This window comes from Phyllobates terribilis, unplaced genomic scaffold (assembly GCF_046119375.1).
Source record: "Phyllobates terribilis strain yellow unplaced genomic scaffold, ASM4611937v1 Scaffold_3__8_contigs__length_932513732, whole genome shotgun sequence".
Classification (NCBI taxonomy): Eukaryota; Metazoa; Chordata; class Amphibia; order Anura; family Dendrobatidae; genus Phyllobates; species Phyllobates terribilis.
Window position 1 is genome coordinate 176859225 of NW_027362763.1, and position 144179 is coordinate 177003403.

The following is a 144179-nucleotide window of genomic DNA, read 5'->3' on the forward strand; positions in this document are numbered from 1 at the left end:
ATAACACTGGAGCAAGCGTTGACTGTGCAGACTGCACTTCTGAGCAGCAACTAGCGGTATTGGAGCCCAGGTTAAATACTAAAAACAGAGGAGCCAGAGGTGTAATTGGAGCAAGTTTTAAATCAGTAGTACAGTGGATGTGGACAAAGCAGGAGAATTTGCCAGACACAAGGCAGGGGATCAGCTGACGTTACTGAACCCCAATAACACTGGAGCAAGCGTTGACTGTGCAGATGGCACTTCTGAGCAGCAACTAGCGGTATTGGAGCCCAGGGTAAATACTAAAACAGAGGAGCCAGAGGTGTAATAGGAGCAAGTTTTAAATCAGTAGTACAGTGAATGTAGACAAAGCAGGAGAATTTGCCGGACACACAGCTGGGGATCAGCTGACGTTACTGAACCCCAATAACACAGCAGCAAGTGTTGACTGTGCAGACGGCACTTCCGAGCGCCAACTGGCGGTGTTGGAACTCGGGGATAATACTGAAAACAGAGGAGCCAGAGGTGTAATTGGAGCAACTTTAAAATCTGTAGTAGTGAGAATGAGGACAAAGCAGGAGAAATTGCCGTCCGCACAGCAGGGGAACAGCTGACGTTACTGAACCCCAATAACACGGCAGCAAGTGTTGACTGTGCAGACGGCACTTCCGAGTGCCAACTGGCAGTGTTGGAGCTCAGGGATAATACTGAAAACAGAGGAGCCAGAGGTGTAATTGGAGCAACTTTAAAATCTGTAGTAGTGAGAATGTGGACAGAGCAGGAGAAATTGCCGTCCGCACAGCAGGGGAACAGCTGACGTTACTGAACCCCAATAACACGGCAGCAAGTGTTGACTGTGCAGACGACACTTCTGAGCGCCAACTGGCGGTGTTGGAGCTCAGGGATAATACTGAAAACAGAGGAGCCAGAGGTGTAATTGGAGCAACTTTAAAATCTGTAGTAGTGAGAATGAGGACAGAGCAGGAGAAATTGTCGTCCGCACAGCAGGGGAACAGCTGACGTTACTGAACCCCAATAACACGGCAGCAAGTGTTGACTATGAAGACGGCACTTCCGAGCGCCGACTGGCGGTGTTGGAGCTCAGGGATAATACTGAAAACAGAGGAGCCAGAGGTGTAATTGGAGCAACTTTAAAATCTGTAGTAGTCAGAATGTGGACAGAGCAGGAGAAATTGCCGTCCGCACAGCAGGGGAACAGCTGACGTTACTGAACCCCAATAACACGGCAGCAAGTGTTGACTGAGAAGACGGCACTTCCGAGCGCCAACTGGCGGTGTTGGAGCTCAGGGATAATACTGAACACAGAGGAGCCAGAAGTGTAATTGGAGCAACTTTAAAATCTGTAGTAGTGAGAATGTGGACAGAGCAGGAGAAATTGCCGTCCGCACAGCAGAGGAACAGCTGACGTTACTGAACCCCAATAACATGGCAGCAAGTGTTGACTGTGGAGACAGCACTTCCGAGCGCCAACTGGCGGTGTTGGAGCTCAGGGATAATACTGAAAACAGAGGAGCCAGAGGTGTAATTGGAGCAACTTTAAAATCTGTAGTAGTGAGAATGAGGACAGAGCAGGAGAAATTGCCGTCCGCACAGCAGGGGAACAGCTGACGTTACTGAACCCCAATAACACGGCAGCAAGTGTTGACTGTGCAGACATAACTTCTGAGCGCCAACTGGTGGTGTTGGAGCTCAGGGATTACAGTTCAGGTGGTAGAAACATGAACACAACAGGAGACCTGGATACTGTTGCCAACCAATTATTTATTCTGGAAGAGTACTGGCAAATTCATAAGAGATCCAGGCCTTGTTCATTTTGAGAAAAGTAAGCCGGCCAACATTATCGGAGGATAGTCGCATGCGACGGTCTGTTAGTACACCACCTGCGGCACTAAAGACGCGTTCCGATAATACACTAGCAGCAGGGCAAGCTAGCACCTCCAATGCATACTGACTAAGCTCTGGCCATGTATCCAGCTTACAGACCCAAAACTTGAAGGGAGAAGAGCCGTCTGGGAGTACACTGAGAGGGCAAGACATGTAGTCTGTCACCATCTGACGGAAACGTTGCCTCCTGCTGACTGGAGCCGTCTGTGATGGTGTAGACATTTGTGGCGGTGGGGACACAAAACTTTGCCACATTTCGGCCATACTGGTCTTGCCTTGTGCTGAGGCGCTGCTTCTGCTCCCTCTTTGTGCAGAGCTTCCTCCACTGCCTCGACGCACTGAGCTGCTTTGTAAAGCACTAGCAGCACTGCTCTCGGTTGGAATGGAGAACATGATGGAATGCACCAGTACGTCTTGGTACTCCCGCATTTTACGCTCCCGGATCAATGGTGTTATGAGGCTTTGTAAGTTGTCCCGGTAGCGAGGATCTAGGAGGGTGGACACCCAATAATCAGCCGTGTTGAGAATGTGGGCGATGCGGCGGTCGTTTCTCAGGCACTGCAGCATGAAATCAACCATGTGCTGAAGACTGCCAACTGGCCAAGAAACGCTGTCCCCTGCTTGAGGCGTGATCTCTGCCTGCTCTGCATCAACCCACCCTCGCTCTAGATACTGACTACTAGAGCATTGTGTACCTCCCTCCTCTGGACAGATGTCTTCCTCCTCTATTGACTCCTCCTCATCCTCCTCACAAAGTGTCCCCTGCCTAGGCCTTTGTGAGGAACCACGTTGCGCAGACTGTAGAGAAGCAGATGGCATTTGTGACTCCTCATCCTCCACCTCTTCCAAAACCTCGTCCCTTAGTGCTTGCAGTGTTTTTTCAAGCAGGCAGATAAGGGGGATAGTCATGCTGACTAATGCATCATGTGCACTCGCCATCCGCGTGGAATAATCGAAGGCAAGCAAAACGTGGCAAATTACTCCTGCCTGCTGCTCACACAACCTCTCCAACATATGTAACATTGAATTCCACCTGGTGGGTAGGTCACATATGATGCGATGTTCCGGAAGACGTAATCGGCGCTGCAGAGCTGCAATGCGTGATCTTGCGTTGCTGGAACGCCGCAAGTGAGCGCACTCTATGCGGACCTTGTGAAGCAGTGCATCAAGATCCGGAAAGTCCATCAAAAAACTCTGCATGACCAAGTTTAGCACATGTGCCAGACATGGGATGTGAGTGAGGTTGCCTAGGCCCAGAGTTGCCACCATATTTCGGCCATTGTCACACACTACCATGCCTGGCTGGAGATTCGCTGGCACAAACCACAATTCGCTCTGCTGCTTGATGGCATTCCAGAGCTCCTGCGCTGTGTGGCTTCGATTCCCCAAAGAAATTAATTTTAATACGGCCTGTTGACGTTTGGCCACGGCTGTGTTCATATCGGTCATCATAACAGGTAACCGTTCACGGGTCGATGTGGAGGTAGACCGTAACGGCTCCTGCAGTGCTGATTCAGAGGAACTGGAGTATGAGGAGGAGTCAATGTGTACAGACTGGATTCCTGCAATCCTTGCAGTTGGCAGAACACGTACAGCGCCACTCTCAAGATCTGTACCCGGCTCCACAATATTTACCCAATGGGCAGTGAGGGAAAGGTATCGTCCCTGTCCATGCTTACTGGTCCACGCATCAGTGGTCAGGTGGACCTTGCTACTGACGGCGTTTTGTAGCGCATGTTTAATTTTTCCCTCCACATGATGTTGCAGGGCAGAGACAGCTTGCCTGCTGAAATAAAAGCGGGACTGCCAATGCCATAAAGTTACGGAATGTGTCAGTCTCCACCAGCCTGAATGATAGCATTTCAAGGGCCAGTAGTTTAGCAATGCCAGCATTCAGAGCCTGTGCTCGGGGGTGGTTTGCCGAGTATGGGCGCCTTTTCTCCCATGCCTGTGCTAACGATGGCTGTAGACTGGCCTGGGAGTGTGAGGATGACTGGGAAAGTGGTACTGTGGGTGGAATTACACTGTGTCTCTGTACAACAGTGCCAGAGATTCTTCCATGGCGATCCTGTGAGGAAGCCGAACCAGCTGTGTGTGAGCTGGAAGAAGAGGCTACAACACGAGCTGAAGAGGTGGTAGGTGGCGCTGTAGGTTGGCCTAGGTCTTCAGTGTGTTTTTGTAACTCCACCACGTGCTTGGTCCGCACATGTTTCCATATATTTGTGGTATTTAGGTTGCTGACACATTTCCCTCTTTTCACCTTCTGATTACACAGCTTGCATTTGACAATGCAAATGTCATCTGCAACTGTGTCAAAAAAGGACCAGGCACTGCAAGTCTTGGGAGCGCCCGCTTTGGATTTTGGAAGAGCCATGCTCCTAATGGGTGCCGAAGTGGAGGCTACAGGCAACCAAGTCTGCCCCCTCCCTCTCCCTCCTTTTTAGGCTGTTCGGGGAATCTCTTCCTCAGAGCTGCTCCCACCACCTTCCTGTCCCTCACGCCATGATGGGTCAAGGACCTCATCATCTACACCACCCTCTTCAAACAACTGCTTCTCCTGGGTAGTATCGACAGCACAGTACGCACCAGAAAGTGGCACCTGAGTCTCATTATCAGATGCGTACTGAGGTGTGCTGCTGACCATAGGCACTGGCCCACCCGCCTCTTCAGATTCAGAGAGACAAAACGGTTGCGCATCACTGCATACTACCTCTTCTTCAAATTCTCGAATTCTGCTTGGCTGGCCCCCTCTTTCCAAGCCAAGAGATTCAGAGAACAGAAGTAGAGATGGCTCCTGTCCAGGGCTCTCTGACTGCCTGGGCAATTTGGCAGGTGGTGAAGAGACAGATGGGTGCTTTTCAGTGCTCAGGACCTGAGAGGATCTGGAACTAATTGAAGTCGATGCGTTAGCTGCCATCCATCCAACAACGACTTCAATTTGGTCCTACCGCAGCAGTGGGGTACGGCTAGCTCCTACAAAGCTACACATAAAGGACTGTTCCCTGGTAAAACTGGGGGATGCTGAGTCACTGGTGCCCGCAGCAGGCACAGAATCCCCACGTCCTCTCCCTGCAGGCACAGAATCCTCACGTCCTCTCCCTGCAGAAACTCCACACCCACAATCACGACCACGACCACATGCCTTACTCCCTGCCTTCTTCATCTTGGTAGACTGATAAAGATAGGCAGAAAAGTACTAAGGGCTTAGTGTGCTTATTCCTTAACAGCTGCTAACAGGTATAAGAAACACTAATTTTATAAAGTGTGGACTAGACTTTAATATGAGCTAATGTGGCCTACACATCTGTAAAGTGGAGTGTTTGGTGAACTTTATTTAGGTTTTTTTTGTCACAAAAAGACACTGGATGTGCCCAAAGATGTAATACCGATAGTATCACAAACTTTTTGTAGCTATTACAATGTAGGAAGGTAACCTACAATGCAATAGATGAGGCTACAAAAATAGGCTAATACTAATCTGGCTGGGGCTGCAGGGCACAATGCTGCAGAAAGGCTCCTCTAACAGCTCCTATATAGTGTGTTTGGAACCAATGTAGCTGAATACGGATGGAACCACCACACTAATAGGAGAAATCAGGATAAATTATGAATTGGCAAAAAATTACAATATATGAGGCAGTGACACACACTGAGTGCACTACAACCAGACGTGGCTGAAGCACACACTACAGGGTGAGCTGCACTCACACACAGAGACCTTGCAGACAGCGGTGAACAGTGCAGATGCAGAGCACTGTTCACTAGCGCTGCAAGACAAAAAAAAATTTCTCTATCTACTCCTATACAGTGTGTTTGGAACCAATTTAGCTGAATACGGATGGAACCACCACACTAATAGGAGATATCAGGAAAAATTATGAATTGGCAAAAAGGACAATGTATGAGGCAGTGACGCACACTGAGTGCACTACAACCAGACGTGGCTGAAGCACACACTACAGGGTGAGCTGCACTCACACACACAGACCTTGCAGACAGTGGTGAACAGCACAGAGAACTGTGCACTAGCGCTGCAAGGCACAGCGATTTATAAAGTAGCTTGGGTAAAGCAGAATAGACCAAATAGGTAGCTAAAACTGTCCCTCAGAACAACAGCGTCCTATCCCTAACTGAATTCACAGCAGAGTGAGATGAAAATGGCGGCGGCGGCTTTTATAGTGCATCATGACATCATTTCAGCAGCCAATCACAGCCATGCCATTAGTTAAGATGCCTACATGCCTAACAGGATGTGCCCACACTTCTTAGGATCCTCATTGGCTGAATAAAATGAAACTGGCTCATTGCATTATGGGAACTTCCGATTCCGGTATACGATATTGCAAAAGTATCGGAACTAAGTATCGGAATTCCGATACCGCGAATATCGGCCGATACCCGATATTTCAGTATCGGAATGCTCAACACTATTAATGAGCCAATACTTGAAATAATGGTTCTACCAGGGGGATTTTTTTGATTTTTATGTAATTTGGGTAGATGGTAAAAAAAGGGGGTATTGGGATTCCTAATAGTCAGGAATTTTTTCTCTGTTTCATTAATGCTCTTGTTAGCAAAGGCCTGGTTGATTCTTTTAGTATATTCCTTAATTAAATCAAAGGAGGGATCAATATAAATATTTTTATAGAATTTAGTATCTGACAAAATATTGTGGGCTTCTTTGACATAATCATCGTAATCCCGTATAACAATACGCCCCACCCTTTGTCTGCTTAACGAATAATGATGTCCTTATTCTCCCTGAGAGATTTAATAGCCATTTTTTCTAAAAAAAAAAAAAAAAGAACTCCAAGAACTAAACAGTAGTGTTGAGCCACCCCCGTAGTGTTCGAGTTTAGTTCGGTTCGTCGAACACCCTTGTGTTCGCCGAACTGTTCGTCGAACTGTTCGTCGAACACCTTCGAACACCGTTAAAACCAATGGCAGGCAAACAAAAACACATAGAAACACATAGAAAACACCTTCAAAGGTGTCCAAAAGCTGACAAACTGCTCAGAAGACATAACTAACACATGGAAAAGTGACAAGTACATATAGTCATGCGAAAAGAAAAGAGGTGGAGGAGTAAAAGGAGGGGGAGACACAGATATAGGCATGTCATGCACTTCTAAAATCCAAAAAGTGAGAAGCCGACACTGCCAGTCCGTTCCTGCCCATGCCACCTCCGTGTCGCCGGGTTTGTGCCAGAGCCGCGGTGGACCCTGACGGCCAGCCCCCCTCTCCCAATACTGGTGCCTGTCCGCTTGTGGGTCGAGCCCCCCCGCCGTGGGGGGGGAGTAACATCTGCAGAAGAAAGACCATCTTCCAGCCAAACTAACATGTCGACTTCTTTTCGTGGACAATGTGATACAATCCCTTTCTTACGGACACGCCCATCGCTACAAATTCCAGATGAGGCACAAAAACAGCAGGTGCTTCAGCGGATATCAAGTGCTCCTTCAAGTGGGCTCTCCTCCACCTCAATTTCAACATCACAAATACTCCAGTACTCAGAGGTGTCACCCCAATCGCACTTTCTTCCTCACAGCTTCTAAGTCTCCAGCTGCCCGTCTGAGTATGGGGTAACACAGATGGATGAGTCTGCAGAACTGTTTACTCATACTATAGCCTGGGAAACGGAGGTCTGCTCCAGGGCTTCTGTTAATCCAGACGAGGAAATGATCTGCACTGATGCCCAGAATCTTTATAAGTCAGATCCAGGACCAGATGAAGAAGGTTCTGAGCATAATGTAGACCCTCGTTCCCAAACTGTAACTCCTGTTGGTGGAGACAATGATGAAGACGATGATGAGACTCAAATACCTGATTGGAGCGACAACTTGACTTTTCGGTCAGGGCAGGAAGAGGTTGGCTTTGAGGACGACGGGTGTGATAACACACAGGGTGATGATGACGAGGTTGGAGATCCCACTTACTGTCAACCCACAGTCAGCCAGTCGTTGAGGTCACCCGGGCCTTTGCCTGGCCTTGGGGATGTCATGGTGGTCGGCTCCCTGGCCCGTACCCTGGGGTCACTCTTTAATTTTATAAGAGTTTGTGACGCCACCTGTGGTATCTGGTGAGAAGCACCAGCGCTGCAGCAGTCCACTGAGGCCCGTGATAAGGCAGCTCGATGGTATAGCTCCCCACAGGTGGAGCTAGGTCTCAGGGCAGCGTATGCAGGGGGAATGCAGGACAGGCGAGACCCAGCTGGGTCAGAGCAAGAACGGGAATGGACACGGTAGTCACTTCAGTACCTTTTACTGGAGGAAATTCAGGCACATCCCGGAGCACTGTAGGGTGAAGGGTGCATATCAGGATCCTCCCCAATGAGCGGGTGTAGGGCCTCCTGTTTCTTGCCTCTGCGTAGTAAGTTTCTGACCTGCCTGGAGCTAGGCATAACTTTGTCTCTGTCCTGCGCTGGCTGACCTTGTGGTAGGGCCTTCTCTTGGAGCTCACGCTCCCAGTATGCGGGGCCTAAGCGTCTCCCGGCTCTGTTACGTATCAGCACCTTAGCGATCCTGGGACTTTGTAGTTCTCCAGGAATTCCAGTTATGCCTTACTGGGTCATAGAGATCCCGGTAAGCTCGGATCCGGTGTCCGTTAAATGCTTCGGGGTGAGCTGGTTAAGCTCCTCTGCCCCTTATGTACTAACTCGCCTTCGGCCTACTCGGGCCCTCACTAGGCTATACACACTAACGGCAGCTTGCCGCGCTTCACCGATCTTATGGTGCCGGCACACCTTAAGCTCTATCTGGGCTCCCTGAATATAGCTAGCAGGAGCCTCGTGCTCCACTGCTGAACTATTAACTGAATTCTCTAGACTAGACTGAGCTCCACTGCAGACTGACCTCTCTTAGGCTTCTCTACTGCAGGAACTCTTCAGAGGAACTGAACTGCCTAGCTCCACCTTCCCTATTTATATCCCTAACGGGCTCCCTCTGCTGGTCTGAGGTGGAAGGTGGAGATGTGTGAATGTTTAAGGGGGCCTCTTGTGGAGGATTCCATCAATACACTCTTCTAGGATCTGTGATACCAAGCACAGCGGGGCGTCACAGATGCTATTGACGACGAGGTTAGGTTGCGCCTTCCTGGACAGAGACGGAGTACTGGAAGCACGTCAACAACTGCATCCTCAACCACAACTCTGCCTCTGACCACAAGTCGTAGTGGCTCTTCAGGTCGCATGGGCTCTAAGCCTTGCATAGCCTGGACATTTATTCAGATTGATAAGGATGACCCAACTCATGTTATCTGTAATATTTGTCACCAAAAGCTAAGTAGAGGCCAAAAAATCCATAGTTTGAGTACTTCATGCATGTACCGTCACATGGATATGAAGCATAAGTTGCAGTGGGAAGCTCACTGTGCTACAATGCGGCCTAACAGGCTGGGCCAACCACCGTCTGCCCCATCTTGTTCATCCGCGGCCTCTTCATCCTCTGTGACTGGGGGGACAGCAGTCACACATGTTTTTGGACACAGACCTGCCACCTCTTTACCTGCAAAAGCCAGTGTCATTGGCAGGTCGTCAGTTCATTGGGAAGTGGAAACACCTGCTGGTGTTGAGCGCTCTCTGACATCGAGAGCACCACCTTTGGATCAAGGCAACCTAACATGTCCGCCTGCATCTTCCTCACAGACCGGCAGTTTGCCGGGGACACCCTACTCAACCCCGTCAAAGCACAACAGCCAGCCCTCGGTCCCTCAGATGTGGAAAAGTAAAAGACCATTTCCTCCTAGCCATGAGAAAGCTAAGAGGTTGAATTTCACCATCTGCAAGCTGTTGGCTACAGAAATGCAGCCTTTCTGCCTGGAAGACACAGTGGATTTTCGAGACCTTATGTCCATCGCAGTGCCCCTGTACCAGATGCCCAGTCGGCACTACTTCTCAAAGAAAGGTGTGCCTGCGCTCCACCAGCATGTCGCACACAACATCACCGCTTCTTTGAGAAACTCTGTGTGAGACAGGGTGCATTTCACCACAGACACTTGGACGAGTAGGCATGGACAGGGGCGTTACATGTCGCTGACTGGGCACTGGGTAACTATGGTGACAGCAGGACAAGCGGCTGCTGTCCATGTCTTACTGTCCCCACGAGTTGTGCGTCAATCCTCTTTATCTCGAAGTTCCTCCACTGCTTCTGCCTCCTCAACCTCCTCTCGGTCCTCCACCTGCACCCAAAGCCTGTTTGGTAATGCCACCTGCTTTCTAACTGCGCAGAAGGAATCCTGCACACCTCCTTACTATGCTGGCAGCAGGGCTCAACGGCATCAGTGTTTACTTTGAAATGTCTGGGAAATGTGAGTCACACAGCTGAGGAGTTGTGGTCAGCTCTGGAGAACCAGTTTCATGAATGGTTGTCTCCACTGGACCTGCAACCAGGGAAGGCCGTGTGCGACAATGCTGCAAACCTCGGTGCGGCCCTTCGCCGGGGCAATGTCACACACGTGCCTTGTATGGCTCACGTGTTGAAACTGGTTGTCCATAAATTTTTAGCCCACTATCCTGGACTAGATGGCCTTCTGCAGAGGGCACGGTCGCTGTGTGCTCACTTCCGCCATTCGCATCCCGCAGCTCAACGACTTACATCTCTACAGAAGTCGTTGGGCCTGCCAGTTCACCGGCTGAAATGCGATGTGCCGACACGGTGGAATTCAACTCTGCACATGTTGCAGCGACTGTGGCAGCACCGACAAGCCCTGGTGCAATACGTTTTGACGTATGGCCTGGGCCAACGAGATCCAGAGGTGGGGCAAATCACGCTGCAGGAGTGGTCTCAGATCAGGGACCTATGAAGTTGACGCGCCCCCTGGGCCGTGGGGTACCCTGAGCCGGGCCGGTAGACGCTGGGGGTTGTAGTCACTGTGGCGGTGACCCGGTCCGTGACCCAGGGCGGTCAATCCAACGGTAATTTCTACATATGGATTTTATAATGTCCGACTACGCCACCTGTGGAGTGCGGCCAAAAGGGCCACCGCTGCGGAACAGTTCTCTGAAGCTGGTGGTTTTGCAGCAATGGTATTATTACTCACCACAGGAAGAGTGTAGCTTCAGGGCAGTGTGGGTGGTTGATGGTGGTTGTAGTGCAGGGAGTCAGTAATGAACACAGAGTCCGTGTGATGCAGTCCCAAGATCTTTACTCACAGTTGTTGCAGTCCAGATTACAGGTACCAGAGCAATCTCACCCGTCGTGCTGTGTGTACTCAGTGAGGGGTTCAGTCCACCCCCAGATAGCTCCGGAGTACTTAGCAGGACCCCCTTCTGTGTGTCCTTTCTCTGGCCTTCTCCCTGCACTTCATACCCAGTGACACTTCTATCCGGTATCCTCGGGCATTGGCGGGCGACTTGTGTTCCGTCCCCTGGGTCCTATGTGGCTACCTTCTTAGTGAGACTGGTGTGGACTTTTGCCTGCAGTACATGAAATGCTGCAGCCTCCGGTTTCTAGTTGAGCCTTGCTGTTTCTCCTCTAGTTGAGGGACCGGTTCCCCTTACCTGGTCTGACCCTTCTACCTCCGGGAGTACGGGTGGCCTTCTGCACGGCCAATAGCCCTAGGGTCCCTTCGGTTCCTGGAGCCTTCCTGCTCCCACTCCTCTCTTCTCTCCTTCAGTCCTGGGCCTCCCAGGCTAGGCCCGCCTCCGGAGCAGAGCTCATGCCGAGCCTCTGCTCCTGTCACTTTTACTCCTCTGACTGGCTTGCTCTTTCTAAGATGGCTTCCTATTTATACTCTCCCTGTCATGTGCTCCCCTAAGCTGCTCCCCTAAGCACCCACTACATAGGACCCTCCCACCAGCTAGGGACCTGGGACTGTGCTCTCCCTTAGGAGCAATCTCGCCCTACCCCCACTGCGGGTATGTGTTGGATGCAGGTGTTAGGGTCCCGAGCCATACGCCTTCCTTACCTGAGGGTGAGATACCACACCTCTGGGTGAGATGCAGTAACACTGTGGCGACTGAACCCTCAGGGGCGCCACACACCCTTCTGCACAGTTTTGAAATGGCGACGAAGATGTTTAGTGCTGACGACGATGCCATTATCAGCATGACTATTCCGGTGATTTACATGCTGGAGCACACATTAAACAGAATTCAGAGTCAGGTGGTGGGACAAGAGGAGGTGGAGGAAGTAGAGTAGGAGTCGTATGCGGAAGGGATAACATCTCCAAGGTCCAGACGGTTGGCAGCACCAAGGCGGCAGGCATGGGAGGGTGGGGGAGAGGGATTAACCAGGGCGCATGGTAGCAGCCAAACTGTTGAGGAAGGTGCAGGAGCCGAGGAAGAAGTGGAGGATGAACTGGCGATGGGCATGGAAGACTCATCAGATGAGGGAGACCTTGATCAAATTTCTGTTGTGCGAGGTTGGGGGGAGAGGGCAGAGGAAGGAAGCATGATTCTTACCTCGCTACCAACACAACAAGGACTTGGTCCTCCTGGATGCGCAAGACACATGAGTGCCTTCTTGCTGCACTACCTGCAACATGACCCTCAGATTGTCAGAATTCGAAGTAATCCCGACTACTGTGTTGCCACACTCTTAGATCCCAGGTAGAAAAGTAAATTTGCCAAAATAATTCCTGCCATAAAAAGGGATTGACGCATGCAGGAGTATCTGCAGTAGTGTTGAGCCACCCCCGCAGTGTTCGATTTCGGTTTGGTTCGTCGAAACTGTTCGTCAAACACCTTCGAACACCATTAAAACCAATGTCAGGCAAACAAAAACACATAGAAACACATAGAAAACACCTTCAAAGGTGTCCAAAAGCTGTGAAACTGCTCAGAAGACATAACTAACACATGGAATAGTTACAAGTACATATAGTCATGCGAAAAGAAAAGAGGTGGAGGAGTAAAAGGAGGGGGAGACACAGATATAGGCATGTCATGCCCTTCTAAAATCCAAAAAGTGAGAAGCCGACACGGCCAGTCCGTTCCTGCCCGTGCCACCTCCGTGTCGCCGGGTTTGTGCCAGAGCCGCGGTGGACCCTGACGGCCAGCCCCCCTCTCCCAATACTGGTGCCTGTCCGCTGGTGGGTCGAGTGAGCCCCCCTGTGGTGGAGGCAGCTCTAAGCTTTTTAATTTAATTTGTCTCTCTAATTTGAATGAATACACTTTAAATCCTTTTACAAGGATCTATTGGAGGGCAAGTCTCATGCCAGCAGCCGCGTAATTCCAGCTCCAGTAGCATCCACTAAACCTGCTGCAGTTAAAAAGCTATTATAAGGATCGAGCTCGGCTGTCCACCGCAAGGCATCCTACCACCAGTCCCAGCCCCTATGCCTTGGGGTGCCTCCTGATGCTCTTCACTGAGTATCCCGTGGTCCCGAAGCATTTCCTTTGAAAAAATTAAGTGTCCAAACTACAGGTGGTGTAGCTTGCTTAACAGCCGGGATAATCCGCTGACTAGCAGACACTGCTACTAGGCACAAAGTATTTCCTGGGCTAGATGCAGTTAAAAATTTGTAATTAGATACTCTCGTTGGATGCTGAGAAAGCATTCCATAGAGTATCCTGGCACGCCATATATTATTCTCTTAAAAAGCTTGGGGTAGGGGTCTAGGGGACCCTTTTATAGCCAAAATCACGGCCCTGTATCGCAATACGTCACCTAGGCTGAAGATAAATGGAACTGTAGCACCCTGAGGGCTCGGTTGCTACAGAGGTATTGCACCTCACCCAGAGGTGTGATATGTCACTCTCAGGTAAGGATGGAGTGTGGATCAGGACCCGACACCTGCATGCATTACACCACATTGCCGTGGGGCAGGGCGACCAATATGCCCCTGAGATGGGCACGACAGTCCCTGTCCCTGGCTGGAGTGGGGGGAGGGAACACTGAGGAAGGGGAACCCTGTAGTGCAGTTGCAGGGAGGAAGCAGTTCCTGGGTGCATTGAGAAGGGAGTATAAAAGGTGGGCACCATCTTAGTTCAGTGCAGAGAAGTCTGAGCAGAAGTGACAGGGAGCAGAGGCTTTGCATGAGCTCTGCTCCGGAGGCGGGCCTAGTAACAGAGGCCCAGGCCTGGAAGAGGGAGAAAGAAGGAAGAGGAGCGGAGAAGGCTCCAGGAACGAGGAATGAAGGGATCCCAGGGGTGCGGACGGGCGAGTCGCCACCGCACGCCCGAATCCACCTGCGTGGAGGGGTCAGGCCAAAGGGGGAGACCGGTCCCCGAAACTAGTGGAGGCGGGAAAAGACCCTCAGCTAGAAACCGGAGGCTGTGACATTTTATGTGGCGCAGCCCCTCGCTACACCCGCTAGGAAGGCACCACATAGGGTCAGGGAAACTGGCGCCAAGTTTACCAAGAGGAGGCCCGAGGCAGCCGGACAGAAGGGTTGGTAAGAAAGGCCAGACAAAGGACACACAAAGGGGGTCCTGTGAAGCGCTCCAAAGTTATCTGGGAGTTGTCTGAGCCCCTCACCTGGTGAGCACAGTACGACGTTGGCAGCCGTTACCTGCAGACGTGGTCTGGATAATAAAAACTGTGAGTAAAGGCCCTGGATTGCATCACTGACTCCGTGTCGTTACTGCTGCTGCCCTGCACCATCAGCCCCATCCTCCGCATACACGGCCCTGAGGCTATACTCCTCCCGTGGGGAGTTATGCTACGCTCTGCTGCACCTACAACACCAGCCTCAGCGGTCTGCCCTGCAGCGGCGGTTCACTCTGACCCCAATCCACGGGTGGTGTAGTCGGACATTTAAACATCAAAACCACATAAATAGTTCCGCCACTGGTTTGACCGCCCTGAGCCACGGAACCGGGTCACCACCACGGAGACTACAACCACCAGCATCCACCAAAAAGGGTCCGGCTCCGGGTGTCCCAAGGCCCAGGGGGCGCGTCAGAACATTTTCATCACCTTTCATAATCACCAATGGTACAAGGCAGGGATGTCCTCTTTCTCCTCTCTTATACATCCTAGTGACGGAGCACCTGCTCTCATCAATTCGGCATAACCCCAATATTAGGTGGATTGAGGTGGGAGGTACCGAGTACAAGTGCTCTCTATTTTCTGATGATGTCCTAGTATATATCACTCAATCACATATATCCATCCCTGCTGTTATGGCTGAAATAGATCACTTTGTTACATGGTCAAATTTTAAAATCAATGCAGCGAAGTCTGAGGCCCTCGATGTCTCCCTCCCTAAATCCATATAGGATTCCATCCAGTCCAACTTTCCCTTTGCCTGGCCCTCACAGGGTATCAAATACTTAGGAATTCCTTTTCATAGAGACCTCTCCCGTATATGTTATCTGAATTTTGGGCCCTTTATTGAACAACTCCATACAGACCACGGTTGGCAAGTTAGAACTGTAAGATTCACTACGTGAACCACTAGTGTTTTGTGGAAAAGCACATGTACACTGTGTTCCAAATTCTTATGCAAAAAGTATTTAGGAGTGATAAAGGAAGAATTTGTTTGTTTGTCAGTTAAACTCATTGATGGTGATGTTTGTCAGGGCTCTTTATATCACTGTAAGCAATTGCAGACACCTGTGCTAATTAGTTTGGCAGGTGTGTCCAATGAAAGGCAAGACTACTTAAGAAGGCTGTCCCACATTATTAAGCAGCCTACATTTTCTGCCAAAATGGAAAGAAAAAGAATGTGTCGGCTGCTGAGAAGCAACAAATTGTGGAGTGTTTAGGTCAAGGCTAGAGATGAGCGTTGTTCTACTCAAACTGTTCGCCAATCTCAAATTCGAGCTGTTTTGGGCGGTGTTCGAGCCGTTCGGCGAACACGAACAATTTGAGAAAAATTCGGCTGTTCGAGGTTATGTTCGATAACCGTTCATGTACCAAAATCATAACTGGATTTTTTCTCAGTAATGATGAAAATTAATGTTAATACACAGTTTGAGTGTACAGCGGGGTGGGGGGAGGGGCAGGGGATGGATCTCTGCAGGAACAATGAAGATCTCCATTTTTTTTTCTCTTTCCCGCATTTGCAGTGGGGAGGTGCAATCTGTCAGCCTATCAGCAGCGCACACACGGAGCAAAGTGCTTTTTTTCACACAAGCAAGGGCATGTGTCATTGGCAGTGTATGTCACATGTCCTTGCCCTATAAGACCAAGCCATTTTCCCCGTCGCCACCATTTTCTCACTGCTGCACTGTGTTGCAAGATATACCACCTGTGTATAGAATACCAATTTTTTTACTGCACCTAGTGAAGTAAAATCTTTTGGGCATAGCATCATTCTATTAGTCCATCTATACTGACCTCCATCAGGTTGCAAATTGAATATAATTTTTTTCTGCATCTAGCTCTGAAAAAATATTGGGCTTCTAGCTGTGTGTGGGACTTGTTCTATTAATCCATCTATACAGACCTCCATCAGGTTGCAAACTGAATATATTTTTTTCTGCATCTACCTCTGAAAAAATATTGGGCTTCTAGCTGTGTGTGGGACTTGTTCTATTAATCCATCTATACAGACCTCCATCAGGTTGCAAACTGAATATATTTTTTTCTGCATCTACCTCTGAAAAAATATTGGGCTTCTAGCTGTGTGTGGGACTTGTTGTATTAGTCCATCTATACTGACCTCCATCAGGTTGCAAACTGAATATATTTTTTTCTGCATCTACCTCTGAAAAAATATTGGGCTTCTAGCTGTGTGTGGGACTTGTTGTATTAGTCCATCTATACTGACCTCCATCAGGTTGCAAACTGAATATATTTTTTTCTGCATCTACCTCTGAAAAAATATTGGGCTTCTAGCTGTGTGTGGGACTTGTTCTATTAATCCATCTATACAGACCTCCATCAGGTTGCAAACTGAATATATTTTTTTCTGCATCTACCTCTGAAAAAATATTGGGCTTCTAGCTGTGTGTGGGACTTGTTCTATTAATCCATCTATACAGACCTCCATCAGGTTGCAAACTGAATATATTTTTTTCTGCATCTACCTCTGAAAAAATATTGGGCTTCTAGCTGTGTGTGGGACTTGTTGTATTAGTCCATCTATACTGACCTCCATCAGGTTGCAAACTGAATATATTTTTTTCTGCATCTACCTCTGAAAAAATATTGGGCTTCTAGCTGTGTGTGGGACTTGTTCTATTAATCCATCTATACAGACCTCCATCAGGTTGCAAATTGAATATAATTTTTTTCTGCATCTAACCCAGCCAATAGTTTTGGCCTAATACCACAGTTTGGCCACTCAGCTCTGCTCGGTTCCCATCCATTGTTTTTTTGTGCAAACAACTCCAGAGTTGTGAATTAGTTAACCACCAAAATGAGTGGAAAAAGGCCTGCTGCTGGTGGAAAGGGGAATAGGCGTGTTGGGAAGGGGAAAAAAGGTTGTGTCCGTGGGGTAGGTGTTAAAGCAACAGTAACATCTGCAGAAGAAAGGCCATCTTCCAGCCAAACTAAAATGTCTACTTCTTTTAGCGGACAATGTGATAAGATCCCTTTCTTACGGCCACGCCAATCGCTACAAATTCCAGATGAGGCACAAAAACAGCAGGTGCTTCAACGGATATCAAGTGCTCCTTTAAGTGGGCTCTCCTCCACATCAACTTCAACATCACAAATACTCCAGTCCTCAAAGGTGTCACCCCAATCGCACTTGCTTCCTCACAGCTCCCAAATCTCCAGCTGCCCGTCTGAGTATGAGGTAGAACAGATGGTTGAGTCTGCAGAGCTGTTTACTCATACTATAGCCTGGGAATCAGAGGTCGACTCCAGCGCTTCTGTGAATCCAGACGAGGAAATGATCTGCACTGATGCCCAGAATCTTTATGAGTCGGATCCAGGACCAGACGCAGAAGGTTCTGACCATAATGTAGACCATCATTCCCAAACTGTAACTCCTGTTGGTGGAGACAATGAGGAAGACGATGATGAGACTCAAATACCTGATTGGAGCGACAACTTTAGTTTTTTGTCAGGGCAGGAACAGGTTGGCTCTGAGGACGACGGGTGTGATAACGCACAGGGTGATGATGATGAGGTTGGAGATCCCACTTACTGTCAACCCACAGTCAGCCAAGAGATGAGGTCAGCAGAGGAGGTGGAGGAAGATGCTAGTGCCGACGAGGTCAGGTTGCGCCTTCCTGGACAGAGACGTAGTACTGGAAGCACGTCAACAACTGCATCCTCAAACACAACTCTGCCTCTCACCACAAGTCGTGGTGGCTCTTCAGGTCGCATGGGTGCTAAGCCTTGCATAGCCTGGGCATTTTTTCAGATCGATAAAGATGACCCAACTCGTGCTATCTGTAACATTTGTCAGCAAAAGCTAAGTAGAGGCCAAAAAATACATAGTTTGAGTACTTCATGCATGAACCGGCACATGGACATGAAGCATAAGTTGCAGTGGGAAGCTCAGTGTGCTACAATGCGGCCTAGCCGGCCGGGCCAACCGCCGTCTGCCATATCTTGTGCATCCGCGGCCTCTTCATCCTCTGTGACTGGGGGGACAGCAGTCACACCTGTTTTGGGGCGCAGACCTGCCACCTCTTTACCCCCAACAGCCAGCGTGATTGGCAGGTCATCATTTTCTTTGGAGGTGGTAACACCAGCTGGTGTTGAGCGCTGTCCGACATCGATAGCACCATCTTTGGATCAAGGCAACCTAACATGTCCGTCTGCATCTTCCTCACAGACCGGCAGTTTGCCGGGGACACCCTTATCAACCCCGTCTAAGCACAATAGCCAGCCCTCGGTCCCTCAAATGTGGACAAGTAAAAGACCATTTCTTCCTAGCCATGAGAAAGCTAAGAGGTTGAATTTCATCATCTGCAAGCTCTTGGCTACAGAAATGCTGCCTTTCCGCCTGGTGGACACAGAGGATTTTCGAGACCTTATGTCCGTCGCAGTGCCCCAGTACCAGATGCCCAGTCGGCACTACTTCTCAAAGAAAGGTGTGCCTGAGCTCCACCAGCATGTCACACACAACATCACCGCTTCTTTGAGAAACTCTGTGTGTGACAGGGTGCATTTCACCACAGACACTTGGACGAGTAGGCATGGACAGGGGCGTTACATGTCGCTGACTGGGCACTGGGTAACTATGGTGACAGCAGGACAAGGGGCTGCTGTCCAAGTCTTGCCGTCCCCACGAGTTGTGCGTCAATCCTCTTTATGTCAAAGTTCCTCCACTGCTTCTGCCTCCTCAACCTCCTCTCGGTCTTCCACCTGCACCCAAAGCCTGTCTGGTCATGCCACAAGCTTTCTAACTGCACAGAAGGGATCCTGCACACCTCCTTACTATGCTGACAGTAGGGCTCAACGTCATCAGGCGGTTTTTACTTTGAAATGTCTGGGAAATGTGAGTCACACAGCTGAGGAGTTGTGGTCAGCTCTGGAGAACCAATTTCATGAATGGTTGTCTCCACTGGACCTGAAACCAGGGAAAGCCGTGTGCGACAATGCTGCAAACCTGGGTGCGGCCCTTCGCCGGGGCAATGTCACACACGTGCCTTGTATGGCTCACGTGTTGAACCTGGTTGTCCAGCAATTTTTAGCCCACTATCCCAGACTAGATGGCCTTCTGCAGAGGGCACGGTCGCTGTGTGCTCACTTCCGCCATTCGCATCCCGCAGCTCAGCGACTTACATCTCTACAGAAGTCGTTGGGCCTGCCACTTCACCTGCTAAAATGCGATGTGCCTACCCGGTGGAATTCAACTCTGCACATGTTGCAGCGACTGTGGCAGCACCGACAAGCCCTGGTGCAATACGTTCTGACATATAGCCTGGGCCAACGAGATCCGGAGGTGGGGCAAATCACGCTGGAGGAGTGGTCTCAGATCAGGGACCTATGCACCCTTCTGCACAGTTTTGAAATGGCGACGAAGATGTTTAGAACTGATGATGCCATTATCAGCATGACTATTCCGGTGATTTACATGCTGGAGCACATGTTAAACAGAATTCGGAGTCAGGTGGTGGCACAAGAGGAGGTGGAGGAAGTAGAGGAGGAGGAGTTGTATGCGGAAGGGCTAACATCTGCAAGGTCCAGACGGTCGGCAGCAACAAGGCGGCAGGCATGTGAGGGTGGGGGAGATGGTTTTACCAGGGCGCATGGTAGCAGCCAAACTAGTGAGGAAGGTGCAGGAGCCCAGGAAGAAGTGGAGGACGAACTGATGGAAGACTCATCAGATGAGGGAGACCTTGATCAAATTTCTGTTGTGCGAGGTTGGGGGGAGAGGACAGAGGAAGGAAGCATGATTGTTACCTCGCCACCAACACAACAGGGACTTGGTGCTCCTGGATGCGCAACACACATGAGTGCCTTCTTGCTGCACTATCTGCAACATGACCCTCGAATTGTGAGAATTAGAAATAATCCTGACTACTGGGTTGCCACACTGTTAGATCCCCGGTACAAAAGTAAATTTGCAGAAATTATTCCTGCCATAGAAAGGGATGCACGCATGCAGGAGTATCAGCAGAGACTGTTGCAGAATCTTACATGTGCTTTTCCACAAAACACCAGTGGTGCACGTAGTGAATCTCACAGTTCCAACTTGCCAACCGTGGGACCGTCAAGTGTTCAGCACTCAAACCGTAACAGAACCACAGTATCTGCTGGTAACATCAATTTTGCGCAATCATTTCACCACTTTTTTAGCCCATCCTTTGCAAGGCCACAGGAGACAAGAAGTCTGACACATAGTCAACGCCTAGAGACGATGGTACAGGAGTATCTCCAAGTAAACATTGAAGCCATGACTGTGTCACTGGACCCTTGCTCTTTTTGGGCTTCCAATCTGGATAAATGGCCGGAGATAGCCACTTACGCCTTGGAGATCTTGTCATGCCCCGCAGCCAGCGTTCTGTCTGAACGTGTGTTCAGCGCTGCTGTTGGTGTGCTGACAGATAAGCGCACGCGGCTCTCCACTGATAATGTAGACAGACTCACGTTCATAAAGATGAACAAATCATGGATCCGAAACGACTTTTCTACCCCTGTGTCATCCTGGGGAGAGTAAAAGCTTGATGATTGGTTAAAATCACCCTACCAACCGTTTTAAGCTTTCAAATTACTAATCATGTTTATCTGCATCTTGACTGGAAAATAATTTGGGCTTTGTAGCAGTGTGCAGCACTGATCCTATTAGGCCATCTATACTAAGCTCCACCAGATTTAAAATTAATAATAATTTTTAGCTGCATCTCGCCCGGAAAATAATTTTGGGGCTCCGAGATGCGCAAGACACATAAGTGCATTCTTGCTGCACTATCTGCAACATGACCCTCATATTGTCAGAATTCGAAGTAATCATGACTACTGGGTTGCCACACTCTTAGATCCCCCAAACTTTTCGATCAACCTTTTAATTTTAATAAAGACCAAAAAAATGGTCATTTTTGAAATTATAAGCATTAGCAGGTTATTAGAAACTGAAATCAAACAGTTTTCAACTCAAAACTTTATTCTAGGTGATGTTACATTTTCACATAGGACCCCTTGTTCGAAAGGAGCTTCTGAACTCTCTCGTCCATTGAATTTGTCAGGTTTTGGATGGTTTCTGCTTCAATTGTTTTGCATGAGGACAGAATACCCTCCCAGAGCTGTTGCTTAGATGTGAACTGCCTCCTGCCATCATAGACACTCCTTTTGATGATGCTCCAGAGGTCAGAGGAGCATGGGGGTCACACCATAAGTTTGTCCCCTTTTATGCCCATATCAGCCAGAGATGCAGATGTTTTATGTGCAGCATGAGATGGTGCATTATCATGCAAAAAAATGATCTTGCTGTGAAATACACGGTTCTTCTTCTTGAACCATGGCAGGAAGTGCTGTTTTAGAAAATCCACATACATTATGGAGTTCATCTTTAGCGCCTTCAGGGATCCTAAAGGGGCCGACAATCTCTCTCCCCATGATTCCAGCCCAAAACATTACTCCACCTCCTCCTTGTTGGCGCTGTAGCCGTGTTTGCGTGGGGTGTCCATCAACCAGCCATCCTCCACTCCATCCATCTGGACCATCGAGCGCTGCACGGCACTCATCCGTGAACAAAACAGTTTTGAAATCAGTCTTCATGTAATGTTTGGCCCACTGGAGCCGTTTCTGCTTGTGTGAAGTGGATAGAGGAGGTCGACAGGATGGCGTATGCACAGCTGCAAACCTCTGAAGGACCCTGCATCTTGTTGTTCGGGGGACGTTGGAGGCACCAGCAGCTTCAAAAACTTGTCTGCTGCTATGACAAGGCTTTTTTGCCGCTGCTCTTTTAACCTGACGTAATTGCCTGTAGGAAAGAGGCCTCAATTTGCCCTTATCAGCACGCACACGTGTGTACTGTGAATCAGCTACATACTTCTTGATTGCCAAGACACTTCATCCTGATCATCGCACAATGTTGATTGTAGTCATGCCTTGACCTAAACACTCCACAATTTGTTGCTTCTCAGCAGCCAACACATCCTTTTTCTTTCCCATTTTGGCAGAAAATGTAGGCTGCTTAATAATGTGAGACAGCCTTCTTAAGTAGTCTTGCCTTTCATTGGACACACCTGCCAAACTAATTAGCACAGGTGTCTGCAATTGCTTACAGTGATATAAAGAGCCCTGACACACATCACCATCAATGAGTTTAACTGACAAACAAACAAATTCTTCCCTTATCACTCCTAAACACTTTTTGCATAATAATTTGGAACACAGTGTACATGTGCTTTTCCACAAAACACCAGTGGTTCACGTAGTGAATCTTACAGTTCTAACTTGCCAACCGTGGTCTGTATGGAGTTGTTCAATAAAGGGCCCAAAATTAAGATAACATAGATGGGAGAGGTCTCTATGAATAGGAATTCCTAAGTATTTGATACCCTGTGAGGGCCAGGCAAAGGGAAAGTTGGACTGGATGGAATCCTATATGGATTTGGGGAGGGAGACATCGAGGGCCTCAGACTTCGCTGCATTGATTTTAAAATTTGACCATGTAACAAAGTGATCTATTTCAGCCATAACAGCATGGATGGATATATGTGATTGAGTGATATATACTAGGACATCATCAGCAAATAGAGAGCACTTGTACTCGGTGCCTCCCACCTCAATCCACCTAATATTGGGGTTATGGCGAATTGATGAGAGCAGGTGCTCCGTCACTAGGATGTATAAGAGAGGGGACAGAGGACATCCCTGCCTTGTCCCATTGGTTACATAGTTACATAGTTACATAGTTAGTAAAGCCGAATAAAGACTTGCGTCCATCAAGTTCGACCTGTTAGTTCTGTAATTGCTAAAGTTGATCCAGAGGAGGGCAAAAACCCCAAATGATTTAGCCAATCTTCACCTGAGGAAAAATTCCCTCCCGACTCTGAAACCAGCAGTCAGAATAAATCCCTGTATCAACCTACTATTTTATTCTATTTTTAAGTATATGCAGAAATCTGCCTGGTATCTAGAAAAGCATCCAGTCCCCGCTTGAACTGGTTTAGTGAATCCGACATTACCGTCTCCTCACTCAGTGAATTCCATATTCTCACTGCTCTTACCGTAAAGAACCCCTTCCTATGCTGGTGCTGAAACCTTTTCTCTTCCAGTCTTAGTGAGTGCCCTCTTGTTACCGTAATATCCCTCCTTTTGAACAAATCCCGGGCAAGGTCTCTATACTGTCCCCTAACATATTTGTACACATTTATTATGTCCCCCCTCAACCTTCTCTTTTCCAGGCTGAATAGTCCTAGTTTTGCCAACCTCTCTGGGTATTGCAGTCCCTCTATTCCCCTTATTAATTTTGTTGCCCTCCTTTGTACCTTTTCAAGCTCATTTATATCCTTTCTATATATTGGGGCCCATAACTGAGCACAGTATTCCAAGTGTGGTCTGACCAGTGCTTTGTACAGTGGAAGAACAATCTTCTCATCCTTTGCAGCTATACCTCTTCTGATACATCCCATTACCCTGTTTGCCCTTACAGCAGCGGCCTGACTTTGGGCACTCCAATTTAGTTTGCTATCAATCAAGATGCCCAAGTCCTTCTCCATCTCTGAATTCCCCAATGGTTTCCCATTCAGTGAGTACTGGTGACTTCCATTTTTCCTTCCCATATGTATGACATTACATTTCTCCTCGTTAAACCTCATTTGCCATTTAATGCTCCACCTACCCAGCTTATCCAAATCCCTCTGTAGGTCTTCACTATCCTCTTTTGTATTAATTGTTTTACATAACTTTGTGTCATCTGCAAATATTGATATTTTACTATTTATCCCGTTGACTATGTCGTTAATAAAGATATTAAATAACATTGGGCCTAGTACAGACCCCTGTGGTACCCCACTAGTGACGCTTACCCAATCTGAGTATATTCCATTTATAACCACCCTCTGCCTTCTATCCTTTAGCCAGTTAGCTACCCACTTGCAGACATTTTCTCCCAGCCCCATCATTCTCATTTTGTATACCAACCTATTATGTGGCACGCTATCGAACGCTTTTGAGAAGTCGAGATACACGACATCCACTGGTTCCCCCTGATCTACTCGAGAGCTAACCTCCTCGTAGAAGTCAATCAGGTTTGTTTGGCAGGAGCGATTCCTCATGAATCCATGTTGGTTCGGGGTTAATAGATTATTAGCATCAAGATGCTCCATGATTGCCTCATTAATAAAGCCTTCAAAAATTTTGCCCACAACGGACGTCAGACTCACCGGCCGATAGTTTCCGGTGTTACTTTTTGCTCCCTTTTTGAATATTGGCACTACATTCGCCTGTCGCCAATCAAGTGGTACAGACCCAGTCTCAACAGAGTCCTTAAATATAAGATATAACGGTCTGTCTATCACATTACTTAGTTCCCTTAGTACCCGTGGGTGTATGCCATCAGGTCCTGGTGATTTATTTATTTTAATGTTACTGAGGCGTTTCTGTACCCCAGCTTGGGTTAGATTTGTCATACTTAGTGGAGGATTAAGCTTGTCACTTCTCATTTCGCCTGTTAGTTCTTTTTCGTTTGTGAAAGTTGACGAAAAAAATTTATTTAATAGATTAGCTTTATCCTCATCTTTCTCTATGATTTTGCCTTCATCACTTTTTATCGGTCCAATATTATTCGATTTAATCCTTTTACTATTTATATACGTAAAGAACAGTTTGGGATTTGATCTACTTTCCCTAGCAATACGTCTCTCTGTTTCCTCCTTTGCTATTTTTATTTGTTTTTTGCAGGTTCTCGTTTTTTCCTTATAACACATTAGTGCCTCCTTGCTGTTTTCCTGTTTTAATCTCTTGAATGCCTCTTTTTTGCTATTTAATGCCCCTTTTACGTTCTTATTCAACCATATTGGTTTCCTCTTATTTCTGGCCCTTTTATTCCCATACGGTATATACCTCTCGCACCGAGTATTCAGAATTCTTTTGAAGGTTTCCCATTTACTATTCGTATTTCCTTGATTAAGAACTTTGTCCCAGTCTATAAGTTGAAGGTTTTCTTTCAGCTGATCAAACTTCGCCCTCCTAAAGTTTAATGTTTTAGTTGTTCCCTTATTGATAACCCTACTGAAGGGCATTTTGAAATTGATAATATTATGATCGCTATTACCTAGGTGCCCCCCTATCTGTACCTCAGTTATTCTATCAGGCCTATTAGTCAATATTAAGTCCAACACGGCCTTCCCTCTCGTTGGTTCCTGCACTAGTTGGGAGAGATAATTATCCTTGATATTTGTCAAGAACCTTTTTCCTTTCTGCGATCTACAGGTTTCTGTTTCCCAGTCAATATCCGGGTAGTTGAAGTCCCCCATTACATTCACCTCATTATGTTTTGCTACTTTGTCTATTTGTCCTAATAGCAGTTTCTCATTCTCCTCTGTTATATTAGGTGGCTTATAGCAGACCCCCAGTAATATTTTATTATTATTTTTTGCCCCCTCTATCTCTACCCACATGGACTCGACCCCCTCTTCTCCCTCTCCTATATCTTCCCTTAGTCTGGGCTTTAGACGTGACCTTACATATAAGCAGACTCCTCCGCCCTTCCCCTGTTTCCGGTCCCTTCTAAATAAACTATAATCTGTTAAATTTACCGCCCAGTCGTAGCTATCGTCTAGCCAAGTCTCTGTTATACCTACGATGTCATACCTCTCCTCCGATATAAGCGCCCGCAGCTCATCCGCCTTATTGGTCAGGCTTCTTGCGTTGGTCAGCATGCAAGATAAAACTATGGGGTTATTTAGCATCCTATTCTTCTCTATTGATCTAACTGTACTATCCCCACCCCCCTCTCCACCCTCATTATATTCACTTCTCCCCTTCCCCCTTGCTTGCCTCACATCCCACCTATTTCCTTGGTTTCCCCCCCCCGTCTCTAGTTTAAAAACTCCTCCAACCTATTAGCCATCTTCTTCCCCAGCACCGCTGCACCCTCCCCATTGAGGTGCAGCCCGTCCCTACGGTAGAGCCTGTAGCCGACAGCGAAGTCGGCCCAGTTCTCCATGAACCCAAACCCTTCTGCCTTGCACCAACTCTTTAGCCACTTATTCACCTCCCTAACCTCCCGTTGGCACTCCTGTGTGGCTCGCGGGATTGGTAGTATTTCTGAGAAAACTACCTTGGAGGTCCTTGCCCTAAGCTTCCTACCTAGATCCCTGAAATCATTTTTAAGGACCCTCCATCTACCACTCACTTTGTCATTGGTGCCAATGTGGACCATGACCGCTGGGTCTTCGCCAGCCCCACCCAGTAACCTGTCAACCCGATCCGCGATGTGCCGGACTCGAGCGCCAGGGAGGCAGCACACCGTTCGGCGATCCCGGTCTTTGTGACAGATTGCCCTGTCTGTCCCCCAAATAATAGAGTCACCCACTACCAGGACCTGTCTAGCCTGCCCTACACTTCCCCCCTCCCCCTCATTACTGGAGCATACACTCCCCCGGCGGTCAGAGGATCTGTCGTGCTCCAATAATGCCGGTTCTGAACCAGCCTTCCTATACTTCTTCCCTCTATCCCTTCTAACTGTTACCCAGCTCCCTGCCTGTTCAGCCTGCGCTTCCCCACTAAGCTCCACCCCCAGTGTTGACCCATTGAGTGTCTGCTCGGTGAGCAGCAAACTCCGTTCCATGTTGTCGATGCTCCTCAGTACCGCTATCTGAGCACTTAGATCCAGGATTTGGGCTTCCAAGTGCATGATATGCTCACATCTCTCGCAGCAGTATGGATCCCTGAGCGGTAGCTCAGGGAATGCATACATTGTCCAAGATGTACACTGCACGGCTCCGGCCAACATGGACGTCATTCTAAATATGGGGATACAGTCAGTATATATGTACAAGTACAAAACACAATTATTTATATATAGGTGTATGGACGGGGATCAATTAGGGATGTGCAAGTGTATCGATTAGATATCGGCGCGGGATCAGTTAAGTATGGACGGGGGATCAATTAAGTATCAATTAAGTATGGACGGGGGATCAGCTGAGTGGGTCAGGTGGATTAATTAAGTATGGACGGTGTGTCAATTAACTATGGACTGGGATCAATAAGTATGGACTGGGGAAATAATTAATTGTGGACTAGGGAATCAATCAATTAATTATGGAAAGGCGGTGATTGTGAAAGGTGATGAAAATGTTCTGATGCACCCCCTGGGCCTTGGGACACCCGGAGCCGGACCCTTTTTGGTGGATGATGGTGGTTGTAGTCTTCGTGGCGGCGACCCGGTTCCGTGGCTCAGGGTGGTCCAACCAGTGGCGGAACTATTTATGTGGTTTTGATGTTTAAATGTCCGACTACGCCACCCGTGGATTGCGGTCAGAGTGAACCGCCGCTGCAGGGCAGACCGCTGAGGCTGGTGTTGTGGGTGCAGCAGAGCGTAGCATAACTCCCCACGGGAGGAGTATAGCCTCAGGGCAGTGTATGCGGAGGATGGGGGTGATGGTGCAGGGCAGCAGCAGTAACGACACGGAGTCAGTGATGCAGTCCAGGGCCTTTACTCACAGTTCTTATTATCCAGACCACGTCTGCAGGTAACGGCTGCCCACGTCGTACTGTGCTCACCAGGTGAGGGGCTCAGACAACTCCCAGATAACTTTGGAGCGCTTCACAGGACCCCCTTTGTGTGTCCTTTGTCTGGCCTTTCTTACCAACCATTCTGTCCGGCTGCCTCGGGCCTCCTCTTGGTAAACTTGGCGCCAGTTTCCCTGACCCTATGTACTGCCCTCCTAGCGGGTGTAGCGAGGGGCTGCGCCACATAAAATGTCACAGCCTCCGGTTTCTAGCTGAGGGTCGTTTCCTGCCTCCACTAGTTTCGGGGACCGGTCACCCCCTTTGGCCTGACCCCTCCATGCAGGTGGATTCGGGCGTGCGGTGGCGACTCGCCCATCCGCACCCCTGGGATCCCTTCGTTCCTCGTTCCTGGAGCCTTCTCTGCTCCTCTTCCTTCCTTCTCCCTCTTCCAGGCCTGGGCCTCTGTTACTAGGCCTGCCTCTGGAGCAGAGCTCATGCACAGCCCCTGCTCCCTGCCACTTCTGCTCAGACTTCTCTGCACTGAACTAAGATGGTGCCCACCTTTTATACTCCCTTCTCAATGCACCCAGGAACTGCTTCCTCCCTGCAACTGCACTACAGGGTTCCCCTTCCTCAGTGTTCCCTCCCCCCACTCCAGCCAGGGACAGGGACTGTCGTGCCCATTTCAGGGGCATATTGGTCGCCCTGCCCCACGGCAATGTGGTGTAATGCATGCAGGTGTCGGGTTCTGATCCACACTCCATCCTTACCTGTGAGTGAGATATCACACCTCTGGGTGAGGTGCAATACCTCTGTAGCAACCGAGCCCTCAGGGTGCTACAGTTCCATTTATCTTCAGCCTAGGTGACGTATTGCGATACAGGGCCGTGATTTTGGCTATAAAAGGGTCCCCTAGACCCCTACTCCAAGCTTTTTAAGAGAATCATATATGGCGTGCCAGGAGACTCTATGGAATGCTTTCTCAGCATCCAACGAGAGTATCTAATTACAAATTTTTAACTGCATCTAGCCCAGGAAATACTTTGTGCCTAGTAGCAGTGTCTGCTAGTCAGCGGATTATCCCGGCTGTTAAGCAAGCTACACCACCTGTAGTTTGGACACTTAATTTTTTCAAAGGAAATGCTTCGGGACCACGGGATACTCAGTGAAGAGCATCAGGAGGCACCCCAAGGCATAGGGGCTGGGACTGGCAGTAGGATGCCTTGCGGTGGACAGCCGAGCTCGATCCTTATAAAAGCTTTTTAACTGCAGCAGCTTTAGTGGACGCTACTGGAGCTGGAATTACGCGGCTGCTGGCATGAGACTTGCCCTCCAATAGATCCTTGTAAATGGATTTAAAGTGTATTTATTCAAATTAGAGAGACAATTTAAATTAAAAAGCTTAGAGCTGCCTCCACCACAGGGGGGCTCGCTCGACCCACCAGCGGACAGGCACCAGTATTGGGAGAGGGGGGCTGGCCGTCAGGGTTCACCGCGGCTCTGGCACAAACCCGGCGACACGGAGGTGGCACGGGCAGGAGCGGACTGAACGTGTCGGCTTCTCACTTTTTGGATTCTAGAAGGGCATGACATGCCTATATCTGTGTCTCCCCCTCCTTTTACTCCTCCACCTCTTTTCTTTTCGCATGACTATATGTACTTGTCACTTTTCCATGTGTTAGTTGTGTCTTCTGAGCAGTTTGTCAGCTTTTGGACACCTTTGAAGGTGTTTTCTATGTGTTTCTATGTGTTTTTGTTTGCCTGCCATTGGTTTTAACGGTGTTCGAAGGTGTTTGACGAACAGTTCGACGAACAGTTCGGCGAACACACGGGTGTTCGACGAACCAAACCGAACTCGAACACTACGGGGGTGGCTCAACACTAATAACAATTGAAGACTGAGAGGAGGGGGCATTTTTACATGCAGTATGGACAGGGGATTGCCTTGCACACACAACAGGGGGTTCTATTGCACGCACAACAGTGGAAGAAGCAGTGGTGAAACCCGCTGACACTGGTCGTGGACCCTGGGTTCGCCCCACAAAGTCGGGTGCTTTGCTGCCATGTGCCTGATCATGCTGGTGATGGTCAGGCTGGTAGTTTTGTCACCCCTGCTGATGCTGGCATGGCAGGTGGAACATATGGCCTTTTTGGGGTTATCAGCAGAGTCTTTAAAAAAATTCCAGACTCTGGAAGACCTACCGCTTGTACTGGCAACGTTCCTCGTGTTGGTGTTACGGGGAACGGTTGCCTGCCTTCTGTTTACGGCCACCACACTGCTTCTTCCTGCCTGTTGGGGTACTCTGCCTCCCTCCCCCTGTGTGCTGCTGGCCTCACTCTGCATGTCCTCCTTCCACGTTGGGTCAGTTACTAGATCATCCACCACCTCCTCCTCTTCCACTTGCACACCACGATCCTCCTCCTCACTTCCTGGCAATTGTGTCTCGTCATCGTCCACCTCTTGTGACAGATTGCCAACGTCGACTTCCTGTGGCCGTGGCTGTTCAAATATTTGGGCATCGCAACATGGGATCTCCTCTGCCACCACTTCAAGCGTATCAGGCGAGGGGCCCAAATATGGAAATGGACCAGTAAACAGCTCTTCAGAGTGTCCAAGTGTGGGATCACTTGCTGTCTGACGACACTCGGCATGGTGGGAGGAAGGAGCATCAGGGTGAGGAGGAGTATGCGGTCGAGACTCACGGCTACTAAGAGTTGACCGTGTGGAAGACAGACCGGAGGTGGTGGTGCCCAGGTAACTGGAAGTATTGTCTGCTATTCAATTAATAACCTGTTCACACTGATCAGTTCTCAATACTGGTGTTGTTCTGTGCTTCCCTAGTAATTCGGTCAAGAAGTGGGAGCGAGAAGATGTGGCTGTTGGTTGTGGCACATTTTCACCTTGGCCACGGCCCCGTCCTCTGCACGAACCATCACCAGAACGTCCACTTCCACGTCCCTTGCCACGCGCCTTGCCCATTGTAAATGAAGTAAAATAGCTTACACTTGCACTATCAATGGAAAAAGGGTAATAAAGAGTAGATTAGAACTGTGGAAGAGGAAAACCACAGTTATTGTTTACTGGGGTATACCACACTTTTTTAAATAGAGATATTTGCGGCTGAACAGTGAGCGACACACTCAAACTGCTTTTTTTTTAGATACCAAAGGCCCAAAACTGGATAGTACAGCGATTTGACCCGTGGAACTGCGAAACCACACTGGGATGTCGGGCCTACACAAGACTATTTTCAACAGATATATTTTTGTGTCACAACAGTCAGGAGACACTACTGTTTTTCTTTACGGAAAAAACTACCAAAACCTGAATAATAGAGATTTTTTACCGTGGAACAGCAAAACCACAGTTATAATTTACTGGTGTATACAAGGCTTTTTAAAATATATATATATTTGCGGCTGACAAGTGAGCGACACACTCAAACTGTTTTTTTTAGATACAAATGGCCCAAAAGTGGATAATACAGAAGTTTGTACCGTGGAACTGCAAAACCACACTTGTATTTCTTGGGCCTACACCAGACTATTTTCAACAGATATATTTGTGTCTGAAAAATCAGGGAGACACTATTATTATTTTTATACAGCAAAAAATGCCAAAAACAGGATAATAGAGATGTTTTACCGTGGAACATCAAAACCACAGAAATAATTTACTGGTGTATACCAGGCTTTTTAAAATATATATATATTTGCGGCTGAACAGTGAGCGACACATTCAAACTGTTTTTTTTAGATACAAATGGCCCAAAAGTGGATAATACAGAGGTTTGTACCGTGGAACTGCAAAACCACACTTGTATTTCTCGGGCCTACACCAGACTATTTTCAACAGATATATTTGTGTCTGAAAAATCAGGGAGACACTATTATTTTTTTTTTTACAGCAAAAAATGCAAAAAGCAGGATAATAGAGATTTTTTACCGCGGAACAGCAAAAGCACACTTCTGTCTCTCTGGCCTACACCAGACTATTTTCAACAGATATATTTGTGTCTGAAAAATCAGGGAGACACTATTATTATTTTTATACAGCAAAAAATGCCAAAAACAGGATAATAGAGATGTTTTACCGTGGAACATCAAAACCACAGTAATAATTTACTGGTGTATACCAGGCTTTTTAAAATATATATATATTTGCAGCTGAACAGTGAGCGACACACTCAAACTGTTTTTTTTTAGATACAAATTGCCCAAAAGTGGATAATACAGAGGTTTGCAACGTGGAACTGCAAAACCACACTTGTATTTCTCGGGCCTACACCAGACTATTTTCAACAGATATATTTGTGTCTGAAAAATCAGGGAGACACTATTTTTTTTTTTTTTTTACAGCAAAAAATGCAAAAAGCAGGATAATAGAGATGTTTTACCGTGGAACATCAAAACCACAGTAATAATTTACTGGTGTATACCAGGCTTTTTAAAATATATATATATTTGCGGCTGAACAGTGAGCGACACACTCAAACTGTTTTTTTTAGATACAAATGGCCCATAGAACTGCAAAACCATACTTCTGTTTCTCTGGCCTACACCAGACTATTTTCAACAGATATATTTGTGTCTGAAAAATCAGAGGCACACTTTTTTTTTTTTTGGGGGGGGGGGACACCAAAAGGTTAATAAGATGGGTATTTGTACATTGTGAAGGAGGAAAAAAAAAGAGGATTTTGATAAAAAAAAAAGGATTTTTCCTGGCCCCCGGGATCTGGAGCTAAGTCCAGCAATTTCAGCAACAGGAGCAGCACACAGGACTGTAATGCAGCGTTTGCTGGTATAACCACTGTGTCTCCTATACAGCCTGCCTGCCTGCCTGCCTGATATACCTGGGATGGATATTAGTCCTGAGAAGGACTGTTTGTTTGATCTGGCAGCCTTTACAGACCCTACACTAACTATTTTGCAGGATATATCTCTCCCTAAATCAGCAGCGCTGTCCCTACACTGTCTGATCCGGAGCGACTGTGTCCAAGATGGCGGCGCCCGGTTTTAAATACTCAAGGTGACGCTGTGCGGCCAGTCAATCACTGTAATGCCCACAAACAACATGGCTGCGGCATTACAGTGACTGGCTGGCAATCCCTGCATGTTCATTGGCTCTGTAAAGAGCGCCAAACATGCAGGGTGGAGACCCGAGCTCCCGCCCGAGTAACCCGGAAATGCTCGGTGCTCGCCGAACATCCCGAGTAGCGTGATGCTCGGGCGAGTACCGAGCAGTGTCGAGCATGTTCGCTCAACACTAGACTAATCTAAAAGTCCATTGATGTATAAATATATGAAACAATGAATAAAACTATATAAAATAGTGCACCTACCCTATTCAGAGTCACTTATAAATATACATTACGTTCAATAAGTAAATAGTATTATAGATAATTGAAAGAGAATCAAGAATGCATCAAGTCCAATAGTGTGTCCACTTCTGATACTCATGAATGTTGTTCATTATAAACATATGCCCAGAAATGTAAGACAGACAAAATAAAAAGTTAAAACCAAAAACACGATAATAAAATCAAACACCATAGATGTCGCAACAAAGGCTCAGAGGGAAACACACAGATAAATTAAAGGTCTTCATCTATAGTGGCTTCTTTTGCTGCAATTTTGTCCCATATATGTTCCCTCACTCATTTTTTGAGTTTCCTAGTGGTCATGCCAATACATATTTTATTGCAAGGACAGGTTGCCTTCCCTGGTGTAACAATTGAGCTAATGTGTAATTTCATAACAGGTTGTACCTGATGAGTTCTGAAACTCAGAGGTGTACAATACATTTGGACATGCTACACAATGTCCATATGGAGTTCTCCCCCATTTTGGACCACGTGAACCAAAATTGTGTTGAGGTTTTAGACTTTGATGACGATTATGGACCAAGAGGTCACAAAGGTTTCTAGATCTCCTATAGGACATAGCTGGGTATTCGGTAAGATGTTTACGCAATGATCTATCTCGTAGCAATATGGGCCAGTGTTTAATTAAAATGTCACAAACCTGATAATGGCGGGAGGGAAATCGCATACAAATCGGACCCTTTCTGCTTCAGGATTATTCTTGGGGGCCAGTAAGTCTGAACGTTTAGTGTTCCTGGCTCTTCTTTTCACTCGTTCAATGCTACGTCAGCTATACCCCCGTTCCTGAAACCAATTTGTAAGATCCATTTCTTGTTTGTCATACATATGTTCATCTAAGCAGATATTGATTGGATTTATGTATGTAGTTAGTGCCTATTGGGACAATTTACCCACACCAGGGGTCTTCTTGCAATCTTTTTTTATATTTGTGGCCTTAGACTGTGTAGTCAAATGGATTTCGTCGAATCCTTCAGCTTAATGGAAAATGCAATAGAGCTGATCACACAGTGGTTCCAGCGTGAATAATGCCCTAATTTTATTCTACTATCTATAAGTTCTTGCTGCTCCCTGTTGGAAGCCATACAGGGACATGGCTACATAATATAGTCGCTAAGAATTCAGATATACTTAGTTAATAAGATAATTATAAGTTGCCATTATAAGTTGGCATTTCATCAACAGTGAACAATTAATTATCGGTGTAATTTAGCTTTCAATTGCTGGTCCTTGTAGGGAAGTTAATCATCAGTTTTAATATTAAAGTCTTGGTTGGTCATTGATTATAGAATTATGAGTAATCTAGCTGACAGTAAAAGGGTGGAGTGATCCTGTGGAAGATTCATTAACATATAAGAATGAATATCAAAAGAGAATGTAAAGGTCACTTGAATTTAATGAGAGACAACAACAGCGTAAGAGGAACTGACATTTTCTAAGGATACTATTATGGAGCACGGCTGGAAAACAAGACCCAGGTAAATATGTTACATCCTTATCATATGATCACACAGCAGAATTGTTACATCAGTATCTACAACATTAATCTGAATGACCCTTTCAGAAATCCATGAACTTCCTGCAGAAGCAACACAATTAAGATTTTGGAAAAAAATTTCAATAGTTATAAAGATCCACATACGAAGCTGTAGGATTCACTTCTGGGAAAACTTCTGGGGCTTCTGTGGTTTCATGATTTGTTACTTATTGAACAGAACAGTGATGTCTTAAAGGGGTATTCCCATCTCCAAGGTCCTATCCCAATATGTAGCAGGTGTAATAATAATAATAATATTAGCAAATACCTCCAATTAGAAATGTAGTATAGCATTTTTGATTTGCTATGTCTTTTTCCTCATGTGCAGGCAATGCAGGACCTTAGGTATCCACGGTTACGTCCACTGATAAAGTGACAGTTAGTTAGCTAGCTGCTAGTGGTCGTAACCGTGGATACCTAAGGTCCTGTATTGCCTGCACATGAGGTAAGTGGCATAGCGAATCAAAAATACTATACTACATTTCTAATTGGAGGTATTTGCTAATATTATTATTATTACACCTACTACATATTGGGATAGGATTTTGGAGATGGGAATACCCCTTTAAATAGAGATCAATACACGTCTTGGTCATAAAGCCAGCTGTAGTGACAAACACCTATAAATACACATGAAACATTTACTTTACTAATGCGTCAAGATTATAGCTTGGGACCCAATGTTTTAAATATATCGTGATATCAATTTGCTTCCATTTTTATACACTTTTCAATGTTATTTTGTAGTATATAATCATTTTTGGACCAGTTTCTACAATTTTAATTGTTTCTAGAAGATACTGTCGAGAACGTTTTGATTTCAGCTAAAGTGAAGAGCCCCCTGCAAAAGTCATCCTTTGTTCCCAGAGAATACTGCCACCAGGCAATAAAGTGCATCAGCCCCTTCAGGTGACTTTTCAGAATAAGCTGTCATGTGTCTGTACATGAGGAATAACACTATTTCTGGCCATTGTATGACTTATATTCTGCATTCTTTACCAGTTTTTCCCTCTGAGGGCACTATTTATAATTTTCAGTTGTCCCTGAGCTACTGGGTAGAGAAAAACTGCTATGTCTCCGATATAAAGCATACATACTTATACTTCTTATCTTAGGTTCTGTCTGATAAATGGTCAGAGTGTGAATACACACCTATGCATAGCACTTACGGCTCTTGGCTTTTAGTTTTGTTTCAGTTTTTTGTACTTTGCACAAACAGGGGTATGGTTCCCTTTTTCGGGCTGTCCATTTTGTTTCCATAGCTTTCCATGAACAAGTCACTGAACAGTGGGAACCCGATCCTTATCTATATGAATATCTGCTAATACATAGTGAGGTGAACTACAAGAGTTAGGTACTGTCCCGATTGGGCACACCTTGTCGTGCTTTCATGGATTTTGATCAAAATAGTGATAACTAAGTAGTACCCCATGTTCTTTACATGTACTATTACTATTCATTTACTTATTACAGGGTATTTGCTCATTTTGGACTTTTCATTAAGGGTTGTTCAGCAAAGCTGCTTTATCAGCTCATAACAGCCAGCCTCCTGTTGGACAACTTCAGACTGTGTTAATTTTATTATTATTTTATTAACCACTTCATGACCACAGGGCTGTATGCCTCCTTAAGTACCACACTATATATATTTACTATATAACTAGTAGTATTATAAGCAGTAAATTCTTATTTTTCAGCTTATCATAGTTTTTATACATGAGAGGATAAAGAAGCAATATCTTTTCTATAAACCGTTATGTAGAGTCATGAGACATGTAAAACCTACTACCACCATAAAGAATTCAGAATAAGCAGCTTTAATTTTTTCATGAGAGAAAACAATATTTAGCGTTTCAGACCTGCAAGCAGATGGGCATCCTTTCTAGGCGTAGAGACCTTGCAGCTTCATTTGAATACAATTATAGAAAATGTCACTATCTATTCTAAAAGACTTCTTTACATTTCAAGATTCTAACTCCCACAGAAGAACTTGCCATCATTTTACGTCTCTAGAATCTTGTTTTCCTATGTCCATCTCAAAAAGTCCAATCTAGCTCAGCACGCCCCTGCACTAGATTGGACGACTGAGCTGTCACTCACTGCATCCAAGACACACTGAGCAGAGGAATCGTGACAACATGGGTTTAGAGTATTAAGCTTTGCTTGTTCAAGATTAAATGTTTAACCCTTTAACGATCGCTGATACACATTAAAACGGTGGTTGTTAAGGGGCCTTATTCCCTCATCGCTGTTTTAAAACGGCGATCGGGAATATAGGAATAGCGCTTTCCTCGCTGACACCCTGGAGTGTCAGACCCGGACGGTTTTGCGACCGATCAGTGACAGATCAACCCCTTAAATACCGGTGTCAATTGCGACAATAGTATTTAAGTGATTGCAAGGGGGTCACAAGACCCCCTTAGTTACCATCGAACCCCCACATTAAGAATCATGGGTCTCGATGGTTACCATGGTACCCTGAGGTCATGTGATGACCCCAGGGTACAGTGGCCAGTTTGATCCAGCTATAAGCTGGGCCTCACAAGCTGCATCAGTGACTCACTGACTGCTCTCATGCACTGCTGTACACGAGAACTGCAGTGTATGAGACCAGCAACTAAAAAAAAATTATACATGTCCTACAGTGAAGAAAGTGTAAAAAAGTGAAAAAGTAAAATAAAATATGTAAAAAAGTAAAAAAAAACACACAAAAAAGCATACAGAAATCTCGAAAGCCATTTCGCCTCTCAAAACGCATTTGTGATAAAAAAAATAAACAAAAAAGTCCACATAATTGGTATCTGGAACGACCCACTCTATAAAATTTGCATTTTATTTATTCCATATGGCAAACGCCATCAAAAAAATAATAAAAAAACATGCCAGAAATTTTGCTTTTTCATCATACTGACTCACAAAAAAGTGAATAAAAAGCGATCAAATAGACATATGTAAAAAAATCAGTAGAAATGAAAACGGCAAACTGTCCTGCAAAAAAACAAGCCCTAATATGGCTCATTCAGCAAAAAAATAGAAAAAGGTACAGTTCTCAGAATATGGCAATGCAAAAACAAATTCATTTTTGTAAAATATTGTTTTTAGTGTGTAAAAATAGCAAAGCATAAAAAAACAATATAAATCTGGTATCACTGTAGTCGTACCGACCTGATGAACAAATTGGACACATCACTTTTACCGTATGGTGAACATCGTAAAAAATAAAAATAAAAACAATAACTGAATTGCTGTTTTTTGTTCATTCTGTGTCTGAAAAATCTGAATACATAGCAATCAAAAATATTATGTACCCCAAAATGGTACCAAAAATATCTGCAACTCGTCCCGCAAAAAATAAGCCCTCAAACATCTCTGTTCGCCAAAAAATAAAAAAGTTACAGCTCTAAGAATATGGTGACGAAAAAACAACTTGTTATGAACAAGCATTTTTACTGTTTGACGGCAGCAAAACCTCAAAAAAAAACATCTGTCTGGTATTGTTGTAATCGCACCGACCTGAAGAATAATTCCGAGTTATCACTTATACCATACGTTGTACCACACAAAAGTAAAACTAAAAGCTATTCTTGTACTGCTGTCTATTTATTTATTCTACCTCCCAAAAATTGGAGTAAGACTCAGCTTACATTTATGCTGCGCTTTCCACTGAGCGCTTACATTGAGGTTTCGGTGTAAATTCTCCAAAACCGCGATTCAGACAAAACCCTGGATGAAGCCACTCACTTACAGTGGGAAAAAAAAGTACCGTATTTTTCGGACCATAAGACGCACTTTTTTCCTCCAAAATTTTGGAGGAAAATGGGGGGTGAGTCTTATGGTCTGAATGTTGGGGGGGCCTGTATATTTATGTGTGGTGTGGGGGGAGCGGTATCGGTGGAGGAGCGGGGCACAGGAGGCAGCAGCCGCCCGCTGCAGCCTACACTGTCCCCGCTGCTAAAGAAAATGAATATTCATACTCCTTAATAGCGGTATACAGTGCGGCCGCGTGGCGGCTGCTGCCGGCTATCTCATGTGCCCGCTCATTAAATGGCATGAATATTCAACCTTTCTCCACGCCCATGGGGAGAGGGTGAATATTCATGCCCTTTAATGAGCGGGCACAGGAGATAGCCGGCAGCAGCAGGAGCCGCAGCGCGGCCTTCTGTGTACCGGCTATGAAGGAGAGTGAAGTGACTGCTCCCCGCGCACACAGACCGGCGTGGGAGCTGTGACTTACGGCAGCTGATCTCTCTCATTGTGAGCCGCGCATGGCAGTGACGTCATGCGCTGCTCACATGGAGAGCTCAGTGCAGGCAGACCGGACGCAGCACTGGAGGAGAGAAGAGAGGTGAGTAGAAGTGGTTATTTTTTTGTTAATGTGCAACCTGATTGGGATTAGGGGGACCATGCATACTAGGACAGGGATTAGGGGTGCCATGCATATGAGGACAGGGATTAGGGGTGCCATGCATACGAGGACAGGGATTAGGGGTGCCATGCATACCAGGACAGGGATTAGGGGTGCCATGCATACCAGGACAGGGATGAGGGGTGCCATGCATACCAGGACAGGGATGAGGGGTGCGTGCATACCAGGATAGGGATTAGGGGTGCCATGCATACCAGGACAGAGATGAGGGGTGCCATGCATACGAGGACAGGGATGAGGGGTGCCATGCATACCAGGACAGGTATTAGGGGTGCCATGCTTACAAGGACAGGGATGATGGGTGCCATGCATACCAGGCTAGGGATGATGGGTGCCATGCATACCAGGATAAGGATGAGGGGTGCCATGCATACCAGGATAAGGATGAGGGGTGCCATGCATACCAGGATGGAGGGATGCCAGGCATACCAGGATGGGGATGGGGACCACATGTAAAAGGAAGGGGGGCGGCATATATACCAGGATGGGGGATATTGTCAGAATTGGGGGACATTACCTCTATACCAGTGTCAGCAGAAGACCCCTTCCCCCTTAAAAGTGCATCATGACCACATTTTTTGCTTAAAGTTTTATTTTTTTATTTTCCTCCTCTAAAACCTAGGTGCGTCTTATGGTTCGGTGCGTCCAAAAAATACGGTATTTAGTCAACCACCAATTGTGCAAGTTCTCCCATTTAAAAGAGAGGGGCCTGTAATTGACATCATAGGTAGACCTCAACTATGAGAGACAAAATGAGAAAACAAATCCTGAAAATCACGTTGCCTGATTTGAAATGAAATTGTTTACAAATTTTGGTGGAAAATAAGTATTTGGTCAATTACAAATAAGCAAGATTTCTGGCTCTCACAGACCTGTATCTTCTTCTTTAAGAGGCTCCTCTGTCCTCCCCTCATTACCTGTAGTACTGGCACCTATTTGAACTTGTTATCAGTATAAGACACCTGTCTGCAACCACAACAGTCACACTCCAAACTCCACTATGGTGAAGTCCAAAGAGCTGTCGAAGGACACCAGAAACAAAATTGTAGCCCTGCTGGGAAGACTGGGAAGACTGAATCTGCAATAGGCAAGCAGCTTGGTGTGAAGAAATGAATTGTGGGAGCAATAATTAGAAAATGGAAGACATACAAGACCACTGATAATCTCCCTCGATCTGGGGCTCCACACAAGATCTCACCCCGTGGGGTCAAAATGATCTCAAGAACAGTGAGCAAAAATCCCAGATCCACACCGGGGGACCTAGTAAATGACCTGCAGAGAGCTGGAACCAACGTTACACAGGCTACCATCAGTAACACACTACACCGCCAGGGACTCAGATCCTGCAGTGCCAAACTGTCCCCCTGCTTAAGCCATTACATGTCCGGGCCCATCTGAAGTTTGCTAGAGAGCATTTGGATGATCCACAAGAGTATTGGGAGAATGTCATATGGTCAGATGAAACCAAAGTAGAACTGTTTGGCAGAAACACAACTCGTCGTGTTTGGATGAGAAAGAATGCTGAGTTGCATCCAAAGAACATCATACCTACTGTTAAGCATGGGGTTGGCAACATCAATCTTTGGGGCTGTTTCTCTGCCAAGGGACCAAGACGACTGATCCGTGTACATGAAAGAATGAATGGGGCCATGTATCATGATATTTTGAGTGCAAACCTCTGTTACGCTGGCGTGTCCTTAAATAAAATAAAACTCAAAGGACACATTGGGGACCACCGGACTGCGAGGAGCTGCAGCAGCTGAGTCCCAGAGGAATGTTCAGCTAATCACAGAGAAAGAAATAGTAGTAACTAAACAAGGTACAATGCTGGGAGTTAGCAACACTCCAGAAACAAAACTAATAAACTTCTGCACTGCAAGACACCGCTGTGAACAGCAGGAAGGATTTGGCAGCATGAAACGCCGGAGCACTAGATGGCGCCGTATAGAGCTGCAGATAGCTGCAGGCCAGGAAAGGCCTGCAACCTAAGTTCCTAAAAAGGGGGAGGATCTCTGCAGCATCCAACATATGGGTGTAAAAGCAGCAGCGTGACCACTCATACAGTGGCGGAGACCTGGAATGCTGGATCGGTAGCGAGGACGCCTCCGTGGCATGGACACCAACTGGTGAACCGACACGGTAGAGCGTGCTGCTCACAGCATTCCCCTAGCCCTAATTGATGGCTAGGATGACTAGGGAGCACACAGCAGGAACCCTTGACAACGACTCACACACAATTGCATTTACTGCCAGAGACCTCACCCCAGGTTAAAAATAGATAGACTAGGCACCGGGGCGGAGCCCACAGAGCCCTTAAATACACTAGAGACAACCCCAGCCCCCCAGGACAACCAACCACACTGTACCAGACAGCAGGGGGCGTGGTTTAGCGGCACATGACCACAAGGGGGTGTGGCTTAGCAGCACATGAGCAGAAACGCAGAAACCACACTTAGAATCCCTAGAACGGAACCTAAATGCTGACAATTACTGACCAGCAGGAAAGGGCCTAGCCGGACGCCACAAGAAAACCCTTCTCCTGTGTACCGGCCTAACATTACCCCCCTCTCTATGGCTCACCCCCCCAGAATTATGGATACGCTCAAAAGCGGCAATAAGATCCGGAGCGTTGATATTGTCTACCGGCTCCCAAGTCTTATCCTCCGGACTATAATCTCGCCAGTCCACCAAATAAAACTTCTTGCCCCTAACCACCTTAGAAGCAATGATTTAATTTACCTCAAAGTCATCCTGTGCAGATTCCGATTCAGCCGGGCAGGAACCAGAGAATTCATTGAGAGTAACCAGCTTGAGTAAAGAAACATGGATGGAGTTAGAAATTCGCTAAGTGGCCGGCAATTTCAGCCGATAGGCCGCATCATTCAATTTGGCCAAGAGTTTAAATGGCCCCAAATACCGGGGAGCAAATTTAGTCGAAACCACCCAGAGTCGAATATTGCGTGCAGAAAGCCACACCAAGTCCCCTGGAGCATAACTTGGAGCAGGACGCCGATGCCTATCGGCCGTGACCCTCATACGCTCCTTAGAAGCACACAAAGACTCCGGAGTCTGATCCCAGATATCCCTTGCATTATTTGCCCAATTCTCCACAGCGGGAAGAGGATTAGTACCAGGTACGGGCATCGGAACCCGAGGTTGTTGTCCGAAATTCATCAAGAATGGCGTCTGCCCCGTTGAATCTGCCACAGAATTGTTTAAGGCAAACTCCGCCCTGGGTAGCAACGATGCCCAAGAATCATGGCGGGCAGACACAAAATGTCGCAAATAAGTTGCCAATGTCTGATTAGTCATCTCAACCAAACCGTTAGTTTGGGGATGATACAAGGAGGAAAAGCACAACTCGATTTATTAGAGGCGGCAAAAGTCTCGCCAAAATCTAGAGGCGAACTGAGGACCCCGGTCAGACAAAATCTGATCCGGCATACCATGCAAGTGGAAGATATGGGCAACAAACAATTGAGCAAGCTCTCGGGAACATGGAAGACCGGGCAGAGGAATCAGGTGGGACATCTTAGAGAAGTAGTCCGTAACCACCCAAATCAGCCTATTACCCTGTGAAAGTGGCAAATCTGTAATAAAATCCATCGCAATCATTTCCCTCGGCCTATCAGCCATGGGAAGAGGCATTAGAAGCCCCGCCAGCTGTTCCCTAGATGGCTTATTTCGCGCACAAGGACGCAGGCGGCGACAAAATGGGAGATATCCGTAGACATCTTGGGCCACCAATAGGACCGAGAAATTAACTCTTTGGTCTGTTTGTCCCCAAAGTGCCCTCCAATCTTGGATGAGTGACCCCAATGGAGAAGCTCTTGGCTATGAGACTCTGGCACAAAGGTCTTCCCAGGTGGAAGTCTCTGCACGGTGACAGAGCTCACAGAGAGTAAACTCTCGGCTGGGACAATAAGTCGCGGTTCCGAACTCTTCACCCAAAGGGTCAAAAGAGCGAGACAGAGCATCTGCCTGTGGATTCCTCTCCCTAGGCACAAAATGGAGAGAGAAGTGAAATCGAGAGAAGAACAAGGACCACCCTGCCTGTCTGCGATTTAAGCGCTGGGCCGTCTGAAGGTACAAAAGATTTTTGTGGTCAGTGTACACATGAAAAGGATGGATCGCACCCTCCAGTAGGTGCCTCCATTCCTCAAAGGCCAGTTTCATCGCGAGCAGTTCCCTATCACCAATCGAATAATTTCACTCAGCCGAGGAAGAGGATTTAGAGAAAAAGAAACAGACTCTTTTTCTACCCTGAGCATTTTTCTGGTACAGTACAGCTCCTGCACCGACAGAAGACGCATCTTTCTCCAAAAAGAACGGTTTGGAATTGTCAGGACAGGGAAAGATAGTAGCTTTAGTGAAGCAGAGTTTCAATTTAGCGAAAGACTCCTCTACCTCAGGACTCCAAGCCTTAGGATTTGACCTTTTTCGAGTGAGGGCGGTGATAGGCGAAGCTGGTGTGGAAAAGTGTGGAATAAACTGCCTGAAATAATTTATGAACCCCAAGAAACACTGAACAGCTTTCAGAGAACGAGGCTCGGGCCACTTCAGAACAGCCTCGAGTTTCTCGGGATCCATAGTAAGACCAGACCCAGAAACAATATAACCCAGGAAGGGTAAGGACTCTTGCTCGAAAAGACACTTCTCAAGCTTTGCATATAAGCGATTCAATCGCAGACGGTGCAATACAGTTTTCACCGTCCCACGATGCTGCTCAAGGTCCGAAGAAAAAATCAAGATGTCATCAAGATACACGATAACAGCCGTAAGAAGTAAATCCCTGAAGACATCATTCATGAAGTCCTGAAAAACTCCGGGAGCATTGCATAATCCGAAAGGCATGACGAAGTACTCATAATGACCATCCCTGGTATTAAAAGCCGTTTTCCACTCATCACCTTCACGGATTCGCACAAGATTGTAGGCCCCGCGGAGATCCAATTTAGAGAAAATTGTCACACCCCAAAACCGATCAAACAGCTCGGTAATCAGAGGCAAAGGATAATTATTCTTTACTGTCACCGCATTTAGACCATGATAGTCAATGCAAGGATGCAAAGACCTGTCATTCTTAGTGACAAAAAAGAATCCTGCCCCTGCTGGGGATGTAGATTTATGGATAAATCCCCTTGCCAGATTATCTGCAATGTATTCTGACATTGCTTTTGTCTCAGGAACCGACAAAGGATATACCCTGCCTCTCGGGGTTTCAGAACCCGGTAGTAAGTTTATGGCGCAATCATATGCCCGGTGAGGTGGCAGAGTCTCTGCAGCCTTTTTGGAGAAAACATCTGCATACTCCGCGTATTGAATGGGTAACGCCGACAGCTCCGGAGGTAACTCAGAACGAGAAACCGGAAGCACCGGACGAATACAATTCCCCTGGCAAGAAGAGCTCCACTGGACAACCTGACCAGTCGACTAGTCCAGATGGGGGGGAATGCCTCCGGAGCCAGGGCAGACCCAAAAGTACTGAATCCACCCCCTCCTCCATCACCAGGAAAGAAATAAATTCACAATGGCTATCTCCTATCTGGAGCTGCATAGCCTCAGTACGATGGGTAACCTCCTTAAGCAGAACAAACCCGTTAACTACCCGGATCTTGACAGGATTAGGAAGTGAAATTAATGGGACTGAGTGACTCTGAGCGAAAGACGCGGACATAAAATTTGCCTCTGCTCCCGAGTCCACACATGCTCCTATCTCCACAGTCTTCTGATCAAGAGTGACTGAGGAAGGCAACAGAATTTTGGAGGAAACAAATTAATTCCCTAGTGACTCGCCTCTAACAGACACTAGAACTCCCGGTTTAATATGCAGAGAGAGACTGGTGCAAAGCCCAGGCCCCCGAGGGGTGTGGGAAAATAGACCGGATTTTATTGACTGTTTGGGAAGACAAAGACCCTCCGTGCGTGGCACCTCCATAGGCACAGAGGGGTCAAAATTGCCCGAACACTTACTCAGGGGCACTGAGAAGGTTGGAGCAGAATGCTCCCGTAGCTTCTCAGCAGTCACCGAAGATCATTTCTAGTAGCGAGATGAATCAATGCCTCAATCGTTACTGGAACCTCTCGAGGAAGGCCAGACCTCTCCAGAAAATGGGAATCAGAGCTTTGTCTGGCCAATCCAACTCAGCTGCTAGGGTGCGGAAACGCACCGCATAGTCGCTTACAGACGACGTAGCCTGACTAATAGCGAGAAGAAGTATGGCAGTGTCATTGGTGACCTCAGGACCCAAAAAGACATGTTTGAGGGCTGTAGCGAAACCGGCTACAGTCTGCACAACTGGATCCGATCATTCCCAGAGTGGAGGAGCCCACTCCAGTGCCCGCTCGGAGAGCAAGGAAAATATAAATCCCACTCTAGACCTATCAGTGGGATACACCTGCGGTTGTAACTCGAAGTGCACCACACATTGTTTGAGAAACCCCAGACAGGTTGGAGCGCTCCCAGAAAACTTACTTGGAAGCGCTAGGCGAGGAGTTGGGACCTACCGTCTGGCCCACAGCCTGGTGCAAATTGTTCTAATCATTGCAACCGAGACTCCAGCTGCTGGATATAGCGTTGCATCGAGGATGAGCCGTTCTGACTCTATGCAGTAGCCGACATACTCAGCTAGACCCTGGCCTAGTCTAATGTTACGCTGGCGTGCCCTTAAATAAAATAAAATAAAACTCAAAGGACACGTCGGGGTCCACAGGACTGCAGAGGAGCTGCAGCAGCTGAGTCCCAGAGGAATGTTCAGCTAAGCACAGAGAAAGAAATAAACTAGTGTGTTAAATGCACACACAAGTAATAACTAAACAAGGTACAATGCTGGGAGTTAGCAACGCTCCAGATACAAAACTAATAAACTTCTGCACTGCAAGACACCGCTGTGCAGAGCAGCAAGGATTTGGCAGCATGAAACCCCCAAGCACTAGATGGCGGCGTATAGAGCTGCAGATAGCTGCAGGCCAGGAAAGGCCTGCAACCTAAGTTCCTAAAGAGGGGGAGGATCTCTATAGCACCCAACACATGGGTGTAAAAGCAGCAGTGTGACCACACATACAATGGCAGAGACCTGGAATGCTGGATCGGTAGCGAGGACGCCTCCGTGGCATGGACACCAACGGGTGAACCGACACGGTAGAGCATGCTGCTCACAGCATTCCCCTAGCCCTAATTGATGGCTAGGTTGACTAGGGAGCACACATCAGGAACCCTTGACAATGACTCACACACACTGCATTTACTGCCAGAGACCTCACCCCAGGTTAGAAAGAGATAGACTAGGCATCCGGTCGGAGCCCACGGAACCCTTAAATACACTAGAGACAGCCCCAGCCCCCCCAGGACAACCAACCACGCTGTACCAGACAGCAGGGGGCGTGACTTAGCTGCACTTGACCGCAAGGGGATGTGGCTTAGCGGCACATGACCGCAAGGGGGCGTGGTTTAGCGACACATGAGCAGAAATGCAGAAACCCTAGAACGGAACCTAAATGCTGACAATTACTGACCAGCAGGAAAGGGCCTGGCCGGACGCCGCGAGAAAGCCCTTCTCCTGCGTACCGGCCTAGCAAACTCCTTCCATCAGCAATGGCATTGAAAATGAAATGTGCCTGGGTCTTTCAGCATGACAATGATCCCAAGCACACAGGCAGGGCAATGAAGGAGTGGCTTCGTAAGAAGCATTTCAAGGTCCAGGAGTGTCCTAGCCAGTCTCCAGATCTAAACCCAATAGAAAACCTTTGGAGGGAGTTGAAAGTCCATGTTGCCCAGAGAGAGTCCCAAAACATCACTGCTCTAGAGGAGATCTGCATGTAAAAATGGGCTAACATACCAGCAACAGTGTTTGCCAACCTTGTGAAGACTTACAGAAAGCGTTTGACCTCTGTCATTGCCAACAAACGATATATAACAAAGTATTGAGATGAACTTTTGTAATTGACCAAATACTTATTTTCCACCAAAATTAAAAAAATAAATCTTTCCAAATCAGACAATGTGATTTTCAGGATTTGTTTTCTCATTTTCTCTCTCATAGTTGAGGTCTACCTATGATGTCAATTACAGGCCTCTCTCATCTTTTTAAGTGGGGGAACTTGCACAATTGGTGGCTGACTAATACTTTTTTTCTCCACTGTATGAGGCAGATGGAGTCACTTTGGACTGGTCTGTGTTTCGGCAGTGTCCCATCATTTTAGGCGTCATTTTAGCGCACAAGTGTGGGTGACCACAGATCTGTGCACAACTTAAAAAAATGGACACCACCGGATCAGACACCAAACAAACTTTAAACTGTCTCCATCTGCCTCATTATGATGAATAGTTCCATTGGGGGTTTCGTCTGAAAAGCATTTTTGTTGAATTTACACGGAAACCCCAATGTGAGTGCTCAGCATTGAACACAAGATTGTGATCCCAGCCTTATTCTGGAAATGATCGAAAAATATTATGTACTCTAAAATGTTATCAATAAAAACCCTTAATTTATCCAGCACAAAACCAGCACCCATTCCGTTATCGGTCACTGAAACTATATGGGTATCCCAAATTAATGGCAGAACAAAGAATCTGGAAAAGCAACATGGCTCTTGCGTCCTCAAATTAAATCCAGTGAAATCTGCGCTCCCAAATCCAAATGCCCCCCTCCTTCTAAGCTCCACTGTGCCTAAACCATAATAAATGGGCACATTTGGCGTTATTGTAGTGGGGAGAGAGCACTTAATTTATGGGATGTGTATCGCCAGAAGTACAAGCTGGGTACAATGTATGGGGGCACTACAATACATTGGGGCACAATCCAAGAAAAAGTTGATTCCAGCTCCGGTAAAAAATGTAGCATTTATTTAGAAGATGGTTATTAAAATAACATATCCATCAGGATAAGTGGAGGGTAGACTAACAGTGCAAAGAGTTTCAAACCGAACTTCGGCGTTCTTTTTCACTGCTATCAGATCAGAATGCAGGCAACCATTAAATGCTAGTTGTAATTAAATGCATGTGTTGCAGCCCACTCATTTGACATGGGATGAATGCTCACATTCTGATTGAAAGAAATTCAGATATACAGTATATGCAATCAAAGTGAATACAAAAAACCTACACATAGGGGACTAACATATATGGTGGCACTACAATGTATGGGGGCACAATGTATGGGCACTAAACTGGAATTTTTGCAATTCTCCAGAAAAAAAAATCCTGGAGTGGAAGTTACAAAATAGTCACTGCAGCCATAAATTAAATCATTGAGAGGTGCAATTTCTACAATGGAGTCACTTTTAGGGTTTTTCTGCTGTTGTGGAACCTTCGGGACTCTGCAAATGTCACCTGAAAACTACTATAGTAAAATCTGTGCTCCAAAAAAAGCCAAATAGCGCTCCTTCCTTCTCAGCCCTGACGTGTGGCCTCACAGTAATTTCTGATGACATATGGGCCATCACCGCATTGGGGAATAATTGTGCAATAAATTATGGGGTCCAGTTTCACCTATTAACCCTTGTGTCCCAGAAAAATTAGCAGCAAATAAAATACTTACATTTTTACCACTAAAATGTCATATTTCCATGTCTCAATGTTATAAGATTCTGTGAGGCACCTATGGGTTTAAAATACTCACTGTAACCCTAGATGAATTCCTTAGGTCCGGATAACATAGCCCACAATCTATTCAAATGGAATATGCATTCTAAAAGCCAAGTAGTGGTCCTTCCAATCCGATCCCTGTTATGAGCTCAAACAATAGTGTACAATCACATATAGGGTACTGTCTAGTGTTGAGTGAGTATGTTCTGTTAGAGTATGCTCGGGCCGAGCTCCGAGTATTTACAGCTGCTCGGTGATAAGTTTGAATCACTCCCATGTGCATGATTTGCAACTGTTTGACAGCTTTATTACATGTGAGGAATGGGTAAGAAATAGACATTCCTCACATGTATTAAAACTGTCAAACAGTCGCAAATCATGCACACGGGAGCGATTCAAACATATCACCGAGCAGCTGTAAATACTCGGAGCTCGGCCCGAGCATACTCGGCAAAAGGGTTAACAGAACATACTCGCTCAACACTAGTACTGTCACATTCAGAAGAAATTGCATAAAAAATTGTGGGGTCCAATTTCTCCCATTATCTCTTGTATAGATTACAAATATGGTGCTAAAACAGTATTTTAGTGGTAAAAAAAAAATTTTGTTCTTAAATCTAAATGTTATAAAGTTTTGTGATTCCACCTGTATGTTAAAAATGCTCAGTGCACCCCTAAATGAATTTCTTGAGGGGTCTAGTTTCCAAAATGGGGTCACTTGTGGAAGGTGTCTGCTGTTTTTGCATGTCAGGGGCTCTCCAAATGTGACATTGCATTCACAATTTATTCCAGACAAATAGCACCTTTTCATTTCCTAGCCCTGCCATGTGACCAAACAGAAGTTTTTGACAACATATGGGGTATCACCGTGTTCGGAAGAAATTGCATAACAAATTATGGGGTCTGTTTTTGTGGCGCCCCTGAGGGTTCGACCGCCACAGGAATGCTGCACTTCTTCAATGGAGTGTGGTGTTCCTCCTCTGAGGTAAGTCCGGTGCGATAGTAGTTACCTAGTTTTTGCATCCAACACCACATTTCTCCACCAGAGGGAGCTATTATGCACTAGGTGCTGCTCCCCTGGTTACAGGGAGACGGGGGAACACAAAGTGGTAGGAACCAGTTAGTGGGTGTGGGTGGAGGAACAGATAGTTAGTGACACTTCTAATTTCATATTTAGTAGAATGCCATCTTAGATCTTGGTCTTTTGGTTGTTGTCGAAATACTGTGTGTAAAGTGACTTCCCTCCGGGAGCGCAGATCCTGTGTGGGCCTGCACCGGCATGGGTCACAGCCCTCGTACCCCGATCTATGGGACGAGAGGGAGGTTGCAGACAAGGAATGTCTCAACCCGGCCAAGGACCAGGATCAAGAAGGCCCGGGAGCTTTAGAGTGTGGCTCCCTAGCAAATGGGTCCCGGGGAGGATGCAGACGGAGCGGAGTACGCCACCTGTCCTCTTCTACCTGATCTATTCAGAGGGATTCCGGCTGCAAGAGGGGTACCGGCCCCCGACACCCGACCTCGTACTCTATGTCCAGGATGGGAAAGCCCGGTTAGGCCCTGAGGATCCCGCCGGGCTTGGGATGGAGAGGAATCACCACCCGAGCCATACACCTGAGAGGAGCTCAGAAGGAGACCAGGCCTATCTACACATGCACAGACGGGAAAGGGTGAAGTCTGTAGTGCAGGAACACTCTGGTGTAGGGATGCTATCTCACACTGGACTTCCTCGGAGGTAGTCGGACACCCGTCCCTGGTGGCCGCAGGACTCCACGAGGAGTAGGGAGAAGCCTTGCGCTGCTTATGAGAAGAGTAAAGCCTTGGAAATTCATCCCTATGGCCTCAGGACTGTTCATTACGCGCCATACCACGCGACACGGTGCCCGTACTCCCGCACTACTAACCCCCCTTCATCCTGTCTTGCCTCCCCTGAGGCTGAGCTCCGCCTGTGGGGAGCAGCGAGAACTTTAGCCGCCGTGACATCGGGCCTCAGCGGACTGTAGCGGCGCTGGTGGCGCATCACCAGACACCACAGGTGGCGTAGTCGACAATTACCACTCAACCCGGAAAGCCCTAACATCATTTTCAAAGTGACGGACCTGGGCACGGAACGTGTCGAGGCCACGACTGCATCCCCGTTCTCAACATCTGACCCGGCTCCGAGTACCCCATCTTCCCAGGGCAGGGCTTGCGAGCGTCACATTTTCACCTATTATCCACTTGTGGGGGTTTCCACTGTTTAGGCATATTAGGAACTCTCCAAACACGACATGACGGCCGCTCTCGATTCCAGCCATTTTTGCGTTCAAAAAGTCAAACGGTGCTCATTCCTTTCAAAGCCCTGCTGTGCACCCAAACAATAGTTTCCCCCCACATATGGGGTATCGGCATACTCAGGAGAAATTGCACAATAAATTTTGATTTGTCCTTTTTCTCCTGTTACCCTTATGAAAATAAAAAATTGGGGTTAAAAGTACATTTTGTCAGGGCGTGGCCTGAACCTGAGACTGAGAGGACGTGCGTCACCTCAGCTCCTCAAAAAGCAATCTTTTTTACTGATTTTTAGAACCATAACTGCTCCAAAAAGCTCTCCTTATTCCCCTCTGGCACTATAAGACCCGGCCAAACTCTGCTGTGAGGCACTTGTTTTTTTTTTCTCCTCTCCCCGGACCTGTGTACTGAGCTGTACCACCAGAGCTGCAAGATACACGGAGCTGCGGCCCTTTCTATGCTCCACAGAGGCCCCTTCTTCTGCTGCCTCCCTGGATCATCGGCGGTGCAGGACTGCTCCATCCTGTTTCCCGGAGACGACAGCTCCATTAAAGAAGAACGGTGACCGGGTGAGTGAGAAGAGCGGGGAAAGAAGAAACGTGCCCCGGTGGACATTTTCCCCCGCCTCTCCGCCCTCCCCTTTTTCTCTCTCACCTAACCCAGCATCTGCAAGGCTGTGGATACAGGGGCTGAGATGCGAATGATAGCCCGCACGACTGCTGGATACCGCCGGACACCCGAGGGGACGGAGAGGGGAGGATCACTCACCTCCAAGACTCCCGTGACTGGTGACGATGGCAGCCATTTTCTCCCATCCGCAGCATCCTTCTTCCCCTCTTCTGTGACTGGCACCAGACATGCCTCCAGCGAGAATCGGTCAGGGGTCCCCTGCTGACTGCTGACTGGCTGCAGGAAACACCGATACCGGAGACCTGCATTAGAAATCCCCGGTGAGTGGAAGAAATATAGGCTCCAGGGTAGCGGAGGGATCTATATTGTTAAGCGCCCCGGTGGCCATTTTCACTCCCTCTTACAAGAAGACGGCCCTGAGAGAGATCCTGTCCCTCTGCCTCTTTGGTGACCCTTTTTGTTCTTTTCCCTACTATTACATTTATTGGACCTCAGTAAGTGGACCCCTACTGCTCTCTTGAAGTTAAGGGGTTTAAAACCTTTTTTTTCTCCCTCCTTTCCTTTTTTCTTATTTTCCTCAAAAGAGAGGAAAACGCCCAGATAGCAATCTATCTCTTGGAAAAGCAACCACTGTGAACAACTGTACTGACTGTTCTGGGGATTAACCGCTAACTTTCTGATTACTACAAAAATAATAAAAGAAAGAACAGACTTTGTCCACAATTTGTTTACCAAGATACGCTGCTCAGGTGCAGGGCGACATCTAGTGGCTGTTTTCATGCACTACAAAAATAGATATATATATATATATATATATATATATATATGATTTGAAACACAGTGCCTAAATATCACACCGTTCTTTAGCCCCGCACCTGCTACATACAGTGCCTACAAGTAGTATTCAACCCCCTGCAGATTTAGCTGGTTCACACATGCGGAATTAACTTGGCATTGTGACATTTGTACTGTAGATCAGCCTGGAAGTGGGAAATGCACTGCAGCAAATATTGTTTTTTTTTTTGTTTGTTTGTTTTTTTTAAACGTTAAACGTTAATTCAGAGTGTCATTTATTATTCAACCCCTCAAACCACAAGAATTCTGTTTGGTCCCCCTAAAGTATTAAGAAGTAGTTCAGGCACCAAGAATAATGAGCTTCACATGTGTGGATTAAAGATCTCTTTTGCCAGCCTTTTCTGACTATTTAAGACCCTCCCCAAACTTGTGAACAGCACTCAGACATGGTCAACATGGGAAAGACAAAGGAGCATTCCAAGGCCATCAGAGACAAGATCGTGGAGGGTCACAATGCTGGCAAGGGGTACAAAACCCTTTCCAAGGAGTTGGGCCTACCTGTCTCCACTGTTGGGAGCATCATCTGTAAGTGGAAGGCTTATGGAACTACTGTTAGCCTTCCACGGCCTGGACAGCCTTTGAAAGTGTCCTCCCGTGCCGAGGCCAGGCTTGTCCGAAGAGTCAAGGCTAACCCAAGGACAACAAGGAAGGAGCTCCGAGAAGATCTCATGGCAGTGGGGACATTGGTTTCAGTCAATACCATAAGTAACGTACTCCACCGCAATGGTCTCCGTTCCAGACGAGCCCGTAAGGTACCTTTACTTTCAAAGCGTCATGTCAAGGCTCGTCTACAGTTTGCTCATGATCACTTGGAGGACTCTGAGACAGACTGGTTCAAGGTTCTATGGTCTGATGAGACCAAGATCGAGATCTTTGGTGCCAACCACACACGTGACGTTTGGAGACTGGATGGCACTGCATACGACCCCAAGAATACCATCCCTACAGTCAAGCATGGTGGTGGCAGCATCATGCTGTGGGGCTGTTTCTCAGCCAAGGGGCCTGGCCATCTGGTCCGCATCCATGGGAAGATGGATAGCACGGCCTACCTGGAGATTTTGGCCAAGAACCTCCGCTCCTCCATCAAGGATCTTAAGATGGGTCGTAATTTCATCTTCCAACAAGACAACGACCCAAAGCACACAGCCAAGAAAACCAAGGCCTGGTTCAAGAGGGAAAAAGTCAAGGTGTTGGAGCGGCCTAGTCAGTCTCCTGACCTTAACCCAATTGAAAACTTGTGGAAGGAGCTCAAGAATAAAGTCCACATGAGACACCCAAAGAACCTAGATAACTTGGAGAAGATCTGCATGGAGGAGTGGGCCAAGATAACTCCACAAACCTGTGCCGGCCTGATCAGGTCTTATAAAAGACGATTATTAGCTGTAATTGCAAACAAGGGTTATTCCACAAAATATTAAACATAGGGGTTGTATAATAATTGACCCACACTTTTATGTTTAAAAGTTATTAAAATTCAACTGAGCAACATAACTTTTTGGTTTGTAAGATTTAGGCTTCTGTTCATAAATCCTACTCTCGTTTGCAGTTTGAAGGCTCTAACTTATTTGCATCTTATCAAACCAGCTAAATCTGCAGGGGGTTGAATACTACTTGTAGGCACTGTATCTTCAACAACATTAACTGAAGGACAAGATGATAAATAAAATGTAAAATTAGCAAAATGGTAGACACTCTGAAAAAATAAAACACAATAGGGAAGAAGGGGAAAGTCTGCGCACATTAGATCTGAATATATATATCTCTTCTATACACTAAAATGGTGAAGATAGGTGGAGGTCCATCGAAAGATACTTCTAACACCCAGAAATCATCAAATAACGGAGAAATGGATAAATATATAAGAAAATCAGCACAACAACTTCCTTCTAGCAAAAGTGCCCCAAATAAAGGAGCTGCAGAAAGTCCAAATGTGCAATTGAAAGATACAGACGAAAGCGACCAAGAGGACTTGTCTGGGGACCAGCCCCCAGTTTCCCGCTCCTTTATTCAACGATCGCTTAAAAATGCCTTAGAACCACTTGTGAAGGGTGTTCGAGACATTAAACAAGAACTGGGTCAGATAGGCACAAGAGTCGAATCTCTTGAAAATACTCAGGAATCTCCTTGTAATTTCTCTTCTGCAGTAATTGAGAACTTTCAAAGGTGCCAACAACACCTTAACCTAGCCTTTGATGCCCTGGACGACCAGGAAAATAGAAGTCGCCGTAATAACCTCAGAATCAGAGGCATTCCAGAATCGGTCCTGGCGGAATCCCTACTCACCACAGTTAAAAACCTGTTCATTTCAATTTTAGAAGTTAACTACCAAGGCAAAATTACTATTGAAAGAGCACACAGGGCGTTTAGAAGAAAACCGAAATCCTCAGAACCACCCAGAGACATTATCTGCCAATTACTGAACTTTAGAACCAAGGAGGACATTCTCAAAAAAGCCAGAAACAATGAAAGGTTATTCTTTGAAGATTCTAGAATTAATATCTTCCAGGACATTTCTCCTCATACGTTACAAAAAAAGGAGGATCTTGAAACCGTTCACTGAGATGCTAAGGGAAAAAAAGATCATATACTCATGGCTCTTTCCTTTTGGGATTGCCTTCACATTTGAAGGCCAAAGGCACCAAATTCGTACCAAACATGATCTCCAGTCTGTCTTGACCATATTTGACCTCCCAGATCTGCAAATAGAGGATTTGTCTATTGTTCAGGACTTAACTACCACTTTGCCGATTACTCCACCAACACCATGGGAAATGGTCCCTTCAAACAAAACGGGAAGACAAAAGAAAAAAGTTGGCAAACTCACACCTAAACGGATAATTCCGGACCAAACCTGAACTCCTATATCCTTACATTGTATGTGCTTGGTCTATATTTCTGCTTTCTCATTAGTAGAGACATTTGGACTCACACCATAAGATTTTGCACTTCGAATTCTAACAGTTTCCTGTTTAACATTCGTATAATAACTTTAATTAGTTTTCACTTTAATCATACGGTGTGCAGTCTCTACACTGAAGAAGTTGTTGAGTCTGTTTTTACCTTTCTTCTATTTTTACAAGTTCTTTTCTCTTTTTTTTCTCATAATGGTCTTGACAAGGTGCAAGACCGAAAAACGAGGAGTAGGTCTTCTTAGAAAACCCCATTCTTCCCCTGTAGTCTTTATCTTTGTATAAAGCAGAGCTCTACCAAATAATGTTACCTTTGGTTCACCAATCTTTAAATGATACTTGATTACATGATGGGATGCCTGTTGCACCCATATATATACCTTGCTCTCATATACCTAGCTAATTTCTTAGCCAATTCTTTGTCGTCCACCCACATCCAAAGTTTTTCTTGTCCCAATTTCCACCCTTACCCCTACTGTCTACCAATATGGGTTATCAGAGTCCTCAGATTAAACTCTTTCAACTCTTCAGTATCAGTGAGCGTACTAATAAATGCTGTTCTTACAACCCCCCTCCCCCAACATGGCACATGTCAAACTCATATCATACAATGTTAGAGGATTAAACTCCCCCTCTAAAAGAGGACAGATTCTTAAATATTTCAAAAAGGAGAGAATTGACATTTGTCTCCTCCAGGAAACACATTTCAGGAAATTACATATTCCTAATCTATCCAGAACTTTCTTCTCCCCCTGGTTTCATAGTCAATCCCCATCTGGGAATTCAAGGGGAGTAAGTATTAGCATAAATTCACAAACACCCTTCACATTGACAGATAAGTATGCAGATGAAGAAGGTAGGATCATTTTTGTCAAGGGGCTCTTAGGAAACACACGTGTCACGTTAGGTTTTATATATGCACCAAATACAAATCAAATCATCTGGCTGATCGCCACTTTGGAACTTCTCATAGAGTTTGCAGAGGGAATCGTAATTCTTGGAGGAGATTTCAATGTTGCACTAGAGCCCGAAATAGACACGTCTACAGGTAAATCTGTTATATCACGTAAAGCACTTATCAAACTTAAAAAGAGACTACAAGCTGCCCAACTGCTTGACGTCTGGAGATTAGTGCACACCAGAGAGAGATTACATACATTTCTAGGCCCCACATAAAACATACCAAAGGATAGATTATCTAATGCTCCAAACACCATATACAAAGTACTGTATAAACCCAAAAATTAAAACTCATATATTCTCGGACCATTCTCCGATTGAGATTACGTTCACTGTCCCCTCTATCCCAAAAACAGAAAATAATTGGAGATTGAATGATATTATATTAAAGTCCGACAAAAATATAACCAGGATAAAAGACAAATTGTCTGAATATTTTCGGCATAATGACAATGGAGAAGTCTCGCCCCAGACCCTTTGGGAAACTCACAAACCATATGTATGTGGAGAGGTCATAGCAATATCTGCTTACCAAAGAAAGGAAAAAGAAAAAGAAGCGTCATCTTTATTAGAAGAAATAAATAAATTAGAAAAATTACATAAAAAGAATTTAGACCCTGATCGCTTTTCCCAGTTAACAGCATTACGAACAAAATTATGCAACCTCCTGAACATGCAATCTGCAAAAAACTATCTTCATACAAAATTCAAATATTACGCTCATGGAGATAAACCTACTAAGTTTATGACAGCCCAACTAAAACGCAATAAGATAAGATCCTTTATCAACCGAATGAAGAACAGTACAAATGTCACCTTATATAAAACAAAGGATATAGCCCTTGAGTTTAAAAAGTTCTATGAAGGATTATATAATCTTGGCCCCAAGTCTCCAGATTCTAACAACAGTTCAAAAAAACAGAACATAGCCTCCTTTTTGAAAAACATCTCTCTCCCCACTCTCTCAGAGGATCAAACTAAAACCTTAAACACACCCATCTCGGAGCAAGAGATTTTAGAAGCCATATCTTAATCCCCAAAAAATAAGTGTCCGAGACCCGATGGCCTCACCCCCTTTTATTATGAAACGTCTAAGGAAAAATTACTACCTTACCTGACAATATTTTATAATGAGGCATTGGTAGGCACCCAGCTACACTGTGAAAACACAAAAGTCATTATCTCAGTAAATTAGAATACTTTATAACAACAGCTTGAAAAATGTTTTTAAAATCCAAAATGTTGGCCTACTGAAATGTATGTGCAGTAAATGCACTCAATACTTGGTCGGGGATCCTTTGCGTCAATTACTGGATCAATGTGGCGTGGCATGGAGGCAATCAGCTTGTGGCACTGCTGAGGTGTTATGGAAGCCAGGTTGCTTTGATAGGAGCCTTCCATTCGTCTGCATTGTTGGGTCTGGTGTCTCTCATCTTCCTCTTGACAATACATGTGGTTAAGGTCAGCCGAGTTTGCTGGCCAGTCAAGCACAGTGATACTGTTGTTTTTAAACCAGGTATTGGTACTTTTGGCAGTGTGGACAAGTGCCAAGTCCTGCTGGAGAATTAATTTTCCATTTGCAAAAAAGCTTGGTCAGCAGAGGGAAGCATGAAGTGCTCTAAAATTTCCTGGCAGACGGCTGCGCTGACTTTGGTCTTGATAAAACACAGTGGACCTACACCAGCAGATGACATGGTTCCCCAAACCATCACTGATGGTGGAAACTTCACACTAGACATCAAGCAGCTTGGATTGTGTGCCTCTCCACTCTTCCTCCAGACTCTGGGACCTTGATTTTCAAATGAAAATTGGAACTCTGGGACCTTGTGGAGTGTGTCAATGACTGCCTTCTGGACATCTGTCAAGTTAGCAGTCTTCCCCGGGATTGAGGAGTCTACTGAAACAGAATAAGGGACCTTTTTAAATGCTTAGGAAACTTTTGCAGGTGTTTTTTGTTAATTATATTAATTTACTGTGATAATGAATTTTTGGTTTTCATTGGCTGTAAGCCATAATCATCAACATTAACAGAAATAAACGCTTGAAATAGATCACTCTGTTTGTAATGACTCTATATAGTATAGGAGTTTCACTTTTTGTACTGAAGAACTGAAATAAATTCACTTTTTGATGATATTCTAATTTAGTGAGATGCACCTGTATAAGGTATTAGCATACTCAGGAGAAATTGTACAACAATTTTTGGGGTCCATTTTCTCCTGTTACCCTTATGAAAATAAAAAAATTGGGGCTACAGTAAAAAATTTTGTGAAAAAAATTAAATGTTAATTTTTATTTACACATTGCTTTAGTTCCTTTGAAGCACCTTTTGGGTTAATAAACTTTTTGAATGTCGTTTTGAGGACTTTGAGGAGCGCAGTTTTTAGAATGGTGTCACTTTTGGATGTTATGTCATATATGTCCCCCAAGTCACTTCACATATGATGAGGTCCAAAACAAATGGTTTTGTAAATTTTGTTGGAAAAATGAGAAATTGCTGATCAACTTTTAACCCTTCTAACTCCCTAACAAAAAAAATGTTTAAAAAATGATGCAGATGTAAAGTAGACATGTGGGAAATGTTATTTATTAACAAGTTTGTGTGACATGACTCTCTGGTTTAAGGGCATAAGAAATAAAAGTTTGAAAATTGCTAAATTTTTGCCAAATTTCCGATATTTTCACAAATAAACTCAAGTTGTAACAAACAAATTTTACTACTATCATGAAGTACAATATGTCATGAAAAAACAATCTCAGAATCACTGGGATCCGTTGAAGCGTTCCAGAGGTATTATCACTAGTGTTGAGCATTCCGATACTGAAATATCGGGTATCGGCCGATATTCGCGGTATCGGAATTCCGATACTTTTAGAATATCGAATACCGGAATCGGAAGTTCCCATAATGCCTGCGCTCTGCAGTGTCTCTGAAGGATGACAAGCTGGATGGCAGCGCTCAGCTGCGATCCAGCCTGTCATCAGAATGCCATCCCAGCGTGAGAGAATTCTCCTGATTGATTAAAAGCCGGCGGGCGGTAAAAAGCCGTCGGCTTTTAAACAATCACACAGCCCCATACTGCTTCCCGCAGCCTCCCACCCCGATCCTCCGCTCCCCCCATCCTGATCATAAGTTAGGACCGGGCGGGGGTAGCGCAGCACCATGGAGCGGGGAGCAAAGGACCCGGGCGGGGAAGCCGGCAGTGAAAAGACTTCACCGCCGGCTTTCCCGTTCTGTGCTGCGCTTTCCCGCCTGTTATTTCAAATGAACAGCTGAGGTATCACCTGATGCTGATCAGCTGTTCATTTGAAGTAGCCGCGGTGCCCTCAGAGGGTTCATGTGAGTTCATGCTTGACTGCATTGCATGAACTCACATGAACTTTCCCACGGCCACACAGGTCAGCCTCACCTCCCAGACCATCAGACCCGTCATGAATAGTGTGTGCGCGGTGTCTGTGCGATGTCTGCGAGTGTGTGCAGGGTGTCTGTGCGATGTCTGTGGGTGTGTGCGGTGTCTGTGCGATGTCTGCGGGTGTGCGCGGTGTCTGTGCGATGTCTGCGGGTGTGTGCGTGCAGGCAGACATAGGCCGATGTGACACTAATACTCCCATCGGCCTATGTCTGTCCCCCGTCCACTCGTGCCAGCAGGATCAGCTCGATGGGAGCAGTAGTTCCCATCAGCCTGAACCTGCTATTTAAACTGCCCCATATGTTATTTGGCCCCTATACAAATGTTTTATTTTTTTAGGCCCCCATATATATTTGTTTTTGGTCCCCAATAATATTTAAATACATGTCATTGGTGGCCAGTGGTTACCTAAAATAAATTAGTTTATACATTACCTGTCCCCGCTGATCGCCACCTAAAATAAAGTAAAAAATAAAAAACTACACCTATACTCACCTAGACACCTAATTCCCCGAAGCTATCGATCTCCTGTAATAAAATATAAAATAATAAACCACAATCTTATCCTTACCCCTCCGTAGTAGTCCCACGATGATCTCCAGTTTAGAGCAGCCACATAGTATGAGACCGCTCTGAACCACTGCCGCCGCTAGAATGACGGGGCCGTAAAGCAGCCCTGTCATTGCATAAGCGGGTTCGCCGGAGTTCAGGCAGCGCTGCTCCGGTTAGCTCCTTTACGACCCCGCTGACCGTGAGAAATTCCCACGGTACAGCAGTGCCGTAAAGGAGGTCTCCGGAGCAGCGCTGACTGAATGCACTCCGGTGACCTCAGTCAGGGCTCACGCTGCCGGGAGCGGACGTGTTCCCGGCAGCATGAGCTTACAGCAGCCATGCACAGCTGTCACCATCTCCAGATGTGACAGCTGTGCATGGGAGATCAGCGCAGGAACGTGGACAGGTAACTATTTTTTTTTTGTAAACTAAGAATTAAATAAAATGTTGTGTTTTATTTCAAATAAATTATTTTTTTCTGGGTGTAGTGTGTGTTTTTTCTTTTTAACACTTTGTAGGTTAGTAATGGGGGTGTCTTATAGATGCCCATCATTACTAACCTGGGCTTCATGGCAGCTGGCGCTGAAATGAACCCCACCACTATTACCCCCTGTCACCGCACCAGGGCAGCGTGGAAGAGCGAGGCTAAGTGCCAGAATTGGCGCATCATATGGATGCGCCATTTCTGGGGTGGCTGACGACTGGTGTTTCTAGCCTGGGAGGGGGCCAATATTCATGGCACCCTTCCTGGGCTATTAATATCAGCCCCCAGCTGTCTGCCTAGCCTTTGCTAGCTATTAAAATAGGGGGGACCCCACGTCATTTTTTTTGGGGGGTCTCCCATTTTAATAGCTAGTAAAGGCTAAGTATTCAGTTGGGGGCTGATATTAGTAGCCTGGGAAGCTCCGTGGGTATTACCCCCTTCCCAGGCTTCAAACATCTGCCCCAGCCATCTGCTTAACCTCCGCTAGAGACTAAAATTATGGGGGATCCCACGCCAATTTTTTTTTAATAAATCCTTTATTTTAACACTAAATGACACATGAGGGGTTAATAAAGATGCAGTCCCTAAATTATTATTTATTTTTTAATTAATTTTTCCCAAAAATTTTGACGTGGGCTTTGCCATATTTTTGTATGCCAGCCAGGTACAGCATCCAGGAACGGGCTGCCCCCAAATCCCAGCTGCCTATTTGTACCTGGCTGGACACAACAATATAGGGAAGCCCTTTTTTTTATTATTATTTCATGAATTTCATGAAATAAGTAAAAAAAAAAAATACGTGGGGCTTCGCCCTATTTTTGTGTCCAGCCAGGTATAACTAAGCAGCTGGGGGCTGGAATCCACAGCGCAGGGTGGCCCAAGCTTTGTGGGCCCCCCCTGCTGCGAACTGCAGTCCGCAGCCACCCCAGAAAATGGCGCGTTCATAGAAGCGCCATCTTCTGGCGCTGTATCCAGCTCATCCAGGGCCCTGGTGCGGTGGCTCACTGGGTAATAAAGGGGTTAGGGCCAGCTTTGTATTATCAGCTGGCCCTAAGCCCGAAATTCATGGGGTCACGCCAATATTAGACATGACCGCCATGAATTTCTAGTAAAGTATTTAAAAAAACCACAACACCCAGAATAAAGCACTGCGGTACCGGTTCAGAGCGATAGCTCTGACATGTGGCATCATGGGGACCTGAATGGATCAGGTCCCCATGATGTTAACCTGTTCCTATCTTCTAGATGCCGCGATCCATAGCGATCGCGGCATTTAAAACATAGTGACAGCGGGTGGTCGGCGATCGGGACCCCCCACATACCTCAGGAGCGGCGGGGATCCCGGTGCTGTGACCTCTGACATCATCGAGACCTGATTGGCTCAGGTCTCGATGATGTCAGTGTCACACCAGCCAATCAGAGAGATCACCAGGGAAGTTTGTTTTAGCAACAAACTTTCCCGGGCGATCTGCCTGATAAATACACTGTTTCTCCTCCGATCTCAGTGAGAGAGCAGAGGAAAAACACTGTGACAAGAGCTGTCAGCCTTGCCACAGTTAAAGTGAAAAAAATAAAATAAAAAAGAAAGTAAGAGTTAAGATTAGTCAGTCCTGTCAGATCAGTCAGTCAGTCCTGTCAGATCAGTCAGTCAGTCCTGTCAGATCTATCAGTCAGTCAGTCCTGTCAGATCTATCAGTCAGTCAGTCCTGTCAGATCTATCAGTCAGTCCGGTCAGATCTATCAGTCAGTCCTTTCAGATCAGTCAGTCAGTCCTGTCAGATCTGTCAGTCAGTCAGTCCTGTCAGATCTGTCAGTCAGTCAGTCCTGTCAGATCTGTCAGTCAGTCAGTCCTGTCAGATCTGTCAGTCAGTCAGTCCTGTCAGATCTATCAGTCAGTCCGGTCAGATCTATCAGTCAGTCCGGTCATATCTATCAGTCAGTCCTGTCAGATCAGTCAGTCAGTCCTGTCAGATCAGTCAGTCAGTCAGTCCTGTCAGATCTGTCAGTCAGTCAGTCCTGTCAGATCTGTCAGTCAGTCAGTCCTGTCAGATCTGTCAGTCAGTCAGTCCTGTCAGATCTGTCAGTCAGTCAGTCCGGTCAGATCTGTCAGTCAGTCAGTCCGGTCAGATCTATCAGTCAGTCCTTTCAGATCAGTCAGTCAGTCCTGTCAGATCAGTCAGTCAGTCCTGTCAGATCAGTCAGTCAGTCCTGTCAGATCTGTCAGTCAGTCAGTCCTGTCAGATCTGTCAGTCAGTCAGTCCTGTCAGATCTGTCAGTCAGTCAGTCCTGTCAGATCTGTCAGTCAGTCAGTCCTGTCAGATCAGTCAGTCAGTCCTGTTAGATCTGTCAGTCAGTCAGTCCTGTCAGATCTGTCAGTCAGTCCTGTCAGATCTGTCAGTCAGTCAGTCCTGTCAGATCTGTCAGTCCTGTCAGATCAGTCCAGTCAGTCAGTCCTGTCAGATCTCTCAGTCAGTCAGTCTTGTCAGATCTGTCAGTCAGTCAGTCCTGTCAGATCAGTCAGTCCTGTCAGATCAGTCCAGTCAGTCCTGTCAGATCAGTCAGTCAGTCCTGTCAGATCAGTCAGTCCTGTCAGGTCAGTCAGTCCTGTCAGGTCAGTCCGGTCAGTCCAGTCCAGTCAGTCCAGTCCGGTCAGTCCAGTCAAAAAATATAAAAATAAAATGGCCCGTCAGACTTATACCGCAGAAGAGGTGTATGCCCTGCTATGTTCTGACACTGATGACAGTGCAATCTCAGATGGAGATATGGATTTTGAGGGCTTTAGTAGCGGCGACACTGAGAGCTCAGAAATGAGCAGTGATTCTGTTCCATCAGCTAAAGCTGACAATGAATTAAGGCTTGCAAGAGATGTCAAAAGCAATAAAAAAGGATTTTGGGGGTATGTCAAAAGTAAAAGAAAAGTCAAAGATGCTATAGGATTTTTACAGGATGAAAATGGAGAAATGGTAAGAGAGGATGTTGAGAAGGCCGAACTTTTTAATTCCTATTTTGCATCTGTTTTCTCTCAGAAAGAAAATGTAACATCAACTGATCTTCACTGTCCTTTTAAAGGAATAGAGGAATCCAAGTTATCTGTAAACCGAAAGATTGTGAGGGAATATTTAGCTAACATAAATGAGTTCAAGTCTCCAGGTCCAGATGAATTACACCCCAGAGTACTGAAGGAGATCGTAGAAGAAATTTTAGAACCACTCTCCATAATCTTTGAAAATTCTTGGAGAACAGGAGAAGTCCCAGAAGACTGGAGAAGAGCAAATGTTGTTCCTATCTTCAAAAAGGGGAAGAAGGTGGACCCAGGGAACTATAGGCCGGTGAGTCTGACTTCTATACCAGGAAAGATCTTTGAACAAATTATTAAACAACATGTATGTAAGTACATGGATAAGAATGAAGTGATTAACCAGAGTCAGCATGGGTTTGTAACTAACAAGTCATGTCAGACTAACTTAATTTCCTTCTATGACAGAATCACTGACTGGGTGGATCAGGGAAATGCTGTAGATATAGTATATCTTGACTTCAGCAAAGCATTTGACAAAGTATCTCACACCATCCTTATTGAAAAAATGACCAAGTATGCAATGGACCAGGCAACTGTTAGGTGGATTCATAACTGGCTTAGTGATCGGACTCAAAGGGTGGTTGTAAATGGCTTCACATCCAGCTGGATGAATGTCTCAAGTGGGGTACCACAGGGCTCCGTCCTGGGATCTGTATTGTTCAACATCTTTATCAATGATTTAGATGAAGGAATTGAGGGTAAGCTGATTAAATTTGCTGATGACACAAAGCTAGGAGGGATAGCTAATGCTAGAGAAGAGAGAGAGAGGATTCAAAAAGACCTAAATAAACTGGAGCAGTGGGCAGCAACCAACAGAATGGTTTTTAACAGGGAAAAATGCAAAGTACTACATCTGGGCAATAAAAATGAAAAAAGCATATACAGAATGGGAGGAATAGAGCTAAGCAACAGTACATGTGAAAAAGACTTAGGTATACTAATAGATCATAGACTGAACATGAGTCAACAGTGTGATGCAGCAGCAAAAAAGGCAAATACAATTCTGGGATGTATTAACAGAAGCATACAGTCTAGATCACGTGAAGTCATTATCGGTCTTTACTCCTCTTTGGTCAGACCTCATCTGGAATACTGTGTACAGTTTTGGGCACCACATTTTAAAAAAGACATAGACAAACTGGAGCAAGTTCAGAGAAAAGCGACCAGAATGGTGACTGGTCTGCAAACCATGTCCTATGAGGAACGGTTGCAGGATTTGGGAATGTTTAGCTTGCAAAAAAGAAGACTGAGAGGAGACTTAATAGCTGTCTACAAATATGTCAAGGGCTGTCACATTGTAGAAGGATCATCTTTATTCTCATTTGCACAAGGAAAGACTAGAAGCAATGGGATGAAACTAAATGGGAGGAGACCCAGATTAGATATTAGAAAAAACTTTTTGACAGTTAGGGTGATTAATGAGTGGAACAGGCTGCCACGAGAGGTGGTGAGTTCCCCTTCAATGGACGTCTTCAAACAGAGGCTGGACAGACATCTGTCTGAGATGATCTAGTGAATCCTGCTTTGAGCAGGGGGTTGGACCAGATGACCCAGGAGGTCCCTTCCAACTCTACCATTCTATGATTCTATGATTCATCCTCAAGCCCAAGGACCAGTACAGCAATAGGGGCAAATAGCTCTACTGGAGAAACGTCTCCAAATCAGGGAACACTGCTCAGTACAAGCGCTGTCCCTGCTACTAGTGAATTGGCGCACCCCAGTGTACAAGGGGCTTTGCCACATGATCTAGCATTTCCCTATATATTGAGACTTAGTTAAGGGGCAGCATTTATGCGGGGGCATTTATGCATATAGCATTTATGCATACTTTATCGAAGTGCCATAATTTAGCAAAGTGCCCTGGCAGTTAGAAAATGGCATTGCTAATATTCATCTTTCTTCTCTTCTTACAGGTATATATTTTTCACTGCTTGTGTGATCTGTCCTGAAAACTGCCTTGTATCTCCATGCAATGCTCTGCAGCCTATCAATTTCTGGTATATATTTTTCACTGCTTGTGTGATCTGTCCTGAAAACTGCCTTGTATCTCCATGCAATGCTCTGCAGCCTATCAATTTCTGGTATATATTTTTCACTGCTTGTGTGATCTGTCCTGAAAACTGCCTTGTATCTCCATGCAATGCTCTGCAGCCTATCAATTTCTGGTATATATTTTTCACTGCTTGTGTGATCTGTCCTGAAAACTGCCTTGTATCTCCATGCAATGCTCTGCAGCCTATCAATTTCTGGTATATATTTTTCACTGCTTGTGTGATCTGTCCTGAAAACTGCCTTGTATCTCCATGCAATGCTCTGCAGCCTATCAATTTCTGGTACATATTTTTCACTGCTTGTGTGATCTGTCCTGAAAACTGCATTATATCTCCATGCAATGCTCTGTAGCCTATCAATTTCTGGTATATATTTTTTCACTCCTCTACCTTTTTTATTCCATGATACTTAAAGGTCATCACACTTACTTTAAGAGTTTATGATCCATGCCGAGTTTGCTAGTCTGTTTTTTTTTTTTTTTTTTCCCTGCACTTTATGGTCTCCTGTTGTCTTTTAAGCTAGTGATTGATTGTTAATGAGTTAAATCTGTGCAGATCTAAGCAGATACGTCCCTATATATTGAGACTTAGTTAAGGGGCAGCATTTATGCGGGGGCATTTATGCATATAGCATTTATGCATACTTTATCGAAGTGCCATAATTTAGCAAAGTGCCCTGGCAGTTAGAAAATGGCAGTTGGACAGGGCAGGAGACAGGTAAGACATGCAAGACAAACCAACAAACTTGCTTCCAGGTCATCTTTTTGGCAAACAGTATTCACCATTTGTATCTGTGCCATTTATTTTCTGGTTGCTACAATCATCCACATTCACCGTTCTCCCACAAATGCGGCACACTTCATCCATATTAATCCCTCACTCCTCTCTTCTCCTATGTACAGTTGTCATGCTCTCTTCACAATGTTATACCACGCAGATCCATTCATTCCCACCATACAACGCAGGAAACGCTCTCACAAATCACTCAATCATCTGCTCACTCTCTGTATCTTCCTTCTATTAGTCGCAGGTGATATTTCTCCCAACCCAGGACCCTCCAGTAATAATAACACTAACTCTTTCCCTGTTACATTCAGAAACCCTGCTAATCTCATTAATATTCCCTGCATATCTTCTGTCTCATTCAACTGTGCCCTTTGGAATGCACGCTCAGCTTGTAATAAACTCTCTTACATCCATGACTTTTTCCTCTCTAATTCCCTCAACCTTCTGGCTCTCACTGAAACCTGGATCCAGCAGTCGGACACCACCGCCGCTGCAGCTCTCTCCTATGGTGGCCTACATTTCTCTCATACCCCGCGACCTGACAACAGATCAGGTGGAGATGTTGGTCTGCTTCTTTCAACAAAATGTACTTTTCAGGTTATCCCCCCTGTACCCTCCCTTATCTTCCCGTCCTTTGAGGCCCACACAGTCAGACTCTACCGGCCCTTCTCCCTGCGAGTGGCGGTTGTCTATCGCCCCCCAGGTCCCCCCCGTCAATTCCTGGATCACTTTGCTGCCTGGCTTACAAATTTTCTATCCTGCGACATCCCCACGATAATCATGGGAGACTTTAACATCCCAATTGGCGATCCTCTTTCCCCATCTGCCACGCATCTTTTATCATTAACCTCCTCCTTCGGCCTTTCACAGCTTGCTAATTCTCCTACACATGAGGACGGGAACACATTGGACCTGATCTTCTCCCGGCTTTGCTCAGTACATGACTTTACTAACTCTCCCCTTCCACTCTCTGACCATAATCTTCTTTCATTCTCTGTCAAGAACTGTGACTCTACTCAAGACACTCCCACCGTCCACACTTATAGAAATTTACGCGCCATTAACACCCAGAAATTTATAAAAAGGTTGCAATCATCATTGGCCCCAATCTCCTCCCTCTCATGTCCCGACTCTGCATTGAAGCATTATAACAAAATAATGCTATGCGCCCTGGATGAAGCCGCACCTCCTACACAAAGAACAATTCGGCATAGACGGCGACAACCCTGGCACACGCCTCAAACACGTCTTCTCCAGAGGTACTCCAGGTGCGCTGAACGGCTGTGGAGAAAATCAAATCTGCCCGAAGATTTCCTCCACTATAAATTTATGCTGAAAACATATAACTCTGCCCTTCACCTCTCCAAACAAACCTACTTTAACAACCTCATCATCTCACTTTCCAATAATCCTAAACGACTCTTTGACACGTTTCATTCTCTCCTCAATCAAACAGCACAGGCCCCGACCACCGACCTCAGCGCTGACGATCTGGCTAACTATTTCAAAGAAAAAATTGACCATATCCGACAGGAAATTTTCTCCCAATCCCCAAATGTTATGCATGCTCCCCCCCGCCACATTGTATCTTGCTCATTTTCTGACTTCGAACCAGTCACGGAAGATGAAGTGATCAGGCTCCGTACATCTTCTCGCCCTACCACCTGCACCAGCGACCCTATTCCCTCACATCTCCTTCAGTCCCTTGCTCCAGCTGTCACCTCTCACCTAACTAAAATTTTCAACCTTTCCCTCTCATCTGGTATCTTTCCCTCTTCTTTTAAACACGCCAGCATACAACCATTACTTAAAAAACCATCCCTCGACCAGAACTGCACGGCCAACTACAGACCTGTTTCAAATCTTCCCTTTATCTCTAAACTCCTGGAACGCCTGGTCCACTCCCGTCTAATCCGCTATCTCTCAGACAACTCTCTTCTTGACCCTTTACAATCTGGTTTCCGCTCTTTACATTCTACTGAAACTGCCCTCACTAAAGTCTCTAATGATCTACTAACAGCTAAATCTAATGGTCACTACTCCCTGCTGATTCTCCTGGATCTCTCTGCAGCATTCGACACTGTGGATCATCAGCTCCTCCTCACTATGCTCCGCACTATTGGCCTCAAGGACACGGTTCTCTCCTGGTTCTCCTCTTATCTCTCTGACCGCTCCTTCTCTGTGTCTTTTGCCGGCTCCTCCTCCTCCCTACTTCCTCTTACTGTCGGGGTTCCTCAAGGATCAGTCCTAGGCCCCCTTCTTTTCTCCTTATACACCGCTCCTATTGGACAAACAATCAGTAGATTCGGTTTTCAGTACCATCTCTATGCTGATGACACCCAATTATACACCTCTGCTCCGGACATCACCCCTGCATTACTACAAAAGACCAGTGATTGTCTTTCTGCTGTGTCTAACATTATGTCCTCCCTCTACCTAAAACTGAATCTGTCAAAAACTGAACTACTCGTCTTTCCTCCCTCCATTAATCTACCTGTGCCCGATATTGCCATCTCCGTTTGTGGCTCAACCATTACTCCCCAGCTACAAGCCCGCTGTCTTGGGGTCATTTTTGATTCAGATCTTTCTTTCACTCCTCACATCAAATCACTCGCTCGTTCATGTCATCTACACCTCAAAAACATCTCAAGAATCAGGACTTTTCTCACCTTTGACTCGGCAAAAACTCTTACTGTCGCTCTTATTCATTCTCGTCTTGACTATTGCAACGCTCTACTAATCGGTCTCCCTCTTACTAAACTCTCCCCTCTCCAATCCGTCCTGAACGCAGCGGCCAGGATCATATTCCTCGCCAACCGCTACTCAGATGCCTCTTCCCTGTGCCAGTCATTGCATTGGTTGCCCATCCAATATAGAGTTCGTTTTAAACTTATCACGCTTACCCACAAAGCGCTCCATGCTTCAGTACCCCCCTACATCTCCTCCCTTGTCTCAGTCTACCACCCTACACGTGCCCTCCGTTCTGCAAATGACTTGAAACTAAAATCCTCCATAATCCGAACTTCCCACTCCCGTCTCCAAGATTTCTCGCGTGCTGCGCCAATTCTCTGGAATGCACTACCCAGGACAGTTCGATTAATTCCCAATACCCACAGTTTCAAGCGAACCCTAAAAACACATTTCTTTAGACTGGCGTATCACCTAAACACACTCTGTCCATCCCAGCTTTCCCCCATATTAAAATCTTCTTCAACTTCGGGTTCAAACCAACCATGCACATAAAAGCCTCTGTCAGGACTGCACACATACTGGCTGGCGACCAGTCCATGTATTATTATTTATCCTATTCAGTATATCAAGGCTGCATTATACAATATATGTACTTTTTACCTTTTGTGTCTCCCCCACTTCCTCATAGACTGTAAGCTCGCGAGCAGGGCCCTCACTCCGTTCGATATGAGATATGCTTATTCTGTATTGTCTGTATAAGTCCCCCCTAAAATTTGTAAAGTGCTGCGGAATATGTTGGCGCTATAAAAATAAACTATTATTATTATTATTATTATTTCCCAGATGGGAGGCTTCGGATTCGGCTGCTCCATTCAGCCCTGATTTCAACGCCACTCCTGGTATAAATGTGGAGGTGGAAGATTTTGGACCAATTCATTTTTTTAATTTGTTTTTTACAGACAGCTTGCTAGAGCATATTGTCGTGCAAACAAATTTATATGCATCCCAATTCATAAGCCAGAATCCCCGATCTTACTATGCTAGGGCAAATTTATGAACACCAACTAATGTCCCGGAAATAAAAAAATTTTTAGGACTTACATTTGCCATGGGGCTTGTTAAAAAACCGAGCATTCGATCCTACTGGTCCAACCACCCTGTTCAAGCCACCCCTATGTTTTCAGTCATTCTGCCTAGGACCCGTTATGAAATGCTCATGCGGTTTTGGCATTTTAATGACAATAGTCAATGCCTGCCCAGAAATGCCCCAGAACATGACAGGTTATATAAAATTAGACCCATCATTGAAAATTTGTCAGAAAAATTCTTAAGCCTCTACACCCCAACACAAAATATTTCTATAGATGCGTCCCTTGTAAAATTCAAAGGAAGACTGCACCTCAAGCAATTTATCCCATCTAAAAGGGCAAGGTTTGGAATAAAGCTCTATAAAATGTGCGAAAGTTCAACCGGATACACATCCACTTTTCGCATATATGAGGGGAAAGACAGCCAACTAAACCCACCAGGATGCCCTACTTATCTGGGGACATCTGGAAAATTGTTTGGGAGCTGATAAGTCCATTTTTTCAAAAAAGGCTACAATCTATATGTGGACAATTATTACACCAGCATACCCCTATTTAAAAGTCTGGTTGAACACAACATCGGGGCTTGTGGGACCATCCGTAAAAACCGTCAGGGGTTTCCACAACCATTGGTCAACCAAAAGTTTCAAAAGAGGCAGTCAGGGGCTGTACGCAACGAAGAGCTGCTTGCCCTGAAATATAGGGATAAGAGGGATATTTTTGTCCTCAGCTCGATGCACACAGATGCCACAAGGGCCACTGTAGAACTAGGATCCACCACTCCGAAGCAAAAACCTGTGTCAGTCATTGACTACAACAAACACATGGGGGGTGTGGACCTTGCAGACCAGGTTCTACAGCCATACCAGGTATCAAGAAAGTCCTATACCTGGTATAAAAAGTTGGTTATTTATTTGTTTCAGGTGGCCACATACAATTCTTTTGTGTTGTACAAAAAAGCAGGAAATTCAGATCCTTTTCTTGATTATCAAGAAAAGGTAATTGAAAATCTTGTCTTTCAAAGTGCTAGCCCCGCTCATCCATTAGAATCTGAGGATGTGAAAAGACTCACTGAGCGACATTTTATTGCACTTATTCCAGCAACGGAAACAAGAAGGAACCCCCAGAAAAGATGTTGTGTATGTACTAAGAGAGGAATGAGGCGTGATACCCGCTACTATTGCCCACAATGCCCATCATTGCCAGCCTTATGCGTCACTGACTGCTTTAAAATCTTCCACACAGAACCACGTTTTTAAACTGTAAAAATGTATCCCAATTTGTCATTCAAACATTTGGTTCATTTAGTGAATGACATATTCGAGTAGAGCTCACTTAATTTCCAGGGGGGGTTCTCCAGAATCTAAACCTTCCATTGCGTGCTTGTTTCTGGAAATCATCCATCGAGTTAAAATAGTCACTAAACCCATAGATGAATTCCCAGAGGGGTGTCATTTCCAAAATGGGGTCACTTCAGGGGCGATTCTTTAGCTCTGGTACTCTGAAAAGTGCCATAACAGCATAATCCCCCCTGAAGTGACCCCATTATGGAAATGACACCTCTGTGGGAATTCATCTATGGGTTTAGTGACCATTTACCTATCTACTTATTTTCCCACCACTAGATTAATTTATACAGAGGAGTAGATTGTAAAATTCGGTCACTTGTTGTGGGTTTCCTCTGTTTAGGCACCTCAGGGGCTCTCCAAATGCAACATGGCGTCCGCTATCCATTCCAGTCAAATTTCCATTCCAAAAGTCAAATGGCGCTCCTTACCTTCCGAGCCATGCCGTGCGCCCAAACAGTGGCTTTGCACCACATATGGGGTATCAGCGTGCTCAGGCGAAATTGCACAACACATTTTGGGGTCCATTTTTTCTGGCTGCCCTTGTGAAAATTAAAAATTTGAGGCTAAAGTAGCAGTTTTGTGTTAAAAATGTGTTTTTTTATTTTCATACTTCAACATTATAAAATTCTGTGAAGCCCCTGGGGGTTCAAGGTGCTCACCACACATCTAGATAAGTTCCTTGAGGGGTCTAGTTTCCAAAATGGGGTGACTTGTTGGGGGTTTCCTCTGTTTAGGCACCTCAGGGGCTCTCCAAATGCAACATGGCGTCCGCTATCGATTCCAGTCAAATTTCCATTCCAAAAGTCAAATGGCGCTCCTTACCTTCCGAGCCATGCCGTGCGCCCAAACAGTGGTTTTTCACCACATATGGGGTATCAGCGTGCTCAGGAGAAATTGCTCAACACATTTTGGGGTCCATTTTTTCTGGCTGCCCTCGTGAAAATTAAAAATTTGAGGCTAAAGTAGCAGTCTTGTGTTAAAAATGTGATTTTTTATTTTCACACTTCAACATTATAAAATTCTGTGAAGCCCCTGGGGGTTCAAGGTGCTCACCACACATCTAGATAAGTTCCTTGAGGGGTCTAGTTTCCAAAATGGGGTCACTTGTGGGGGTTTCCTCTGTTTAGGCACCTCAGGGGCTCTCCAAATGCAACATGGCGTCCGCTATCCATTCCAGTCAAATTTCCATTCCAAAAGTCAAATGGCGCTCCTTACCTTCCGAGCCATGCCGTGCGCCCAAACAGTGGCTTTGCACCACATATGGGGTATCAGCGTGCTCAGGAGAAATTGCACAACACATTTTGGGGTCCATTTTTTCTGGCTGCCCTTGTGAAAATTAAAAGTTGAGGCTAAAATAGCAGTTTTGTGAAAAAAAGTTAAATGTTCATTGTTTTCTTCCACATTCCAAAAATTCCTGTGAAGCACCTGAAGGGTTAATAAACTTCTTGAATGTGGTTTTGAGCACCTTGAGGGGTGCAGTTTTTAGAATGGTATCACTTTTGAGTATTTTCTGTCATAAAGGCTTCTCAAAGTCACTTCAAATAAGATGTGGTCCCTAAAAAAATGTTTTTGTAAATGTTGTTGTAAAAATGAGAAATCGCTGGTCAACTTTTAACCCTTATAGCTTCCTAACAGAAAAAAATTTTGGTTCCAAAATTGTGCTGATGTGAAGTAGACATGTAGGAAATGTTATTCATTAACTATTCTGTGTGATATATCTCTCTGATTAAAGGGCATGAAAATTCAAAATTTGAAAATTGCAAAATTTTCAAAATTTTCGACAAATTTCCGATTTTTTCACAAATAAACGCAAGTGATATCAAAGAAATTTTACCACTATCATGAAGTACAATATGTCACAAAAAAACAATCTCAGAATCAGGGGGATCCGTTGAAGCGTTCCAGAGTAATTACCTCATAAAGTGACAGTGGTCAGAATTGAAAAAATTGGCCCGGTCACGAAGGCAAAAACAGGCTCTGGCGCGAAGTGGTTAAAGGACTTTATTCTGGGTGTTGTCTTTTTTTAAAATATTTTACTAGAAATTCATGGCGGTCATGTCTATTATTGGCATGACCCCATGAATTTCAGGCTTAGGGCCAGCTGATAATACCAAGCTGGCCCTAACCCCTTTATTACCTAGTGAGCCACCGCACCAGGGCCCTGGATGAGTTTGGTACAGCGCCAGAAGATGGCGCTTCTATGAACGCGCCATTTTCTGGGGTGGCTGCGGACTGCAATTTGCAGCGGGGGGGGCCCCAGAAAGCTTGGGCCTCCCTGCGCTGCAGATTCCAGCCCCCAGCTGCCTAGTTGTACCTGGCTGGACACAAAAATAGGGCGAAGCCCCACATATTTTTTTTTTTTAATTATTTCATGAAATTCATGAAATAATTAAGAAAAAAAGGGCTTCACTATATTGTTGTGTCCAACCAGGTACAAATAGGCAGCTGGTTGTTGGGGGCAGCCCGTTCCTGCCTGCTGTACCTGGCTGGACACAAATATAGTGCGAAGCCCCACGTCAATTTTTTTTAAATTATTTCATGAAATAATTTAAAAAAAAAGGGTTTCCCTATATTGTTGTGTCCGGCCAGGTACAAATAGGCAGCTGGTGGTTGGGGGCAGCCCGTTCCTGCCTGCTGTACCTGGCTGGACACAAATATAGTGCGAAGCCGCACGTCTAATTTTTTAAAATTATTTCAGGAAATTCATGAAATAATTAAAAAAAAATTGATGTGGTGTTTCGCCCTATATTTGTGTCCAGCCAGCTATGGGGTTAGTAATGGGTGTGTCTTATAGACGCCTCTCCATTACGAACCTGGGCTTGATGTCAGCTGGCATTATAAGCTGACATCAACTCCAGCCCTATTACCCCACTGCCACCGCTACAGGGCAGTGGGAAGAGCGAGGCTAAGTGCCAGAATTTCTGGGGCGGCTGACGGCTGGTATTTCTAGCCTGGGAGGGGGCCAATATTCATGGCACCCTTCCTGGGCTATTAATATCAGCCCCCAGCTGTCTGCCTAGCCTTTGCTAGATATTAAAATAGGGGGGACCCCACGTCATTTTTTTTGGGGGGTCCCCCATTTTAATAGATAGTAAAGGCTAGGTATTCAGCTGGGGGCTGATATTAGTAGCCTGGGGAGCTCCGTGGGTATTACCCCCTTCACAGGCTTCAAACATCTGCCCCAGCCGTCTGCTTAACCTCCGTTAGAGACTAAATTTACGGGGAACCCCACGCCAATTTTTTTTTTTAATAAATCCTTTATTTTAACACTAAATGACAAGTACAGTAATCAACACTATCACTGTACTTCTTATATATGTGACTGACATGTTTCTATGTATCTAATCTATGTGTGATGCTCTATTCTTTCTGTTATAAATTGTCGGGTACCGCTGCTGAATTGCCGGCCGGCTTTTTTAACGAGACAGTGCATGAAAACACTAATATTTTTTTAAATAAATCCTTTACACTAAATGACAAGTACAGTAAGCAACACTGTCACTGTACTTATTATATATGTGAATGACATGTTTCTATCTATCTAATCTATGTGTGATTCTCTATTCTTTCTATTCTAAATTGTCGGGTACCGCTGCTGAATTGCCGGCCGGCTTTTTTAAAGAGACGGTGCATGAAAACACTGTTATTTTTTTTAATAAATCCTTTACACTAAATGACAAATACAGTAAGCAACACTGTCACTGTACTTCATATATATGTGACTGACATGTTTCTATCTATCTAATCTATGTGTGAAGCTCTATTCTTTCTGTTATAAATTGTCGGGTACCGGTGTATGCCGCTGCTGAATTGCCGGCTTTTCATATTTCACTGTGAGCACTGTTCCCATCGATTTGGGCAACCACCTCCCCCAATATACTCTACGTTATTGTTAGTTGTTTTCCTTCATGTAGAATTAACCTACAGGGAAAGAAAGGGTTTATTTTTATTCCGATATTTGTGTCCCATTGACTTGCATTGGTTTCCGGTATCGGAATCGGCGATATCCGATACTTTTTGGGTATCGGCGCGATCAAATCCGATCCGATATTTCCTGATATCGGAAGGTATCGCTCAATACTAATTATCACATAAAGTGACACTGGTCAGATTTAAAAAATTTGGTCTGGTGATTAAGGTCAAAATCGGCTCTGTCACCAAGGGTTAATCAAAACTTAAGTTTGTTTCCATATGAAAAAATGTATCGTTCTATTTCATGATAAGAAAAAATGTCCTCAATTGTAGACTTAAATAAATAAACAAAAACATTAGGTGTAAACACCAAGAAATAGAGTAATCAATGTAAGAGGGTGACCGGGAAGGTCATGCGCCTCTTTCCTTTTGTGAATATATTGTTCTACACTGTGTTTATATATGAATATGTAAATGTATATTATCTAATATTAGATACAGGGACAGTATATGTTAGGAGTGGATGGTATATTAGAATAGGAATTGGGTACAGTGCAGTGGTGGGCACAATAGTATAGGATAGAAATAGTTAATATATTTAGTAATAACTCCCGTGTAGAAGGAGCTGGGGTAGTAACTGAGTAGTTTAGTAGCAATAGAAGTTCAGGGCCCTGGGGGCTCAACGTCAATAGAGATACAGACGGATGATTGGAAAAGAGTTAGGCAGCTTGGGGAACGATAAAGCGGACAACTCTGAGGAAAATTCCCTAAACGTCTGAGGTCTACGACCTGTAGAAGGACGGATGGAGCCAGCTTTCACTACTCCCAAGGATGGGAGAGCGGACGGAAACATACCTGAGGAGAGTAGGACCGTATTCTGGGAAGCTGCGGTACCGGGGAAACTAACTCTGAAGACAGGACAGGAAAGGACAGAAGAGAGAATGAAAACTGTAACGGAGATGTCCAAAAAGACTGTATCTGTGACTAAAACTGAACAAACAGAGTTTAGTAAAGTTATGTTATATGAAAGAGAGACAGAGTCTGAAAGTGATTATTTGCCTGCAACAACTGAACTCCTGAAGTAAACTGAGATTTCCCGGGAAACTGTACGTGTTGTACACTACATGCAAATCACCAGGCAACCGGGACATTATCTTGTATTTATGGGTGGTCAGGGTGTAGGAACACAACAACTGCAGTCCCTCGCCACTACTACCACCATGCACCCCTTTCAATCATAACCACATAAAATTAACTTTTATTATAAATGTATCAAAAACATATACAGTGGTGGCTAAAAGTATTGGCACCCCTGCAATTCTGTCAGATAATACTCAGTTTATTCCTGAAAATGATTGCAATCACAAATTCTTTGATATTATTATGTTCATTTAATTTGCTTGCAAGGAAAAAACACAAAAAGAATTGTCCTAAAGCCAAATTGGATATAATTCCACACCAAACCAAAAAAAGGGGATGGACAAAAGTATTGGCACTGTTTGAAAAATCATGTGATGCTTCTCTAATTCGTGTAATTAACAGCACCTGTAACTTACCTGTGGCACCTAACAGGTGTTGGCAATAACTAAATCACACTTGCAGCCAGTTAACATGGATTAAAGTTGACTCAACCTCTGTCCTGTGTCCTTGTGTGTACCACACTGAGCATGGAGAAAAGAAAGAAGACCAAAGAACTGTCTGAGGACTTGAGAAACCAAATTGTGAGGAAGCATGAGCAATCTCAAGGCTACAAGTCCATCTCCAAAGACCTGAATGTTCCTGTGTCTTCCGTGCGCAGTGTCAGCAAGAAGTTTAAAGCCCATGGCACTGTGGCTAACCTCCCTAGATGTGTACAGAAAAGAAAAATTGACGAGAGGTTTCAATGCAAGATTGTGCGGATGGTGGATAAAGGACCTCGACAAACATCCAAACAAGTTCAAGCTGCCCTGCAGTCCGAGGGTACAACAGTGTCAACCCATACTATCGATTGGCATCTGAATGAAAAGGGACTCTATGGCAGGATACCCAGGAAGATCCCACTTCTTACCCCGAGACATAAAAAAGCCAGGCTGGAGTTTGCCAAAACTTACCTGAGAAAGCCTAAAATGTTTTGATAGAATGTTCTATGGTCAGATGAGACAGAAGTTGAGCTTTTTGGGAAAAAGCATCAACATAGAGTGTACAGGAAAAAAAAAGAGGCATTCAAAGAAAAGAACACGGTCCATACAGTCAAACATGGCGGAGGTTCCCTGATGTTTTGGGGTTGCTTTGCTGCCTCTGGCGCTGGACTGCTTGACCGTGTGCATGGCATTATGAAGTCTGAAGACTACCAACAAATTTCGCAGCATAATGTAGGGCCCAGTGTGAGAAAGCTGGGTCTCCCTCAGAGGTCATGGGTCTTCCAGCAGGACAATGACCCAAACACACTTCCAAAAGCACTATAAAATGGTTTGAGAGAAAGCACTGGAGACTTCTTAGGTGGCCAGCAATGAGTCCAGACCTGAATCCCATAGAACACCTGTGGAGAGATCTCAAAATGGCAGTTTGGAGAAGGCACCCTTCAAATATCAGGGACCTGGAGCAGTTTGCCAAAGAAGAATGGTCTACAATTCCAGCAGAGCATTGTAAGAAACTCATTGGTGGTTACCGGAAGCGGTTGTTCGCAGTTATTTTGGCTAAAGGTTGTGCAACCAAGTATTAGGCTGAGGGTGCCAATACTTTTGTCTGACCCATTTTTGGAGTTTTGTGTGAAATGATCAATGATTTCATTTTTGCTTCATTCTCTTTTGTGTTTTTTCCTTGCAAGCAAATTAAATGAAGATAATAATACCAAAGAATTTGTGATTGCAATCATTTTCAGGAAGAAACTGAGTATTATCTGACAGAATTGCAGGGGTGCCAATACTTTTAGCCACCACTGTACATATATGCCAAAACATCAAGGTTTTAAGGAGGAAAACAAATGCAGCAACATTCACATGCGAGGAACGGTAAGTAGTAGGCAATAAAAAGTTATGGTCACAACCTATAGGAATCCTCATATGTGTATCTAAGCAGTAGAGGGGTAAATCTTCCCAAATCACTAATTAACTGTAAGTAACCACTGCCATAATAGTTATAAAGTGCTTACCCATAGTGTGCCCTTGCTATACACGCTCCACTTGGGCCGCAGGTAGAGCGTGTATAACAGCACAGCGCGGTCTTGAGATTAAATTAATTAATTTTGATAAAGTCTGATGTAATGGGCAGGTTTGATATTTGTCTTACCTAGATCTCTTTGATTGATCCAGGTAAGGATTTCCAAAGAATGGGGGTTGTGCAACAAAAGGCTCTGCCTCCAATTATTGTAAGTTGGGTCCTGGGTATGCACAGTATGGACATTAATACATTTTGGTTTGTCTTGCAGGTTTGTCTGTAGTAACATTCAGCGCTTGAAAATATTCAGTGTCCTTTTACTAATAACAATAGTATTATCTTTGGTCTTGCAAGTGTTGAAAACCAGCGATTCAGAAAGGTAAGAGAACAATTGTTCATATAAGTCTAATATTATGATAAATATTTATCACAAAGGTATTAGAATTATTAATATACAATAGTTATGTTTATTAGGAGATGTAGGGGGAAGTTATTAGACAAAAATCTAGGGCCATGGAAGTAACAACTGTGAATATGTAAAATTATTCAATAATGACAAGTAACAGGAAGCACAAACCTTTACAGTGTAAAGTACCATATACAATAAATAAAATTAGGCCATTAGTGATTGTCTAGGAATTGTTCTGTTCTGCCACACTGAATACACTTGGGCAAATCATCAAGAACCACTGCGGGCAGCTTCTTTTGCTATTGTAGACTGGTAACATCTTAAATGTACTTGATGGGAGTCAAGTCCAGAGATGCTGCAGGTCATGGTAGTACAATTAGGCCATTCAAGCTTTGAAAAGTAGGACAATCAAAATGTGGCCTGTCGTCGTGTTGAAAAACAGCTCCTGAGACACTTTGGAGAAATGACTGTACCACTGACAAGTCAATGATCTGGAATTAAGACTAGAGGGGTCCAGCTACAGTACAGTTTGCCACCACAAATCATAATCTTGGAAGCACGAGCAGTTTGACAATACCTTGTGAAGGCATTTTCATGGCATTGCCCATGTGATGTTTTGAAAATTTTCTTTCCATTTTTTCATCATTTTCACATCACTATTATGATCTTGCAATTTCAATGTTGAGGATTGTATATATTGTGTAACGGGTCCGGGAGGCGGAACCTCTGAGCTACTATACAAGGGGGCGGCCCTTGTAAGGGAGCGGGTGGCAGTCTCAGGGTGAACGGACAGGGAGTTACGGCAAGTGATCAGGGCAGTCTCTGGGTAAGGGGTAGGTACGACCTGTGATGGCGGAGCCTCCGGGTAGGCTAGCAGGCAGATGGTAGATGTGTGCTCCCAGGTGAGCAAGCGAGAGTCTCTGGAATAGCAGGTGGTCACGGCACGTGACGGCGGAACCTCCGGGCTGGCAGGCAGGTAGGTAACGGAGATGCGCTCCCAGGTGAGCGGGCAAGAGTCTCTGAGATAGCTGGTGGTCACAGCACGTGACAACGGAGCCTCCGGGCTGGCAAGCAGGCAGGTAGCGGAGAAGCGCTCCCAGGTGAGCGGGCAAGCTGGTCCATAGACAGACTGACCGGAGTTGTAAGGCAGACCGTCGGACCTCAGGCAAGCAGGCAGGTAGCTGATGTGCGCTCCCAGGTGAGCGGACAAGTTGGTCCTTAGACAGACTGACCGGAGTTGTAAGGCAGACCGTCGGACCTCAGGCAGGCAGGCAGGTAACAAGTATTCAGGCAGGAATCAGGCAGGTAACTAGCAGGAAACTGGCAGGAAACTGGCAGGTAACTGGCAGGTAACTGGCAACGGGACCTGAGGGCTGAAGCACAGGTGAGACACAGGTGCAAACAACATTGCTCGGGCACCTCCATTTTGGAGGAGGTGCCTTATATATGATGAAGTCCTCCGGCCATTGGCCGGGGACTCCTTAGGACGGCGCGCGCGGCCCCTTTAAGAGGAGGGGAGCGCGCGCGCCCTAAGCACAGGGGCCGGGAAGGAGCGCGCGCTGAGAGCAGAGCGGGAGGAGGACGCCGGGAAGGAGCGCGCGCTGACAGCAGAGCGGGGAGAGGACGCCGGGCACGGAGCAGAGCGGTGAGGGGAGCAGCGTCCCTGCCTAGCAGAGGGCAGGGACGCCAGCGCTACAGTACCCCCCCCTTTAGGCCCCCCCTTTTTTAGGCCAGACAGAAATTTAGCTAGGATGAGAGGGGCATGGATGTTCTCCCGGGGCTCCCACGTTCTCTCCTCAGCACCAAACCCCTTCCAATCTACCAGAAAAAAGGTCTTTCCTCTTACCCTTTTGGTGGCAAGAATGTTCTCTACCTCAAACTCGTCCTCAGCAGAAACCGGAGCAGGAGGCGTACCTGTAGACTTGGAAAAAGAGTTAAGCACCACAGGTTTGAGGAGAGACACATGGAAGGAGTTAGGGATCCGTAAGTTGGCCGGGAGTTTCAATTTATAGGCCACCGGGTTGATCTGACTGATGACCTCCAGTGGGCCGATGAACCGAGGCCCTAACTTATAGGAAGGGATCTTGAGCCGGACATATTTGGACGAGAGCCAGACTTTATCCCCAGGGCGGAATTGAGGAGGGTCCAGACGTTTTTTGTCAGCGTGTCTTTTCATACGCTCGGATGACAGAAGGAGTGCGGACCGGGTACTCTCCCATATGGAGGAAAATTTGTTAACAAGAGATTCCGCAGCCGGATTGTCCGCCGAGGTGGAGACGGGAAACGGGATCCGAGGATGCTGACCGTAGACTACAAAAAACGGGGATTTGGAGGAAGACTCGCTCTCGTGATTGTTGTACGAGAATTCGGCCCATGGCAGGAGATCCACCCAGTCAGAATGGTGGGCATTAACGAAGTGCCGAAGGTAACTGGTCAGGTTCTGATTGATCCGCTCCACTTGACCATTAGACTGTGGGTGGTAAGCGGAGGAGAAGTCCAGGGTGACGTCCAGCAATTTACAAGTGGCTCTCCAGAAACGGGAAGTGAACTGTACCCCACGATCCGACACGATGTGACGGGGCAGGCCATGAAGACGGAAGATGTGGCGGATAAAGTCTTTAGCCAGCTCGGGTGCAGACGGAAGACCTGGCAGTGGAATGAAGTGAGCCATCTTGGAGAAGCGGTCAGCGACCACCCAAATGACCGTACAACCGGCAGAGACGGGTAGATCAGTAATGAAGTCCATCGCTATATGCTGCCAGGGAGCAGCAGGTACTGGCAGAGGTAGGAGGCGGCCGGCCGGCAGGTGTCTCGGAACTTTGTTGCGGGCGCAGGACACACAGGCAGAAACAAAGTCTATTACATCCTTGTGCAGGTTAGGCCACCAGTAGTGCCGGGTAATAAGCTGGAGGGTCTTTTTCTGACCGGCGTGGCCAGCTAGTTTAGACGAATGACCCCAGTGTAGGATCTTCTCCCGATCAGGTACTGGTACGAACGTCTTACCAGGAGGAAGACGATTTAGACTCACGGGAGCCACCTGCATTACTCTGGCGGGATCGATGATATGTTTCGGATCCTCCTCGAGATCAGACACCAGAAAGGACCGAGACAAGGCGTCCGCCTTGACGTTTTTGTCAGCCGGGCGAAAATGAAGGACAAAATCAAAACGAGCAAAAAGCAAGGACCACCGGGCTTGGCGCGGGTTAAGTCTCTGGGCATGCTGGAGGTAAGCCAAGTTCTTGTGGTCAGTGTAAATTATTACTGGGTGAAGAGCCCCCTCGAGCAGGTAACGCCACTCCTCCAATGCCAGTTTGATGGCCAATAACTCTCGGTCTCCTATGGAATAGTTGCGCTCAGAGGAGGAGAAGAGTTTAGAGAAGAAGCCACAAGTTACCATCCTCCCGGAAGATGATTTTTGAGTAAGTACCGCTCCGGCTCCAGAGGAGGAGGCGTCAACTTCCAGGAAGAACTGTTTGTTGCCATCTGGGCGATGCAGCACCGGGGCAGAAGAGAAGGCCTGTTTAAGGGAAAGAAAGGCCTCCTCTGCTTCGGGTGGCCACTCTTTGGGATTAGTACCTTTACGGGTGAGCGCAGAAATTGGGGCCGTCCGGGAAGAGAAGTGTGGTATGAAGAGGCGGTAGTAGTTGGCGAAGCCCAGGAATCGCTGAATGGCCTTCAACCCCTCCGGTCGGGGCCATTTCTCGATGGCAGACAGTTTCTCAGGATCCATTTGTAGGCCGGTCTGAGAGATAATGTAGCCCAGAAACGGAAGCGAGGTCTGCTCAAAGAGGCACTTCTCAAATTTAGCGTAGAGATGGTTCTGCCTTAGCCTGAGCAGGACCTGACGAACGTCCCTCCGGTGAGTCTGGAGATCCGGAGAGAAGACCAAGATGTCGTCCAGGTACACCACTACGCAGGAGTAGAGAAGGTCCCGGAAGATGTCATTGACCAACTCTTGAAAGACGGCAGGAGCGTTACAGAGACCAAAGGGCATTACCAGGTATTCATAGTGGCCGTCCCGGGTGTTGAATGCCGTCTTCCATTCATCCCCCTGACGAATACGAACCAGGTTGTACGCCCCACGAAGGTCCAGTTTGGTGAAGATCCTAGCCCCCCTCAGGCGATCAAATAATTCTGGAATGAGCGGAAGGGGGTACTTATTCTTCACCGTGATCAGGTTTAGGCCTCTATAGTCTATACAGGGACGGAGAGAGCCGTCCTTCTTTTTGACGAAAAAGAAGCCTGCTCCCGCCGGGGAGGTAGATTTCCGGATGAATCCTCTGGCCAGATTCTCCTCAATATATTCGGACATTGACCGGGTCTCAGCAGCGGATAAAGGATAGATACGCCCACGGGGAGGAGTAGTACCGGGTAGCAGATCGATGGGACAGTCGTATGGTCTATGTGGTGGTAATGTCTCTGCCTCCTTTTTATTAAAGACATCTGCATAAGACCAATAAGGAATCGGAAGTCCAGGTAGATTAGCTGGGGTAGGAGAGAGACGGACGGGATGGACGGGAACCAGGCAGGTTTTATGACAGTCTTGTCCCCAGCGAAGGACCTCTCCGGTTTGCCAGTCTAGCACGGGTGCATGTCTCTGGAGCCAGGGCAGACCTAGCAAGAGGGCGTGAGAGAGTCCAGGCAGAACATGAAAGGAGATACTTTCAGAATGCAGCATTCCCACCTGCAGGGTAATGGATTCGGTGATGAGTTGAATGGGGCGAGGTAAGAGGCCCCCATCCACGGCAGCAACAGACAAGGGTACAGCCAGAGGTTTGGTGGGGATGCGGTATTTCTCAACCAGGGACTGTGAAATAAGGTTCCCGGCTGCTCCAGAGTCAAGTTGGGCTAGTTCGAAATAACGGTTCTCCCCGTAGATGATCGAAACTGACAACAGCAGGGATGGAGAGGATTTATTCTTGTCTAGGTGGACCTCTCTGAGCGAACCTAGACACAGGCGTTTCCCGACCTCTCCGGGCAGGCACGGATCCGGTGCTCCTTACTGCCACAGTAGAAGCAGCTCCCCTCGGCACGGCGTGAGTCCTGACGGGTTTTGACCATCTTGGTCTGGTCGACCTGCATAGGCTCAGGAGAGTGTACCTGGGGAGAGATGGAGGGAATGACGGGTTTCTGGAAAGTAGGAGCTAAACGTGGAATCCTTCTCTCACGGGTGACCTCTTTGGCACGCTCCTGGAACCGTAGGTCAATCCGGGTGGCAAGGGTTATTAGATCATCGAGAGAGGTAGGAATGTCCCGACCAGCAAGTTCATCTTTAATACGACCGGACAGACCCTCCCAGAAGACGGATACCAGAGCGTCGTTATCCCAGGCCAGCTCCGAGGCAAGGGTGCGGAACCGTATGGCATATTGGCCCACGGTGAGACCCTCCTGACGGAGGCGTAGCAGAGAGGATGCGGATGAGGTCTTCCGTCCGGGTTCGTCGAAGACTTTCCGGAAAGCCGAGAGAAAAGCAGGCAAGTTGGACACCAGGGGGTCTCCTCTCTCCCATAGAGGATTTAGCCAGGCCAGGGCCTCCCCGGTGAGATGGGACATGATAAAGGCAATTTTGGCCCGGTCGGAATTAAACTGATGGGACAAAAGTTCAAAGTGCAGGGTGCACTGATTTATGAAGCCCCGAGCCTGGACGGGGTCGCCTCCGAAGCGAGGAGGTGCAGAGAGCCGGGGTCCGGGGTAGGATACCATAGTATTAGTGGGCAGCGGAGCTGCCGGATTGCAAGATATGGCACTGGCGGAGGTTGTTGGTGGATCAGACAGAGTGTTCAGGCGAGTATTAACATTCCGCAGGTGACCCAGGATGGCCTCCTGTTGGGACCTCTGACGGGACAGTTCAAGACAGAGGTCCGAGAGCGAGGGAGCTTGGGTGCCACCGGGTTCCATGGCCCGAGCAAACTGTAACGGGTCCGGGAGGCGGAACCTCTGAGCTACTATACAAGGGGGCGGCCCTTGTAAGGGAGCGGGTGGCAGTCTCAGGGTGAACGGACAGGGAGTTACGGCAAGTGATCAGGGCAGTCTCTGGGTAAGGGGTAGGTACGACCTGTGATGGCGGAGCCTCCGGGTAGGCTAGCAGGCAGATGGTAGATGTGTGCTCCCAGGTGAGCAAGCGAGAGTCTCTGGAATAGCAGGTGGTCACGGCACGTGACGGCGGAACCTCCGGGCTGGCAGGCAGGTAGGTAACGGAGATGCGCTCCCAGGTGAGCGGGCAAGAGTCTCTGAGATAGCTGGTGGTCACAGCACGTGACAACGGAGCCTCCGGGCTGGCAAGCAGGCAGGTAGCGGAGAAGCGCTCCCAGGTGAGCGGGCAAGCTGGTCCATAGACAGACTGACCGGAGTTGTAAGGCAGACCGTCGGACCTCAGGCAAGCAGGCAGGTAGCTGATGTGCGCTCCCAGGTGAGCGGACAAGTTGGTCCTTAGACAGACTGACCGGAGTTGTAAGGCAGACCGTCGGACCTCAGGCAGGCAGGCAGGTAACAAGTATTCAGGCAGGAATCAGGCAGGTAACTAGCAGGAAACTGGCAGGAAACTGGCAGGTAACTGGCAGGTAACTGGCAACGGGACCTGAGGGCTGAAGCACAGGTGAGACACAGGTGCAAACAACATTGCTCGGGCACCTCCATTTTGGAGGAGGTGCCTTATATATGATGAAGTCCTCCGGCCATTGGCCGGGGACTCCTTAGGACGGTGCGCGCGGCCCCTTTAAGAGGAGGGGAGCGCGCGCGCCCTAAGCACAGGGGCCGGGAAGGAGCGCGCGCTGAGAGCAGAGCGGGAGGAGGACGCCGGGAAGGAGCGCGCGCTGACAGCAGAGCGGGGAGAGGACGCCGGGCACGGAGCAGAGCGGTGAGGGGAGCAGCGTCCCTGCCTAGCAGAGGGCAGGGACGCCAGCGCTACATATTGTGGCAAGACGACTCGCTCAGCTCTCTCGGAGGCAGAATCAGGACACACGTTCTCAGGTTACCTTCCTGCTGGTTTATTATATGGCATAAACTCATGCAGGGTTCCACAGGAAAAATAAACAAGACCCCTCTGGGTTAAACCGGAATACAAAACAAAATATAGCTCAGTCCATAGGTGAGCAGGTTCCACCCGCTCTCGGTAGCACAAACTACACAGGCAAAGTCCTTTTAAAAAGCTCGACAGCTTCCACAACACTGTTTGGAAACGTCACTCTCCAGAGCACACTCCAGAGAAAAAAAAGGGACTGAGCTTTTACACATTGCTCAGCCACACCCTGAGGAGAGGTAGCGGGAATGGCGTCCCGCCCTCTTTGCCATTCCCATAAAACCGCACACCCTTTAACAGAGTAAACCCACCAGCATATAACATGCTGGCAGGTCTTAGTTCACACAGGAGAGCATCCTGAGTAACACATTCCTCCCCTCACATATAAAATCAGTAACACTGTCACAATATACACTGCTCAAAAAAATAAAGGGAACACTTAAACAACAGAATATAACTCCAAGTAAATCAAACTTCTGTGAAATCAAACTGTCCACTTAGGAAGCAACACTGATTGACAATCAATTTCACATGCTGTTGTGCAAATGGAATAGACAATAGATGGAAATTATTGGCAATTATCAAGACACACTCAATACATCGGGTACCGATGCTGAATTGCCGGCCGGCTTTTTTAAAGAGACGGTGCATGAAAACACTATTATTTTTTTTAATAAATCCTTTAACACTAAATGACAATTACAGTAAGCAACACTGTCACTGTACTTCTTATATATGTGACTGACATGTTTCTATCTATCTAATCTATGTGTGAAGCTTTATTCTTTCTGTTCTAAATTGTCGGGTACCGGTTTATGCCGCTGATGAATTGCCGGCTTTTCATGCTTCACTGTGAGCACTGTTCCCATCGATTTGGGCAACCACTGTAATGCCACAACCACCATGGCTGTGGCATTAACGTCTTAAAAAAAATATTAATTCCTGCTATTCCATTTGATTGTAATGTAAGGGAGATAATGTAATGTCAGCGCTTGAGCAGGAGAATTCTCCCACGCTGGGATGGCATTCTGATGACAGGCTGGATCGCAGCTGAGCGCTGCCATCCAGCTTGTCATCCTTCAGAGACACTGCAGAGCGCAGGCATTATGGGAACTTCTGATTCCGGTATTCGATATTCTAAAAGTATCAGAACTCAGTATCGGAACTCCGATACCGCGAATATCGGTCGATACCCGATATTTCAGTATCGGAATGCTCAACACTACTCGTGACGCCACCTGTGGTTTCCGGCAATGGTTACCGGCGCAGCTGCAGACCTCTGCGGGTGATGGGATGGCAGCTGGGATGTTCCTGTTCCCCACAGGTGGAGCGGGCCCCCGGGGCAGTGTAGGTACAGATGGTGGTGATGCTAGGGCTTGTAGTGCAGGAGAGATGGCGCAGCAGGAGTAACTGACAGAGACAGGGGATTCGCTTTAGTACCTTTACTGGTGCGGATGTCAGGTACGGTCCAGAGCACTCGGTAGCTAGGGTGCCCTTCAGGATTTCTCCCCAGTGAGCGGGTATAAGGTCTCCTGGTCTGTGTCTCCCTCTCTCTAAGCTCCTGGCCAGCCTGAAACTGGGCCTAGCTTCTATGTCGTGCTGTTCCTTCACCTGTCGCTTGGTAGTAGGAACTTTTTCTGGCAACCACTATCCCTGGACGCCGGGGCCTTCGTGGTTCCTAGTCCTGTCAAGGGTTTAGCTTCAGGTCGACCAGGAAATTGTAGTCCTCCTGGTATGCCGGTGATCCATACTGGGTAAAAAGGACTGACTGAGACTGCCTGTCTCCACCCTCCATATATATATATATCCCTAACAGGGCTCCCTCTGGTGGTATGAGGTGGAAGGGTGGAGGTGTCTGTTTGTAATGAGTAGAAATAAAATCGCTGCACAGCTGGATGCTGGTGCTCGAATAGGGGCCGAACCCGTACAATATAGTAGAATAACCTCGGCACTTGGATTGGATCAAAGAAGTGTAATTTTAATGCAGTCCATCAATTAACAAACAAACGTTTCGGTCAAGCAGACCTTCATCAGTAAACTGCAGAACATAAATGCAAAATAACGTGAGTAAATCAAGAAAAAAAAGGAAAAAAATCATCAGATATAAGTACATATAGATTGATTTGTAACATTGATAAAGCCATAGGGCAAGAAGAAAAAAAGGGGGGAAAGGGATCAGGTCTTTGGGAGGAGGTGTAGGATCCTTACTAGGGATGCGGAAGGCTAAAATGGACACAGATAATGAATTAGTATGACACCTACCAGACTGCCTGTAAAAGGGGGGTTTAAGGCATAAGTGCTAAGGGGAGGATACGATGTTGCAGTGCAGCACAGAACTACCTGGAAAGTACAAAAAACGGAGCTAAGTTCCCATAAGCTAATAGTGTGGCAGGTGTATGGAGACACTATACCTTAAATGCAGCAAGTATTGGGAGTCTGGCAAAGAACGCTGTGTCCACCGTTGGTTCCTGGTGCTAGATTGATATGGGGAGGGTCCCTATATACAGGGGAGTGATAGAGTCACTGGCCTATCATAGCGGGTGCTGCAGAGTGTATGGCAGCGGTAAGCGGAAGTGCCCGAGTGAAGTCACCGGATGTGACTTATCGCTGGCGCGTGCGGTCCGAGTGCTGGAGGCTTGCGTTCCACAAAGTCTGAAGTGGGCGTGCCTGACTAGGAAGACCTGCGTCTCGTGCTCTGGAGGTTTGCATTCGCTGAAGCCATAGCTGATAGGTAAAACTAAAGGCTGGATCTATCTAGAGAAGGGACAGGATCAGAAGTTTAGGATATCTGAAAGAGAAGGAAACATTGATGAAATAGGGGAAACAAAAATGGGTTTGAGAATCCAGTATATGTTATTAGCAACCGTACAACCAAAAATCCACTGAACATTAATGTAGTCAACTGGCCATTCATGGGTATCCCCATGTATACATATGAGTATACACATATAAATGTGTCAGTAAACATAGGACAAAGTTCACATTTGGTTTAAATTGAGAAACCTTAATATATGCTTAATTCAAAACATTAGAGTCATAGACCTAAATACACCAAGTATAGGACCAGATCCAGATAATATGCAATATAAAAATAAACAAAGGGACCGTAATCTCGTGAATAGTGAGGGGAGCCCGCATGGGATCTATGAAAAAGAGAGTAAGTCATATTCTCTGTTTAACCCCTTGGGTGATAAGGATTCCAGCTCATGAATCCAATACGCCTCCCTTTGTTTCAGGAGGCGAACTCGATCGCCCCCCGGCACGGTGGCAGTATCTGTTCTAAAACTTGAAATTTAAGCTGGGATATACTATGGCCTGTGGTAATGAAGTGATGGGGTATGGGTAATAGCAAATTTTTACACCGAATTGTAGATTTATGTTTCGATATACTGTCCCTAACCGGTTGGGTAGTTTCGCCTATATAAACCAGACCGCATGGACACTTAATGAGATAATTAATGGCTTAATCAATGTTACAAATCAATCTGTATGTACTTATATCTGATGATTTTTTTCCTTTTTTTTCTTCATTTACTCACGTTATTTTGCATTTATGTGCTGCAGTTTACTGATGAAGGTCTGCTTGACCGAAACGTTTGTTTGTTAATTGATGGACTGCATTAAAATTACACTTCTTTGATCCAATCTGAGTGCCGAGGTTATTATACTGTTTGTAATAAGGTCCTCCTGTGGAGAAGTCCATCCATGCACCCTTTTGGGTCTTGTGGTACCTGTGAAAACAGGGTGCCACATATATACAGTACAGACCAAAAGTTTGGACACACCTTCTCATTTAAAGATTTTTCAGTATTTTCATGACTTTGAAGATTGTACATTTACACTGAAGGCATCAAAACTATGAATTAACACATGTGGAATTATATACTTAACAAAAAAGTGTGAAACAACTGAAAATATGTCTTATATTCTAGGTTCTTCAAAGTAGCCACCTTTTGCTTTGATGACTGCTTTGCACACTCTTGGCATTCTCTTGATGAGCTTCAAGAGGTAGTCATCGGAAATGGTTTTCACTTCACAGGTGTGCCCTGTCAGGTTTAATAAGTGGGATTTCTTGCCTTATAAATGGGGTTGGGACCATCAGTTGTGTTGTGCAGAAGTCTGGTGGATATACAGCGGATAGTCTTACTGAATAGACTGTTAGAATTTGTATTATGGAAAGAAAAAAGCAGCTAAGTAAAGAAAAACGAGTGGCCATCATTACTTTAAGAAATGAAGATCAATCAGTGCGAAAAATTGGGAAAACTTTGAAAGTGTCCCCAAGTGCAGTTGCAAAAACCAACAAGCGCTACAAAGAAACTGGCTCACATGAGAACAGCCCCAGGAAAGAAAGACCAAGAGTCACCTCTGCTTCTGAGGATAAGTTTATCCGAGTCACCAGCCTCAGAAATCGCAGGTTAGCAGCAGCTCAGATTAGAGACCAGGTCAATGCCACACAGAGTTCTAGCAGAAGACACATCTCTTCAACAACTGTTAAGCGGAGACTTTGTGCAGCAGGCCTTCATGGTAAAATAGCTGCTAGGAAACCACTGCCAAGGACAGGCAACAAGCAGAAGAGACTTGTTTGGGCTAAAGAACACAAGGAATAGACATTAGACCAGTGGAAATCTGTGCTTTGATCTGATGAGTCCAAATTTGAGATCTTTGCTTCCAACCACCGTGTCTTTGTGCGACGCAGAAAAGGTGAACGGATGGACTCTACATGCCTGGTTCCCACCGTGAAGCATGGAGGAGGAGGTGTGATGGTGTGGGGGTGCTTTGCTGGTGACACTGTTGGGGATTTATTCAAAATTGAAGGCATACTGAACAAGCATGGCTACCACAGCATCTTGCAGCGGCATGCTATTCCATCCGGTTTGCTTTTAGTTGGACCATCATTTATTTCTCAACAGGACAATGACCCCAAACACACCTCCAGGCTGTGTAAGGGCTATTTGACCAAGAAGGCGAGTGATGGGGTGCTACGGCAGATGACCTGGCCTCCACAGTCACCAGACATGAACCCAATCAAGATGGTTTGGGGTGAGCTGGACCGCAGAGTGAAGGCAAAAGGGCCAACAAGTGCTAAGCATCTCTGGGAACTCCTTCAAAATTGTTGGAAGACCATTTCCGGTGACTACCTCTTGAAGGTCAATTGCAAAAAGAACTTCGGCACTCCATACATGAATATATAAGAAATATTGTATCTAGACTAATGTCACTTTGAAAAAAATGAAGGTTTTTTGCGCATAATTTGGCCAATTTATGTGTGCCCATCAACCACGACAAGGTCACCTTCGTATGATGGGAAACTACGCTACGCTACCACTGGATATGCCACTCTTGGGCTGTAAGCCTGTATGGACAATATGTCTCTGCTTGGGCTTTTAACCTACAATGTATGGGCTGGTAGAGCTAGTTAAAACCACCTGTGACTGAATGGGAGGGACACATGGTCAGAAAAAAGGCTGTCAAACTTCTAATAGTGTGAACACGTACCTGCTGCAATGCTCCAGGAGCAGGATCCCAAAAATGATTAATAGAAAAAAGAGAGGGGTCGCTCACTGGTCTATTCGGGTGCTCTGAAGAAAAGAGTAATCTCAATTGCAAAAAGAACTTCGGCACTCCATACATGAATATATAAGAAATATTGTATCTAGACTAATGTCACTTTGAAAAAAATGAAGGTTTTTTGCGCATAATTTGGCCAATTTATGTGTGCCCATCAACCACGACAAGGTCACCTTCTTATGATGGGAAACTACGCTACGCTACCACTGGATATGCCACTCTTGGGCTGTAAGCCTGTATGGACAATATGTCTCTGCTTGGGCTTTTAACCTACAATGTATGGGCTGGTAGAGCTAGTTAAAACCTTCTACCTCTTGAAGGTCATCAAGAGAATGCCAAAAGTGTGCAAAGCAATCATCAAAGCAAAAGGTGGCTACTTTGAAGAACCTAGAATATAAGACATATTTTCAGTTGTTTCAGTTGTTTCACACTTTTTTGTTAAGTATATAATTCCACATGTGTTAATTCATAGTTTTGATGCCTTCAGTGTGAATGTACAATTTTCATAGTCATGAAAATACTGAAAAATCTTTAAATGAAAAGGTGTGTCCAAACTTTTGGTCTGTACTGTATATATATATATATATATATATATGTGTGTGTGTGTGCGGGTGTACACACCCCTGTTACACTGCCAGATTAATGCCATGTAAAAAGAATCGTACCAAGAAGAATAATTGCAGAACTTTTTCAACCCATAATCTGTACAATTCAGTTGAAAAGATAAACTGAACTCTTTTCAGGTGGAAAACGAAAAAGGACTAAAATAATTCTGCATAAATATGTACACCCTGAAACTCATACTTTGTTGAAGTACCCTTTGAATTTATGTCAGCATTCAGTCTTTTTGGGTAGGAGTTTATCAGCATGGCAAATCTAGCATTGTCAATCTTTGCCCTGTCTTCCTAGCAGTAGCATTCCAAATTTGTCAGATTGCAAGGACCTCTCTGTGTACAGACCTCTTCAATTTAATCCAAAAGTCTGATCTCATGGCAAAGCCATTCTTTTTTCTTATTTAAACGTATGCTTTAGATCGTTGTCATGCTGAAAGGTGAAATTCCTCTTCATCTTCAGTTTTTTATGGCAGAGGTCTGAAGTTTAGATGCAAAATTGAATAATAATTCCCTCTGCCTTTACTCAAACCCCTGCCAAAAACAGCCTAAGCATAATGCATAATTTGTTATAATGTCCACCATTGTTGTATGTACTGTATACCAATATAGTAGATTTGACAATTGGGAAAGGAAGAGTAAGCCAGCGCTGCAGATGCGAGGAGTGTTAGAAGAGTCATCAGTTAGTGGAGTGAAGCCAGCTACAGGGAGTATGACAGACTTGGCCACATAGTGATGAGTGTGTGCAGGGAAGAAGCAGAACAGAGATAGCAAGTTTCTGTAACTGGATCCTATGGCAGAATAATACGGCCAGAGCATCCTTGATCCGGTCTGGTAAACTGGAAAAGACACAGAAAGTGATCCAGCTGTAGTTAGACAGAAATTAAGCCAGGAATAGATCATTGGGTCATGCAGGGTCCAAACCAACTAATAGAAGAGTGGGCTGAGGAGGCAACTTGGGCCTGACCTGGAAGTTATAGTGAACATATACTGCACTTGCCATTCCTGAGGCAAGCGTATCACTGGATAGGGCTGTGGTCAGTGAAGGTCAGACAAAAAGAATGGAGTGTTCAAGTCAGGCAATCCGTACTGCTGAAATGTCATTTACACGTCAAGTACTGCTATGTGTAACTGATATGTCTCTGCTTTTGTGTAAAACAAAAGAAGATGTGAATACGTTTTGTGCCTGTTTTACAATATGCTTAATTCAAAGTGTAAATGTATCAAAATTAACTTATATGACTATTACTGTTTAATTAGCTTTAAAAGTTATTTTATTCTCATACAGATATAATATACATTAGATTCCTTTAATCTCAAATCTATTGTCTTCCAATAGTGGAGACGGATTTACTTACGGACTCGAAAGAGGTGACAACAATTTTGTCAGAGAACAAGACATTCCATCAGAACTTTTGCATTATTTTCAGAAAGGTCAATTGTCTGAGCGATTAAAAGGGCCAAGGTGGAAGGAGGTGTTAATGACTTTGAAATCAAGAATAAGAAGTGAAACAGTTTCAATTCAGGAATCTGCTGTCAGGAGCGAACAAGACACAAAAACTTGTCAACCCAAGAACAACATCTTCTTCTTAAAAACTCACAAGACGGCTAGCAGCTCAATTATGAACATTCTGTTCCGCTATGGAGAATTCCACAACTTAACCATTGCCTTCCCTTCTCATTCTGCTCGATTCTTCTATCCAAGTGTTTTCAGAGCCTCTTATGTGAATGGATTCTCTGCAAAAAGAAAACAGATTTTTCATATTATGTGTCATCATATGCGCTTCAAGTTTACAGAGGTGAGCTATGAATGATTCAATGCTAATTTAAAAGAACAGAGCTTGGTAGACTTAATTTAATATTTCAACTTTTGGCTCTGGTTGCTTGTTGAACAACAGAGCAAATTTCATTAAAGGGATTGCACCACTTAGAAGGTATCCCCTATCCGTCTGATAAGGGCCAATTTCCCGATCGATAGGAATCTTATTGCTGGGATCCCCACCAATTCCAAGAATGTAGGCTCAGAAGATCCTCATGTGAATGGAGTGGTAGTTGATCATGCTCAACTCTGCTCCATTTTTTCTTAATTGGACCGACCACGGGAGATAAGAGAGTGCAGCGTTCGGCTGATCTTCAGCATTCCCATTAAGAATAAATTGAATGGCAATGCAAATGGTTGACCACATTCACAAGGGTGCTCTTCAGAGCCCAGGTTTCCAAGATCGATGGGGGTTCTAGTGGTCAGGCTCCCAGCGATCAGGGAGTTATCCTCTTTCCAAAGGATAGGGGACAACTTCCAAACTTGGTACAACCTCTTTAAGGTTGATGTTTTCAGTTTTTGATTAGCTCATTTAAAACCTTTGCTATATACTGGGAGCTTGTATAATGACAGTCATTAAATTATCAGGATTAATAAAAAAAACAGTTCTTTTAATGCTGGAGACCTAGATAAAGTCTCATGCTTCTTGAATAGTAGCCTAACGCTAGTTCAAATGAGAACCATATTTCTAATACACATGAACGCTCGGCTTGTCCATTACAGTGAACCTGTAGGCTGATTTATGCTGCCCAATCTGTGGATGTATCAGGCACTGGCTATATGTTGTCAGCAAGTTATGTTTTACTCTGAAACGCTGCATCGTTTCAGAGAAAAATTTAGTTTAAGAGCTTGTAGACTAGTCAGTCCAGTGGATCCCCGGCGGCTTCTCCCCAACCGCTGTCCAGTATTGACAGGTCTCTGACTATGTACGCATATAGGCAACGACCTGTCAATCCAGGACACCGAGTCAGGAGAAGTTACCGGGAAACCACCTGTCCGATTGGGTAGCATGTATCAGCTGACAGGTGCACTTTAATATGTTGCAGGCAGGGCTCGCTTAGTTAAAAGTGCGAAATCTCACAATAACATGGGGGATCTCAAGTTTTGACACTTAAGCTGCCATGAAGGGTTGTGGGATGTCACTTATCATGTTAGTATTGGAGGCTTCCACAGCCCATAAGTGTAGACCAGGTTTCTGCTGTAGAATTGGGTCTTTTATGAGGTCCTCAATGCCACTTATCTTCTTTTTTAATCAGTTACATTTTTACTTTTAATATAGGGCTAGCAAATGTGTTTTTACATAAAAAGGGCAGTGACCAGCACACTTTAACCTCCCTACAGCAATAATATTTTGACATTATATATAGTTGGAATTTTTTTAATGCAACATTAAATGAACAGTATATATTTCATTATGCTTTTAAAAAATATAAACAAAGACAACAGCAACAGAGTCTTAAATACGCATACAGTTGCTTGTGAAAGTATTCACCCTATTTGGCTTTTTACCCATTTTGTTACATTAAATGCTTTTCTGAAAGGCCACATAGGCTGCAACATTATTAAGCAATAGGCACCACTAACCAAACAACACCATGAAAACCAAGGAGATCTCCAAACAAGTCAGGGACAAAGTAGTTGGGAAATGCAAAAAAAATTATCCCAAACTCTGATGGTCCCTGGTGCACCATCAAATCTAGTTTCATCAAATGGAAAGAACATGGTACCAACAACAAACCTGCCACGAGAGGTCCGCCCACCAAAACTCTCAGCTCGGGCACAGAGGGCATTAATCAGAGAGGCAGCGCAGAGACCAAAGGTTACCCTGAAGGAGCTGCAGAATTCCCAAGCAGAGACTGGTGTATCTGTTCACATGACCACAATAAGCCAGGGCCGGCTCCAGGTTTTTGTGGGCCCTGGGCAAAAGAGTCTCAGTGGGCCCCTTTAACACATACCACGATTCATGATGCACAGATACCGCAGAGAAATATAGATATAGTACAGTGCCAAAGATTTTGCTTACTTCTTACATTACATGAGTGATATCTATTGAAAATTCTACAATAGCTCAGAAACCGGCAAATCATCACAGTGCACAGTGCAGACCGGACAGTATAGTCCTCCGTACAGTGTTATGGGCACCACTAAGTTGTCCATACAGTATTATGGGCCCCATATATTGCTCCATACAAGATAATGGACTCCATATAATGCTCCATACAGAATAATGGACCCCATATAATGCTCCATACAGAATACTGGCCCCCATATAATGCTCCATGCAGAATACTGGCCCCCATATAACGCTCCATACAGAATACTGGCCCCTATATAATGCTCCATACAGAATACTGGCCCCCATATAATGCTCCATGCAGGCTGTACCCGCATATAATAATCTTTAATAATAATAATAATCTTTATTTTTATATAGCACTAACATATTCCACAGCGCTTTACATACATTATCGTCACTGTCCCCATTGGGGCTCACAATCTAGATTCCCTATCAGTATGTCTTTGGAGTGTGGGAGGAAACCGGAGAACCCGGAGGAAACCCACGCAAACACGGGGAGAACATACAAACTCCTTGCAGATGTTGTCCTTGGTGGGATTTGAACCCAGGACCCCAGAGCTGCAAGGCTGCAGTGCTAACCACTGCACCACCGTGCCGCCCCATATAATGCTCCATGCAGGCTGTGCCCCTATGTAATGCCCCTTGCAGTCTGGGCCCCCATATAATTCTCCATGCAGGCTGCACTCCCATATAATGCTCCTTGCAGGCTGTGCCCCCCTATAATGCTCCATGCAGGTGCCCCATATAATGCCCCATGCCTCCATACATAAAAAAAAAAAAAAAAATACTCAACACATGCTGCTTCGGACTTCTCAGCCGCGTCACCATCTTCCCGCTCTGCGCTGTGACTGCTCAGTAGAGGGCATGGTGGAAAGACGTCATCACACCCTCTGACCTGAGACATCAAAGTGCAGTAACCGCGGAAGATACAGGACAGGCTGCAGAGGCACAGGGAGAGGTAAGTATTGTGCCGGGGCCCTGAGCAAGCAGGGGAGGGCGGGCGCTGTCACTGTTCTCCTTTGCACTTCGCCGTTCTCCGACGGCGAATGGGCCATCCCGCCAGCTCAGGGCCCCAGCACTTGCCCGGGTGCGCTGGATGCTGACGCCGGGCCTGCAATAAGCCGTTAACTCCATAGAGGTGGCTTTTATGGAAGAGTGGGCAGAAAAACACTTTACTTACACACATTAATTTTAAGGTTCGTTTTGAGTTTGACAAAAGACATGTGGGAGACTCCCCAAATGTATAGAGGAAGGTGCGGTGGTCAGATGAGACCAAGATGTAATTCTTTGGCCACCAAGGTAAACGCTATGTCTAGCGCCCAACCAACACAGCTCATCACCCCAAGAACTCAATCATGTTTTTTGGAAGCACGCACAGGGAAAATGGTTCAAGTCAAGGGGAAAATTTATGGTGCAAAATACAGGGATATTCTTGAGCAAAACCTGTTTCAGTTTGTCATTGATTTGAGACCGGGATGGAGGTTCACCTTCCAACAAGACAATGACCCAAAGCATACTGCTAAAGCAACTCTCGAGTGGTTTAAGAGGAAACGTATAAATGTTTTGGAGTGGCCTAGTCAAAGCCCAAACCTTAGTCCAATTAAGAATCTGTGGTCAGACTTGAAGTTTACTGTTCAACAGAGGAAACCATCTAACTTGAAAGCCCTGGAGCAGTTTTTCCTTGAGGAATGGGCAAAAATCCCAGCGGCAAGATGTGGAAATTATCCAAAGCGACTTGCAGCTATAATTGCAGCAAAAGGAGGCTCTACAAAGTACTGACTTTATAGGGGTGAATAGTTATTCACACTGAAGCATTCAGTTATTTTGTTCTATTTGTTGATGGCTTCACAATATAAAGAAAACCAAATTTTCACAGTTGTAGGCATGTTCTTTACATGAACTGATGCAAACCCTCAAAAAAAACAGTGAAATTCCAGGTTGTGAGGTAGCAAAACACAAAAAATGTCAAGGGGGTGAATACTTTTGCAAACCACTGTAGTGTGCGACATTTCGGCTCAGCTATTAACCTTTCTCAAGCTTGTGACTTGTGGAAAGCTAATTGCTGAGCTGAAACATTGCACAATATGTGGTGATAATAAATTCACACTTTTTCATTTTTTCAAACACCCTGTTGTTGTTGTTGTCTTTTTTCATATTTTTTGGATTACTGTCAATGATACACCCTTATGCCAATGTGCAGAGTGCAATTTGTTTGATACCAGATGTAGGGGAATGCGGTCTCCATTATATGGTTGTATTATTCGTGTTGAGCGAACGTGCTCGGATAAAGCAACACATGCGGGGAATGCCTAACAAACAGGCAATCCCCACATGTGTTGAGTCTGTCTACCGCCGGAAAACATGCAGCTGCAGGGAGGCAAACATATTAGACGAGCATGCCGAAAATACTCGGATAAGACAGAGCGTGCTCAGATAACACGTTATCCAAGCACGTTCGCTCAACACTATTTGTGACATGAGTCTATTTCCTTTTGACACTCACTATAATAAAATAAAAAATTGCATATGCAAAAACAACAATGCAATTAAAAATGAACATTAAATACAATGATTTAAAACTATTGGAAGAAGAGGTGCAGCTGTTTTAACCTCTTCTAACCCTATAAATCCAGAAGCACTGAGCATTTGATTGCTATTTCCTCCCTGCTGTGGGACCTCTCTGAGCTGTGAACCTCCGTTTGATGGTCATTCAGGCTGCGTTATACATGCACCGTGGTTAGTGCCAAGTTTTCCTCTCCCTTATCTCCGCTGTTGGACAATTAAACTTCAGTGTGGCCTAAAAAAGCAGTCACATTCTGACCTTGCACTTAGCTATATACTCTCCTCAACATTGTAATTGCAACACCAAGAAGGAAAAGTCATGGATTCATGGAAATCACAGGATGGATAGATATGTTAATGACGCGCCCCCTGGGCCTGTGCTGCTGCTGCTGTGCAGGGGGAATACCCGGAGCCGGATCGCTGGGGGTTGTAGTTTTCCGTGGCGGTGACCCGGTCCGTGCCCAGGGTGGTCAAACCAGTGGCAGTCTATTTGTATTGGAATAAGTGTCCGACTACGCCACCCGTGGATTGCGGTCAGTGGGGACCGCCGCTGCGCTGCAGACCGCTGAGGCTGATGTTGTTTGCGCAGCTGAGTATGGGATGACTCCCCACGGGAGGAGTATTGCCTCAGGGCAGCTAATGTGGAAGATGATGGGAGTGATGGTGTGAGTGTCCCAGTGCTAGTGGTGCTGGAGCGGCAAGGAATCACAGAGACGTGTGGTGCAGTTTCCAAAGCTTTACTCACAGTTGTTGCTCCGGTCACTTCGGCCAGCAGTGACCGCCCGAGCCGTGCTGCGTCCACCAGGTGAGGGACTCGGTCAACTCCCAGGAAATTCCAGAGTGCGGTTCAGAGCTCCCCTCTCTTCCTTTCTACTGGCCGTCCTCACCAGTGACCCACCTTTGTCCAGCTTCCTCGGGCCTTCTGTTGGTGAAACCTCTCTCCGGTTTCCCTGACCCTATGCGGTATGCCTTTCTGGTGGATGTAGTGAGGGGTCGCACCAAGATGTGGTGACAACCTCCGGTTTTGGCTGAGGATTAGTCGCCTCCACCAATTTGGGTTCCGGTACCCTATTCTGCCAACCCTTCACCCAGTATCTCCTCTGGGAATATGGGGTTCCTTCTGCCTTCGTGTCTCTGGGCCTTTCTCTGTGTTCCTCGCCTCCTTTCTCCTCTGTTTCAGTTCCTTTCTTACTCTCCTTGCTGTTCCTTCTCTTCTCTCCCTCTCTGCTGTCTCAGGCCTCTACTCCAGGCCTGGCTCTGGAGCTGGGCCCAGACTGAGCCACAGCTCCCTGTCAGCCCTCTCTGGCTGAGCTCCTCTCCTCTTCTCCTCCTGCCTGAACTGACCCGGACTGAACCCTGATCTAAGATGGTGTCCACCTTATATACCTCCCTCTATGTGTGAGCCCAGGTGACTAGCAACCAATGGGCTCCTACCTATGCCCAGAAACCCACCCCTATCTGCTCCTACACCACTGGGTTTTCCTCCCCCTCCCCACTCCAGCCAGGAACAGAAGCTGTCGTGCCTGCACTCTGTCTAGTGGGAGCACCGTTGGTCTGTTCCTCGGAAATGGGGTGTGTGTGGTGCATGCAGCCTACTGAGCCCCGGTCCACACTCCATCCTTACCCGGGAGTGGAATATCACACCTCTGGTTCGAGGTGCAATACCCCTGTAGCAGCCGAGTCCTCGGGGTGCTACATTCCCCCCTGGTAAATCACAGCACGTCCTCTGGCTGGAAAAGAGCAAAGACAATTTAAACATACAAAATTTTAGAATGCATTCGTATATAAGACAATAACTTTTCACTCATCCCTTTATGGGAGGTATTCTTCTCTTTTTAACGTTACTGGTACTCCTTTTCGTAAAACATCTTGCTAATGCCACTGGAACTCTTTTAGCATATAAAACATCACATAAAACATTTGTATTATTATTCTAGCAGCATATAAAACTTTTCAATATAAAACATTTTCAAGTAGAACATTCTTGAGCTCTGGCCGCTGTGCAACTTGCGACCAGGTAAAGGTGCAACAGTCCATTTTAATCCACCTTGAGGTAGACGTTGCGGTTCTTGTATAAAACCAGTAGGGGGCGCTTTAAGAAGCGCAACTATGTACAAGGGTATGGCCGCTCTCAGTCCTCGGCCAGTGGGAATAGGGGAATGGCTGCTCACAGTCCTCAGCCTGGTTAGGGATTAGGGGCACACAGGTAACAGTTCACACAATCAACAATTTCACGACAGTTCTTGTACCCCGACGGGTAACTATATACAGTTCCACTTTACCATTCTCTAATAATGGTGTCCTCCTTGTTCTTCCGGGTAGTCTTCAGGTCCGTACGGACCCTCGGTGTACTCTGTTTCTGGGCGGTACTGCAGTTCCTCCTCCGTGAGCCGGTGGACATGGAGAGCATACAGTCCATTTGCGCCCTTGTGCCGGGTGTAGGTGACCACGTCGCCGGGGTACAGGTCACGTCCGTGATGTCCCTCTGGCAGGTGGCTTTCGACGTCCCTTCTCGTGACGAAGACGTCGGTGTCAGCCTCCGGGTCTCTGATGAAGCCCCAGCCGTGCTCCAGCTGGAACTTGACTACGGTCCCGGTGGCTCTGGGTCCGCGGATGGCGTGGGTGTCTTGTCGGGCCCTGCACTTCTGCTCCGCGGTCCTGGCCTGGAGTCGCTGCTCCCTGATGCGCCTCTGCCGCCGCTCTCTCTCATACGTAGCTAGCTGCTGACGGCAGCACTCCAGGCGCTGGGCTTCTTCTGCCCGGGTCTCCTGGGTGAAGCCCATGAGGTTCTCGCCAGTGGGGTCCCATGCAAACTGGGCATCCTCCGGCAGGTGTGGAGCGATGTTGGCGGGCTCCGGGGCCGGGATCAAAGGCTCACTCAGGGGTCGCTCTTTCCGGAGACGGGGGTTGGCGAACTCCGGCGGCCATTCAAAGGGTAGCCCGTCCGGGCTGGTACATTGGGCATACAGGTCCGCGCCCAAGGGTGGCACTATGGGCTTCGGACGGGTGGCAGCGCCCGGGGGCACTCGGCCTTGCGACCAGGCCGGCGGTCGCTTGTCGGTCGTGCCCGGGGGTGGCACCGCCAAGGTAGGGGGCGCTGGTGAGGCAGTGGCGCCCGGGTGTGCTGGGCCTTGCGTCCTGGCCTGTGACGTCTCACGCTGTACGGCGCCAGGGTTCAGAGGGCACAGCGCGGGGCGGGGCGTGACGACGGTGCTTGCTGCCTGAGGCCTAGCTGGTGGCGGTGGAGGCGTGGTGTCAGGTACGGTCCCCGGGGCTTCGGGTCCCGCAACGGAGAGTGAGGGCAGGCTGGTGTTCCCCGGGTTTGGGGTGGTGGCGTCCCCATTACTTGCCTCAGTCTCCGTGGCCTCCTCCGCGGCGTCATCTGCAGCTGCCGGTCCCTCTTCTCCGCGCCCAGCAGTCAGCGCGTTGCCCGGTCCCGGCGGAGTCCTCTGCTGGTCACCTCCGTGCTGCTGGGCCATCTCCTCTCTCCACCCGGCAAACACATCCCGCTGCGCCCGGACCATTCTCCTGTTCAGATCTTCCAGCGCTGCGCGCGCACGGTCCGGGTCTCTAGGCAGCTGGGCCAGCAGTTCCGTCAGGCTGCAGGGTGGTTCAGCTTGCAGCAGGCTGCGGGCCAGGGTGCTGGTGGGGTTCGCTGCTCCCTCCATCTCCGGGTGCAGCAGGTCCAAACTGATCCAGAGCGCGCCCTGCCCCACAGTTTTCTTTCCTATCCGCCCCCATGGGGTTTGGTCTTGGGGGCATCTGCTGACAATCACCTTCAGGGGCAGCCCCCCCACGTTGATGGACATCTCCATTGCTGCATTCATGGCTGGTGGGGGCGGGCTCCTTCTTTGGCGCCACTCTGGGACCTGGCCCACGATGGGAGGTGGCTTCTTGTTGTCCTTTGGTGCGCACATAATGGCGTCCGCTCTGCCAGGGCGGGAAAAACTGATGGAGATGGCGGGAAACGGTCCAAAATGGCGTCTGATGGCGGGAATCGGCTCCGGATGGTGGGAAACGACTCCAGACAGCGGGAAACTTCTGGAAATGGCGGGAGACTTCTTTTTTAAGGTACATGTGCAATTTTCTTCAGGCACGCAATACCCGCTTGTGGCGGGTTGGTAATGATCCTGCCGACTACGCCAAAGTTGATGCGCCCCCTGGGCCTGTGCTGCTGCTGCTGTGCAGGGGTAATACCCGGAGCCGGATCGCTGGGGGTTGTAGTTCTCCGTGGCGGTGACCCGGTCCGTGCCCAGGGTGGTCAAACCAGTGGCAGTCTATTTGTATTGGAATAAGTGTCCGACTACGCCACCCGTGGATTGCGGTCAGTGGGGACCGCCGCTGCGCTGCAGACCGCTGAGGCTGATGTTGTTTGCGCAGCTGAGTATGGGATGACTCCCCACGGGAGGAGTATTGCTTCAGGGCAGCTAATGTGGAAGATGATGGGAGTGATGGTGTGAGTGTCCCAGTGCTAGTGGTGCTGGAGCGGCAAGGAATCACAGAGACGTGTGGTGCAGTTTCCAAAGCTTTACTCACAGTTGTTGCTCCGGTCACTTCGGCCAGCAGTGACCGCCCGAGCCGTGCTGCGTCCACCAGGTGAGGGACTCGGTCAACTCCCAGGCAATTCCAGAGTGCGGTTCAGAGCTCCCCTCTCTTCCTTTCTACTGGCCGTCCTCACCAGTGACCCACCTTTGTCCAGCTTCCTCGGGCCTTCTGTTGGTGAAACCTCTCTCCGGTTTCCCTGACCCTATGCGGTATGCCTTTCTGGTGGATGTAGTGAGGGGTCGCACCAAGATGTGGTGACAACCTCCGGTTTTGGCTGAGGATTAGTCGCCTCCACCAATTTGGGTTCCGGTACCCTATTCTGCCAACCCTTCACCTAGTATCTCCTCTGGGAATATGGGGTTCCTTCGGCCTTCGTGTCTCTGGGCCTTTCTCTGTGTTCCTCGCCACCTTTCTCCTCTGTTTCAGTTCCTTTCTTACTCTCCTTGCTGTTCCTTCTCTTCTCTCCCTCTCTGCTGTCTCAGGCCTCTACTCCAGGCCTGGCTCTGGAGCTGGGCCCAGACTGAGCCACAGCTCCCTGTCAGCCCTCTCTGGCTGAGCTCCTCTCCTCTTCTCCTCCTTCCTGAACTGACCCGGACTGAACCCTGATCTAAGATGGTGCCCACCTTATATACCTCCCTCTATGTGTGAGCCCAGGTGACTAGCAACCAATGGGCTCCTACCTATGCCCAGAAACCCACCCCTATCTGCTCCTACACCACTGGGTTTCCCTCCCCCTCCCCACTCCAGCCAGGAACAGAAGCTGTCGTGCCTGCACTCTGTCTAGTGGGAGCACCGTTGGTCTGTTCCTCGGAAATGGGGTGTGTGTGGTGCATGCAGCCTACTGAGCCCCGGTCCACACTCCATCCTTACCCGGGAGTGGAATATCACACCTCTGGTTCGAGGTGCAATACCCCTGTAGCAGCCGAGTCCTCGGGGTGCTACATTCCCCCCTGGTAAATCACAGCACGTCCTCTGGCTGGAAAAGAGCAAAGACAATTTAAACATACAAAATTTTAGAATGCATTCGTATATAAGACAATAACTTTTCACTCATCCCTTTATGGGAGGTATTCTTCTCTTTTTAACGTTACTGGTACTCCTTTTCGTAAAACATCTTGCTAATGCCACTGGAACTCTTTTAGCATATAAAACATCACATAAAACATTTGTATTATTATTCTAGCAGCATATAAAACTTTTCAATATAAAACATTTTCAAGTAGAACATTCTTGAGCTCTGGCCGCTGTGCAACTTGCGACCAGGTAAAGGTGCAACAGTCCATTTTAATCCACCTTGAGGTAGACGTTGCGGTTCTTGTATAAAACCAGTAGGGGGCGCTTTAAGAAGCGCAACTATGTACAAGGGTATGGCCGCTCTCAGTCCTCGGCCAGTGGGAATAGGGGAATGGCTGCTCACAGTCCTCAGCCTGGTTAGGGATTAGGGGCACACAGGTAACAGTTCACACAATCAACAATTTCACGACAGTTCTTGTACCCCGACGGGTAACTATATACAGTTCCACTTTACCATTCTCTAATAATGGTGTCCTCCTTGTTCTTCCGGGTAGTCTTCAGGTCCGTACGGACCCTCAGTGTACTCTGTTTCTGGGCGGTACTGCAGTTCCTCCTCCGTGAGCCGGTGGACATGGAGAGCATACAGTCCCTTTGCGCCCTTGTGCCGGGTGTAGGTGACCACGTCGCCGGGGTACAGGTCACGTCCGTGATGTCCCTCTGGCAGCTGGCTTTCGACGTCCCTTCTCGTGATGAAGACGTCGGTGTCAGTCTCCGGGTCTCTGATGAAGCCCCAGCCGTGCTCCAGCTGGAACTTGACTACGGTCCCGGTGGCTCTGGGTCCGCGGATGGCGTGGGTGTCTTGTCGGGCCCTGCGCTTCTGCTCCGCGGTCCTGGCCTGGAGTCGCTGCTCCCTGATGCGCCTCTGCCGCCGCTCTCTCTCATACGTAGCTAGCTGCTGACGGCAGCACTCCAGGCGCTGGGCTTCTTCTGCCCGGGTCTCCTGGGTGAAGCCCATGAGGTTCTCGCCAGTGGGGTCCCATGCAAACTGGGCATCCTCCGGCAGGGGTGGAGCGATGTTGGCGGGCTCCGGGGCCGGGATCAAAGGCTCACTCAGGGGTCGCTCTTTCCGGAGACGGGGGTTGGCGAACTCCGGCGGCCATTCAAAGGGTAGCCCGTCCGGGCTGGTATATTGGGCATACAGGTCCGCGCCCAACGGTGGCACTATGGGCTTCGGACGGGTGGCAGCGCCCGGGGGCACTCGGCCTTGCGACCAGGCCGGCGGTCGCTTGTCGGTCGTGCCCGGGGGTGGCACCGCCAAGGTAGGGGGTGCTGGTGAGGCAGCGGCGCCCGGGTGTGCTGGGCCTTGCGTCCTGGCCTGTGATGTCTCACGCTGTACGGCGCCAGGGTTCAGAGGGCACAGCGCGGGGCGGGGCGTGACGACGGTGCTTGCTGCCTGAGGCCTAGCTGGTGGCGGTGGAGGCGTGGTGTCAGGTACGGTTCCCGGGGCTTCGGGTCCCGCAACGGAGAGTGAGGGCAGGCTGGTGTTCCCCGGGCTTGGGGTGGTGGCGTCCCCATTACTTGCCTCAGTCTCCGTGGCCTCCTCCGCGGCGTCATCTGCAGCTGCCGGTCCCTCTTCTCCGCGCCCAGCAGTCAGCGCGTTGCCCGGTCCCGGCGGAGTCCTCTGCTGGTCACCTCCGTGCTGCTGGGCCATCTCCTCTCTCCACCCGGCAAACACATCCCGCTGCGCCCGGACCATTCTCCTGTTCAGATCTTCCAGCGCTGCGCGCGCACGGTCCGGGTCTCTAGGCAGCTGGGCCAGCAGTTCCGTCAGGCTGCAGGGTGGTTCAGCTTGCAGCAGGCTGCGGGCCAGGGTGCTGGTGGGGTTCGCTGCTCCCTCCATCTCCGGGTGCAGCAGGTCCAAACTGATCCAGAGCGCGCCCTGCCCCACAGTTTTCTTTCCTATCCGCCCCCATGGGGTTTGGTCTTGGGGGCATCTGCTGACAATCACCTTCAGGGGCAGCCCCCCCACGTTGATGGACATCTCCATTGCTGCATTCATGGCTGGTGGGGGCGGGCTCCTTCTTTGGCGCCACTCTGGGACCTGGCCCACGATGGGAGGTGGCTTCTTGTTGTCCTTTGGTGCGCACATAATGGCGTCCGCTCTGCCAGGGCGGGAAAAACTGATGGAGATGGCGGGAAACGGTCCAAAATGGCGTCTGATGGCGGGAATCGGCTCCGGATGGTGGGAAACGACTCCGGACAGCGGGAAACTTCTGGAAATGGCAGGAGACTTCTTTTTTAAGGTACATGTGCAATTTTCTTCAGGCACGCAATACCCGCTTGTGGCGGGTTGGTAATGATCCTGCCGACTACGCCAAAGTTGATGCGCCCCCTGGGCCTGTGCTGCTGCTGCTGTGCAGGGGGAATACCCGGAGCCGGATCGCTGGGGGTTGTAGTTCTCCGTGGCGGTGACCCGGTCCGTGCCCAGGGTGGTCAAACCAGTGGCAGTCTATTTGTATTGGAATAAGTGTCCGACTACGCCACCCGTGGATTGCGGTCAGTGGGGACCGCCGCTGCGCTGCAGACCGCTGAGGCTGATGTTGTTTGTGCAGCTGAGTATGGGATGACTCCCCACGGGAGGAGTATTGCTTCAGGGCAGCTAATGTGGAAGATGATGGGAGTGATGGTGTGAGTGTCCCAGTGCTAGTGGTGCTGGAGCGGCAAGGAATCACAGAGACGTGTGGTGCAGTTTCCAAAGCTTTATTCTAGGTTGTTGCTCCGGTCACTTCGGCCAGCAGTGACCGCCCGAGCCGTGCTGCGTCCACCAGGTGAGGGACTCGGTCAACTCCCAGGCAATTCCAGAGTGCGGTTCAGAGCTCCCCTCTCTTCCTTTCTACTGGCCGTCCTCACCAGTGACCCACCTTTGTCCAGCTTCCTCGGGCCTTCTGTTGGTGAAACCTCTCTCCGGTTTCCCTGACCCTATGCGGTATGCCTTTCTGGTGGATGTAGTGAGGGGTCGCACCAAGATGTGGTGACAACCTCCGGTTTTGGCTGAGGATTAGTCGCCTCCACCAATTTGGGTTCCGGTACCCTATTCTGCCAACCCTTCACCCAGTATCTCCTCTGGGAATATGGGGTTCCTTCTGCCTTCGTGTCTCTGGGCCTTTCTCTGTGTTCCTCGCCTCCTTTCTCCTCTGTTTCAGTTCCTTTCTTACTCTCCTTGCTGTTCCTTCTCTTCTCTCCCTCTCTGCTGTCTCAGGCCTCTACTCCAGGCCTGGCTCTGGAGCTGGGCCCAGACTGAGCCACAGCTCCCTGTCAGCCCTCTCTGGCTGAGCTCCTCTCCTCTTCTCCTCCTGCCTGAACTGACCCGGACTGAACCCTGATCTAAGATGGTGCCCACCTTATATACCTCCCTCTATGTGTGAGCCCAGGTGACTAGCAACCAATGGGCTCCTACCTATGCCCAGAAACCCACCCCTATCTGCTCCTACACCACTGGGTTTTCCTCCCCCTCCCCACTCCAGCCAGGAACAGAAGTTGTCGTGCCTGCACTCTGTCTAGTGGGAGCACCGTTGGCCTGTTCCTCGGAAATGGGGTGTGTGTGGTGCATGCAGCCTACTGAGCCCCGGTCCACACTCCATCCTTACCCGGGAGTGGAATATCACACCTCTGGTTCGAGGTGCAATACCCCTGTAGGAGCCGAGTCCTCGGGGTGCTACATTAATGGTATGTAAATGATGAAAACAGGTAAGCAAAATATTCAAAACATCTTGATTTAATCAGTATCGAGTATGAGGGCCAAATCTAGAAATACATGCACTTACACATTTTGGCATCCTAACAATAAGTTCATTATTGGTTGTCTGATGAATGTTCTGCCACGCTGAATGCATTTGAGCAGGCAAATCAACATCTGCTGCTGGAAGCTCTCTTTGAAATTGCTGAACAATGACACCCTAGACGTGTTTGATGGGAGACAAGTCCAGAGTTTCCGCAGGACATGGGCTCACATTTGTCCTATGCAGGGTCTACACACTAGCATGAGCAACATGCAGCCTGGTATTTATCACCTTTTCCCTGGACCAGTTTATGGCTGTCATTGCATCCAAGACAAAAGGAGGAATCATCCATGAAGAAGATGGACCTCCTTTTCAGCCTCCATTGTCATGTTGATGTGCACTATAATAGTCTTTGAGAGCAGTGGTGGGAGGTCAATGGAACAACTGTAGCTATACATCTGGCCCATACCCAATGTCATTTAAACACATTTTGGTGGTTTGTGCACACATTGTTTAATACTTTAGGCTTGGTATGTGATGACTAGCTTCACTTGTAGTACAGAATGGATCACCACGCATCTTTTTCAAATCTGATGAGACTTGATGGGCAATACCATGAAGAGACTGTCACAAGGGCACACCAGTCCTTCTCCTGGGAATATGGTGTGGGATGGCATAATGTTTGGCAGACGAATGTATCTAGTCTTCATTCTGGGTACATTATCTCCTTTACAGCCTGGGGCGTAATAGTACACACCAGGCTGTCACCTCCTGTTCAGCGCGGGCTCCGGCACAGAGCCCACACTGAACCGGGCACATGTCAGCTGATTTATACAGCTGACCTGTGCCCGCAACAGCCGCGGGTGGAATCGCGATCCACCCGCAGCTGTTAACATGTTAAATGCCGCTGTCAATCTCTGTTTTTAAAAATATAAAAAAATTTAAAAGTTTAAATCACCACCCTTTCGCCCCATTCAAAATAAAATAATTATAAAAAAAAACCACATACACATATTTGGCATCACCGAGTTCAGAATCGCCCGATCTATCAATATAAAGAAAGAATTAATCCGATTGGTAAACGGCGTAACGAGAAAAAAATTCTAAACGCCAGAATTACGTTTTTTGATCGCCGCAACATTGGAATAAAATGCAATAAAGGGCGATCAAAACATCGGATCTGCCCCAAAATGGTAGCAATAAAAACGACAGCTCGGTGCGCTAAAAATAAGCCCTCACCCAGCTCCAGATCCCGAAAAGTGGAGACACTGCGGGTCTTGGAAAATGGCGCCATTTTTTTTTTTTTTTTAGCAAACTTTGGATTTTTTTTTCACCACTTAAATAAAAAAGAAAGTATACATATTTGGTGTTTACAAACTCATAATGACCTGGAGAATAAGAATGGCAGGTCAGTTTTCGCATTCAGTGAACGTGGTAAAAAAAAATAAAAAAAAACTTCTGTGGTATTGCACTTTTTTTGCAATTTCACCTCACTTGGAATTTTTTTCCTGTTTTTCCGTACACGATATGGTAAAACCAGCAATGTCGTTCAAAAGTACAACTCATCCCACAAAAAATAAGCCCTAACACGGCCATATTGACCAACAAAATAAAAACGCTATGGCTCTGTGAACAAGGGGAGCAAAAAACAAAAATTTAAAAACAGAAAATCCCAGGGTCCTTAAGGGGTTAACAGCTTACATTGATATGGTCATGGAACCAGTGGTACAGCCACTTCTACAAAGTGGCCCAGGACCCTGTTTTCAACATGACAACGCCAGGCCACATGTTGCTCATGACACTGTGAACAGACTATGCTGCTTAAATGTGCGACCATTACCTGCAGCATCTCCAGACTTGTCTCTCATCAAGCATATTTGGGACATTATTGGTCGGCAATTGAAAAGGGAGCTGGAGGGGGCATGGTTTGCCAGGGTAGCGAGCAGCTGTGTTTTGCTGAGCTCCGTCTATCCCGGGATACAGCGACTAAAGACGTGAAGTGAACCCTTTTTGGACTAATTTGCTGTGGGAACACTTCAAGATCATGCCAGGAAAGGCTCAGAAGAGAAGACTTTATGCTTCAAAAATCATTAATGCTGCAAGGGTGGGTGTGCTGAGGAGGCCTAAAGCCGAGGTCAAAAGTACTGCAGCTTCCACAGCTCCAGCGCCGACAGCTTCACCCAAACAGAAGCATCTACCCAGCTTGGCCAAACCTGTTTCTACGTGGAGATTAAAGTGAAGACTACCCCGAAGAACCCGAGGACTGGTATAAGGAACGGCACTCAGAAGACCGTGGAGCATCAAAGGAAAAGACGAAGCTCCCTTCGCGACGGCTGGGACTCTCCCCTTTGTATGTGCCGGACGAGGGATCATCAAGTAAGGTGAGCAGGAGGATGGAGCGACAGCTCTGGGGGTCACCTGTCAAGAGGAGACACGCAGTGAAGGGACTTCACCGTATGGTGCCATTGTCTCCACCTTTAACAGCAAGGATGATTCTTCCTGCGCAGTGGCTGGAGCCGCCATGTCTCCTCTGCTGTCAGTCCTCTCCGGTCCGGGCTCTCCTTGTTCCAGAGGCATCCAGACTCCAAGGACTGGTGGCGGGAGGAGAGCTGTGGTGGCCAACAGCAATACTTACCAGAGGAACGTCACCCCACTGAGGACCTCTCTGGTGGAGCCGGCGTCTTCATTCCTGCTGGTAAGGCTGGTTCTCTGTGCGGTGTGGCTGGAGTCGCCGCGGCTGTTCCGCTGACAGCCTCCTCCGGTCTGGGCTCTCCTTGCTGTGGAGGTGTCCAGACTCCAGGGGCAGAAGGTAGGAAGTGAGCTGTGGTGGCCAACCTGAAAAAAATCACTGACTGAGGTGGAATAGCAATAATTAAAATTGATACTTTATTATAAATATTAAAATATGATGAACAAAACCACAGTACTAAATGCAGTCTATCCTGTATGTCCTCTCTTTTATCACACGGGTAATACTCAGGATATTAATATTCCCTAAAACCAATCACCCAATGTGTAATAACTGATGTCTAGACTACTCTCAATATATCTCTATCCAAAATTGCCAACCCTTAATGAAATATAAATTATTTCCACAGGGGGAACATGAGATTATTATTGCACTTTGCTCTCTGCAGAATATCAGACTATAGACCCCTTCTTATCCTGTATATAGTCGGGGTTATATGAGACAGGAGAAATATTAATTATTTCCACAGGGGGAGCATATGATTATTATTGCACTTTGCCCTCTGCAGAAAATATAGACCCCTTTCTCATCTTCTGTATTGTCGTAGTTATACAAAAAAGGACGGATCCCCCCCCCCCTTTTCCCCCTTCTAATCTTTTTTTATATAAACTACAATCCACTAATAGAGGATACAGACAACACGATTCTATCTATATTGTGCTCTTGTCTAAAAGTAATTGGTATGCAATATCAGTTTACTGCCTGTAAATTTCTGTTGAATCACAGATGACTCAATGACAGCTCTACATCTACATAGGACACAGTTTCACTTACAGACCTAATGAATCGTCTGTCATTACGCTGTCCCTTTAAGACTTGCTGCCCCTTTATTTATAACTCAGGGTATCACAGCAGCCTCTTAGCATGTACGTCCCTATATCCACATACATGCCCCAAAACATACAAGTACGCCTCTACGCGTTTCACCCATCTAATAATTTTATGGGCACATCAGGAGGCTCCGGCACTATGTTGCTTGCTAATACATTTACAGGAGCCTCTGCTCCCGGCTGTTATGAGAGCCACATGCGGCGGCATGGACGCGGAACTCTTGTAGATAATACTCCTCCCCCCTCCCAGTGATGCGGCCCAGCATGGGCCACTCACAGACCCCCTCCCTTGGGGCCAATAAGGAGCTGCCACATCACATGCAGGGATTCACATGTCACAGGGGGGGGCAGAGTCATCATAGATACCACAGCACAGATAGGCAGACTGCATCCTGACTTCAGCTGGTAATGTACACAAACTTTTAACCCATTATTGACGTGGATGCTTACATCAGAAAGCCAGAAATTCCAATAGAAACAGTATAGCATCTTTTTAATTAAAATTCACCAGGATTGAGGAGACTAAAGGATGTCAGTTTTAATAAGTATGGTTAGTCAATCGACAAGTATAAAGGTACTCATGCTGTATACCCAGATGCTCATTGCTATTATATATCATTACCAATCATAAACTCCCAAACTACCACAGTTATTATATGAATGCAGTAAAGGACATACATTCATTTAAATGGCAAGGATTTATATAGTGTGACCTTAAAGAACGTTTAAAAATAAAAAAATAAATCTATACTTACCTTCTGATGGCCCCCGGAGTCTTTATTCGCTCCGTCCTGGCTGCCGGCAGCTCGCGGTACACTGAAGGACCTGCCGACGTCAGTGGTCGCGTGACACGTCACATGACTAAATGATGTCAGCGCAGGTCTTTCAGTCCACCGCGAGCTGCCGGCAAGGGAGGACAATCGCAGCAGGGGCCATCAGAAGGTAAATATGATATCTATTTTTTATTTTATTCTTTTTTTTACAGGTTCTATGGTACCCAGGTCCGGAGGAGAGTCTCCTCTCCTCCAGACCCAGGTATCATCCGCACATTGAAACGCTTGGATTCCGCATGTACAGATACAGTGATGCGGAATCCAAGAGATTCAATGCAAGTCAACGGTGGCGAAAACGCAGCGCTTCCGCAAAATAATTGGTAGTGCTGTGTTTTTTTTCTGCAATGATAATCCGCAGCAGAAATTTCCGCAGCATGTACACAGCACATGCGGATTATCATAGGGGAACATGGCAGGCCTTCTACCATGCGTTTTTTTAAGCGTTTCTGCAGCGTTTTTGCCACTGCGGAAACGCTTAAAAAATGCATTGTGGGCACACAGCCTTATTAAAGGATTGGCACCTCACAGGTACCGGAGCGCCGGAGGAGAGACGCGGCTCCTTCTTTGTTAAATGAAGCTCCCCCCCTGTACGCTCCACTCCTGGATTAAACACTAAAACGAAATCTAGGAGTTGGTGGGGCAAAACTACAGGTCACTTCCTCTGAAGTGACAAATCACAAGGGGACCTTTCCTGATAAGCCTAACCTCCATTTAAAGGTGCCCTGTCTCTGAAAACTGGACATATAGACCCAGTTACAGAGTCTCCTTCTAGGTCCCATCAGAAGTTCATCTCACCACCATCAATGCCGTGATTCTGAATTATCAGCTTGCTCTAAAACCGGATCCCCTCTTTTCATTCACTATGGATGAGACGATGATGCCAAAGGGGACTCACATATATCTGGAGTAGCAACTCCAGGCAACAATCACTCTTATAAGCCCAACGGTAAAGAGTATTTCAACATAGCAGGTGACACTAAATCGGGTGAGAGATATCAGAATTTTAGCAAGCTGTACGATGTGCCTCAGCTACTTTCAACGCAAAATTATGATAACTCCATATCTTCTAATTATACTCTGTATCTGAGAAATACACTGCTCAAAAAAATAAAGGGAACGCTCAAAACACATCCTAGATCTGAATGAATTAAATATTCTCATTGAATACTTTGTTCTGTACAAAGTTGAATGTGCTGACAACAAAATCACACAAAAATCATCAATGGAAATCAAATTTATTAACCAATGGAGGCCTGGATTTGAAGTCACCCCCAAAATTAAAGTGGAAAAACACTACAGGCTGATCCAACTTTGATGTAATGTCCTTAAAACAAGTCAAAATGAGGCTCAGTATTGTATGTGGCCTCCACGTGCCTGTATGACCTCCCTACAATGCCTGGGCATGCTCCTGATGAGGTTGCGGATGGTCTCCTGTGGGATCTCCTCCCAGACCTGGACTAAAGCATCCGCCAACTCCTGGACAGTCTGTGGTGCAACGTGATGTTGGTGGATGGAGCGAGACATGATGTCCCAGATGTGCTCAATCAGATTCAGGTCTGGGGAATGGGCGGGCCAGTCCATAGCTTCAATGCCTTCATCTTGCAGGAACTGCTGACACACTCCAGCCACATGAGGTCTGGCATTGTCCTGCATTAGGAGGAACCAGGGCCAACCGCACCAGCATATGGTCTCACAAGGGGTCTGAGGATCTCATCTCGGTACCTAATGGCAGTCAGGCTACCACTGGCGCGCACATGGAGTGCTGTGTGGCCCTCCAAAGAAATGCCACCCCACACCATTACTGACTCACTGCTAAACCGGTCATGCTGAAGGATGTTACAGACAGCAGATTGCTGCTTTCATCTGTGAAGAGCACCGGGCGCCAGTGGCGACTTTGCCAATCCTGGTGTTCTGTGGCAAATGCCAAGCGTCCTGAATGGTGTTGGGCTGTGAGCACAACCCCCATCTGTGGACGTCGGGCCCTCATACCACCCTCATGGAGTCAGTTTCTAACCGTTTGTGCAGACACATGCACATTTGTGGCCTGCTAGAGCACATTTTGCAGGCCTCTGGCAGTGCTCCTCCTGTTCCTCTTTGCACATAGGCGAAGGTAGTGGTCCTGCTGCTGGGTTGTTGCCCTCCTACGGCCCCCTCCTCGTCTCTTGGTGTACTGGCCTGTCTCCCAGTAGCGCCTTCAGCCTTTGGACACTACGCTGACAGACACAGCAAACCTTCTTGCCACAGCTCCATTGATGTGCCATCCTGGATGAGCTGCACTACCTGAGCAACTTCTGTGGGTTGTAGAATCTGTTTCATGCTACCATGAGTGTGAAAGCACAACCAACATTCAAAAGTGACCAAAACATCAGCCAGAAAGCATTGGTACTGAGATGTGGTCTGTGGTCCCCACCTGCAGAACCACTCCTCTATTGAGTGTGTCTTGATAATTGCCAATCATTTCCATCTATTGTCTATTCCATTTGCACAACAGCATTGGAAATTGATTGTCAATCAGTGTTGCTTCCTAAGTGGACAGTTTGATTTCACAGAAGTTTGATTTACTTGGAGTTATATTCTGTTGTTTAAGTGTTCCCTTTATTTTTTTGAGCAGTGTAGTTATCTAGGAGAGGATGCTACTTGTAAGGAGATGGAGTTTGTAGAACCAACTCGCTTTGTATATAATGTTCATATAAATAATGATTGCAGCTCAGATTCCTACTCTTCTGATCTGTGTTGGTCTTTGGAGTCTGACCATGAGGGTTCAGATATAGGCGGCTTTTCGATAGGCACAGCATCTCCTCCATCCTCAATTAGAACTTTCCACAGCTCATAGGGAGCTTATGTTATAGATACTTTCTCATCAGATGATGACAACATAGGAAAAAAGCATACCAATACAACCCCATCAGAGGTATCGTTAGAAAACCGTCAATATAATCCCGTTGAAATGAATGACAATTTCACCTACAAGACGCCATTCTGTGACTTTCATGCAACAGACAAACCACCATCAGAACTCTTTGTCAGAGAGCTCTGTAACGCACTTAAATTGTCCTTTAAAAGTAGTCTACTTATGGTAGGGAATATTACTTCAAGCATTCCCTCTTCAGAAACCAAAATTCAGAATTACTCATCACATAGCTCCCTTAATGATGTAAACGATTCGTTGTCTGACATCTCAGAAAACAGAAAACCAGCCACAGAATTTTTTATAAAACTAACAATTAATAACCTAATATTATCTATTCAGCAGGCCATAACCCCACAGAAAACAGAATGAATATCTGAAATTAAATCTGTCCAAAATAGAAAGGATGTAACAGAAAACAACATAATTAGTATGGAAAGACACAAAGAGGCTTTGTCTAACTCAGTCTAAACCCTTCATAAATAAGTGATTCTTATTAAACGACAACAAGCTAATTCTGAAGACAATTCTAGAAAAAACAATTTAAAAGTTAGCGGAGTGTCTGAAACGATATCCCCTTTAAACCTGGAGGACTACATTGCAGAGATGACTACTGATCTGCTCCCAGATCTCTCTGATGAGAAAATTGTCGCTAATGTCTACAGAATCCCAAAACCTGATTTCTTATCCAGGGATGGCTCTAGAGACATTATTGTCAAATTCTACTCTTCAAACATAAGAAACAGCTTACTAAATGTAGCTAGAAAAAAATAAAAAACTCCCCAAGCCTTACAACTCCATCTTACTCTTTAAAGATCTATCCAAAGCCACCCTCTTAGCTAGGAAATCTTTCCGTAACATTACAAGCGAAATTGCAAGGGCAGGCGTGAAATACAGGTGGATAGATTCTGCAAATCTTCAGATTAAAAATGAAAATGAGATTCTCCTGGTCACGACTCGGAAGGAAGGCATAGATTTGCTACAGCGACTAATTACTTGATCTTTCCTCTCTCAATAAGCCTGTAAATTTTATTTGAATATAATTGTCTTGTCTTGGTCTTGTTCCTTCTGAGCTTCTCATGACCCATACTTCTTTCATGTAAGGATTACCTGCGATCTTATAGATATGATCCTAGTTCACATGGTTTACCACTCAGCTTTAATCTATATTTGGGGTTCTCTTTGAGACTTTACTTTTGAAATCCCAAAACCGGACACTTTCCCTCCGAACAGGGCCATAATGGCCCTGACAAGAGTACCTATAGGCAACGGATAAAGAATGTCTAGCGTGCTTTACTAACCTTACTTGTATTTGTCTTATACTTCTATCTATGATAAGCAGTCAAATGTAATTCAACTTTAAGCAATTTTATGTGTACTAAGATTAGAAACTCAATGTACCCTTGTCATTGTCCATCTTTAGGGACTATTTTCTCCATTTTGCCATTTGTTTCCATAACCCCTCCCTTCTTTCCTATCCTTAAAATTTGTTTATCTTTTTCTCCCCCCTCCACCTTCTTCTACTCTTTCCTTCCCACATTTATTTTATAAAAAAAGTTTAAGAAAAATTATTGAAAAAGAAAAGGAAGCTGGATACATTTGGGCACGCAAATCATCAAGACACAACTGGCAGAGGATGTTGATGATTTGTGTTCCCAAATGTACTCCGCATGGCAGAAAATTGCTCATACAACCATTTATAACCTCATTGATAGCAGCCAAGACAGGTAAGTGTGAGGATTTCTGTGCTTGGCGCTCATACTCAGTACTGAATAAATGGAGAAGTTTTGAAAAATGTTGTTTCTATTCTTTCATCATTTGCATATCATTAACAACATGCCTAATGATCCCGTCATTGCCATAATTCCCTGATTTTTCCTTCTTAGTGTTGCAATTTCAATGTTAAGGATGGTACAGTATTTACCAATGGACAGGAGCTCAGCACTTCCATCAGCATTCAGTGACTTACTGCTGAGTGCATAGTTTCCCTTGGTTGTATACAAATAGGCAGAAAATCATAAATGATCAATGATCGTTGTTGCTGTAATCAGACATTTTATTTGAAATAAACCTATTGGTACAAAAAGAGACCAAAAAGTTAGAGACATTAGATGTAGTGTAGTCATAAATGTCCCTGGATATTTTTAAGTGAAGATTTAATTTCTGTGCTGTTTATTCTTAGCATATTCCTTCCCTTTTCTCACCCTATTTGTTACCAGCTGGTATTCCTTCACACCCTCTTAGGAAGAGGAACTACAAATGACATCTCGCTCCTTCCTGATTGCTATTTACATTTCAGTTTAATGGCATTTAAAGGCTGTAATGCTTCTGTGTCACATTGTGTTGCACAAGTTGTGTTATCTTGGACACATTGCGTGACAGCTGCATGACATTTTATTTTAGAACACAACCACAACACACATGACTTGCGTTAGTTTTTCAAGATCCACAATGGTAAAATCTACAGCAAATGTTGCAAATTTTGTCAGAGAAATGCTTTGAAATAGCTTACATTTGTATCCTTTATATTGCAAAAACTGAAATCTGCAATGATAATTGGCAGCATAAATTGACATCATATGGGTTGAAAATGCTCAGAACAAGTTAATTTGTACTGGATATCCAAATAGTGTGAATGAGATTTCATAACATCTCATCCACAGTTCTGGCACTGTATAATACAGCAGATTTTTCACACTTTTATTCTCTTTAGCTCCAGTTAGCCTCATTGTAATTCGATTTAATTCGAATGAATTTTTACTATGAATTAATTATCTAATTTATGAATTTTAAACAGGTAGAAAAAGTGATGCCAGAGGATACCTTCTACTTCACCATCCTGCGAAATCCAATCTCTCAGATGGAATCATCTTTTTCCTACTTCAAGCTCCATGAATCTTTCCAAAAGGCTAAAAATCTAGAAGATTTTTTAAACAATTCAAAAATATTTTACACAAATACAAACAAATTGACAAACCTTGCTAAGAATTCTATGACTTTTGATTTAGGTTTTGAGCTTAATGGGTCTCCTGAGGAATCAGTTTTAGCATGGCACGCTATGGATAATATATTTGATCTGGTGCTGATCACAGAATATTATGATGAGTCTCTTATTCTCCTAAAGGATGCTCTCTGCTGGTCTTTTTATGATGTCCTGTCTTTCCCTCTCAATAGTAGAAGCAACAGTACTAAGAAAACATTAACACTGGAAACTCAAGAAAAGATAAAATCATGGAATCATTTGGACTGGGAGATGTATGTCTACTTCAATAATTCTTTCTGGAAACGTGTACAGACATTTGGAGTGGAACGTATGGAACGTGAGGTTAAAGAGCTCCAGAAAATAAGGACTTTGATGTCCAAAAAATGTCTGGAAGATGAGGTTGACCCAGCAAAATTAAGGGACAAGTCAATGATGCCATATCAATCTGGGGTTGCCAAGATCCTTGGTTACAACCTAAAGATTGGACTATCTGGGGATGATGAGCTGCTGTGCCAAAGACTTATCACTCCAGAACTTCAGTACAATACAATTCTACAAAATAAGCAGAAAAATAAACTCATACCTGCACAAATTTCAGGAATGCCAATGGAGAATGTCACTAAGTCAGCATTGAAGACATGAACCATTGAATACATGTAACCTTGTTATAAAAACTGTGACGTCTGCAGTTTCCACCCAACAAGTCTAATTCCACAAGATCTAATACATGTCCACTTTTTACAACAATAAAGCTTTGATTAGAAACAATGTCAAGCCAAAAAATACAGGAAATAAACGCACCTATTTATAATCAAACAGTCCATCTGGTGTTGATGTCCTATATGCAGGGAGATCATTGTTATTTGTTTTACTTCAGCTCCTATATTGGATCAGAAGTAAGAATGCAAATGTGAACACAGCCTTAACTAATAAAATGAAATGCAATATCATCCTTATTGACTGCAGAAATGTGCATCCTACTAATATTATAAATGCGAAAGTTTGTGAGTATGTATGTTTGTTACTCTTTCACGAAAAAACTACTGGACGGATTTGCATGAAACTTTACAGTAATATAGATTATACATCGGAATAACATATAGGTTACAATTTGTAATGATTTTATGTAATTTTGGTCGTAATATAAGGATACATGTCAATTAAGTCGGAAAAAAATCTGGCCTCTGAGAGCTATCTTGGCGTACTCTGCCTAAACCGTTGGAGTTACACAAAGATGATGTACCGTAGAATTGTTTGTCTTGAATAGTTCTAAATAAAAGTTCGCGACAGCATATATCTACCTTTTATGTGTAAGCCACTATGACCAAAATTGTGAACCATAAATTTAATTAAATTAGATACTATTTTACAATGCACATTTTAGTATATTTATCAAACTTTTTAGTATATTTATCAAACTCTTATATACACACATACACAGGTGATATTTAAATGGCTGATTTACAGCAGTCAGAAGAGATTGATAATACAATAATTTGCCCATAGTGGATCATTGCAGAATACAGGGGTGATCATATACCGTGGCCAGGTACAAGTGTGACACAGGGGGTTCACACACGACCCCCAGGGACTGACACTTCCTAGAAACTTTGGCAGCTGTCAGTCATGAGCTCACCCTGATACATTACACTCTGGAAACAGCTGAAGGGAGAAGGATAATTTATGACATTTTCTCAGACTTAAAAAAAAAAAAAAAAATAGCCCAGAAAATAGCCCATATGTCAGGAACAGGTTACTAGGGAATTACACGTCCCAGCACGGCCTGCCCGCGCCCACAGCCCGGGGGGAGTGTGAGGCTTCCTCCTGCAGGTTGCCCGGGGGCACCGGGCCGTCATTGTCCTCACACAGGGAGTCCCCGCCGCCATTGTCCCTCCACATAACACCGTATAATAAAACATGCGCTCACCTGCGCCAGCTGCTGCAGCCGGGAAAGTTCCGAGCGCCTCACCTGGGCGGAGGGGAAGTGACTCACACACGGGGATGGGCAGTAACCTGAGCGCGGCTCCATGAAGGATGCACACACTGCAGCCTGACAGCACCGGCAGCAGCGCTACACAAATGGCGTCCTCCCCTCCTGTGTGCAGCACAGCCCTGTGTGTGTGCAGCGCAGCATGTCACCCACAGCACCAGCAGGCTGCTCTCAGCTCCCACAGAGCACTGGGAATGGTTGCTATGGGTAACCGCGCCACAGCTGCTCCTCATAGACCAGTCATATACAACTGATATCGTCTGTACAGCGATCGTAATATAACTAATTAGATTGTTTTAGTATTTTGTTTGAACTTTTCTAAGTACCTATTTTGTAATTAGTACTTATAAAAATGCCGCGAAAGCGTAAGTCTAACATTTCGCAAAGCTCTAATAAAGCCCGAGCTATGAAAATAATTAGACGTGATGAGACGTCTCAACAAGCCGAGCAACGAAGGCTTGAGCAGGCGGTGCGTTGTGCGGCACATAGAGCTGCAGAGACTCCAGAACAATCCCAAGCCTGACGTGAACGGAATGCGGAGTTTTTGGCATCTCAACGGGCTGCTGAAACTCAAGAACAGTCCCAAGCCCAACGTGAACAGCATGCGGAGTATCTGGCGTCTCAACGGGCTGCTGAAACTCAAGAACAGTCCCAAGCCCGACGTGAACAGCATGCGGAGTATCTGGCGTCTCAACGGGCTGCTGAAACTCAAGAACAGTCCCAAGCCCGACGTGAACAGCATGCGGAGTATCTGGCGTCTCAACGGGCTGCTGAAACTCCAGAACAGTCCCAAGCTCGACGTCAGCAGCGAGCGACTTACATGGCGTCCCAAAGAGCCACTGAAAGTTATGAAATGGCCGAATCTCGCAGACGCACTGTTGCTGAAAGGGCAGCACAGCGACATCAAACATTTACAAGAAATACATGGATATTGTTTAATAAAGCTGCATTTGAGTATGACGAGACTCTTGATTATGAAACTCACAAGCTTATAAAAATAGAAGCAATGACCATAGATTGCAAATATTGCGGAGCTCTTAAGTGGAAAGAGGAAGCAGCAGGTATGTGTTGTTTGGGCGGGAAAGTAGCTCTTCCTTATATAGACGAGCCAGTTCAACCTTTAAAAGAGCTTTTCTCTAATGAAACTGATGAATCTCGCCTTTTTCTAAATAATATAAGAAAATACAACATGTGCTTTCATATGACGTCTTTTGGAGCAGATCAAATTGTCTCAATGCCAGGGTTTTGCCCGACCTTTACAATACAAGGACAAGTATACCACCGTATCGGTTCTTTAATTCCTACGTCCATTTCGCAACCACAATTTTTACAAGTTTATTTCATAGGTGACGAAGAAGAACAAATCAACAGGCGTACTGAGTGCGTGCAAAGCGTAGATAGAAACATAGTTAAAAAATTACAACGAGTACTTCACGACCACAACATTTTGGTGCATGAATTTAAAACGGCTAGAGACAGAATGATCAATGACGATCATTTCAAAGTAGTGATTCACCCAGACCGTGTACCACGTGGTCAACATGAGAGACGATTCAATGCCCCTACTACAAATGAAATAGCTGCTGTAATAGTTAGTAGCGAACAAACTATGTCTCGGGACATCGTTGTGCAGCCGCGCGATGGCATGCTCACTAGGGTTCCCGATACACATAGATTCTATGACGCTCTCGAGTACCCAATAATTTTTTGGAAAGGACAAGAGGGGTACAGCATTGATATTCCTCAGATAAATCCAATTACCAAACAAGCAATGCCAAGCAAAAAGGTGTCCTGCAAAGATTTTTATGCCTTTCACTTGATGGTCCGTCGCAGCGATTTTAATTTGATGCTTAAGTGTAGGCTCCTACTTCATCAGTTTCTGGTCGACATGTATGTAAAGATGGAAAGTGAGCGCTTAAGGTTCATTTCTTTAAATCAAAAAATACTGCGCTCAGAAAATTATATTCACTTGCAAGATGCAATAAGAAATGATGCGGATTTGGATCCAAATAACTTAGGTCAGAAGGTGATTCTCCCGTCATCATTTGTAAATAGCCCGAGATACCTACACGAATACACACAAGATGCGTTCACATACGTACGTAATTATGGGAGGCCTGATTTATTTATTACAATGACTTGCAACCCCGCTTGGCCAGAAATCACCAAAGAGCTTATGGCTGGTCAAAATTCAACAGACAGACATGACTTAACAGCCCGAGTATTTAGAATAAAAGTACAGAAGTTGGTAGCTCTACTTACAAAAGGTAACATATTTGGTGATATGCAATGCTTCATGTACTCGATCGAGTGGCAAAAGCGAGGTTTGCCTCATGTGCACTTACTGCTGTGGTTAAAGGAAAAATTGCATCCGAACCAAATTGACGAAATCATATGTGCTGAGATACCAAACCCAGAAATCGATCAAAAGCTCTATGATACAGTGACAAAGAATATGATTCACGGGCCATGTGGTACATTCAATTCTTCATCGCCATGCATGAAGGAAGGAAAATGTACCAAAAAATATCCGAGGAAGCTTTTAAAAGATACTCAAACCAATGACAAAGGTTATCCTTTGTACAGGCGCAGAGCACCAGAGAATGGTGGACGCACGACGATTATAAAAACCCGTAGAGGAACACAGGAAATATTGGTGGACAATAGCTGGGTGGTCCCATATTTTCCACTCTTATCAAAAATTTGTAATTCTCATTTAAATGTAGAGTTCTGTAATACGGTACAGGCGATAAAATATATTTGTAAATATATTAATAAGGGTAGCGACCCGGCTATTTTTAACATCCGCCAGCAAGGGAATGTTAACATTGACCCAAGAGATGAGGTGCAGACCTTTAGAACCGGCCGATATGTTAGTAGTAACGAAGCAGCGTGGCAGATCTTAGGTCTGCCTCTGCACGAGAGACACCCAACCGTCACTCATCTCGCGATTCATTTACCCAATGGCGAGAGGGTTTACTTTACGGAAAATAATTTTAGAGAGAGATTAGAAGCACCACCTAAAACTACACTAACTGCATTTTTCCTGTTGTGCCAAAGTGATACGTTTGCAAAAACATTACTTTACATTGACGTGCCTCACTACTATACTTGGAATGTGGCACAGAAGCAATGGAAACGTCATTTACAAGGAACACCTGTCGATGGCTGGCCAGGTGTGAAGGCAGGAGACGCTCTAGGTCGCATTTACACGGTGCACGTTAGCAATTTTGAATGTTATTGCTTGCGTATGCTGCTGAATGTAATAAGGGGTCCAACCAACTTCTCGGATTTAAAAACATTTGAAGATCAAGAACTTGCAACTTTTCGGCAGGTGTGTGAGAAGATGGGGTTGTTGGAAGATGATAACCACTGGGATACCACCTTAGAAGAGGCCGTGCTATGTCGCTCCCCGGCGCAAATAAGAGAGCTGTTTGCCATATTGATATGCACTTGCGGTTTATCCAATCCTCTACAACTCTGGCACAAGTATAAAACTGCGTTATCAGAGGATATCATGCACAGATTTGAAAGAATGGATCACGTTAACGATGATCTCTGTTTCAATGAGGCGTTGGGGCTTAACGAGGACAAAATATTAATAATTTCTGGAAAGAAATTGTCCGATTTTGGTCTACCCTCACCGCGGTGTAGAGGAGAGCTGTCAAACGAGTTGATAAAAGAGCTAAGCTATGATACCAACCAGTTAGACGCTCACGTTTGCAAAACTGAGCCACGTTTGCTACCTGATCAAAGAGAGATTTATCACAAAATAGTAGGACGAGTTGAGAATGGTGAAGGCGGACTTTTTTTCCTTGATGCCCCGGGTGGTACAGGAAAAACTTTCTTGCTTAATTTACTTTTAGCAAAAATTCGTAGCGGTCATAACGTTGCATTAGCTGTGGCTTCCTCTGGAATTGCTGCAACATTGCTAAGCGGTGGACGGACGGCACATTCAGTCTTTAAATTACCTCTTAATCTGGTGAACGAAGAAACCCCATCGTGTAATATCAGCAAGAGCAGCGCCCGTGGCCTCCTGTTGCAACAGTGCAAACTAATCGTGTGGGACGTGTGCACAATGTCACACAAACACGCCATCGAAGCTCTTGATCGTTGTCTACAAGACTTACAAAGTAAACAAACAATAATGGGTGGTGTGGTTGTTTTATTGGCTGGGGACTTTAGGCAAACTTTGCCTGTCATCGAGCGAGGCACTGCAACAGACGAAATTAACGCATGTCTGAAATCCTCATATTTATGGACCAAAGTTGAAAAGCTGCACCTCACCACCAACATGCGTGTTCAGTTATTCAGTGATCTAGAGTCGGGCGCGTACGCTGAGAAACTGCTCGAGATCGGTGAAGGTCGAATCGAAACTGACGAAGAAGGTATGGTTCTATTCACTAACCAATTTTTTCATGTTGTGGATTCGGAAGACGCACTTATTGCTTAAGTTTTTCCAAATTTGCAACAAAACATCCACGATGAAAATTGGCTATGTGAAAGAACTATACTAGCACCAAGAAATGAAACAGTTGCGAAAATCAATAAAATTATCTTGGACCAAGTAACCAGCGATGCAACAACCTACAACTCCATCGACACAGTCATGTCATCTGAAGACTGTACGAGCTACCCCGTGGAGTTTCTTAACTCTTTGGAGCTATCCGGGGTCCCATCTCATAAGCCCGAATTAAAGGTCGGTATACCCGTTTTGTTAATGTGCAACTTGGACGCCCCGAGATTATGTAATGGCACTAGATTGCGAGTCACTGAACTAGGCAGGCACATTGTAAAGGCCACAATTTTAACTGGAGAAGCTAAGGGTGAAAATATTCTTATACCACGCATCCCAATAATACCCAATAACTTACCCTTTAATTTCAAACGTTTGCAGTTCCCACTTAAAGTTGCATTTTCAATGACCATCAATAAATCGCAAGGGCAAACTTTGAAGGTAGCGGGGATACATTTAGGCATGCCCTATTTTTCCCACGGTCAGCTATACGTAGCTTGCTCACGTGTTTCTAAATCGCAAAATCTACATATTTTCGCTGAACGAAAGAAATCAAATAACATAGTTTACAGGAGTATATTGCAGTAAAAACACATAGATAAATTACCTGCAGATGTCCATTATTCCAATTACATACTAATTCTTTACTAACACGAACAATATTAAACGCAAGTAACTTCAGTCCGTCCTGTTTATTAATCAGTGTTTAGTAATCCGTTTGTGATGAAATTTGATATGGATAATTTCAAGCCTGGGGAAGGACATAGGGCTACTTTTTATAAACACACCATACAGGCGAAGATTATATAAAACTGTAAACCTGATTGACTGACACACCTAGCGGTCAACGCACAGCCGAGACCACTGAACTTAGCATCTTGAAATTTGCAGATAGGTTCTATTATAGCTTAAATGAGCACTAAGAAAGGACTTTTGATAATTCCACCCTCAAGAGTTTCCCTCTTCATATTATAGGGGTTCAAAGATTGTATGGAATCCGTCAGTTTTGAAGTTAGACATCTGAAATTTTGGATGTACGAGTAACTAAATAAGATTATTTTTTTTTACTATTAAAATTTTTTTTTTTACTATTAACATTATTTTTTTTTACTATTAAAATGATCTGTCGCGAAACTTAATGTGGCAGACCAAATTCCACGCGAGCGAAGCCGCGGGTAAAAGCTAGTAATACATAAAGTATGGCAGTCTACACTACAAATCCCTCTTGTTTCAGGCCTGTAGCTTTAAAGTGTGCAGAGGTAGCAGTCACACTTGGCCCCATAACCCCCTAAGAATATGAAATTTCACATCTCTCCAACAAGTAGCATAATTACTTATCAAACCCAAATGTTATGAATAAAGCCTACTCAGTATATAAATGAAAGTCAGACAAGCAGTTTCTTTGCTTTTTCATATTTTAAAAGGAAACGGTCATCTGATTCATGCTGCCCAAAGCACAGGCGGCGTGAATCAGAGCCTGGCTGCACAATTGCAGCTAAGTATATTTCAGAGAAAATGTACTTTGAAGGTCTGTCTGGTGACCATAGACAGAGGCAAGGGTGGTACGTCTCCGCCACTGTGTTCTGCCATGTGCATTTGCATAATGGCAGAACACAAGAACTGAGTTAAAGGTCTTCAAATGTTATTCAGGTGGTAGTGCCACAGTGAGATTTGTGGCATGCGAGAGTCTCAGTCTGCCATCCCATATCACCTACTACAGAGGTGGATCTAGGTTTTCTGCCATCCGGGGCAAATATTCAGTTTGGTGCCCCTCCTATGCACAGCTTAAGCGTTTTGGGTAGTCATCATGTGGCTGCTCATATGTGATTTGCACACTTATAGTCACGTGCCGACTAACTGCACTTCCTAATTATCTCAATGTTCAGTAAAATACTACAGCTCCTGATTCATTGAGATAAGCAGTAAGAGTTGCTAATTGGCACATAACCATAAATATGAAAATCGCATTTGCCGCGTTGTCATGTGATGATTGTTGAAACTGGTAACTGTATCCTAATAGTAAGTGTAAGTGTATTACACACTGTTAGAATTGGGCATGCTACAATGCTTATTTTTAGAATTAAAGGGATTGTCCAGATTTGTGATAAACGTCTGCAGTCATGCTATGTGACTGCAGACTTCTGAATCCTCATAGTGCACGCTGTTAGGATTTTCCCGTGAAGTCGAAAAGAGCGGTCGGTCATGAAACCGCATTAATGTCATTTGCCAACTTTCGACACATTACAACTAGATGTTCGCAGCCTCTCTCAATGCAAGTAAATTGAGCGAGGCAATGCACGTCTAGTCAGCACATGACAGCATGTATGCAAATTGCATACTTGCGGTTACATGTCCTTCTGCTCTCACCACCGCCACTGAAAAATCCTGGCAATGCAGGGTGCCCACTTTGTGAGAACTCAGAAATCTGCAATAACATAAAGTGACTGCAGTTTTTCATCACAAACCTGGACAAACCCTTTAATGCTCCTAACATAAATGCAATTGTAGTAACCCTTAACTTGTCAGACTGCACAATACTTTATTAAAGTAGCAAAGTATCATGTAATCTTACAAGTTATAGATTTCTACATGTGTACAGGATGAGATCCAATAACAGCACAGGAATATATCTCCAGGACCACCAGTAGTATATAAATACTGCACCAGAACTACAAACAGTACAGAAATACATCACCAGAACAATCATTAGTTGGTGGATACATCAACAGAACCACTATCAATACAGAAATACATCACCAGAACTACCATCAGTACAGAAATACAACATCAGAGCCACTATTAGTACAGAAATACAACACTAGAACCACCATCAGTTCAGAAATACATTAGCAGAACCACCATCAGTAAATACATCACCAAAAGCACCATCAGTACAGAAATACTTCTTCATAACCACCATCAGTATAGGAATTCATCACCAGAACTACCATTAGAACAGCAGTACATCACCAAGCTTAGTACAGAGATCAATTGTAATGTCAGATCAGCCCCATATACAATTGTATTGCATGAAATTACAACTCACAGTATGTCGTTAGCAATGTGGAATCTGGTGGCTGAATGGCGCCTCCCTACTGACTGTGCCTGGGGAAAATTCCTTGCCTGCCCCTGCCTACTAACTTCCCCTCTTTTCACCATAAGGTGCAACTTAGGATCAGAGTGTTTCAGAGGCCAAAATACAGTCACATCATGGAAGTTATCAAAATGTTATTCTGCAATGTTTAAATCCTGACTGTTTTCTTTTTGTAGGTGATTTTTGGCATACATATCATTTTAAATAACCTCCAATTACTAGTGTGTTGTTTATTATATCCAATTTCACATATTGTAGGTAATTGTTATTTTTTAACCAACTTGTCTTGTTTTGTTTCCTAGATCAGTTTGCAGTTCAAGCCTATTAAAAATATTTCCAAAAATAGGATGATAACATTGAGTGAAAGCACTTACCTACCAGCTTATATCAAAAAGATTACAAGAAGTGCTGTGACTTTGCACGACAAAAATACTTTCTACATATGCCCCAACCTAATGCCTTTGACTGACATGTAGCACATAAGAACAGTTCATCACACTACTAAACAAATTCCGGAGCTTAGACTCAAAACCTAAAAAAACAGTCCATGTACCATATTCCAAAATAAATACAGACCCCAGAACACATTATAGACTAAATGCAGACTCCAGATCAGGGCCTCAAGTATTTTCAGTCTGCAGACCAAATCCTGCCATTACTTTCTTCTCCCTGCAGCCTCTGCGTGTAGTTCTTTTCTCTCGTGTACTTTTCCATAGACAATATATCAGGATTATCAAGATGCAACATGTAAGAGACTTGTTTGTTTGGGAGGACGCCTCAATTTTTGGAGTGTAGGAAAGTATATTTTACTGATAGATTTTTGGTTGCGGTACATAAAATTTCAATCAGTTTCCATGTGTTCAGGAATTGCTGTTTTTATTATAGCTGTCATTTTAGTGCTTATTGTAACCTAATTCAGAGATATCAATGGAATTTCAGTTTAGTTCGGGGCGTTCTTTTATTTTTTTCATGGTATGTGTGACATGCAGAAGTAGTGCGGTTGCTTTAAAAGCATTCAGCAACTATTAGAAGTAACACAAGCATAGGAGACAGGAAGTGTTGTGCTCCAGAAGCATCCAGCAACTAGAGGGGTTAACACAGTGACAGGAGAAGGGGAGTGTTTTAGCAGAGCCCCAGGGGGATTGTGGGGAAGTTGTTTACTATCTGGCTGGAGCCGAAGAGAAAGGTGGTGTGTGTGTTCTGTATCTCACAGAAGCGACCCTGTAAGTGAAAAAGATTCAAGTCAGGAGTGAAGCTAAGTACAGGTCAGGTAGAGTTCCTGAACTAGCAGTTCAGAGTATTGTCAGGCAGAAAGATAAGGACTGGGATAAATGGTGTCACAAACCACCCCCCCTCCTCCATCTCACTGTGCTGTAAAGAATTCTGTGTTCATTAATGTGACTTTGTATTAGAACTGTGCTGTCCTGTACTACTGGGTAGACTGTGAGCTGCTGTGCTGCTAAGGAACTGTACTGTTTGCCACTGGAGCCTGTTGCTCTTAAGACTTAACTTGCACTGGCTGTGCGGCTTCTTATTAAATGCTAATGTTCTACTGTTGGATGTGGAAATACAAATGGACAGAATTAGTGAGCTGCTTCTTCAGTTAACCTGTGAACAATTGATAACAGTAGCAAAACATATAAAGATGTCAGAAGAACAGATTTCCAAAGCACACAACCGCAGGCAACTGTTTGCTGCCATTAATGCAAAAATGGATGAGCTTGGGGAGAAAGAAACTGAAGACGTCATGGGGACATTCCTCCAGGAGCTAACACAGTTTCTAACCAGGTTGAAGTAGGATGAATTGGAAGAACTAGTAGACTACTTGGTAAAACCACCCATCTTGGGATATCCTGATTTCAATTTACCATTTGTACTTCATTGTGACGCTTCCAAGTTGGACTGGGAGCTGCCCTGTATCAGCATCAAGATGGAAAATTGAGTCATCGGTTACGGTTCTAGAACATTGACAGACGCCAAGAAGAATTACCATATACATTCCGGAAAATTGGTCACTGAATTGGGCTATCTGTGAACGATTTAGAGATTATCTCTACTACAGCAAAGAGTTTGAGGTATACACTGACAACAACCATTTTACCTATGTCCTTACTACAGCCAAACTGAATGCAACGGGTCAGAGACGAGTCGCTGAACTAGCTGACTTCAATTTCAGCATTAAGTACAGGCCAGGAAAATGCAATGCGTATGCTTATGGATTGTCGAGAATGCCACTAGAGCCTGAGGAGTTCATGCAAGAATACTCGGAGGAAGTCAGTCTGGAAGCAATTGAGAGCACTACCCAAGCAGTACAAGCTTATCAGGAGGAAGACACACCATTGTGGTGTCCTTTGACGGTGGAAACCACCATAAAAGCAAGAAAACAAGATCACCCCCTGTCAATTCAACAACTACCAAAAGGGAAAATCCGTAGAGCACAACGGGAAGATCAGATAATTGGTAGAATACTACTTTATCAGGACCAAAATCAGTTTCCAAGAAAATGGGAGAGAGACAATGAGTTACGAGCAGTATCTGTTTTAATTAAAGAATGGACAAAGCTCTACCTCAGTGAAGACGGTATCCTGTATCGTAAAGGAGGACAAAACCAGCAGTTGGTACTACCCAGAGTATTCCGTAGGTTGGTCTTCAAAGAACTCCATGAAAACATGGGACACCTGAGAGTGGAAAGGACAACAAATTTAATCCGTGAACGTTTCTTCTGGCCGTTCATGCAGAGAGATATTGAGCTGTACATGACCAGGGAGTGTGGGTGTCTGAAAGATAAACGTCCCAACACATCAACCCGGGCACCTATGGGCAACATCCAAACTACATATCCGTTTGAGATGGTCTCAATAGACTTTCTACATCTCGAGATGTGCAAGGGTGGTTACGAATACATCTTGGTGATGATGGACCATTTCACTCGATTTGCTCAATCATATGCTACCACCAATAAATCGGGTCAAACAGCGGCAGAGGTATGGGTTCCCTAAGAGTTTACACCACAACCAAGGAAGAGAATTTGAGAACCAGCTCTTTGCCAAGCTAGGAAAATACTGTAGAATTCAGAGATCCCACACTACGCCCTATCACCCAGAGGGTAATGGACAAGTGGAACGTTTTAACCGGACATTATTGTCGATGTTGCGCACTTTAACAGCTGACGAGAAGAAAGACTGGAAGAGTTCTCTGTCAAAAGTGGTACATGCTTATAACTGTACAAAGAGCGATGCAACGGGTTATTCACCCTTTTTCCTATTGTATGGACGATCGCCAAGACTGCCAATCGACATCATGTTCGATATTCCAGTGTCAGAGTCTTACAAAACTTAGCCGGAGTACGTTCGGAAATGGAAGGAACGGATGGCAGAGGCATACAACATAGCATCCAAAGTGGTTATGCAAGGACAGAGCAAGAATAAGGAGTACTATGATTGAAATTGTTATGGAGCAGAATTGGCACCAGGAAGTCGGATGCTAGTCAAGAACGTACGTGAGAAAGGCGGTCCAGGAAAACTTTGTTCGTACTGGGAAAACAAGGTGTATGTGGTCGTAAGGAGGAAAGCTGATGACAGCCCAGTGTATGAAATCCGATTGGAAACGGGAGACAAGAAAGCCAGAATAGTCCATTGGAATTTACTACTACCCTGTGATTATCTCCACCACAACAAGACTTCCCAGAAATAGACCGACATCGTCCGAGATCGACTAAGGGACCACCAAAGACTGAAGCTCATGAGGTGGATAGTGACCTTGAAAGTTCTGATGGAGAAGAACAAACCATTGTATTTCTTGGACCAGCAAGGAGAGGGATGTACTATCCTCAGGAGAGTGAACCAAGTCCTGAGGCTCCAGAGTTCGTACCAAGGAGTAAAGATGAAGTCCAATTCAGATCTGATGATCGAACATCGGTCCCTGAAGAGACCGATCGACACTCAGGAGGAGCGGAATTACCAGACGGTGCGGAAACAGGTTACTCATGAGAAGTACAGGAACTTACAGAGGCAGCTCCAAGAGAATCTGAAGAAGCACGGGAAATGAGTGCGGCAAAAGAAACTCCTGTGACCAAAGAACCCGTGGTATCTGAGGAACAATCCACCAGGAGGATGTCGACTCGAGAAGTGAGGAGGCCCGTGATGCTGACGTATGAGACACTTGGTGAACCGAGTCAAGTGCCAAGGACTGTTGACTGGAAACAGGTATCTCTGCTTGCAGACCAGGTAAGCCCACTTGAGTGGTATTCACCACCGAGAGGCAGTATGAAAGATGTTGCCTGGTGGAAAGACTTGTTTTCATGCTTTGATTTTCCTTAAAAGACTTTGTAGAAACAAAGAACTGTTAAAGCATAGAGAGAGAGAGAGCTGGTTGAAGACGTATGAAAAGCTCCAGCTGAATAAATGCTGATTGCTTTAATTGTGTTAATGTTTATTTCTTAAAGGCATCCTACAAGAAAAAGGTCGTAAGATTAGGTTGTTATCAATGTTTATGAACGTTATACCAATTTCACAATGCCAATTTGTATATAAAGTTATCCAACTTTCACCACTGTCTCAAAATTGGTCAGATTGACCAATTAAGATGAAGGTGAGAACAACATTCAAAAAGGAGGGAAGAGTGTGACATGCAGAAGTAGTGCTGTTGCTTTAAAAGCATTCAGCAACTATTAGAAGTAACACAAGCACAGGAGACAGGAAGTGTTGTGCTCCAGAAGCATCCAGCAACTAGAGGGTTTAAGACAGTGACAGGAGAAGGGGAGTGTTTTAGCAGAGCCCCAGGGGTATTGTGGGGAAGTTGTTTAATGTCTGGCTAGAGCCGAAGAAAAAGGGTGGTGTGTGCGTTCTGTATCTCACAAAAGCGCCCCTGCAAGTGAAAAGGATTCAAGTCAGGAGTGAAGCTAAGCACAGGTCAGGTAGAGTTCCTGAACTAGCAGTGCAGAGTATTGTCAGGCAGAAAGATAAGGACTGGAAGAAATGGTGTCACACGGATCATCTCCCTCAGCAAACCCTCCCCCCCTCCACAATCTCACTGTGCTGTAAAGAATTCTGTGTTCATTATTGTGCTTTTGCATTAGAACTGTGTTGTCCTGTACTGGGAAGACTGTGAACTGCTGTGCTGCTAAGGAAACTGTACTGTTTGTCACTAGATCCTGTTGCTCATAAGACTTAACTTGCACTTTCTGTGCAGCTTCTTATTAAATGCTACTGTTCTGCTGTTTATGTGGACTCTTGTCAAGTGTGTCTGGTCAGCAAGTGAAACAACCTACGTGTCTGTGCCTGAGGGTCAATACCCCTGTGTGCCTGAGAGAAGCTGCAGCACATGGTCTATGGTCGCCCTGAGTAACGGTTCCCCCCAGGATTCCAAAGAATTCATGTAACCTGTCTCGCCTCTATCTGAACCTAGCGGCGTGCATGTAACATATGCTCACATGGGTTTTTTCTATGTCAGGGCTCTATGCGGTATACGGCCAATGTGTCAGGGCGTGCTGGATACGGCCAGTTTGTCAGGGCTGTCTGTAGTATATGGCCAGTGTGTCAGGGCTGTCTGCGGTATATGGCCAGTGTGTTAAGACTGTGTGCGGTATATGGCCAGGGTGTCAGGGCTGGGTGCGGTATACGGCCAATGTGTTAAGGCTGTCTGCGGTATACGGCCAGTGTGTCAGGGCTGTGTGCGATGTATGGCCAGTGTGTTAGGGCTGTGTGCGGTATACGGCCACTGTGTTAAGGCTATGAGCGCTATACGGCCAATGTGTGAGGGCTGTGTGCGGTATACGGTCAGTGTGTTAAGGTTGTGTGCAGTATATGGCCAGTGTGTCAAGGCTGTGTGCGGTATACAGCCAATGTGTCAAGGCTTTGTGCAGGATACGGCCAGTGTGTCAGGGCTGTCTGCAGTATATGACCAGTGTGTCAGGGCTGTCTGCAGTATATAGCCAGTGTGTCAGGGCTGTCTGCGGTATATGGCCAGTGTGTCAAGGTTGTGTGCGGTATACGGCCAGTGTGCCTGGGCTGTGTGCGGTATAAGGCCAGTGTGTCAGGGCTATGAGCGGTATACGGCCAGTGTGTCAGGGCTATGAGCAGTATACGGCCAGTGTGTTAAGGTTGTGTGCAGTATACGGCCAGTGTGTCAAAGCTGTATGCGGTATACGGCCAGTGTGCCAAAGCTGTATGCGGTATACGGCCGGGGTGACAGGGCTGTATGCGGTATAAGGCCAGTGTGTCAGGGCTGTGTGCGGTATACGGCCAGTGTGCCAAAGCTGTATGCGGTATACGGCCGGGGTGCCAGGGCTGTGTACGGTATAAGGCCAGTGTGTCAGGGCTGTGTGCAGTATACGGCCAGTGTGCCAGGGCTGTGTGCGGTATACGGCCAGTGTGTCAGGGCTGTGTGAGGTATACGGCCAGTGTGTCAGGGCTGTGTGCGGTATACGGCCAGTGTGCCAGGGCTGTGTGTGGTATACGGCCAGTGTATCAGGGCTGTGTGCGGTATACGGCCAGTGTGTCAGGGCTGTGTGTGGTATACGGCCAGTGTGTCAGGGCTGTGTGCGGTATACGACCAGTGTGTCAGGGCTGTGTGCGGTATACGACCAGTGTGTCAGGGCTGTGTGCGGTATACGGCCAGTGTGTCAGGGCTGTGTGCGGTATACGACTAGTGTGTCAAGGTTGTGTGCGGTATACGGCCAGTGTGTCAAGGCTGTGTGCGGTATACGGCCAGTGTGTCAGGGCTGTGTGCGGTATACGGCCAGTGTGCCAGGGCTGTGTGCGGTATACGGTCAGTGTGTTAAGGTTGTGTGCAGTATATGGCCATTGTGTCAAGGCTGTGTGCGGTATACAGCCAATGTGTCAAGGCTGTGTGCAGGATACGACCAGTGTGTCAGGGCTGTCTGCAGTATTTGGCCAGTGTGTCAGGGCTGTCTGCAGTATATAGCCAGTGTGTCAGGGCTGTCTGCGGTATATGGCCAGTGTGTCAAGGTTGTGTGCGGTATACGGCCAGTGTGCCTGGGCTGTGTGCGGTATAAGACCAGTGTGTCAGGGCTATGAGCGGTATACGGCCAGTGTGTCAGGGCTATGAGCAGTATACGGCCAGTGTGTTAAGGTTGTGTGCAGTATACGGCCAGTGTGTCAAAGCTGTATGCGGTATACGGCCAGTGTGCCAAAGCTGTATGCGGTATACGGCCGGGGTGCCAGGGCTGTATGCGGTATAAGGCCAGTGTGTCAGGGCTGTGTGCGGTATACGGCCAGTGTGCCAGGGCTGTGTGCGGTATACGACCAGTGTGCCAGGGCTGTGTGCGGTATATGGCCAGTGTGTCAGGGCTGTGTGCGGTATACGGCCAGTGTGTCAGGGCTGTGTGCGGTATACGACTAGTGTGTCAAGGTTGTGTGCGGTATACGGCCAGTGTGTCAAGGTTGTGTGCGGTATACGGCCAGTGTGCCTGGGCTGTGTGCGGTATAAGGCCAGTGTGTCAGGGCTGTGTGCAGTATACGGCCAGTGTGTTAAGGTTGTATGCGGTATACGGCCAGTGTGTCAAAGCTGTATGCGGTATACGGCCAGTGTGCCAAAGCTGTATGCGGTATACGGCCGGGGTGACAGGGCTGTGTGCGGTATAAGGCCAGTGTGTCAGGGCTGTGTGCGGTATACGGCCAGTGTGCCAGGGCTGTGTGCATTATACGGCCAGTGTGTCAGGGCTGTGTGAGGTATACGGCCAGTGTGTCAGTGCTGTGTGCGGTAGATGGCCAGTGTGCCAGGGCTGTGTGCGGTATACGGCCAGTGTGTCAGGACTGTGTGCTGTATACGGCCAGTGTGTCAGGGCTGTGTGCGGTATACGGCCAGTGTGTCAGGGCTGTGTGCGGTATACGGCCAGTGTGTCAGGGCTGTGTGCGGTATACGGCCAGTGTGTCAGGGCTGTGTGCGGTATACGGCCAGTGTGTCAGGACTGTGTGCTGTATACGGCCAGTGTGTCAGGGCTGTGTGCGGTATACGACCAGTGTGTCAGGGCTGCGTGCGGTATAAGGCCAGTGTGTCAGGGCTGTGTGCGGTATACGGCCGATGTGTCAGGGCTATGTGCGGTATACGGCCAGTGTGTCAGGGCTGTGTGCGGTATACGGCCGATGTGTCAGGGCTATGTGCGGTATACGGCCAGTGTGTCAGGGCTGTGTGCGGTATACGGCCGGTGTGTCAGTGCTGTGTGCGGTATACGGCCAGTGTGTCAGGGCTGTGTGCGATATACGGCCAGTGTGTCAGGGCTGTGTGCGGTATACGGCCAGTGCTGTGTGCGGTATAAGGCCAGTGTGTCAGGGCTGTGTGCGGTATACGGCCAGTGCTGTGTGCGGTATAAGGCTAGTGTGTCAGGGCTGTGTGCGGTATACGGCCAGCGTGTCAGGGCTGTGTGCGGCAGTGCACCTTATTCAGTATGATGCATACGCCTGTTATTGGATTGCTCCATGATTTTTACTGTTATCAGATCGCTGGGGTTTTGACCCTTAGCACCGCACCGATCAGCTGATCTCAGTGCCAGCGGCTGGATGTTAGCGGATGCGGAGCAGGATAGTACAGCTTGATCAACTCTGTAGTGACTGCTGCCAGGTGTATTCGAATGAATAGAAGTGAATCTTCAGTATTCGGCCATGGTCACTATACAGTTGATGAAGTTGTGCTGTTCTGCTCGAAAACTGCTAACATCCAGCTACCGGCACTGAAACAGCTGACTGGGTCGGAACCCCTGCGACCTAATATGAATGACCCATCCTTAGGATAGATTATGTAAAAGTAGTGGAGCAACACTTTAATGAATTAGGCACATCCTACTGCAGTTCTTTTTTCATTAAGACTGGCATACAAAATGTACAAAATGTCAGTCTCAATAGGGGCCTGTATGTGAAGAAAGGTTCAATCAAGAAAGGTGTCTTGGGAATACTGAATAAGAAAACATTAGAGTAGGGGCCATCAAAGGTAATTTTGAACAGGGTACCATTTAGCCTAAGGCTAGCCCGGCATAAGTCTCAACTAGAGATGAGCACGACACACAGATGACATTGCATCAGATTTGGCTAATCAAAATCTGTGCGGGGGATGCTGGAAGATAAGAGATTCGCGGCTTTCCATCCAGTCCCCCAATGCCACTGACCTGTATGGTGGACTGTAGTCCCGTGAATCGATCCGCTCATCTCTAGTCCTATTCGTCCCAGATACAGCGTCAGTCCTGGATTTGAGTCTCAGACGTCTGAATTTCTATCACTGCCACCGCCCCTCTGACATCTCCTCTTGCCAGGGGAGAAAGAAATGGTAAATGGGTGTGATTGGGGTGTGGCTTGGGGTGTGGCCAAAATTTGCATCACATAATTTGTTCCTCTTTTTGTTCTTCAAAAGTTGGGAGGTATAGAAATGGTAGCTTGCAAAATGGTCTGGAAACCAGGTGGGCAACGTCATAAAGAGGCCTTCACAAGGGAACAGCACACCAGTCCTGCTTCTAGGATTATGGTGTTGGGCATAACGTACAATAGCCGGACTCCTCTGATTTTCATGCCAGGTACACTAACAACTCAACGTTATATTGATTTTGTCATGGAATCAGTGGTATGGTCATTTCTCCATAGTGTTCTGGGTAACATTTTTTGACATGACAATGACAGGCCGTATGTTGCTGGTGCTATTTTGAGCAGCCTATATGGCCAAAACTACCATTACTACCATGCACTGCAGCACCTCCAGACTTTTCTCCAGACGATTATATCTGGGATGTCATTGGTCGGCAATTTAATTTTTCTTAATATTTGCATATCTTGAACTATCCATCTTGTGATTTACATCATTTCAGGATTTTTCCTTCTTGCTTTTGCAAATTCAATGTTGAAGAGTGTAGATTACACTTGTGTTCCAGGATTTTGTAGCAAATGAAGCTAAAGTCTTTTACTATACCACCATCTAGTGGCCGCACAAGGAAAGTATTGAATTGCCACAAACATAACATTATGGCCTAAATTAACGCAGTTTGTCCTACATATTATAATATAATAGTATCATGAATTTGAAGAGGATCCACATTGATCAACCATTTTATGGAAACATATTGCAAGGAAAAAATGCTGGTCCAAAATGTGCATCTAAAGTCTGCATCTCAAAGTTAATATAGTTATTGTGTGATATATAGAACGGAGTTATCTCTACTGAGGACAATGGGGGGAACCACATTAAAGTCATAAATTATATGTGTCATGTGTATTTCACTTATGGGTTTAATGTGGTTCCTCCATTGTCCTCAGAAGAGATAACTCCACACTTACTCGGATCAATTGAGAAACATTTCAGTAGCGACAAAGACACGGCTCGTACATAGTCTGGTCTTTTCTGTAGTAACATACGGATGAGAAACCTGGTCGATAAGGAAACAAGACAAAAGAAGAATCAACGCCTTCTAAATGTCCCCTTCTAAATGTAGTGTTGGAGAAGGATGTTATCAATACCATGGATGGCAAGAAGAACTAACAAATCAATTTTAGAACAAATCAAGTCAAATATGTCACTTGAAGCAAAGATAACCAAGCTTTGATTGTCTACTTTGGACACATCATATGAAGAGAGCAATCAATGGAGAAGGACATCATGGTCGGAAGACTAGAAGGAACAAGGTGAAGAGGAAAACCAGCAACCCGATGGCTTGATACTATCAAGATAATAGGGGCAAAGACCCTTGGTGGACCTGTCTAGGCCTGCACAAGATCGTTCTTCCAACAGATCATTCATCCATTAAGTTGCCATTGCTCAAGATCGAGCTTAAGGTTATTAAATAATAATAAGGTATCTGTGGTCTTGACACATAAAGATGTCAAGTTGAGCAAAACTGATAAAAATAGAATAACAAAACCGCAAAGGTTTTCATAGTCTTATAGTTTATGCAGTGCTATAGGAAAGTTAAGGTTGTGTATTTGGCAAAACAGAATAAATAAGATCCTAATATTAGTTATTAATATAATATGGTAACTAATTGCTCTTTTACATTGGCAATTTAACTTCCTTTTTTTCATCGGTAAACCAGACACATTTTGCCCTGTTTTTTGTTATGTGCCTGTTTTGTGCCTTTTGTTGCTAACAGCGGCCCACCCAACTCTGCTTGCGTCATAGTAACTTATGAATAGGAACTGATCTGCCGAATCCCAGAGTGGACACTAAACAGTGCATGGGGTGGCGGTGTTCTGCTTCATACACTGTGTACATCAAGCTGCTGCTGGTAACGGCTGATTGGTGGAGATGTTGAGTGTTGGACCTAAACTGATCTGATATGGATAACTTATACTGTTGATAGGGTCGGTAATATCATTGTGGTAGAAAACCCCTTTGAGTTTTGCAGTTCCACAATACAGGTACCGAGCCTTGTGATGCTTGAGCAAATGTATTCCAGTCCCCATTAGGTGGGATTTTCTGTAAACCTGTGTTTTTTATAAGCAAAAAGCATAACCCAGAATGGGGTAGTGTGTCCCAAATAGCATTAGCATAAAAAAGAAGGCAATAATGATAAAGTGCAGGGCAGGAAAATATTAATCAAAATAATAAATAACTTTTATTGCAAAAGGCAAGACAGTTGTTGTTGACAAGACAGTTCATAATGGTTAAAAAGAAAGGATAAAATGTTATATAATTACATAGGTTTAAAAAAGATCTAGGTCCATAAAGTTCAATCTTCCTCCAACAATTATACATTTTATCGCTAAATTATCTGTAACCCACAATGTTATGTGCACTAAAATCATCCAGCCCTTGTATAAAGCTGTCATAGTGTCTGCCATTACTACCTCTTGTGGTCGGCATTCCACAGTCTGACTGTAAAGAATCCTTTCCTACTAACCTCCCGGAATCGCCTTTCTTCCACCCGTAATGAGTGCCCCTTGTCCTTAGTATGGTCTTTGGAAGGAATAAGTCATGTGCCAGTCCTTTAGATAGACCACACATATATTTATACATGTAACTGAGATCTCTAAGCTAAACAAGCCCAACTTTTCCAACCTCTCATCATATGAGAGGCCTTCCATCCCTTGTAATAATCTAATTTCCCGCCTTTGACCTGACTCTAACTTCTGAATATCCTTTTTAAAATGTGGAGCCCAAAACAAGATACCATATTCTAGATGTGGCCTCATCAGTGATTTATAAAGGGGTAACAATACGTTGGGATCGCAGGATTTTATCTCTCTTTTTATACATCCTAAAATCTTGTTTGCTCTTGTGGCTGCTATTAGAGATGAGCGGTGTTCGACTCGAACTGTTCGCCAATCTCAAATTCGAGCTGTTTTGGGCGGTGTTCGAGCCATTCGGCGAACACGAACGATTTGAGAAAAATCCGGCTGTTCGAGGTTATGTTCGATAACTGTTCGTGCACCAAAATCATAATTGGATTTTTTCACAGTAATGCTGATAATCAATGTTAATACTAGAGATGAGCGGTGTTCGACTAGAACTGTTCGCCAATCTCAAATTCCAGCTGTTTTGGGCGGTGTTCGAGTTGTTTGACGAACCCGAACGATTTGCAAAAAATTCGGCTGTTCGAGGTTATGTTCGATAACTGTTCGTGCACCAAAAGCGTGTCCTGCATGTCTGGCGCTATTTAGAGCACCAATCATGCAGGGATTGTCTGCCACTCACTGTAATGCCACAGCCATGGTGGTTGTGGCATTACAGTGATTGCCCAAATCGATGGGAACAGTGCTCACAGTGAAACATGAAAAGCCGGCAATTCAGCAGCGGCATACACCGGTACCCGACAATTTAGAACAGAAAGAATAGAGAATCACACATAGATTAGATAGATAGAAACATGTCAGTCACATATATATGAAGTACAGTGACAGTGTTGCTTACTGTACTTGTCATTTAGTGTAAAGGATTTATAAAAAAAAAAAATAGTGTTTTCATGCACCGTCTCTTTAAAAAAAGCCGGCCGGCATTTCAGCAGCGGTACCCGACAATTTAGAATAGAAGGAATAGAGAATGACACATAGATTAGATAGATAGAAACATGTCAGTCACATATATATGAAGTACAGTGACAGTGTTGCTTACTGTACTTGTCATTTAGTGTAAAGGATTTATTAAAAAAAATAATAGTGTTTTCATGCACCGTCTCTTTAAAAAAACCGGCCGGCATTTCAGCAGCGGTACCCGACAATTTAGAATAGAAGGAATAGAGAATCACACAGATTAGATAGATAGAAACATGTCAGTCACATATATAAGAAGTACAGTGACAGTGTTGATTACTGTACGTGTCATTTAGTGTTAAAATAAAGGATTTATTTAAAAAAAAATTGGCGTGGGGTTCCCCATAATTTTAGGCTCTAGCGGAGGTTAAGAAGATGGCTGGGGCAGATGTTTGAAGCCTGGGAAGGGGGTAATAATCACGGAGCTTCCCAGGCTACTAATATCAGCCCCCAGCTGAATACCTAGCCTTTACTAGCTACAAAAATGGGGGACCCCTCAAAAAAAATGACGTGGGGTCCCCCCTATTTTAATAGCTAGCAAAGGCTAGGCAGACAGCTTGGGGCTGATATTAATACCCCAGGAAGGGTGTCATGAATATTGGCCCCCTCCCAGGCTAGAAACACCAGCCGTCAGATGAGGGAGATCTTGATCACATTTCTGTTGTGCGAGGTTGGGGGGAGAGGGGAGAGGAAGGAAGCATGATTGTTAGCTCGCCACCAACACAACAGGGACTTGGTGCTCCTGGATGCGCAACACACATGAGTGCCTTCTTGCTGCACTACCTGCAACATGACCCTCGAATTGTCAGAATTCGAAATAATCCTGATTACTGGGTTCCCACACTCTTAGATCCCTGGTACAAAAGTAAATTTGCCGAAATAATTCCTGCCATAGAAAGGGATTCACGCATGCAGGAGTATCATCAGAGACTGTTGCAGAATCTTACATGTGCTTTTCCACAAAACACTAGTGGTGCACGTAGTGAATCTCACAGTTCTAACTTCCAACCGTGGGACTGTCGAGTGTTCAGCACTCAAACCGTAACAGAAACACAGTATCTGCTGGTAACAGCAATAAATTCACAGCTTTTTTAGCCCATCCTTTGCAAGGCCACAGGAGACAAGAAGTCTGACACATAGTCAACGCCTAGAGACGATGGTACAGGAGTATCTCCAAGTAAACATCGACGCCATGACTGTGTCACTGGACCCTTGCTCTTTTTGGACTTCCATTCTGGATAAATGGCCGGAGCTCGCCACTTACGCCTTTGAGATCTTGTCATGCCCCGCAGCCAGCGTTCTCTCTGAAAGTGAGTTCAGCGCTGCTGGTGGTGTGCTGACAGATAAGCGCACGTGGCTGTCCACTGAGAATGTAGACAGACTCACGTTCATAAAGATGAACAAATCATGGATCCGCAAGGACTTTTCTACCCCTGTGTCATCCTGGGGCGAGTAAAAGCTTGAGGATTTTGTACAATCACCTCACCAACCATTTTAAGCTTTCAAGTTACTAGTAATTTTTAGCTGCATCTTGTCTGGAAAATAATTTTGGGCCTGTAGCAGTGTACGGTACTCATTCTATTATGCCATCTATACTAAGCTCCACCAGCTTGCAAATTACTAATAATTTTTAGCTGCATCTTGTCTGGAAAATAATTTTGGGCCTGTAGCAGTGTGAGGAAATCATTCTATTATGCCATCTATACTAAGCTCCACCAGCTTGCAAATTACTAATAATTTTTAGATGCATCTTGTCTGGAAAATAATTTTGGGCCTGTAGCAGTGTGCGGTACTCATTCTATTATGCCATCTATACTAAGCTCCACTAGCTTGCAAATTACTAATAATTTGTAGCTGCATCTTGTCTGGAAAATAATTTTGGGCCTGTAGCAGTGTGCGGTACTGATTCTATTATGCCATCTACACTAAGCTCCACCAGCTTGCAAATTACTAATAATTTTTAGCTGCATCTTGTCTGGAAAATCATTTTGGGCATAGTAGCAGTGTGTGGTACTCATTCTAACCAACTGTTTTAAGCAACTCTGGGGCAATTGATGCCATTTAAGTGGTGTCAGTGCCACAAATTTTTGGAAAAAATGGAGACTTTTTGGAGTCCCCTTGCTTTGTTTTATGTGACGTTGCCATCGTCAATTAGAGATGGGTTGGGTCTTCCCCGCCCACCTTTCAACCATAAGAAACTACATACACTATGGCTTGGGGTAACACAGATGGTTGAGTCTGAAAAGCTGTTACTCAGAGGTCTGCTCCAAAGCTTCAGTGTCTGCTAGTCAGCTGCGAAGCAAGCTGCACGGCCTGTTTATCTAATAATGATTTTTAAATGCATCTAGCCTAGGCAGACTGTGGGGACCCCTAACCAAACCCAGATGCTCAGCCCCCTAACGCCCCCCTTTCTTTGACAATACAATCATGTAACTCTTACAACTGGATGGGTGAGGATCGGTCACAGCTTTATTAACTGTTTATACTCATTCCATTAGAAATGCATTTTATTTCTAAAATAATTCAGCTTGTTGCAGCATGCCCTGTGTCTCCAGTCTCCACAGCGGCAAGTTGGCCAACAAGTGTAACTCTCCAACATGTCCTTTCTATTTCAAGGCCACGGAGGATCCTGCTTACTCGTATGCAGGACTTCGACCCCATCCATCACTCTTAACGCTTGTTCCACTCCGTCCTGGAGTCCTGACAGTAATATGTCCAGTCCAATATCCATTAAGTGAACACCGTCGGGCCATATGAGGCCTGCTTTATCCCCTTCCAGTTGTCGGTGTCGTATCACTACACAGCCTCTGTCTCTTATAAATTTTGCCATCCGAATATTTATTACCTGCCTTGTCCGTTCGATGGCCGTGATGTCTCACGAACCTTGCCATACCGTTCTCAGCACAATCTCTGACCATACTATAGTTAGTTTTGTGAAAAATTCTCTGAAGTGCTCAGTGTCTAGTTTCATTATTGCCAATAGTTATGCACTCTTGTGATAAGCTATGTCGTTTCCCCCG

General features: G+C 45.9%; 1 protein-coding gene across 3 annotated transcripts; it reads left to right on the plus strand.

Moving 5' to 3' along the window:
• The first annotated feature begins 34504 nt into the window (after positions 1 to 34504).
• LOC141258968 (galactose-3-O-sulfotransferase 2-like) lies at positions 34505 to 119886 on the plus strand. 3 transcript variants are annotated; one of them, XM_073674298.1, is made up of 6 exons: positions 34544 to 34659; positions 35513 to 35627; positions 63825 to 64127; positions 79161 to 79268; positions 93835 to 94294; positions 118409 to 119886. In XM_073674298.1, the coding sequence occupies exons 3-6, from the start codon at positions 64072 to 64074 to the stop codon at positions 119234 to 119236; spliced, it is 1452 nt and encodes a 483-aa protein (XP_073530399.1). In that variant the 5' UTR covers positions 34544 to 34659; positions 35513 to 35627; positions 63825 to 64071; the 3' UTR covers positions 119237 to 119886. The 3 variants fall into 3 exon arrangements, with proteins under 3 accessions (XP_073530398.1, XP_073530400.1, XP_073530399.1); XM_073674297.1 differs by lacking the exon at positions 35513 to 35627 and having other exon boundaries at positions 34505 to 34659; XM_073674299.1 differs by lacking the exons at positions 35513 to 35627; positions 63825 to 64127 and having other exon boundaries at positions 34510 to 34659.
• The last annotated feature ends 24293 nt before the right edge of the window (positions 119887 to 144179 follow it).

What these genes read in the sequence shown, in the direction of transcription:
- LOC141258968 (XM_073674297.1), top strand. Translation starts at nt 64,072, where the DNA reads ATGTTGTTCCTATCTTCAAAAAGGGGAAGAAGGTGGACCCAGGGAACT. An exon ending in ACCCAGGGAACTATAGGCCG is followed by an intron (nt 64,128 to 79,160) that starts GTGAGTCTGACT and finishes TTTGTCTTGCAG; the next exon opens with GTTTGTCTGTAGTAACATTC. An exon ending in AAAACCAGCGATTCAGAAAG is followed by an intron (nt 79,269 to 93,834) that starts GTAAGAGAACAA and finishes GTCTTCCAATAG; the next exon opens with TGGAGACGGATTTACTTACG.